Here is a 117,500-nt window from a genome sequence, read left to right on the forward strand (position 1 = left end):
TGAGTGAGTGTCGTGGATTTGAGTGTCAACCCAACGATCACTGGAGAGTTTTCCGAAAATCAGGGTTTTATAACTACTCATACACGAATCATAGAACCGTAACCCCGCGAAAGACTTCTTCAACGAAGTTCAGAATTCGTATATGGGCAGTAATTTTTAACCAATGAGAAATCAATAATTTCTCATGTTCGGGCAAACGAACTTACGTTCTCTCTACGCCTCTTATGAGTTTGCTACAGATGTGTGACCCAGGGTAACACTTTCTCATTCAACATTTCCACATAAACTTCACTGTTGGCCTTAATGCCAGCATTGATGAACATCAAGGGAGACTTAGATCCATCAGATGTAACTGCGGCCCACAGCGTAAGTGAAGATGGCTTCTGATGACGCAAATGACTCCTGCTATCTTTGGGCAAGTCTTCTGCATTACGTTCCTGTCATTCTGCCAGTTCGTAACTGCCTCCACGATGAAGACCTTCTCGTCGGACCAGATCAACACTTTATTAGCGGCGCGCTAAATCTGAGCTAACATGGTTTTACCCCTGACGAGCCATTTCTTGTTGGAAGCTGCTGAAATTAACTGCCGAGGTTGTTTCTTGTATGCTGTTAGCTTTAAATGCTCTTTAAAAATCCTGTACATTGACGATTTCGAAATATCAAGAGCTTTTGCAGTTTTTCTTGTAATCCTGCGAGGATTTGGGTTCATTCGAATGAAAAATGAAAAAAATAAAGGCAGCATTTTATTTCTAAGGTAATTTTATTTCTAAGGTAATGACGCTAGTCGTTTCATTCATACATGGAAGTGAAATTCAGATCTTACATAGAAATAGGATTTTGCGCTTATTGTACAAAACATGATTTTCACTACTTAAAAACTCATGTATCATAACACACGCTCGCTTTACTTGGTGGATTCTTCCCAGCACTTCGTGGAATTTATCATATAAAAGAATTTTTTTTAAATAAAAAGGCGGTTTAACAGAGATCTGATGGAATACTATTTTGTGCAAGCGCTTTCACTTTTATACGGTTTTTAAAGCGCACGTGTTACAGAGCCAGATATATTATTTAGAGTAATTGCATAGTATTTTCAATACAAAATATATACAATGTAAGATACAAAATAAAACACAAGTGACTATGTGAGTATTCTTAAATAATTTCATGTTTCTTCAAAAGTTAGTTCTGTTTCAACATATGAACTCACATCAAGTAAGCTGCCAAACAAATACGATTATATTATAGATATTTACGAAATATCGTGGACGGATCGTGATAAGGTTTGTTTATAAAGTGGTTTTATACAGAATAGGGAAACGTCTATAAAACATTTACGATTGCCCGAATCATGAGAATAGCATCTAAAAATGAACTTACAATGTTAAACGTGTAATTTCTTTCTGCTATAGACAGAAAGTCTGAATTTTTTTAGGGAATGGGGTAGTTGATTACATCAACTTCAGTGTTCAAATGGTGTTTCTTATCTTATCGATCTCTAAAGGGTGAAAGGCAAAGTTGACCTCGGCGGTTTTTGAGCTCAGAACACAAAGAGCTGAAGTAAATACCGCTTAGCAGTTTGTCACACGTGCTAACGATACTGCCATCTCAATGCTTTGGATTGTTATATCATTAATAGAAGTGGATATTTCATAAACATGATAAAAATGTTTTTGTTTCCTTTTCTGTAAAGCGTTTTAACAAATAGCTCAGTAAATATAGAAATAAATTTGAGGGTTATATCATATGAAAATATAAAGGTGGTTAAGATGAAAAATCCCCGTGGCAATACATACTAAAATGGCTACTAGTCCACATTACTCCTGTAAATACCAAAGGGACCGGTTTCCCGGTTTTTCTAGTGTATATATATATATATATATATATATATATATATATATATATATATATTCCCTTCCTGGACGGGACGCCAGTCCGTCGCATGATTACTCACTTTTACCGGCTGAGTGGACTGGAGCAACATGAAATTATGTGTTTTGCTCAAGAACACAACGCATCGCCCGGTCTAACAATCGAAACCACAATCTTACGATCATGAGTCCAACACCCCTAACCACTAAGCCGTGCGTCTCATTTACATTGAGGGTTATATCATATTAAGTAATTGTATGCTGTCAACTTAATGTGACAGTCCCCTGAAGGGAATAATACTACTGTTGGTTAGACCTAGGAAGCTGCACCGCTTCCTGTCGGCCTTAACACATTTCCTTTTTCTTTATGTTTACAAGGAAGAGACAAGCACAAGGGTAGAGGTGCTTGTCTCCCCCTTGTAAACATAAGGACACAGGAAATGTGTCAAGGCCGACAGGAAGCGGTGCAAGATGGTTCCGTGTTGTCAGGAAGGAGTTTAGTTGTTATTTCTAGCCGGGAGAGCGGCCGCATAGTAACCGTCAGGTTCTTTCTATTGTTATAGATGTTTCTGTTGTTGTTCTTCTTCTTGCTGCTGTTGCCAGTGTCTGAAATAAAAAAAATATATGATGAAATTAGATAGACAAAGACAGAGAGGGAGAACCAGAAGCAGCGGTGGATTAACCATTAAGCAAAATACGCACGTGCTTAGGGCATCAAGGAAAGGGGAGAAGCATGACAAAAATGGTAGTTGGTTTACGGCACAAATGCAATCACTTTAAACTTTTTGAAATAATATTCGAGGAGGTTTATATGATCGGGAATATAATTTCTAAGTGTTTGTGGTGTCATAATGAGGATCTGGTCATAAACTTTACAATTAAAAATAGTAGGAGAAAACTTTTCAAATATATATAAATTGGAAGTTTGGAAAAATATATATAATTTCTTATATTTTCTTATATATTTCTTATATATAGGTATTTCCTACCCTTATCGTATGGGAATGATCTCGCGATAACCGACCATTCTAACGAATATCGGGGTTTTTTTTTTGTTCTTTGAGTTCCCAGATGAATTTATTAAGGCTAGTGCTTGCTATTTTCCTTCTATCTCTAAAGGTAATTTAACATAGTACCTACCACGCTGCAATTGTATATATAGATATATACATACATATATATAGATATATACATATATATATATATATATATATATATATATATATATATATATATATATATATATATATATATATATATATATATATATATATATATATATATATACAATTGCAGCGTTGTATGTACTTATAAGCCATTTAAAAACACACAAAAGCCAGTAGATTCACTTCAACATTTAAATTCAATTTGCCAAAATATTTTCGTCGCTTTGAGACCGCAACCTGTTCACTGACAAAATTGCACCACAGAATTTTGTCTATAAACAGGTCGAGGTCTCAAAGCAACGAAAATATTTTGGTAAATTAAATTTAAATGTTGAAGTGAATCTAACGGTTTTTGTGTGTTTTTAAATAGCTTATAAAACACCCTCCACTCTGCAATTATTTGTGTTTCGGCACACGATCTCAAATCAGGTCACTTGCTATGCAAGTACATCTCCGTAATACACACACACACACACACACACACACACACACACACACACACACACTCATCTCGAGTTGTTGAGGATATCTAATGCAACTTTCCCCTCTTAAAAATGTTAGTGTAAAAATATATATGTAGTTTGACTGCTATTTTTAGCATGTTGATATCCACGTCGAATGTTCCTGCTTTGCTGGGGTAATTTATTAACGTGTCAAGTGCTATATAGTGACATGGAGGTAGGTAGAGGGGTGGTTACTCTGACTTGAGTTACTGGTAGTATTTTAATAGTATGTAGAGCTCTTTAAGAAATATGAACGTCTTTCAGACAGTCTAGTCATACATATAAACATAGAAGCAAACACACAAACACATACATTCATACCTATTCACACACGCGCGCGCACACTCATACATTCATATACATATATATATATATATATATATATATATATATATATATATATATATATATATATATATATATATATATATATATATGTATGTATGTATGTATGTATGTATGTATATAGATATGCATACGTATGTATGTATGTATGTATGTATGTATATAGATATGCATACGTATGTATGTATGTATGTATGTATGTATGTATGCATGTGTGTGTGTGTGTGTGTGTGTGTGCATTTGTGTACCGGTCAGCAGGCTTTGACATATACATAAATACAAACACGCGTACACAAACGCACAACATATATATGCATGCGTGCGTGCGTGCGTGCGTGCGTGTGTGTGTGTGTGTGTGTGTGTGTGTGTGTGTGTGTGTGTGTGTGTGTGTGTGTGTATTTACATAAGGTGGCTTCTGTACAGACTTCGGCTACCAAATTCCATTCGCAAAGTATTGTCCAGTCTGAAGTCATGGCCGAAGACAACCGTATGCATATTATTTATATATATATATATATATATATATATATATATATACATACACACACACACACACACACACACACACACACACACATAGAGGTAACCAACCAACCAAAACAAAATATATCTTTTGACCAAAAATATCCACGAGAAAGAATAAGACGTCATTAAAATTATAGCAAATCAAAAATTAGATCCTTTCCTGTAAAAACATATATATACACAAAATATCTTTCGATTCCCCACAAAATAACGTGAAAAGCGAAGAGACGAGTACGCGAGGAAAAAAAGAGCTACACGCAGCACGACAGAAATTGTAAAAAAAAAAAAAAAAAAAAACTTTTTTCTTCCTCTCTTCCTTTTTTTCTTTCTCTCTTCGCCGAACATTTACTTTGATATTACCTATCCTTGTGAAACCTATTGAAATTTATGTGAACATTTGAACATTTGATCGTTTAAACATGTTTGTACGATTTTTACTTCGTAATTTTAAAGTCTTCTAAAAAAACCCTTGTTTTATAAATATTTGTACCATTGGTAAACAAAAAATTGTCGAAACTAATTTGGTATGTATGTGATTACATCTATTTAAAAACAGCTACACGTTTTTCAAATTCAAGTGTATTTTCAAACCTCAAAACAAGTTCTTATTTTTTACCTGCGTGGGAATACACTTCTTCTTTCCATATATAGAGACAAATATTTCCATCTAAATGGTTTAAGATACTCACGGAGGACTTTACAGAGACGATGGTCAATGAATCTTCAGTAATACAAAACAGAGAGATTTAGAAAAGAATTTCACAATTTCTTCGTAAACTAATTACCATTGAACTTCTTTTTAATTAGTATTGTCATCTTTCTCAACCTGAGTAACTCCACAATTTCTCAGGCGTGACTGTGCGATAATAAGTTTGCTTCCTAACCACATAGTTCAGGGTTCAATCCCACTTCGTGGCACCTTGGCCAGGTATATGCTACTATAGCCTCAGGCCGACCAAAGCGTTGTGAGTGGATTTGGTAGACAGAAACTGTAAGAAGCCCGTCATATATGTGTCTGTGTCTGTGTCTGTGTCTTTGTGTCCGTGTGTCTTTGTGTCTTTGTGTCTGTGTTTGTCCCCCCCCCCCCCAATCGCCACTTGACAATCGGTGATGGTGTATTTTCGTCCCCGTAACTTAGTGGTTCACCAAAAGATACTGATAGCATAAGTGCTAGGCTTAAAAAAATAAGTCCTGGGGTTGTTTTGTTTGACTAAAACCCTTTAAGGCAGTGCTCCAGCATGGCCGCAGTCAAAAGACTGAAACAAGTAAAAGAATAAAAGAATATACACGTGTGTGTGTGTATATGTGTGTGCATGTATATATCTATACATATATAAGCATATATATATATATATATATATATATATATATATATATATATATATATATATATATATATATATATATATATATATATATAAAGGGCATTATTACAGAAAATAATAACGCCACACAGCGGACTTTGAATTTATTTATCAAATATATACACGGAATATATTCAATGTTGAATTTTTATTCCTGTGTCCACATGGGTACCCAGAAGCAACCCGGAAGTATTCCCGCTTCTTTGATGAAGATATATACAGATAAACTTCATTCTGTCTGATACGTAGTGTGTTCGTTTTTGGTGAGGTGAGAATTCTGTTTATTTGTATATATTTTTGGGACAATACTGTGCTGATGAACGAAATCTAGATTCATTCTAGTAATCGCGAAATCGGCCGATACACAGTTAAGTTTATTTAAAAGAAAGTTGGTCGTCTTCTGTTGGTTGTTTTTCCTCGCATTAGGTACTAAATGTGGTTATTTTGAGAAGTCCACTGTGTGGCGTTATTATTTACTGTAATAATGCCCTTTATATAAATATAAACGAATAATTATATTCTTGGGAATAGAAATTTCCCTTATGAATTTTTTTACACACTGGCTTCTTGATAAAATTCTTGTAAAAGAGTTTTATCCCTTTTTGAATATATATATATATATATATATATATATATATATATATATATATATATATATATATATATATATATATATATATATATATATATATATATGTATACATATATATGTATACATATGTACATGTTTATTATTATATATACATATATAATATACACATACACATGCACACATATATGTAAGCAACGAAGCAAATATGTCAGTGTGCATACATACATATATGTATTCATATACATATACATGTATGTATGTATGTATGTATGTATGCATGTGTCTGTCTGTCTATATGTATGTATGTATGTATGTATGAATGTATGTATGTATGTATGTGTGTATGTATGTATGTATGAATGTATGTATGTATGTATGTATGTATCGTAGGATGAGGCAGATTTGTATGGAAAACGATGATTTGTTTTCTTTTTGCTTTTACTGCTTTGCTCCCATGCTGCAAATCTTCTCTTGCGTTTAATTGATTTAATGATTCAATTCTTGCAAACACGCAGCACAACCACAACGCCCTTGCCTATTTTGTTGTTGTTGACACTTCGTCGAGGGTTCCAGTTGATCCGATCAACGGAACAGCCTGCTCGTGAAATTAACGTGCAAGTGGCTGAGCACTCCACAGACACGTGTACCCTTAACGTAGTTCTCGGGGACATTCAGCGTGACACAGAGTCACAAGGCTGACCCTTTGAATTACAGGCACAACAGAAACAGGAAGTAAGAGTGAGAGAAAGTTGTGGTGGAAGAGTACAGCAGGGTTCGCCACCATACCCTGCCGGAGCCTCGTGGAGCTTTAGGTGTTTTCGCTCAATAAACACACACAACGCTCGGTCTGGGAATCGAAACCGCGATCCTATGACCGCGAGTCCGCTGCCCTAACCACTGGGCCATTGCGCCTCCACGCCTAGTCGGTACATAGCCTCAAAACTTGTTCCATTAATTACTGGCTTTTATTTTAGATAATTAACAAATATTATAGAATTTTCAAAAATGAATGAAAAGTAAGTAATCAAATATATCGTCCGTCTTAGCGATACATATACGAAGGCGATTCAGAAAGCAATGCATATCATATTTGCATTATTTTGGGACTTATCTTTGTATAAACTAGTGGTGAGTCGAAGTAATGTAAATAAAAACTGCATTGCTTTCTGACTCACCCTCGTATGTAATAGGCATGGTGAGATGCAAGTATCAATAGATGTACCATTGTTCCGAGTCTAATGAAAACTAAGTGTCGCGTGTTCTTAACTGAGGATTACTTTACACTCAATGACTCTCTTAATCTAACTGGTACAATAATTATTACCATGGCGAAGTACAAGTGTCCGCTCTGATAGTTCCATAACAACGGTATGCAACGAGAATTGATATATTAAGTTCAATGAATTCGAAGCTGTAAGTACAAAAATGAAAGATACTTGACTCTAACGATATTTCGGTGTAGATTATAAAGTGCAGTTCACTGAGAGCAGATCCTTCACTAAAGATCTTAGTTTTTGCTTGTGTAATCACACATTAACTGGACTATCTCATGTATCTCTACCGATATTTCGGTACAGATTTTGAAGTGCAGTTCACTCAGCTCTGGATTAACCATTAAGCAAAATGAGCACGCGCTTAGGGCGTCAAGGGGAGAGAGAAAACTCAGAAATGGTAAATGGTTTACGGCACAACAGAAATCACTTTCAATTTGCTAAAATGATGATCCGAGTGGTGTATTTAGATTAACTGGCCTGCCGATATTTCGGTATAGATTTTGAAGTGTAGTTCACTGAGATCAGGATTAACAGTAAAACAAAATGAGCATGCGCATAGGGTATTAAGAGAAGTGGGGAAATACAAAAATGATAAATGGTTTGCAGCACAAACTGACCAAAGACTTTGCAATTCAGATGGTTTGGCAACTGCCTTTAGTTAGGCTGGATTTGCCTGTCTTTTTATAGCTGTTAACTATTCTTCTAGAACCTTCAGCCATACTGTTTGGCAGGAAAACTCGCATATTTCTTTCGAAGATTGCTGCTTCCACCGTAATAAGTCAGACAATGCTGCTTATAAGAGGCATATTCATGTAGGCGCCGCACTGGCACCTTTTATGGGGATACTTTTCCTTTTATGGAAATATATTAGTTCGTGGTTCTAGATGGGAAAATCTTACCACCGCAAACGTAGCGATTAGAACCTCAAATACAGATTACCACCATAAACATAAGATACCACCACACACAATGGTTACCGCCGCAAACAGACGTTACCCCGATAACATCCCTATGTGGTCAATCGAAAAACATTAAAACAAAGAGAAACAAAGCGTTGACAATACCTGGACATGACTATACTGGATGAAACTGGATCGAACTGAATTCGTGAGGAATTGACTGAACAAAACCGACGACCGAATTTCTGTCTTTTTCTCTGTCTGTTTGTCTCTTCATCTGTCTCTGAGTATTTAAGTGAGCAACAAGTCTCTCTACTGCAACATTAGGTCTCTTCGCTACATCAGATTATCGTCGCTGTCACAACCAGCCTGTATTGCTTCAGCAAATCTTTCCACTGCGCCAATGCACCTCCAGACTTCTTCATTGCACCTCCAGATCTCTCCATTGCACCTCCAGATATCTCCATTGCACCTCCAGGTCTTCACCGGACTAGCAGATTGCCATCACCAGAACTCTCGACTTTCATTGTACTACCATAAGTTCTCCACAGCACCACCAGACTTTCTCCACACCACTAGACCGCCGCTTCATCACCAAGTCTCTCTACTGCACCAACAGGTCGGCTATGCCCACTCCATCGACCAGATCTCGCTGTTATACCAGCGGAGCTCCACCAGACAACAGTGCCTTCCTGCTGCATCAACACCACATCACCACCAAACAAACACTACACCACTAGTTCTGTACTGTAACACCACTCCACCATCAACAAGCCGCACTCAAGCCAGAAATATCAAAACTGCGTCCTTTATATTGAAACTCGAGACATGTACATACACATTGTTCTGCGCACACGCACACACACACACACACACTTGTGTGTGTGTGTAAACGTGTGAGCGTGTGCGTGCGTGTATGTGTGCATGCGTGCGTGATGTACAGTTTCCATCTTGTTCAGACATGTTTAATGTTTGAATGCAATGGTGGTGGTGGTGGTATTGGTGGTGGTGGTAGTGGCGGTGGTTATAGTGGTGGTGGTGGTGGTTATAGTGGTGGTGGTGGCGGTGGTTATAGTGGTGGTGGTGGTGGTGGTGGTTATAGTGGTTGCTGTAGTTGTGTTAGTGATGGTGATGGAATGACGGTGTGATTATGGCCGGTTGTGCTAGTGGCTGTGGTGGTGATAGTAGTGTGGTGATGATCATAGTCGTCGCCATCTTCTTCATGGTGGTGGTGGTGGTCGTCGTCGTCGTCGTCGTAGTCATCGTCGTGATGTTGGTTGTGGCGATGTTGTTGGTGGCGATGGTTGTGCTGGTGATGGTGGTGGTGGTGGATGTGGTGGTAGTAGTGGCGCTGGTGGTGCTGGCGGTGCTGGTAGTTGAAATTGTGGTCCCTCTTGACCAGTGTTTCTCAACCATCTTTTTTACATATAGACCCTATTGATCCCTATTTTGCTCTACTCGACCCCCATGTTAAAAAAAAAAAACCTGTTATATTTCTATAATTAAATATTATTAGGAATTGTATAAAAATAAATTATTAAAACATTTTGTGTATTCTAGAAGTATATCCAATTTATTGCAGATAAATTTTAACAAAAAAATCTTAAATGGACCCCTCAAGGGCCATTATGGACCCTGGTTGAGAACCACTGCTCCAGATTTTCTCAATCACCCCAACTCTCAGCTCCTGCCTGGCGCCTCTCAGATGTTATGGCACATTTGCCGCAGTACACTGCTCGAGGGAAATCCTTCTCTTTTTCTCTCTCTCTCTCTCTCTCTCTCTCAACAGCAAGGTCTTTCCATAACCCTGGACTAATACTGAAAAAAAATATCTTTAGGGCTTTCAGACCCTTGTAGCACGTCTTTGGTGTTCTTCACCGATCAGGCATTCCAACACCGGCTCGCTGTAGAAGAAGAAGAATATACATGCATACATACATACATGTATATTTGTGCATGTGTATGGACATGTGTGCGTACGTGTGTGCGCGCGCATCAATGTGTGCATGTGTCTCCTTCCTTCCTTCTCTCTATTCTATATATATATATATATATATATATATATATATATTTATATATATCCAGATAGGTAGACAGGCAGACAGACTGACAGACATACACACAGCCAGCTAGGCAAGCAAACAGATAGATAGATAGATTGATTGTTTGTATGTTGCTATGTGTTACTAAGTCATGTTACTGCGCGTATATGTCAGTGTGTACATTCTTCTGTGCGTAGTCGTGTGTGTGTGTGCGCGCGTGTCTGTAAACGTGCCTCATCATAAAGACACAACTACACATACACGTAAATGCATATACACTCACATTAACACAATAACACTCTGTACTTGGCAACACTTAGCAACGCGCGGTAAACAAAGACTACAAGCTTTAAGTTGTTTGTTTGTTGGCACTCCGTTGCTTACGACGTCGAGGGTTCCAGTTGATCCGATCAACGTAACAGCCTGCTCGTGAAATTAACGTGCAAGTGGCTGAGAACTCCACAGACACGTGTACCCTTAACGTAGTTCTCGGGGATATTCAGCGTGACACAGTGTGACAAGGTTGACCCTTTGAATTACAGGCACAACAAAAACAGGAAGTAAGAGTGAAAGTTGTGGTGAAAGAGTACAGCAGGGTTCGCCACCATCTCTTGCCAGAGCCTCGTGGAGCTTTTAGGTATTTTCGCTCAATAAACACTCACAACGCCCGGTCTGGGAATCGAAACCGTGATCCTATGACCGCGAGTCCGCTGCCCTAACTACTGGGCCATTGCGCCTCCACAAGCTTTAAGTATTCATTAAATAAACTCACAAATATAGGATAATGGTTACGTTGGACTGCACACCTTATTAGAATGAAGGATAGCAGGATTCCTAAGCAGATGTTATATGGAGAACTTGTGAATGGAAGGAGACTCCGGCAGAAACCAAGGCTGCGATTTAAGGACTGTGTCAAGTCTTCGTTAAAGACCTGTGATATGCAACACACTGACTGGGAGAACAATGCCTGTCAGCTCCATCGTGTGACGAATTGATTGGATTTGTGAAAATCCGCATCAGTTTCCTTTACTCTGTCTTCGAGAAACCTAGTATTTCTAGGTTCTTGTGCAAATTTGCAAATCTCCATTAACTCTTGACAAGCGGTGTTGGTTTGGTCACATCGCCCATAACTTAGCGGTTCGGCAAAACAGATCGATAAAATAAGAACTAGATTGAAGAATCAGTACTAGAGTCGGTCTGTTAGATTAAAATCTTCAAGGCGGCACCCCAGCATGGCCACAATCCAGTGATTAAAACAAGTAAAAAAAATAAAAGATAGATGAGAAATACCGATTTCAAATTTTGGCACAAGGCCAGCAATTTCAAGTGAATTACAACAATTCTGCCAGATCACCATTCTATAGATGAGAAATATTCTTTTCAACTCTAGGCACAAGGCTCGAAATTTTGAGAGAGGGAGACAGTCGATTAGATCGGCCTCAGTACGCAGCTGGTACTTAATTTATCGACCCCCAAAAGGAAGAAAGGCAAAGTCGACCTCGGTGGAATTTGAACTCAGAACGTAAAGACAGACGAAATACTTAACTCCCACTGCATGGCACCTTGGGCAAATGTCTTCTACTATAGCCTCGGGCCGACCAAAGCCTTGTGAGTGGATTTGGTAGACGGAAACTGAAAGAAGCCTGTCGTATATATGTATATATATGTATATGTATGTCTGTGTATGTGTGTCTGTGCTTGTCCCCCCAACATCGCTTGACAACCAATGGTGGTGTGTTTACGTCCCCGTAACTTAGCGGTTTGGCAAAAGACACCGATAGAATAGGTACTAGGCATTCAAAAAATAAGTCCTGGGGTCGATTTACTCGACTAAAGGCGGTGCTCCAGCATGGCCACAGTCAAATGACTGAAGCAAGTAAAAGAGTAAAGAGAGTATAATGTATACAATGTTGTTGTGCTATGAACAGAGACGCTTCAGACGTATCCATCGTTCATTTCCAATAATATCTTTCCTTTGAAGACGTAGCGTAAGATCGGAGGGATATTTGGCATTTATTTCGAACAGGCTGAACGGGTTAAATGTCTACGTAGAAGTTCTGTTGTTATCTCTTCGTTGACACGTTTCTTCCTTCTAAATACTGCAGCACGAGATCTCAGTTTGTATCTGGACCTATTTATTTGTGCATTTGAATAATCGCATTATCAAGGTGGATAACTCAGAATTGTAGAAACCGGAGTTAATTCCCTTGTCTATCCTTTCTATATATATATATATACATTTGAATAATCGCATTATCAAGGTAGATAACTCAGAATTGCAGAAATCGGAGTTAATTCCCTTGTCTATCCTTTCTATATATATATATATATATATATATATATATATAGGAGATGCACTTGCATAGCAAGTGACCTGATCTGAGATCGTGTGCTGGAACGAAAACAATTGCAGCACAGAATTTTGTCAGTGAACAGGTCGCGGTCTCAAAGCGACGAAAATATTTTGACAAATTAAATTTAAATGTTGAAGTGAATCTAACGGATTTTGTGTATTATTTTAAATGGCTTATAAACACCTTCCACGCTGCAATTGTATATATATATATATATATATATATATATATATACCGGAGTAAGCACATGAAATGTGCAACAAGGTGGAAAAAAGAGTACTCAAATACCAGAGGTAGAGTAATATGCTTTATTTAAAAGCAGCAGAAATATAACAAAAAACTCAGAGTAACAGTTTTTTTGTTATATTTCTGCTGATTTTAAATAAAGTATATATATAAACTTCCCTTGGCAAAACAAACAGGACACAGTAGTGTGTCGATAAGCCAGCTGGAGGAGATGTCCTCCTGGGGCTAAAAGCAACAGTAACATCCACCCATAGGGGTCAGCCACACTTAAGTGGCAATATACTTCACTTTATCGTGCAGTTACTGTTAATACTTCATTTAGAGAATTAACATTGCTTGTTTTCACTAGAAAAGTATACATAAGGTTACCAAGAACTTATACCTCTCATCGAAGATCGGTGGCTATCGGACGCTGACGAAGGGAAATAACCCTGAAACCCGGGTCCGTTCGTGCTACAGATCAAGATGAGAGGGATAACTTCCCTTAACAAAACAAACAGGACACAGTAGTGTGTCGATAAGCCAGCTAGAGGAGATGTCCTCCTGGGGCTAAAAGCAACAGTAACATCCACCCATAGGGGTCAGCCACACTTAAGTGGCAATATACTTCACTTTATCGTGCAGTTACTGTTAATACTTCATTTAGAGAATTAACATTGCTTGTTTTCACTTTTTCGATATCAGTGAAGAATTTCACTGGAAAAGTATACATAAGGTTGCCAAGAATTTATACCTCTCATCGAAGATCGGTGGCTATCGGACGCTGACGAAGGGAAATAACCCTGAAACTCGGGTCCGTTCGTGCTACAGATCAAGATGAGAGGGATAACTTCCCTTGGCAAAACAAACTGGATGCAGTAGTGTGTCGATAAGCCAGCTGGAGATGTCCTCCTGGGGCTAAAAGCAACAGTAACATCTACCCCTAGGGGTCAGCCACACCTAAGTGACAATATACTTCACTTTATATATATATATATATATGGCATTTTGTTTCAATTTTTAGTGGAGGAAAATACATGAAAGAAGACATTAGTCGCTATTTCTTATTAGTCGAGTGACAACATACAGGATCCCTCGCTGGTTTGTACTGCCGCTGTGTAATGCATGAAAGTGCCATAATCTCTACGCAGTTAACTACATTTTCTTTTATGTTAGGTGTAGTAAACATGATTGAGAGAGAGAATTCCAGGGCGGTGGCAGGGGCAAGTGAAAATGTTCTGGGGAGGCAAAATTGAATGAAGTGATTAGTGCAGAAAACGGAGGTTTGAGAGTTTGGCAGATTAGGGATGGAGTCGCGAGAAGGGGAGACAGATAAGATTAAGAGATGGAATTCAACAGGTGAGTTCAGTGAGGCATATGCCATTGTAATAGCCATTGAATATAGGCACAGAGAGAGAGGACACAGGATATCTATAAATCAAAAGTTGTGATTTTGCCAATCAGTTAGAGGGGTTTTTCATGTAGTCTACGATGTTTGTGTGGAGGCGCAATGGCTCAGTGGTTAGGGCAGCGGACTCGTGATCATAGGATCGCGGTTTCGATTCCCAGACCGAGCGTCGTGAGTATTTATTGAGCGAAAACATCCAAAAAGCTCCACGAGGCTCCGGCAGGGGATGGTGGCGAACCCTGCTGTACTCTTCACCTTTCCAACTTTCTCTCACTCTTTCTTCCTGTTTCTGTTGTGCCTGTAATTCAAAGGGTCAGCCTTGTCACACTGTGTCACTCTGAATATCTCTGAGTCGAGGGTTCCAGTTGATCCGATCAACGGAACAGCCTGCTCGTGAAATTAACGTGCAAGTGGCTGAGCACTCCACAGACACGTGTACCCTTAACGTAGTTCTCGGGGGATATTCAGCGTAACACAGTGTGACAAGGCTGACCCTTTGAATTACAGGCACAACAGAAACAGGTAGTAAGAGTGAGAGAAAGTTGTGGTGAAAGAGTACAGCAGGGTTCACCACCATCCCCTGCCGGAGCCTTGTGGAGCTTTAAGTGTTTTCCCTCAATAAACACTCACAACGCCCGATCTGGGAATAGAAACTGCGATACTATGACCGCGAGTCTGCTGCCCTAACCACTGGGCCATTGCGCCACCACCTAAAGTAATACTATATTGGTATAGAAGAAATAACTTGGTATACAACACGACTGGAGATAGGAAAGATGTCAAACGTTGTCCTGAATACAAACCTTGAAAACATGTATTTGTGGTTATTGAAGACATCTTCCCAGGCACTAAAATATTCTTCTCCGTTTCAACAGACCCTGTTAAAAGCGATATAATGTTGCCAAAACATTGAACAATGGTACATTCTAATGATATACTTCTGGGTATCAGAATGCTAAAGTCTGTTAATTATCTGTTCTTGATCGTGTCCGTAAACCTTGTCTTCCCAGAATGCTTGTCCAACGCAAATGAGAAGTTTTTTTAAATTTCATAAATACCATCAATTTATTGATTTTTATGCAATGTAATTTTTCCTTTGTATGTATGTGTGTGTGTGGTGTTTGAAGGTGCATGGCCTAGTGGTTAGGGCGTTGCAATCACCATCACAAGATCGTGGTTTCAATTCGCAGATAGGGCAGTGCATTGTTTTTAATTACAACACTTCATTCCACATTGCTTCAGTCCACTCAAGTGTAAAAGTGTAACCCTGCAGTGATCTGGTGTTCCATTCAAGGGGAACGTTGTAATCCCAGTTACTTGGGAACCAGATAACCAGTCCTAGGACTTGAAACAGCAATGTCCAAAAGTCGAAGATGTTTACCTCTTTTATTCCTTGCCCACTGACACTCCGAACATGAGCTCTACTCCTCAACCACGTACGACAACTACAGTTACGGCGTCCACACTCTTTGACGCGCTTGCTCTACCAGTGGGGTATTTATCAAATTTGCAAGTAGGATTTTTGTGGCCGCAGATAGAAGCGCCACTTTGCCTGCTGGAACGTTGGAGGGGGCCGACCGTCAGATGTGGTCAGCAGTTGGGGCCGCAAGGAGAAGAGCCACTTTACCTACTTGAACGTTGGGTGGAGTGGGGCCGACTGTTCGATGTGCTCAGCATTTGGGGCCGCAAGCGGAAGCGCTACTACACCTGCTGGAACGTTGGAGGGGGCCGACCGTCAGATGTGGTCAGCAGTTGGGGCCGCAAGTAGAAGTGCCACTTTACCTGCTGGAACGTTGGGTAGGGTGGGACCGACCGTCCGATGTGGTCAGCGTTTGGGGCCGCAAATACAGAAGCGCCACTTGCTCGTCTAGCAGTTGTCTGACAATTACTGAAAAGCAATATGTGAGCATTCATTGTCAAACGTATCAAGAGGTGTAAAGTAGATTACTTGAGATGTATCATCATTTGAACGTTCAGCTCTTCATTCCTGCCTAATATGGACAAAATCTATTGTGGGAGATTTTCTAGTCAGATGCTCTTCCTGTTGCTAACCCTCACCCGATTCCAAGTAACGTAATATTTCCTCATAACCAGAGATATTTTCATGGAAGATTGAAGACGAATGATACCACCTGTATGTTGGCGACAACTACCACGTGATGTGCGCACACACACACACACACACACACCCACACACACACACACCCACACCCACACCCACACCCACCCACACCCACACCCACACACACACACACGAAGATGGCAAGCTGGCAGAAACGTTACCCCCCCCCGGGCGAAATGCTTAGCGATGTTTCGTCTGCAGTTACGTTCTGAGTTCAAATTCCACTTTGCCTTTCATCCTTTCGGGGTCGATAAATTAAGTACCAGTTACACACTGGGGCTGATGTAATCGACTTAATCCTTTGTCTGTCCTTGTTTGTCCCCTCTATGTTTAGCCCCTTGTGGGCAATAAAGAAATAAGATTTCCTGCGGTTTCTGTCTACCAAATCCACCCAAGGATTTAGTCAGCCAGGTAGTGAAAGACATTTGCTCAAGGCGTTGTATAATCGACTTAATCCATTTGTCTGTCCTTGTTTGTCCCCTCGTATGTAGCCCCTTGCGGGTAGTAAAGAAATAAGATGTGATTGAGGTTTCAAATTGGAATCCTGGCAGCAACCAAAAGAAACGTCACATACATGGCAATTAGCAAATAAGTCAACACATGATAAAAGACAGTTTGAATAATCAAAAGAAAACACAAAAATCTAGCAGATCACATACCAGCAACTTTATTTGGGGGATATATATATATATATTTATATATTTATATATAGCTACAAACATTACAATAATACACAAATCTTGTATAATACAACATGTACAATTAACAAAAAAGCTGCACTTCACAACTCATTTACAGGTAACTACAAAAGAAAAAAAAAATTTAAAAAATTAAGAAAAAAATTCTAGACCCTTGATTTTTGGCCAAAACAACAGAGAGAAGAGCCTAAAGGAAGCAAAGTGGACAGCAAATCGTGACCATGGCACGACTTGCTAAGAATTAATCCGGCGCAGAGAGCTATGGATACATTCTTTGTACAATTAGAAAATGATGATTGATAAATAGTTTTGCTTGTTTGTTATTGTTTGTTTTTTTGTTAAGAAAAGAACCTTGATAAATATACAATGGGGGAAAAGGGAAAATATACAAAAAGGCTAGAATCCATTACATATTGTACAAAATGTTAAAATAAAATCCATGTTAAACCGTTTCTCTCCCCACATGCGAGAGAGAAAGCAGGGAAGGGAAATTAGTGTGGGGGGTGAGGAATAAAAGGAGTGGAATTTTAGATCAGGGAATTGTCTTGAAGCTAGTGAGCATTTCATTAAAACTGAAGAGGAAAATAATTACAAATGTTTATTTTACTTTGGACAGAATGAAAACGGTTCCTTATAAAACGAGAAGAGCAAGCAAGATACATACATATATATGTATAGACAGATGCATACTAACATATATACACATACATATGCCTACATACATACAAATATTTTACATATATCCCTATATACATATCTATATACATACTTATATACATATATGTATATATACACACATGCTTATATATATATATACATATGCCTATATACATATACACACATGTATGCCCATATACATATATGCACATATACCTATATACATGTTTATACATATATACACATACATGCCCATATACACACATCTATATATATAGATGCCTACATACACACTACAAACACATACAAGTCCAAACATACACAATATATACATGTCTACATACATACACATCCACATACATGAACCTACATGTATACATGTGTGTATATTTAACTATACAACTATGTACATATGTCTATATACATATATACATGTCTGTGTGTACAGGTATACGTATGTACACAAATACATGCATAAGTATACACAAACACACATACTTATTCACAAGTATACACACACACACACACACACACACACGTATATACATAAATAGCTACCAATATAAACATATGCACTTAAATTCATTCACACATTTAAATGCATATACACATACGCAAACATTTAAATGCATATATAATCTTAAATGCATTCACACAAACATGGACAGAGGCATAAATACATACACAAAATACACTTTCAAGCATGTTAATATACATACATGCACAGATATACATCATATATGCACATGTACATATATATACAAATACATACACAAATATATATATATACACAGATATATGTATGTGCATATATATACATATATAGATATACATATATACATATGTATCTTCACAATATATTTCAATATTGGAAAATAGCTGGAAGAAATTGGGGTTTTTTTGTTTTGTTTAGTTTCTTTTATAAAACAAAAACGAAGAGGCAGAAAAATTCCTGATCAAAGAAATAGTGTAAAAGAAAGAAATGAGAGGAAGGTTCACAGATAAGTTTGGGGGATACATCACCAACTAGACAGACAGCCACAATGTGGTTACTAATAGCAACAATATAATATGGAGGATGTTCCAATCATACTTTCTAGTAAGAGACCATTGTATAGGAGAGAAGATGAGAGGGGGGGGGGGGGGGGTTGAAGACTAAAAATGTATAAAAAAAAAGAGTACATGCTACTGAAGAATAGTAAATGCTAACAAGAGAATTGAGCACACGTGCAAAAGAACAGGTGAGAGAGAGAAAGAGAGATAACACTATACATTGAGAAAGGGGAGCAGAGAGAGAGAGAGAATATTAGAGGCTAAAGAAGGGGGAAGGGGGATACATTAAATGCTGTACAGAGGCAAGAAAAATAGGAGAGAAAGCTATGGTTATAACAGAGTCGGTAGAAAAGGAACCAAATATTGAAATGCAATATTTAATGAAATGGAAAAATCTTTGGAGAAAAAGGAAAATAAAAGAAAACAAGAGAGGTGGAATGGGGCAGTTGTCTTAGCTGAATCAGCTTCGTCTGACAAAGGGAGTGGTTAGGGTTTTCCTGGATAACGGAGAACTGGTCCCAAATTAAAAGTATAGCTGGAGAGAAATTCTTTAAAAAAAAAAAAACAGAGACACACCCACAACTAAGAGAGAGAGAAAGAGAAAAGTGTCTAAGACCACCAAGTTAGTAGATGAAAGTTCAACGAAATTCCTGTTGCTTTGGATTGAAATACTGGGTATTTCAGTGGTGCCGTCATGCACATACAAAATATACAGTGGGGGGGGGGGAGTTCTTGTAGAAATTCTTCAGATTATAGAGAATTTACTAAGAAATCCCTCAATAGAATTGTGGAGAGAAGAAAGTACTGCCCCAGTAATAAGTCTAAAACTAAAATAATTTCACTAATGCAACGACTACCAAAAAACAGTTGCCTTTCACAGACATCTAAGACACCGAGTGAAAGGAAACTAGAATCAGATAGAAATTGGAAATGTTTGGGAGAGGGAACCAGCAAGAGACTGCGTATATGTTCTTATATACATATATATATATATATACATATATATATATATATATATATACACACACACATACATACATAAAGAGTAGATAACCCGAGTTATGAATAATGCCAAGCAAGTCCTTAATATGCAGAACTAAATATTTTATATTTTTCCCCACTGAGTATCAGCTTTTGCAGCTATCGATTACAAAATTCTATCATTTTTTTTTTTTGCATTTTTTTGGAAATATTTAAACTAACAAGAATCACAGACAACAGAGACACATTCCTACCCTAAGTATTTTAATAAACTAGCAACGATTATACAACAGGGAACAAAAACAGTTTTTATTCCTTCCTTCCTTAAAAGAAAAAAAAAAAAAATTAAAAAGGTTTGTTTTAACGGAGAGAAATGACAAAAAGTTAAAACTATATAACTTGCATGGCACAAACGAAATATCTGAGCAAGGAATTCCAAGTTTTTATATTTATTATTAGTAGTAATAATAATAATAATAATAATAATAATAAGAAAATCTTAGATTGGAGCAGTGAATATTGTCCAAAAGAAAACATGTAGGCATAGTAATAAAAAAATTAAAAAAAAAAAAACGAATAAAAAGCTAACAAAACACACATGCTGCAGCAGCACTCCCCCCTCCCCCCTTAGATCAATAATTTGGCCAGTCCCATAACATTAAACTATACAATGGACTTGTACAAAATTCCAAAATCCTAGGTATGAAAAATGGAGAACAAGGACAAGTAAAATGTCAGTGACATATTTCCTACCATTTATTTATTTACTATTATTTTTTTTAAACTTTCTTTTTAGGGGGTAGGGCTGCACATACTGAAATGTTACTTAAAATTCTCCACAAGAAAAATAACTCCTTTTTTTTTTTTAAGAACTATGTTAAGGAGGAGGAGGAGGAGGACAAGGGATTTTTTTTGTTTTTATTTTTTGTAAATATCCTTTTTACAGTACAAAAAATTACAAAGTCTATAGCAATAAAAATAGTTCAATTTTACAGTTGAACAAAAACAGTAAAACCAATTATGTTTAGTCGGTTGATATACACACTCAAAAAAGTTTATACACACTCAAAGTTTGATTTATACATACTCAAAAAAAAAAAATTGGATTTTATACACACTTCAAAGATTAGATTTATACACACTTAAAAGCCATCAAATCAAAACACCCTTGGGAGAAAATATACACGCACATACATTCATTCGTACGCACATAGACATATACATACGTAACATGCACATTCGATAAACGTTACCTAAAAGTTTGCTTACAGGAAGACAAAGCATTCATATTTACAAAAAAATTGTCAACAGAAATATGAAATAACTTAACTGAGAAGAAATGGAGAGATGTAGAGAAAAAATAAATAAGGAAGGCGTATAATATTTTTAAAAGAGTTGTGACTGTTCGGAGAGTAGCAAGTTGAGTAAGGAGACCTGGATGAAATGCTAAGATAACAGAGTAAAGCTAACAGTTCGTGGAATTGGTGGAAACAAATTCCATATGACTTAATTATGAATGCAAAAGCAAATTTCAGATGCTAAACTGAAGAGGATAAATGGATTGGTGAATATTTTGATATGTTAACATAGAAAATTAATAAATAGAATGAGGATTTTTTCTTCTTTTTTTTTCCTTTGCTTAAAAAAAAAAAAAAATGTCTAGCTTAAAGACAAACGGGGGAAAGAAATGAACTGACAAAATATCTTAGACACTGGTGAAATATTAACATAATGAAATATGGAATTTATGTGGAAAAAAAAAATGTCGTAATAGTCTGGTATTAAATAATATGATTATCTGAGGAATTCACCAATATGTATTGGCAGAGAACTGTATTTAAAGTTGGATTTAAAAACAAAAAATTTAAATGCCTAGATTTTTTTTTTTCATTTTTATTTTCAATTAACCGAGACATTAGCATATGATGGAAATCTGGCCTTCACAATGAGTATTACCACTGTTCAAGCAACTGAACTTACTGCTGCCTCATTAAATAACTTCGTTAGTAAGTGGCCGAGTATTCCACAGACATTGTTTCTCAGGCTGAATCTGTACAATGCAACATATGTGACAATGCCAAGCGTTTTGAACAACAGGTACGATCCCTCTGATGGGCCTTTACACTGTTTTGTCAAACCCAATTTTTTAATTTGTAAGATTTGAGTTGACCTTAGGCGATAGCAAAACATTACTTGCTTCCAACAAGCCACACGCTGGGATCAAACCCAGAGCATGACCACAAAGCAAACTCATTAACCACTTGATCATACCTGCATCCATGAACACTTACATTAGGATATATACAGTAGTAAAATCTACAGTGTGTATACACATCTATACATATATGCACACGTGTGTATATATATATATATATATATATATATACATGCATTTACACATGTATATATATGCATATACACATGTACATGTGCATATATACACACATACACATGCATATATACACACATACACATGCATATATACACACATACACATGCATATATACACACATACACATGCATATATACACACATACACATGCATATACATGTATGTATACATAAGTATATGCAAATACACAAGCATATACACATCTACGCACGCATATGCATGCACATAAATACATATGCAAATATATGCATATATATAAATACATATATAGTATCAGAACCTACACTTGAGTAAAAAAAAATAAAGAAAAAAAAATACATAAAATAACATACAGCATTTGGTATTCAATTGAATAAAGTTTTTGTTATTTCGAGATCTTCAATCAACTCCCAAAATAAGGAGAAGAATTTTAAAACTAGTTTCAAAAATGAACAGAAATGTTATGGCTAAAAAGGAAAACCAGGATCACAGCTACACTTAAAATTGTCATCCCACTCGCCCAGCCAGACATCCAACCATCCATCCACTCACTCACTCACAGACATCTACACCTTTGTTTTGTTTTATACATAGGAATGTTACCTTCAGGTCAAACTGACATAAGTAATGATGGAGATGATGTAACATGATATATCGCCCTTTTAATCCAGACAGCACGTAACCAGCATGTGTGGCAGAAAGTTAATGTGTATGGACTTTTTTTTCTTTCTTTTTTAATCATTCTATATACAAAGTTATTGAACCAAAAATAAAGATCAAAAACTGTCTATTTATATATCTACACAAGGTTTGGTATTTTGTCTTTAAATTTAAAGAGATTTAAAAAAAAAAAATTAGTTCTTATATCCAGAACTGATATGGGATCATGGGCAACGCATTGGTTGCCTGTTGGTTTTTCTTTAAATATACATAGTATACAGATATATTACACAGGGTGACAGAGTCAGATTATTGTGATGGTTTTTTTAATTTTTTTTATACAGATTTACAGCATTCTACAAAAAGGATTCCGAGATATATGTATGAAAGTTCTAACGGGATGGAGAGAGAGAGAGAGAGAAAGAGTGAGCGAGGGTGGTTAGTGTCTGAGGTCAACTAGAGAAGTATGTCACTCCCTCTCCTTGTTCACCGATCAGTCATGTGACAGAAATAGGGGATTGTTAAATAGTTGCTGAAACAGTCAGTTTTGTTTTTTTTATTTCTTATTTACAGAGTAATTACAAAGAATGCATTCTTTTAGCATGAAACAGAATAAATGTACAATAAACTATTTATAAAGAGGGCTGGGGGGGGTTACGGTGTTGAAGGTCTCCCATCAAAAGGCTATTAAATAACATGTACAATCTGATTATATATATACATACATATCTACATACATGCATACACACACATATACCTACATGCATATACATATCTATACCTATATATATGTATTCCTACATACATATATATATACTTACATACACATGCATGGGAGTACACATATATATATATATATATATATGTAAATAAATATATATATATATATATACCTACATACACATACATGGGAGTACACACACATAAACATGCAGACATATGCATGTACACGTGTGCACATACGTTAGCACATATACACATGCGTACATACGTTAGCACATATACACATGCGTACATACACGAACGTACATATACACAAGCATACATATAACATGCATACATATATGTAGGTACATGTACTTACATCTACACACAAACACACGTATAAAACTTAAACCAGGATTAAGAGGTATTTAGCTTGATGGCTTTACAAGCTTCACATACGTTCACACTTCACATCTCTGCACAGGAATATTTGTGGCAGTTTTTTTTTTTTTGATAGAGAGGAAAAATTTTTTAAAAAAAACAAAAAAAAACAGGGAAGAGAAAATAGAAATAGATTTGTCAAGATTAATTACAGATCAAAAGCAGGAAATATCAGTAGATGTAGGTGACCAATATAGCCACTACAGCCCATACAACTATATATATGTATATATATATATATACATATATATATATATATATATATATAAACATTACACCACCGACAGAAGACATGGATTACTGAAATGTTCGGACAACAAATATATGGCAGAAACTGTACAATGATATCAAAATTAAGACTTCATGATACAAACATAGCACCCAGTAGTCTGTACAATACCGTTGCCAGCTATATTACAACTATACAAGAATTTCAAATCCTACAAGAATGTACAGCCAAGATGCATATAGAAACAAGAATGGCCAGACCATTTTGTCGAAACAAACCTCTTCAAGAGTAAAATATTTTTTTTGCTTTGAGATTGTTCTTAATTTAAAAAAAAAAATTTAAATATATATCACTAACAGATATCTACACACTAGACAAAGATCAACAGCACAGGAAATGATTACAAAATTAAGATAATATATATATATATATATTGTTTTATTTCAGACATTTGACTACAGCCATGCTGGAGCACCACCTTAATAAATAAATATATATATAATTATATTGTATATATAAAAACAAAACCCTATTGATTGCCTACTTTGAAACATTTTAGATGAGACAAAACACAAGAACTCAAAAAATGGCACACTGCCAACAAGGTTTTAATGGAAAGTTTAAATTAAAAACATTTTTCAAGGATTTAATTTTAGGGGGGGGGGGGGGGGGAGAGAAAAAATCTAAAATTTATAATAAAGTTTGTTCCAACAAAATGCCAGCTTGATTTACAACAGAATCGTGGCATCTTTTTCCACATTAAGATTACAATTTTCATGTTTCTCTTTTACAACTCCAAAAAAGCTTCATCAATGAAAAAAAAACTATCACATCAAAATGGCAGCGGTAAAGACCCACCTGTGATGGATGAACAGCAGTGACGGTGACAACACATCTACAACCACTGCTCCTTGTTGCTGCTTTTTGTTTTTACATTGTCAGTGGGGTGGGGTGAGGCAGTCAGAGTGTGTGAGCATGTGTGTGTGTGCACATTTGTATACAGAAAGACATACAGCCTCACTATACTGAGGGGAGAGTGAGAGAGGAAAAAAAAAAAAGAAACAGACATGCATACATACATAGACAGATACACCAAACCACACCACACCACATCACAGAGCAGTGATAGCAGAGAGAGACACCTTATTACTTACAAATATAATGATGGCGGAATGGTGGTGGGATGATAGAGTGAGAAATGTGAATATACAGATGGAACCTGTGTACACACATATTTACACTTTACAGTTTTTATTTCACAAATTTTGCTGCTACAACCAACTGGAGAAGATTGTCTAAAAACTAACTAATTAAATGATTCAGAGGAGAAATTTGGATGGTTCAGTTTTAGAAATTAAAAACAAAAAAAAAAATGAAAAATGAGAAAGATGAACTACCTTTTTAAAAAGTGCCAAATAATGCTGGACATGAATTAATCGTAGCAGAGGGTCGTGGGGGGGGGGGATGAGCAGAGTCACTGAAACTCTTGAAATTGTTAACTATTGAGAGAAGGATCAGAGATTCGGAGAGAAAATGCAAGCAGATGAGTTGGCACTTGGTTCTAGAACACGGTAACATAACTAACTTCACGTACTGAGAGATGGAACTCAGTCACAGCGTTAGGCTGACTTTGAAGATTTTGAAACAAATATCAGAATAAATTAAAGAGTGGACACTAAGAGAGAGAGAGAGAAAGAGAGGAGGGAAAATGGTTACTACATGTTAAAACAAAAAAAAGAAAAGGAAGACATATAGACAAGTTTGTCTAGACTTGAGAAAGATGATAAATCTTGGGAAAACTAAAAGATATATATATATATATATATATATATATATATTACAAAAAAAAAAAAAAATCTTAGATAAAGAAAATTAAGACAGTTTCACTGAAGAATCAAAACCTCTAAATAAGCACTTAGGTTGAATCAAATGAAATCACTTAGGTTGAATCAAATGAAATGGTTAATCCCATTCGTTAAACAAATTACTATGCTGAAACGGGATTATTTCTGGAGAGGAACAGAAATAGAAGCACTGGCTGATCTGTTGGCCAGAAATACAAAATTGAGTAAATCATGTTCTATGATAAAAAAAAAGAACATACAAAATTGTAGAGACAAACTATCTAGTGACTTGGTTGCTTTTACAAGTCAACACCAGTAACTAAGCAATAGAGATAATAGAAAATTTGAGTCTGGTCTATAAAAAAAAAAAAAAAATTTTTTTCAGAATATAATATCTTAACTTGACTAAATTTAATGCCAACAGTCAACTGGATGTGTTTAAAGTGGGGTGGGAGGGCAGTTCGAAGTCGGGGCACAGCAGTGAATACATACATAGAATAAAGTTAAATTTGGAGTTCAGGGTCAAATATTTAAGTGATTTCCCAGCATAAACAGTAAGGGTGAAGGATAGTAAAAGAAAATGTTCAAAATTGGAGATACAAGTAGCAATGTCAAAGTTCACTATTACCTTTGTTCTTTTAGGGTGATTTTCTTTTTTCATATGTAAATCCATACATATATAGATATATTGACATACAACAGGTAATAAACAGGTTAAGCATTTTAGGCAAAAAAAAATAAAATAAAATAAAATATGAAAAAGTATTACAATAATTTGAATAATTGCTCTTAAAGTGACCAATGGAAACAGTTCACAATATCAGAATCTAAAACTGGCATTTTTTTTTATATGCATATATATATATATATATATAAATATACATACATATACAGGAAATTTGTGGTGAGTTCAAGTATTATGGCAGCTTGTTCACATAAAATCGGCAAATTTCCAAGTTTCATCAACAAAGAATGATTCAGTTCAATATAAACATTTACCTCACTAAAAGTCAATTTTGTCATGACATCAACATGGGAAGTTTTACAAACTTGTCAATTTAATATGAATTGTCTGAGATTTCAAATCAGTAACACACAAACATCGATACTAAAAGACATGGAGGAGGAGGAGGTGGGGGAGCTGTTGAACAAAGGGGGAAATGGGGGGGGAGTAAATAAGATAATGAACTTGATAATGCTACATGTAGATCCCAATATCTAAAACAACTTAAGTGATCATTATATAGGAATAATACCACAACCAGATACAAAACATTGGTGCAGAGTACTGCACAGGGAGGGGAAGTTATAACTTGTAGCAGTGTGTGTGTGTGTGCATGCGTGCGCATGTATGTTTATGAGAGTGTGTGTGTGTGTGTGTGAGTGTGCAGCTACAATAGAATTTGATTTAGGGCTCCATGTCTATTTACCATCATCTCTAGAATTAGACATTTGTTAAACACTGTATCAAGGTCATCAAACCAATCTACCAGCCCGCATTTTTAACTAACTTATCCTTTTTATGACAATGAGGTGGGGGGTGGGGGGAATTTTTTTATTTAAAAAAAAATAGAAAATGACAAAAAAAAAACAAAAATAAAACACATCCATTGCCTAAATAGGTAAGCTGTGAAAAAAAAGGTCACCTCAAGGAAGAGGTCCATTCTGTGTCATGTTCATTTGAGGCATGTCCTGGGTGGTTTTCATGAAGAACTTCTCCAGTTTTGCCAAGATGTGTTTCCCATAAGTGTACTTGCGCAAAGTGGCAATGTGTGGACGGATCTTGTGCATCAGACTCTTGCGTTGAGCAGGTTCTGCCACATCAATCATCTTCTGTACAACATAGTTAGCAAACTGGTCCTTCATCATTGTATACAAGGCACTGTGGGGACTAGCCAAAAAAAAAAAAAAAAACAACAAAAAAGTTATATTACAGCAGCACACACAAATACAATAAGTTACTAGATTGTTCCTTAACCCTTTAGCTGCCAGTGCCCCTGGACTGGCTCTTGTGCGGGTGGCACACAAAATACACCATTTTGAGCGTGGCCCTTGCCAGTACCGCCTGACTGGCCTTCGTAGGATTTTCGAGCGAGATCGTTGCCAGTGCCCCTGGACTGGCTCCTGTGCAGATGGCACGTAAAATACACCATTTTGAGTGTGGCCGTTGCCAGTACCGCCTGACTGGCCTTCGTGTGGGTGACACGTAAAAGCACCCACTACACTCTCTGAGTGGTCGGCGTTAGGAAGGGCATCCAGCCGTAGAAACTCTGCCAAATCAGATTGGACGCTGGTGTTGCCATCCAGTTTCACCAGTCCTCAGTCAAATCGTCCAACCCATGCTAGCATGGAAAGCGGACGTTAAACGATGATGATGATAATGATGATATCCAGCCCAAATAAGCTGCTATCTGTTTTATTTTAAAACTGGCCACGTCTGGCCTCTCACATCTACCCTACAATGTCATTTCTAAAATAAACAATCACTGAAATCTCAAATCCACAAGGTGATGCATGACTAGTTCGTATCAATGTGAATTAATAAGGCTATGAAGGAGAAATATTCTGAGAAATATAATCTTAAATGGTACTACTAGTTCTCTATTTCTACAAAAGAAAACCAATACTGGATCAATAATTAATTTTAATGAGAAATAACGTTCACTGATTTAAAGCATGCTGTACGTTTTCTTTTTGTATGCTTTTTACTGTAATTCTAAAAATAAACAGTCACACCAGTGAGATCTTGAAGCCACGAGATAATGCAATGATAAATTGAAAATTATGTGAATAAATAAGCACTGCATTTGACCAAGTAATCTGAATGTTGAAGGGTTAAACATATGGGAGTATGACATGTTGGAGGACCTGAGCCAATAAAAATTTAAAAAATAAACTTACCCATCATTCATTGAGCAAACTTCCTCAATTAGAAATGCTCGTTCTTGTCTTGAGGAATGAGACACACATTTCTCCACCACATTGCTGGAAATGAAAAATACAAATATGTCAGTTGGACAACTAATATTTTACCGTGAAGTTAATATCATAAGCATACACACATCACACACCTGTTGTACCTGGCTGTGGATTTGGAGAGGCATAGCAATTGATGCCTTGTGGAGTTTGATGTGAGACCCAGCGTTGATTTTATCGTATTTTAATATCCAGTTTTTTTTTGGGGGGGGGGGGGGGGTCGATAAAATAAATACCGGTTGAGCACTGGGGTTGATGCAATCAACTTACCTCCATCCCCCGAAATTGCTGACCATGTGTCAAAATTTGAAGCAAATATTTATAATCTTGATTTTGCTGTTTTTAATAGTTGACAATTGTGATCATAAAATAAACTCATGAGGCCTTCTATAGAAATTTCTAAATCAGCACAGGCATGGTTGTGTGTAAGTTTGCTTTCCAAACACATGGCTTGGGGTTCAGTCTCACTGTGTGGCACTTTGGGCCAATGCCTTCTATAACATTGGACAAACCAAAGCTTTGTGAGTGGGTTTGGTAGAAACCAAAACAAAAACGTATGTGTATGCTTTGTCCCCAACAATGCTTGCCAACTGGTGTTGGTTTGATTATATCTCTGTAACTTAGCAGTGCAGCAAGTAGAAAGAAAAAAACAGAATAAATCTCCAAACAAAAGCAAAGTGTTGGGGAAGTGGGGGGGGGGATGTCAATTAAAAACTAATACTGGGGTTGATTTGTTCAACTAAACCCCTTCGGGGCAGTGCCCCAGCATGGCCACAGTCCAATGACTGAAACAAGTAGAAAGAAAGAATAAATAATAAAAATTTCTTAAGGGGTTGGCAAAAAAGGATTTACCTGGCAAATTTGTGCTGGCTGAGATCAAGTACTTTTCCTCTGATTACTCCAACTATCTTACTTTTGTCTTCAGCTCGTCCATGTTCCAAAACATGCTGCACAACATAATTACCATACTGGTCTTGAACAAGTCTTTCAGTATGTTCATGGAGTTCCTCAAGAATGGGAGTTGTTTGTTCTGCAGTACAGTGTTCAAGAATGCGTTGGATCACTCTGCAACCATACGGGTGTGTAGACAAACTGAACACCTAAAAGAGATGCAAGGCAAGGCATAGAATTAATTCCTGGCTCTGAAGAAATGCAATACTGAAATAATAACTACTAACATACTGGAGATTCTATTACGATATGTTTTTATAATTCCAGCTATTATATTTAACTCTTTAGCATTTAACCCTTCAGTGTTTAAACCAGCTATATCCAGTCCAAATATTCTACTCATTTTATGCTCAAACTGGCCAGAACCAGTATCTCACATCTGCCCTGCAATGTCATTCTAAAAATAAACAAATACATCTTTCAAATCTTAAAACTACAAGATAATACCAGATTAATTTTTTTAAAATGTAAATGAATAAGGATTACTTTTGACATTAATTTGATCACTAAAGGGTTAAACTGGCCATATCCAGACAAAATATTCTACCTGTTTTAGCTTCAAATCAGCCAGATCTGGCCTCTTACACCTACCCTACAATGTCATTCTAAAAATAAACAATCATCAAATAGTACAAATAGTACATTCAAAACAATGTGAATAAATAAGCATTACATTTGACAAAGTAATCTGAATGCTAAAGGGTTTTAATTGTTTTGATACCAACCTACCAGAGACTGCCCCTTGGCCACTGATAAAAACTTCCCTTTGATAGTAATCTAAAAAAAACTACCATCAAAATTTCATGTCGATGTTCCAAACATCAACTTAACTCTTTAGCATTTAGATTTCTCTGTCAAATGTAATGCTTATTTATTCATATTGTTTTAATTAATAATGCATTACCTTGTAGCTTTAAGATTTCGATGATTGTTTATATTTAGAATGACATTGTAGGGTATGAGTAAGAGGGCGGATCTGGTCAGTTTGAACATAAAACAAGTAGAATATTTGGGCTGGATTAAGTGCTAAAGGGTTAATGGTTAAGTTATTTCACTGAAAATTTCATTATTTTCAGAATTGATTGTAACAAAGGCAAGGCATTTCAACAGAAATATGGTAATGAAAAGGGTTTCGATAAAGAAAAGAAACTTACATGTCCTTTAAAAGCATCAATAATGAACTGAAGATGATTTGGTTCAACACACTCGATACATTTCTGTACAACATGGTTTCCATTCTGGTCTTTGACACACTTTAGTACATGTCCATCTAATTCTTTTACAATTTCAACCTGTACAAATTAGAAACATCAATAAAATAACCACATTAACAACCATCACAACTACATGAAGGTGAAAGACAATAACATTTTCTTATTTCTTTATTGCCCACAAGGGGCTAAATATAGAGGGGACAAACAAGGACAGACAAACGGATTAAGTCGATTACATTGACCCCAGTGCATAACTGGTACTTAATTTATTGACCCCGAAAGGATGAAAGGCAAAAATCGATCTCGGCAGAATTTGAACTAAGAATATAACGGCAGACAAAATACCGCTAAGCATTTTGCCTGGCGTGCTAACATTTTCTGCTTATAAACATTATGGACATTAGAGATATTAGATCTCTGGAACAGAACGCAATAAAGTGTTCTCGTGATAATCTATTGAATTTAAACATCTGAGTTCCAAATAATTATAATTAAGCATCTAATGTTGAGTTCCAAATAATTGCAATTAAGCATCTAATGCCGAGTTCCAAGTAATTGAAATGAAATGTACTTTGTATGGTCTGTATATCGTAAATAGTAACACTGCTAAGTACAGTCGTCAACTAATCTCTATATTGGAAGCAGAACGGACAATGATAATCTATATGGAGTTCTAATTCATACAAGAGTCGTCGTACATCTAACTGTACATGCAAGATATTATGGACATTAGGAAGCTGCCCAGGACTACAAAACTAAATATTTTGACATGAACAAGGTCTTTTAAATTATATCAATATTTGTACATGAGACTAGCAGTAGACTTAAAATATGATCCCTTACTTAAAATAAACCTCTGCCACTTCAGTGTTAAATGTATATAAAAAAAATTACAAAGCATATCTGCTAGTGTGACGGAACATAAGGGCCAAGTACATTTCAAACGGCATATACCAGGCAAACCCAGAAAACATTGAATCAAAGTTTAGAGGATTTGTGAGGTGAGTACTGGGTACTGTTGTGGATTTAAATTTTATACAGGATAAAACAAAAAAGACAATTATACAAGTCAGCATGGCTTAGGGTATGATGTAGTATAGAAATTCTAGCACCCATACCATAAAGAAATATATTATTTTTTGACCAATTTTTCAGTTAAGTTAAAATTTATGGTGGATTTAGAAACTGTGGCAACAAACACGTGCTTCAGCAATTGTCAGCAGAAAAGAGATGTCATTGGATATAAAAGCAAAAGCAAAATTTTAAAAAAAAAAAGTGAAATAATCCAAAAACAGAAAGGAAATTTGTTTGTGACTGCATACAGAGATAAGAGGCAAATTCATTTTCTATCCACTTGTACTCAACTATATGTAGACACCACTTGGGAGCCTAAATTACAAGTTACAGAAGTGGGTGTGCTGCAGATGAGCCAAACGATTGTTGAAACAAGTGGTGGTGGTGGTGGTGGTGACAGTGGTTTGGTATCTAGTAAATTTGAGTATTATGAATGTGTTTTTATTGCCTGACTAATCAAGAAGGACTCAAAGAATACACAGGAGACAAAAGCAGTTCTCCAGCCCCTGGGTCCTGTCAAGCCATTCACCGCATGCCAGCATGGAATCATTATCGTTGAACATCCTCCCTCTTCTCCGCCCCATGCTGACATGGGTTAGATGGTTTAACAAAATCAAACAAGCCAGAGGGCTCCAATAGCTTCAATATTGTTAAATAATGCTTTGATAATATTTTTAAATTTACTCATTTTTAATTACTTTATCTATCAAGTGAGAGACAATTTTTGGTGTAAATATTTCATTCATGTATATGATGAACATATTTCATTTTGCTATTCTTTTACTGGTTTCAGTCTGTGATTGCAACTAGGCTGGAGCACTGGTTTTAGGACATTCTTTCTAAACCTAGTGCTTGTTTTATCAGTCTCTTTTGCTGAACTGCTAAATGACAGGGATAAACACACCATCGTTTGCCAAGCAATGGCAGGGGGTCAAACACAGACACGCACACACATTATACACGACGAGCTCACAGCACAGCAACAAAATAGTAGAAAGGTGACGAACTAACCTGCATGTCAGATGGAATAGACTCCAAAGCCTTTTGAATGACCCGACAGCCATACATCTGCAGTGCTAAAGAAAGAACATGGCCACGCACACGTTGAGCCAATGTTTGCTTCTGCTCAATAACACCAAATTCAAAGAACTTCTGAATAACGTAATTCCCAAACACATCTGTCATTAAACTATAAGCAGCAGAAAGGATCTCATTAAAGACCATGGCTTTCTCTTGTGGAGTTGCTCTCTCCAGCTTTTGTTGGATAAATCTGGAAAAAAAAATAATAAATAGAGAAAAATGGCATTGGAGGGGTGAGGCATACCCTGCACTCACACAAGGATAAAATTAAAATTTAATTTAATAAATATATTCCCAGACGAGTTATTTTCCCTGCTTATCCTTTATGCATATGTAACAAAGAAAAAAAAAACATTTTGATTCACCCATCAGCCAGTTTTGAAAATAATCAAACCAAAATTTAATGAGTGAGTCACTCGCCCAATGAGTATTTCTGCCAAATTTGGGGAAAATCCATTCAGCCATTTCCCAATAATTTTGCAAACTCACAGACAAAGATGAGTGACTAATACCCTGCATTCGCTTACACACACAGTGATAAAATAACTAGTTTTCTTTAGGATTTACCACATTTGCTAGCATACAAGATGTAGCCCTATTTTACAAGGCTATTTCGTGACAAAACACAAAGTGTCCATATTCCATCATACACCAATTGGAAAATATTTTTTTCAAGTGGCTCCTTAGGAAAAAATATGCAACTGTACATTAAAAAACAATGTTCTGATAGTATACTGGAACAACAAAGTACATAGCTATAAATTTACCATATAGAAACTATGTTACTCAAGTATCAGGTTTCAACTTTATCTTTCAGAACATCTGTAGAGTTGTATATATTTTGGGCAAGAGAAATGTTGGCTTTAATGCTTTGTGTAATTGTGATCGGCCACCAGAGTGGAGCACCGCTGCTGTGGTTTTATCATCCACATATTGCAAATAGCCGACAAGCAGATGGAAGTTTAACATTCTTTTCATCCTTCTAGGAGAATTTTTATTTATGTAATTTAAAGAAATGTTTCTTAAAGGTAACACAGTCATTAAACAATGTAAGACACATATCAGAATTGGTTTATGTATGTGAAGAGGTAGGAGGTAAAATGAAGTGATCTGGCCTCCTCACTTATCTGCAATGTAGTCTAAGGAATTTTAGTTAAGCTTCTGCCAACAGACTGTGATAATATGGCATGTTTCTAATAAATCATTATTATTATTAAGACAGCGAGCTGGCAAAATCATTAGCACACCAGGTGAAATGCTTAGCGGCATTTCATCTGTCTTCACATTCTGAGTTCAAATGCCACTGGGGACAACTTTCCCTTTCATCCGTCCCAGGTCGATAAACTAAGTACCAATTGAACACTGGGATCAATGTAATTGACTCACCCCCTCCCCTAAGATTTCAGGCTTAGTGCCTATAGCAGAAAGGAATATTATTATTATTGTTGTTCCTAGTGGACTTATACTTATCCAGCTCCTAGGCCTACGGCAGTTGGTCTCCCATCTGTAATGCTGTCACATTAGATGGCAGGTAGTTTTTTTAATACATTTAAAAAAATTTTTTAAAGTATATCTTATACACCAGCAAATATGGCAATTTTAACCACAAACCCCTTACAATTCTATAAACATGTAAAATGTTTCAAAACTGTTAACACTTTATCCTATATTTGGACAAGAGTGAATAGAACTCCAGTAGATTTACAACTTTCCTAAAGAACATTCTACAGTAAAATAGAACTTATTTCAATTGCTAGTAGAACAGTAAACTGTAATTTTAAATACTGAATAACCCAACTACTTACCGGGATCCATGTTGATCTTGTGAAAATTCTACAACATGATTGGCAAGATCTTTGAGGAGGAGATTTGGAATTCTGTTATTTCGGAAGTCCTCCAGTAAACGACTCCTCCCAGACACTTCTTTGGATAGACTGGCACTAAAATATACAAAAGTGGTAATTAGGTTTAAAACAACAGGCCACTAGAAAAACTGATAATTAATATACAACTAGCAGATATCAGAAAGGACATAAATACACTAGTCATGGTTCTTATTCTTCAGATGCATCAACAGCATTAACTGAGACTTATCATAAATCTTATTGTTCAAATCCATTGTAAATCTTATTGATCAGGTCTGTTATTTTTATTTCAGAATCAGGCATAAAAATGTTAAATTTACTATGAAAACTTTCCACAATGTTATATTTTTCTTTAAGAGGCAAATGTAATTCTAATAAAATGGATTAGCATTTTAGCATTCAAACTGACCATATCTGGCCCAACTACTTTTTTTGTTGGGGGAGGGTCAAACCAGGTAGGTTCAACCTCTTACTTCTACCCTACATTATCATTCTAATAAACTATATTATTGAAATCTCAAAGCTACGTGATAATTCATGATTAATTCAAAACAATGTGAATAAATAAGTATTAAATTTGACAGAGTCATGTAAATGCTAAAGGGCTGAATTTGAAGCTTATTAAGTAGGAATAGAGAAAAAACACAATTACCTCCTGTGTGTGCGATTGAATAATGCGCCACCAGTGAGAAGTCCACCACTACCACCGCCGCCACCACCACCAGGGGGCAGGGGGCCATTACGAAATCTAGTTTCAGCACCAGGAGCAGCAGAAACCAATCTGCCTGTATTACCCAACCCTGTAAAAGCAAAGTGGTTTTTTTTTTTCAGTCAATAAGTTTACCAATAATGAAAAATAAAACAAAGCTCAACATTATGATTCAAGTAAGGTTTTCCATACTAACCTATTGACAGATTTGATGTGGAACCTGACAAGGAAGGTGGAGGTGTGACTGACTGACCTGGTTGTACAAGACCCATTGGTCCAGCTGGAGCACCAGACATACCACCAATGGGATTGTAATACTGGTTAAACAGCACCGATGTTGGCTGTTGTCTTTTAAAATCTAATGAATCACGACGTTGGTTATTTAACCCTGATGAAGAAAAAAAAAAAACAAAGGCAACATGTCAGAGAAGTTCAACGAAGGAATACTAGCAAGTCTGTAAAATGATCCAGAAGATATCACTTCTACTTACCAGAACCAATTGCTCCAGGGGCAGAGCCACCAAGACTAGCAGCCGGCCCATTGTAGTTGTTTTGCTGTTGTGGTGTAAGCCCCAGGTTGGCACTAATGGGTGTGAATAGACTTGATGTAACTTGAGTGTAACCAGGCAGAGTACTTGACGGGGTGTATCCTGAGAGAGAGACAAATTAAAAAGGTATTAAAAAAAATCCAAAAGGAAAAGATTACAATTGAGTTTTTCTTTCAAACATTCTATAAATTACTTGTCTACACAAGCATCATAATATACGACACATATCAGGAGTGGGTTATGCATGTGGAGGAAAACTGATAATTTGGCTGGTTTTCAATATTTTATGAATTATTGTGCTTTGTGGAGTTATGTTTATCCAGCTCTGTAGCTTGTGGTACTTGCTCTCCCATCAATAATGCAGTCACATTAGAAGCAGGACATTTTGAGAAATGTTCCACAAGCACGGCTGTGTGGTTAAGGAGCTTCCTTCCCAATCATATGGCCTCGGGTTCAATCCCACTGCACACACCCTTGGGCAAGTGTCTCCTACTGTATGTAGCCTCAGGCCAACCGATGATTTTTAAGTGGATTTGGTAGATGGAAACTGAAAGAAGCCAATTCTATATATAGATATGTCTATGTGTGTGCATCCTTGCTTTGATATTCAGTATCTGTTTACAATTTTCTCTGAGAACAGGCTTGGTCATTCAAGGGCAAAATATTACCTTACTTGGAAATGGGTGAGAGTTCACGACATTATAGGATAGGTGTGAGGCCATATCTGGTCACTTAGAACATAAAAATTGAATAATAGGCCGGATGAGGTTGTTTTAACTCTTAGCATTTTAAACCAGCCATATCCAGCCAAAATATTTTGTTTTATGTTCAAATGGACTAGATCTGGCCTCTCACACCTAGCCTTGCAATGTCATTTTAAAAATAAACAAATACATCCTTGAAATCTCAAGGCTATAGAATAATGCATAATAAATTCAAATCAAATCATCATCTAACATCTGTTTCCCGTGTTGGCATGGACTGGACAATTTGACAGGAGGTGCACCAGGATCCAATCGTCTGCTTTGGATTGGTTTCTACAGCTGGGTGCCCCTCCGAACACAAACCCCTTTACAGAGTGTACTGGGTGTTTTTTTTTTTTAAATTGGTACCAGCACTGACAGGACCACCAAGTAACTTGTCAAAACAAAGACACCTCACTTGGGAGGAGGAGGAGGGCGCAATAGGGAAGGAGGAGGGCTTTGTGCCGGTTGATGTGCTTGAGAGATTAGAGGTATAGAGGGACATGCATTACCTTTGACAGAGTCATCTAAATGTTAAAGGATGAAATTCTAAAGGGTTAAAGTACTCACCACTTCCACCAAGGGTATTGTTTTGCTGAGGTGTGGCACTGTTGCTAGAGTTGTTACTAGAATAAATGACAGGAGGAGTCTGAGCCTGTTGGGCTTGTGTGGTCAACAGTCGTAATTGGTTATTGCTGATTGAATTAGCATTACCTAAATTATAATGAGAGATTCAACAGGTTATTCATGGTTACAATATAAAATAGATTTCATATAAAGAAATAAGTTGATCAGATTTATAAAACATTTCACATGAGGGAATAGGTTGATCTGTGAGGAGATTAGGTCACCACATTATATATTTCATATGAAGGAAATGAAACTCTTGATCCGGAAACTTCACTGAACAATGTCATCTACCTGCAGTTATGCTACCACAACATAAACCTGGTGAAATGATCTGAATCCCATTAATTAACAGGTTTAATTATATCATTTTAATATTACGTAATTATTTCTAATATTTCAACAATACATCACTGTTTGTAACATTTCAAGAAAAATTAATATCGTGATTAATTAATAGCATTCATCTACACAGAAAGGTGTAATCCAGTTCATAGGAAAGGATAAGTATTTTTATACTGTCATCTTAATTGAAGCATTAAGCCTTTCATTACCATATTTTCCAGCATTACAAGTCAAATTTCGCAGATAAAAAAATCTAAAGCCAAGAAAGATAGACCAACTTATAAACCAACAAAACTTTGAAGGACCAAACATTCCATGTGAAACGCAACAAGATTTGGAAAGCTAGTAACGATGTTTATATTTATTTTCACTTTGTTTTTTAAATTACAAAATTCTACCTAGTCAACACTTTGTCTATTCAGATAAATTAATGGCAATCTTATCACTTTAGAAACCTCTTGCCATGACCATGTCAGGATGGAATATCAGCTCAAAACCCATTTTGTCATACCTATGAGTTTTGTAACACAGTAGAACACACTACTGCAATTGGCTAAAGTGGTCAATTTGGTTCTAAGTATATATGTGGTGGAAATATTAACCCTTCAGGTGATTATCCAATGATCTTCAGCCACTTATTATCCAGTACAACAAGCATGCAAATTACTTGTAAATAGAAACAAGAAGATTAAAATATAATAGATTTAATCAACACCTACCTTGCTGATTACCTGTATTCACCAAAACTGGAGCAGGTGAAACCAACCTGACAGGTGTACCGATCCCTCGAGGATTACCCATCACTAGCTGTCCATTTTGATCATAATATGCAGTAGCCAAGAATTGGTAACCTGGAGCATCTGAATAGTTTGAAGTACAAAGAATGAAAGCAGAAAATAAGTATACAGAAGTTTCAAAACAGATCTCCAAAGTATAACATTTACATTCCATACAGTCATACAGACTTGCTCTATAACATAGACAGTATAACATTTATACCCCAAAGCCTCACAGACTTGCTATATAATAGAGTCAGTATAACATACTCCATACAGTCACAAGAGATTTGCTATATCATCATCAGCATCATTGTTTAACGTCCACCTTCCATGCTAGCATGGTTTGGACGATTTGACTGAGGACCGGTGAACCAGATGGCTACACCAGGCTCCAATCTGATTTGGCAGAGTTTCTACAGCTGGATGCCCTTCCTAACGCCAACCACTCCGAGAGTGTAGTGGGTGCTTTTTACGTGCCACCAGCACGAAGGCCAGTCAAGAGGTACTGGCAACGGCCACGCTCGAAATGGTGTATTTTACGTGCCACCTGCACAGGAACCAGTCCAGCGGTACTGGCAACGAACTCACTCGAACGTCTTTTCACGTGCCAGGAGGGCGACGTTGGTAACAATCACGCTCAAATGGTGCTATTTACATGCCCCTGGCACGGAAGCCAGACAGCTGGTGCTCTGACAACGATCAAACAGAGTCACATGAGATTTACTATATAAGATAGACAGTATAACATTTACACTCCATATAGTCACGCACAAAACATTTTCCTCCCAATTAAATATTCTCCCGATATAACACAAAGTCCTTTGGATCTTACTTGGAGTCTGTAATGCTTGTGCTTGAAGAGCAGATGCAGGTATATTTTCACTTTGTTGTTGAGGAGTAACAGGTCGTCCGGACTGACCGCGCAATAGTTGTTGTTGTTGTTGCTGCTGACTGAGTGCAGCAGCGGCGGCGGCGGACTGTGCAGCAGCTCCAGGATGGGGCTGTTGCCCTTGCTGAATCAAATTAGCTGGATATAACCAAGGAGCTTGTACACTGTAGTACTGAGGATGGATGACAGCAGGACCTGAACAAAACCACAGAACAAATACATCGAAGACATCTTTTTTCAACGTGTGAAAGTTGTTTTTCTTAATATTTACCTAGAGTTTCAGTTATTTAAGTGATACTAACATTTAATTTAACAAAGTATATTTACATATACACACACACACACACACACATACAGTAGAAGTTATGGAAAAGGTAAGCTACAGGCTGGTTATATAATTTCCTGCCTATTTCCTTGTTCTCATATAACAGCAGAGTATATTTTTTTTAATTTTAGACTTTTTAAAATTTTAGACCTTATAATATTCATGCTCAATTACGCATAAATTTTTATATGCATTTATATTCACATGTATCTTTATCTACATTCATATTTTTATATATATTTTATATTTATATTTCGTATATCTTAAATTTTAAATTTATTATATTACCATGTCATATTGGATATATATCTTTCGAAATTTAAATATTAAACATTGATTTCCTGCGAATATTATTGATAATATTATGAATTTATTAATAATATAAAAACACACACACACATATATATATATATATATATATATTTGCTCAAAATAATAGAGCACTTAATATAAGTTCAGTTACATTTTCTTTTAGAATATTCCTTATAAAAGTTATAACAGCAGAGTATATTTTTAAAATATTTTTCAGTGTCCAAAGAAGCATGTTATTCCCATAAAGAAAAACATCAAGCTACATTAAAAAAAAAATACAGTCTATCTTTTGAAATATTAGGATTTTATCAAACTACTGAACAAACAAACAAAAAAAATCTAATATTAGACAGGGAGCTTGGGAACTTTTGCATTTGCACATCTCTAATGAACAGATATATATTAATATTGATATGTAAAAGCAGGTTTTTACAGAGGAGAAAAATTCAAAACAAAACTGCACCATTTGTGTACAACACAAATAATTATAATTGCACTGATTTACCTAATTAATGATTTGAAATGCTAAAAAAAAAAAATCTAACAATGCAGCAAATATACAGATTTTTCCTTGCTTGAAAATATTTTAAATTCAATTGATAAATTGTCAGTACCTTGTAAGCTGAAGTGCTGGTGTTCAACACCAGAGCTCTCTCTGTGTGCAGTATATGTGCCTTCAGTAGCTGAAATCAAACCAAGCTATCAATCAATACTAGTATTTCACAATACAATTATCTATTTCATATACAATTTCTTTTTATAGAAAACTGTGCCATTTTAATTTCTCGACCACAATTTAATATGAAAACTGAGAAGTTTTTAATATTGTATTTGATCACAATGTGTCATAGAAATTTAAATGTTTATTTAAACAATTTATAAACAAAAATGACAGTTAAATATATAGTGTAGTAGTTCCAACAGTGCCAGTCCCTTCAGAAACTTATCAGGGAAATATTAAATATTTTGGTTATGTCTCTAAAACAGAAATTATTTAAAGTTCATATAATCCTATTTTTCCCATTTATTTTGGTGATGTATCCGAAACAAAAATTATTTTGAGTTACTTCATATAATCTATTTTTCCATACATGCATAGTTTATGAAGAAATAAATATATGGAGTCAGAAATTGGCCCAGGGGAACAATTTTGGCAGCTTGGAATAGGAACTGTTATTTAACAATCCATCAGGGTCCCCATGTTGAGATACTTAGGGAGAGTAGCAGAAAGACTTAAAATGTAAACAAAATATGTGACCAGACACATTAATATCATAGCACAAGGATGACGGTCCTTAATTACTACTAGAACCAACACAACATGGGTTATGAACAGTCATATCTATACACTAACCTCCTAAGTTGCCTTTCATTTAACTTGATAAGCCTATCTTTCAATTATTAACCCTTTAGCATTCACATTATATTCTGTCAAAAGTAATGCTTGTTTATTCATGTAGTTTTGAATTAATCATGCATTATCTTGTAGCTGATATTTTGATGAGGCAACTTAATTTTTAAAACAATATTGTAGGAAGAGTGTGAGAGGCCAGATCCAGCCAGTTTGAACATAAAACAGGTGGAATATTTCGGTTGGTTTAAATGACTTTGAAATAATCAGTTCAATCCTCACCAAACGTTGAAAATGCCCTTCTGGGACCGAATTGAACACAGATAAGACTAAATGCAATACAGATTATCACAACAAATTTATTTACAACCCACTGTATTGGGAAACACTAGGGAGTTCTTTTTTTTTTTTTTTTTGGTGAGTTGCTCTTCCTACAGTGAGAAATGGAACAGTTGTGTATCTTGCTCCAAAGTACAATTCAATAGTCGGAGCAGCAATTTGACCATGTCGCTTTAACTGACCATTTGATTAGCTCTCCACAACCTTATACCAAGACAATCCACTTAAAATTTTTAATCCCTTTAAACTTTACTTTTCTACAAGTGAGAGAGAAGTGCCATTAACACAATTCTGACAGTCCACTTTATTCTTTTCTTTGTTCCATTTCTCCCCGACACAGAATTATCAAGTTTGTTTCTTAATTAGAAACCAAAGTGTTAATGAAGAAACTAAACTGAAATCAAAATACCCATACACTGTAATGCCTATACCCATAAAACCTCAAACTATCTTATCAATCATATTAAACACAATCGCCAACTCAACCAAACACAATAACAGTAGATAATCTAAAAAAAAAAAAAAAAAAGGGCACAGGATGCAAGTTCAAGCCCTTTCAGAAATACCTCTCACCCTTGTATCTCTAGATCAGTGATACTCACGCATTTTTTACCTATGTACCCCTTTCATTCCTATTTTACTCAAGTGGACCCTCCTAGCCATTCATTATAATCATTTAACATCCATTTTCTATGCTGGCAAGGGTTGGTTGAACAGTTTGACAGAAGCCGGCCAGCCACCAGTGAGCTGTACCAGGCCCCAATTGTTTGTTCAACGTTTAAAAAAAAATCCTACCATATTTTTAGAATTAAATATTAGAAACTCTCCAAAAATATTCATTAAATTTAAGCATAACCAATTTATTGCACAAATTTTTACAAAATCTTACACGGACCCCCACCAAGGGTCATACAGACCCCAGTTGATGACCAATGCTCTTTTTTTTCAAATTTTACTACTGAAACGTTTAAGAATTTTCCTGAATGTCATCTATTTGAGACATTTGGAATATTTTCTTTTTTACTGTATAAGTACAAGCTTAGTGGAGACGCAATGGCCCAGTGGTTAGGGCAGTGGACTCGCGGTCATAGGATCGCGGTTTCGATTCCCAGACCGGGCGTTGTGAGTGCTTATTGAGCGAAAACACCTAAAGCTCCACAAGGCTCTGGCAGGGGATGGTGGCAAACCCTGCTGTACTCTTCCACCACAACTTTCTCTCACTCTTACTTCCTGTCTCTGTTGTGCCTGTAATTCAAAGTGTCAGCCTTGTCACACTGTGTCACGCTGAATCTCCCCGAGAACTATGTTAAGGGTACACTTGTCTGTGGAGTGCTCAACCACTTGCACGTTAATTTCACGAGCAGACTGTTCCGTTGGTCGGATCAACTGGAACCCTCGACGTCATAAGTGACGGAGTGCCAACACCAAAGTACAAGCTATGAGAAAGGGCAAGATACAATGAAATGAGCTCGTTAGAATGGTTTTGTCCAAATAGTAAACATCAGTTTACTAGAGAGATTGAGGGCAATATGGCCACAACCCAAATAAACCATATCAAAAACCCCTCATACTTAAATATTATTTCAATAAAAACTAATGGATCAAATAAGTGTTATTTAATTAATAATGAAAATTAGTAAATAAAAAAAAAATTAGTAATGGTAGTCTTCCAGCATGCAATAGCAGTTCAATGAACAAAAAAAACATTCATTTTACGAAATTGTAAAAAAAAAGGTTTAGATTTTTAAACTACTGCAAAGTTAAATTAAAATACAAAAAAAAAAAAAAAAAGCCATTAGTAATAAATTTGCAAAAGAGATAAATTTTGCTGCTACGAAATAGTGGAAAACAAGCAAACTAGCTATATAGTTTGTGTGTGTGTATGTATGTGTGTGTGTATATATATATATATATATATATATATATATATATATATATATATATATATATATATATATATGCACACATAGAGGTAGCAATCAATGTTAATTGGAGCTTTTACAAATCAGATGAGTGAGGAAGCGATGTGATGATGAACTATTGTTTTACTGGGGGTTGTTTTTTGTTTTTCATTTATCTTTCTTTCTTTGGGAGTAATTTGATGGAAGAATATATAAAATATAAGAGATATCTCATCATTATTAAATTACATCTAGATTACAGAACAGATTTTTTTTTTCTTCTTTCTGTTTGCATCCAAGAGTTTCAATGCAATGCTTCAGTTAAAAAATTTTTTTTTTTTGGTCAGTTGAGAAAGAGAAGAAAACAAAAATGAGTCCATGCAGTTTACAGAATTTTCTATAGTTATTTGATAAGTTGACATCGTCAACTTTAAGATGTAAAAAAAAAAACGTTAAGCAGCTAAACTACTATAGAGGGATTATGTAGTAAGTGTATTAAAAAAAGAAAGAGGCCAGAAGCAGCAGCAGTCAACATGTATTACAAATTCCAGTCGTAGATGTTTGTGCAGTTAAGTGAAATAGCAATAACTGTTATAGCAGCATTAACAACAATAACTAAATGGTCTAACCTGCAATATGAAACCCCATGGCAGCATAAGGATCCTGAGCTGCAGCAGCAGGAGAATTGACTACGTAGGGGTTTGAAGGAGATGTGATCGCTGCGGGAGGAGGAGGAGTAGGAGGCAAGCTTAAGTAAAGAGGACCACAGCACACAATGTAAGCCATGCACATAGACATGCAACAAATACTACACACATTTAAGTCTTGCTCCACTCATTGAAACAATATATATACACATACTTGTGTATGTATATATAAATATATAGAAAAATGCAATATAGCGATATATATCACACAATATTCATATATAAATATATAACATATATAATATATATATATAAAACAAAAACAAAACAGATATCTAATATACAAATACAGATATATATATATATGTATAGTATATACATACATATATGCATATTTAGACATATATAGTGTAATATGCATCATATATTATATACATACACACACAAATTAGATAAATCTGTATCTAAATATAAATTATATAGGCACATACAATATACAAACACGCAAAATATGTATATAATATACATATATAATAAATAATATGTAAGTAACTAGTACACTAATGTATGCATATACGAGTAAATAAAACCGCAATATATCCATAGAACTAATATACAAATATATATTGTGTATGTACGATATATATAGATATATATGTATAAGATGTATGTCTGGTAAATGCAAGTACATCAAACATACTTCCGATAAATGCAAATAGGCAAGACGTACGTCCAATAAATATAAACACACAAAACATACACCCAATGTATGCGAATACACGAGATATACGTATGATATATTGGAATAATATACGTACGATGCGTGCAAATACATTGTAAGTACGATGTATGTGAACACACAAACATATACATGTATATACACTGATATATGTGTATATATATATGCCTACATACAGATATACACACAAACATATATACACACATACACATACACACACAAACCTACATATATATATATATATATACAGATCACCTACAAATATATATACACACATCACCTACATATATATATACATAATTACATGTATATATATACACATGCTACCTACATACATATATATACATACACACATACATACATCCACAAACATGCATATATATACATATATATATATATACATACGAATACATACATATAAATATATACATATATATATATATATATATATATATATACATACACACATACATATATACATACATATACACACATATATATAGTGGCATACGTACACTTCCTCTCGTGTAATATATACATACATATATATACATATGTTGTTGTACTTGGGGATGGTCATATTGCCAGTTATATACATATACATATATATCATCATTGTTTAACGTCCATTTTCCATGCTAGCATGGGTTGGACGGTTCGACTGGGGTCTGGGAAGCCACGAGGCTCCAGTCAGATATGGCATTGTTTCTACAGCCGGATACCCTTCCTAACACCAACCACTCCGTGAGTGTAGTGGGTGCTTTTTACGTGCCACCGGCACAGGGACCACGGGAAGCAGTCAGTTGCCACCGGCATAGAAGCCAGTCAAGGCGACGCTGGCATCGGCCACGTTCAGATGGTGCTTTTCACATGCCGCCAGCACGAGTATCACAACTACAATTTCCATTTGATTTTCATTTTGATGTTGATGTATTGACTCAATAGGTCTCCTCAAGCACAGCAGGTCATCCTACAATCCAAGGTACTTTTGAATGGGCTGGGGCTCGTTATGCAAAACTTGTGTAGGATACAGCTGTGAACTCACTTTATTTGCCAAGTCTTTGCTGCCACAGCGTTTCGTCATTGCCTCTGTGAGGCCCAAAGTTCGAAGGTCATGCCTGACCCATGTCTTCCAAGAGTCTACCTCTACCCCGGATTCCTTCAACTGTTTGGGAGTGGCACTTTTTCACACAGCTCTCCTCATTCATCCGTAAGTACATGACCATACCAGCACAAACGTCTCTCTTGCACGCCACATCCAATGCTTCCAATGTCCAAAATTTCTATCGGCATTGACAAAAAAAAATTGATAATTGCGCCTGAGCAGTGGTTTTATGAAATCAATAGGTTTTTTTGCATGCAAATACCCATAGGGATTTTATTTTTGGCCATAACATATATTTTTCATCGGATTTTAATGAAATTTGAGATTTAGGTAAATTTTGTGGTAGGGGAGACAGTAAAGGTTTTAATTCAAGTTCAGAGGAATTGGAAAATCACAAGTGTATATCAACTTTTTTCAGAGACTATGCTATTGATTTTTAAGATATGTTACACATGATTACAGTTCATGTCCGTAAGTTTGATGTGGCATGTAGAGTTGACAAGAGGGCGGGGGAATCGATATTTGCGCATGAGCAGGGGAATATTATAAAATTAATAGACATTTAGCATGCAATTGAGCTATACTCCAATCAACCTGGGAATTATCAGGTACTTCTGCTGAAGTACCTTGAACATGAGGTCATCCGTAAAATTCAGAAAGAAATTCCATCAAGCAACAGTTACAACAGCATAGGCTTATCCTTAACACAGAAAAACTGAGCAACACCTGATACAACAGCTAGTATATACATATATACATACATACACACACACATACATACATACATACAAGTCCTACAGCAACACAACTGACCAACTTCATAAAATCTACACTAAAAAAAAAAACATTTAACACAAAATGAAATCAATATTGTTACTCCTTCCAAAATTTCATCATCATCATTTAATGTCAGTTTTCCGCCTGCCGTGAATTGGGACTATTTCAGAGGAACTGACAAGTCGAAGGACTATACCAAGCATAAATGTCCGTTTTGGGCAAGGTTTCTACAAGTGGATGCCCTTCCTAACATCAACTACTTTCCGGAGTGCACTGGGTGAGTGCTTTCCTTCGTGGCATTGAAACTAGTGAGGTCACCAAGTACAGGCAAGATAAGACCGTCCACCATAATCAAGTGGGGCACAAAAATTGAAAGAGGTAAAAAGTAGGGCAGGAGAAAAAGTAGTACAGAGAATAAATTAATAATTTTGATATGTATATAGATAGATATTAACTCAGTGACTTTCAAGAGAGTCATGCAAATTAAAATTGTAAAGTAATCAAATGATTTGATAATTACAGTAAAGAAAAAACAGCTCCTTTCATGATTATATATATAATACCTCATTGTGAAATCTTATGAGAATTTTAACACATCTGGACAAACAGACAATACTTAAAACAACAAGCAAAAATTAATCACACATGCACAAATAATGCATCATTAACAGCGACTTAAGTGGGGGTGGCAGGTTCTGTTACAGTGAAAAACTTACACTTGACAATTTCAAAACAAACATTTAAAACATTTTCAGAATTGGTTATTAAATATCAGATAACCAGAATAAAGAAATGAATAAATAAAAATGTCAGTTATCTAGGACTATATTAGACAGTTTGAGATTTAAATCTTTTGAACTAAATAGTCACTGACAAAAATTTTGTTAAAATATGAAAAATGGCAAAATAGAAAAGAGTCAAATTTGCATACCTAATTGCTGCTGCTGGGCAGCCAGAGCATACTGTTGCTGTGTGAGTACTGCAATAGGCTGCTGTTGACGCTGAAGAAGCTGAAAAATAGATTAGAGTACAATATAGAACTTTATACAATAACAAAAGTACATACAATTTTTATATAGAGAGAGAGGGAGGAGAGTGGGCGATGGGGTGAGAGAAAGAGGGGGAGAGAGAGGGCGGGGAGAGAGAGGGCGGGGAGAGAAAGAGTGAAGGTGCTTGGCCTAGTGGTTAAGGCGTTGCACTCATGACTGCAAGAACATGGGTTCGATTCCCAGACCAGGTGTTGCATTGTGTTGTGTTCTTTAGCAAAGCACTTCATTCCGTGTTGCTCTGCAATCACTTAAACATCTGACATGTGGCACCCATTGCACCTGTACAGGTAATGTCGATCTGATGGAAGGAGTAAGCTTTTATGTCTACACAAATATTTTGAGAGACCCAAAACATCTTAATATGTAACAGTTGGAAAGGGCATCCAGCTGTAGAAACCATGCCAAATCAGATTGGAACCTAGTGTAACCCTCCAGCTTACTAGTTTTCAGTCCAACTGTCTAACCCATGCCAGCATGAAAAGCAGACACTAAATGACGATTCACAGATATAACGACAAATCATATTAAAAAAAATTACATTTTAAATGGTGGCAACTAAAGACATGACAACTTCACTGAGTACAATTGATTTCCAATTCTTCATTGTTGTTCAACATCCATCATTTTATGCGTGCATGGATCGATTGGAATTTGTTGAAGAAGCAAGTTTTCTGCAACTGATCATCTTTCCTGTCACCGACCCCTACCTGTTTCTGAGCAAGGTAATATTTTGTTCCCTAGCTTGACAGGTTTTTCATGGAAGACTGCAATGAACAGCCTAGCTTTGATGATGCTCATTTTCAACCATCTTGTGATGTCTAGACAAGGATACATCCCTGCTGCTGCTGCCGACCGCGCATTTCTCACCCAGCCTGCGCCCGCCCGCATACAGTGCGCTAGGCCGACGGTGCCGCACGCTTTGCAGCTCCACGAACCTCAACATCTCTCGTCTTCCTTCCTTCCTTCCTCTCCCGCATCCGTCGGCGGCCCAGCGCCTCCGGCCATCGCGGCAAATGGCTTCGGCAGTCGCGCGCTATTCCACTGCCGCAGCCGCTGCAACTCCTTGCTTTTTTTTTTTTCCGTTTCCTCCGTTTTTTTTTTCCAGAATATACAAATAGCTTCTTTCAATTTCCACCTGCCTGATCCACTCACAAGGGTTTGGTCAGCCTAGGGCTATAGTAGACAACACTTGCTAAAAGTGCCATGCAGTGGGACTGAACTAATGACTACACGATTGGGAAGCCAAGCATAAATACATAGCCATGCATCTTTAAAATCAAAACCTTTTTTTTGCAACTAACCATAAACTTTGATAAATTTCCTGACAATGAAGAATAAAGGGACCATATCTGAGATACAACAATGATGGGATAAAAAAATGAGACGGGTGAAATGGAAAAAAAAAAAACCCGAGTTAATTAGGAGACAGTAACATACCTGAGTGTAATCCATGTTGAAATTTGGACTGTCCATTGATGGCATCAAGTGATTAGGGTAGTCAAAATGAAGTGGATCTATAGCAACCGGCTCAAATGTATTAGGATCAATTTGAAACCCTTGTTGAGCCAGAGTGTGCTGAGCCTCAAGAAAATCCGACTCCGACTTCATCAATTTTTGCCCATCCACCAAGATGGTAGGTTGGTTCACCTTCATTTCATCGATAGGGGAGTTCTGGCGGCTTCCGCTGAAATATGTACAATATCAGTGTACATAAACACAATAGAGTATATTAAAAGTGAAAAGTATGTAAAAGCAGTTTTCAATACATAACACAAATATATAACAGTTATCATTTACAATGAAGGACGGTAATAGAACAATAATTATAAAGTAGTTTGTTGTCTATACTCCCAATCAACTTCCATTGTACAGACCCAGTGTGTGCATCTTTTATACCATGATGGTGCTGCACTTGTCCACAATAAAGACAGCTCAGTCTACCCAATTGTAAATAGGCACCACTGTTTGGAACAAAATCTGTCAACTTATAGAGCAGAGTTCGAGTCTTTCTTTGGTCCTAGAGAAGATAACATGAATCTGACCCCTTCAAGGAAGTCTTCCCCAAAATTTATACAGATCTTTTCTCTAAGATGAGGCTATAAGCTACAAACAAATGGTGATCTTTTAAGTTCAGTACAAGTATACTGTGTTTCATGGCATATAACTTGCACTCTTGGTGTAGCAGATCGACCTGCATGAGTTCTGTGCCACATAAAAAGCACTACTCACGCCAGTGTCACATTAAAAGCACCCAGCACACACTGTAAAGTGGTTGGCATTAGGAAGGGCATCCGGCCATAAAAACCAAGCCAAATCAGACTGGAACCTGGTGCAGTTCTCTAGCCCCAGTCAACCCACACCAGCATGGAAAACAGACATTAAGGAGATGTTGATGCACACAATGCACTATAAAGTAGTTGGCTTTAGGAAGAGCATCAAAAACCTTAGAAACCATGCCAAAACAGACGACTGGGGCTTAAGTGCAGCCCTACAGCTTGCCAATTTATCAAACTGTCCAACTCATGCCAGCATAGAAAACCTGATGCACTGCTGAAATGGGGCATATTTTCTATGCCTGTGCTTCTTTTATACCAAATACAATATTCTGTACATTTCCATTGATTAAAATCATATTAAAATTCTTCCTTTAACTTTACAAGGCACTCTTGTTGTTCATTAGTGAACAACAAGACCAAATTATAGTAACTTACCGATATCCATCATCTTCATCTAATCCGTTTTGAAGGATTCCATTTGTTTGTAAAGCATCCTGTTTCTCCAGATCACTACCATCGCCTGCTTCAAATGGAGATGGAGTTTTGCTTTTTTTATCATTAGAATTGTCCATTGAAGTATCTGACTGTTGAAATGAGAGATAGAAAAATATGATAAGCAAGACCAAAAAAGAAAAGAAAAAAAGAAAAAAAAATCAATTTAAATTTAAAAAAAGCTTTCCAACAAATCAACATCAAATATTTCTATAAATATTTTTTTAATGTCTTTGTATTTAACCCTTTAGTGTTTAAACCGGCCATATCCGGCCCAAATAATGTACCTGTTTTATGTTAAAACTGCCCAGATTTGTTATCTCACACCAACCTATAATGTCATTCTAAAAATAGGTGATAACATTGTCGAAACCTCGAAATAATGAATGATTAAGTTAAAACAATATGGGTGAATAAGTATTTCATTTGATAGAATAACCTGAATGCTAAAGGGTTAAAAGAAAGAAAAAAAAAATTAATTATTCCATTAAGAAAATTTCTATTAGAGATGAAAGCAGTATACTGAGAGGTCATGTTTATCACCACCTAAATTGGGTGTTCTATAAACAGACAATACTGCTGTTCTAACCCCAGAAGGACGCCTCCTCAAGCTGGTTATTCAGTGTGTTTCACAATATATATTGCAGGACGGGAGAGAACTATTGCATTTTCAAATCAATTATGATAAAAGGCTGCCTGGGTCTATCCCCCTACATCATCCTATGATGCATTCAGACACACCAATGATGTTTCCTAAGGCTAATAGGTGCATCTCATCTTTCAACATCTGACACAGTTACCTAGGCAACCCAACTGAGGTCAATTCAAGCACCAACTGAGTTACCTCATAACACTGCCCTTTCCAGGGTTTGGCACCTCTGGATCCACAATCATCTCAAGGCAAGCTCTGCAGCCTCCACTGCCAAAACTAATGACCTTTTGCCCCTATATCTCACCAAACAAAAATCTTTTAACTTCTTAAAATTTACATTTCATATTTCAGTTTCTAGTAATCTTTATGGATTTTTTTCCTTTGCTCTCCCCACCTCTATCCCTATGTCCCACTTTTTAACAATTGCATTTAAATTTTTAGCATTCAGATTACTCTGTCAAATGTAATATTTATCTACATTGCTTTGGATTAAGTCTGTCTAATCTCAAGATTCGAGATTTCAATGACGTAATTTTATATTTTTTAATGACATTGTAGGGCATGTATTAGAGGCCAGATCTAGCCACTTTGAACATAAAACAGAATATTTAAACCAGATATGACTGGTCAGAATGCTAAATGGTTAAAACCAACAGCAGGTCTACAAATCACCATGGTTTAGATTTGCACAGTTTGGTTAACCCTTTAGATTCTAATCCACCTGAGACTACCCCAAGTTCTATGACAAACTTGCTACTATTTTAAAGTGGTTTAAATTATAATCTTCCATCAAAATTTAATGCTAAATTATTCCAGACCCTAATTAGAAAGTTATTTTACTAAATCCTTAAAGCTTAACTGAAACAAAGGGAGCATATATTAACAGAAATATGGTTAACCCTTTAGTGTTTAAACCGGCTGTATCCGGCCCAAATATTCTACACATTTTACGCTCAAACTGGCCAGAACCAGCCTCTCACACCTACCTTGCAATGTCATTCTAAAAATAAGCAATTACATCTTTCCTATCTTGAAGCTACAAAATAATATTAGATAAATTTTTTGAACTGTGAATAAATAAGGATTACTTTTGACAAATTAATCTGAACACTAAAGGGTTAAAGATGAAATATACTTACAAAATTTTTTAATCTATTCATTCTCGGATTAAGATCTTTTCCTGTTGGGGAACTGTTTAACACATATTCCACCATATTTACACCAAGGGCATTGGTTTCTGAACGAGGAGAAAGTACACTGTTCACTTCATTGTTAGTAAAACTACTGGCACGCCTTTGAACAACACTTAATGGCTGAGATACAGTATGATCTAGAAGACAAAAAAAAAAACATACAAAATTACTGACTCTCCTGGCTTACTTCTGAGATAAACATATTTACACACACACACACACACACACACACACACACACACACACACACGTGTGCTGCCTGGTCCACAAATCAAACCCATATATACACATACACAAGTGTAGTTATACATATGTATATATTTATACTGTTAACTTTACAACACTGGTGTCTTAGATAGCCTCTCATCACCCCTAGCATTAACCTTCATCTTGCATTGTTGCAGTCAATGAGGAAAGTGTGTTAATAAAAGGAAAATTGTTTTAAGAGTTCTAGGGTCCAAAAACGCTGGAAATTAATTTAAGGAGAAGGGTTTCTTTGTAGAGTGGAACATTCTTCTGCTCATTGTACCACTACTTCTAAAATCCAATCATGCACGAACAGAATTCAAATAAGGGACACGCACGCACATGCACACACACACACATACATACATACATACACACACTATTGTGGGTTTCCAGCACAATTTCTTTCTAAATGCTGCTTGCAAAGATATTGGTCAATCCAAAAGGGCTATGATAGAAGACTCGCTCAACTTGCTCCTCGGAGCAATCAAACCAGGAACTACATAGCTGGGAAGCAAACCTCTTAACCCCACAACTCTAACCAGGGAGAAATAAGCATGTAGGCTGCTTCAATCTTTCAACAGGTCTTTGTCCATGTTTAGTATAAATACAGCATACAAAGTCTTCTTTGGTTTATCTCTAACCACAGTGTTGGGACACATAGACAATCATGAAAATACTGAAAAGAAATTAGTTAGCAGTAGCTTTTAAAGCAATAAAATAAGATTATAATTGATGTGTGTGTGTGTGTGTGTGTATATAAACATATAAATCTAACCTGCAGTGCTCCAGGTGTTATCACGTGGTGTCCAAGGGCTACTTGAAAAAATACCCTTGTTCGCTTCTTGACTTTTACCATCATCTTCAACATCCCATATTTTCTTGTGTGCATTCATCTAGTGAAGAAAAGAGATTATTATCATCATCATCATCATCATCATAATCGGTATATTTCACCAAAAAGTAAAATATTAGAAGATCTAGGTTGAAAGAATTATAATTTTAAAAGAAAATTCACAATTATTTCTACAAATATGAAATGAAGTGCCCTATATGACTTAAAACCCTTTTTGTTTATCATATTTTTTGCCAAATACACTGCCTGTCTCAATTTTGACAATAAAGGATTTAGTAAAATAACTTTGCCGTTCATTAAGCTGGTCTTTGCAACATAAATTTACATGAAATTTAATGAAAGTTTGAATGTAGATAAATCTATAACAGGAAATTCGTATTATAGAGATGGTTTCGGGCAGGTTGGTATCGAAAGGGTCAAGAAAACACAGTGATGTTATAGTTATTTGATTAGTGAACTGGACCATGCAATTTAATTGGTGTGGAGTAAGGTTTGTCCCCCAAGATCATCACAAGCCGCCGACTCAAATGGATAAAAATAGATGTAGCTCAAAGTTCCACAGAGGTTTGATCATGAAAACTGGCAATATTACATTTTCTGAGAGAATGCTATGGAAATGCAGTCTGATGACGAAACCTTTAACAGCCACCAACTTTTGAAGAATAATTTCTTAAGTTTATATTATTTATCAATTTAACATCCACTTTTTCAGGTATGCAGGGGTCAAATGGAGTTTTACTGAAACTGATTTTCTATAGCCAGATGCCCTTCCTGTAGGCAATCCTGTTTCCAAGCAAGGTAATATTTCCACCATGGCTGGACAGGGTTTCACAGACTATCAGAAATGAAGAAGACTATTTATGACAGAAACACTCATAACTATCATGCGATGTCAAGACAAGGAGACGCAAACAGGTTTCTTTCAGTTTCCATCGGTCAGCGCAGATCTATAGAAGACATTTGCCAGACATTCCACACAGTGGAACTATGAGGTTTGGAAGCTATTACTTTTCAATGCTGATAAATTTTCGCTGTACCAAACCCCACACACCCTACTTCATATCAAATACATTCTCAATTTTTCTTCTTGCATCATTTAAAAATATAAATTGTTGATGGAAATTATGGAATGGAAACAATGAGAAATATTTACAATAACAAGGAAAAGTGTGGATAATTAATTCATTAACAGTTAACCAATTAACTAATTGATTGCTTGATTAATCAATTTATCAATCAATCCTGCTAAGTTTGGCAAAGTCCTTTTGCTGCCGTTCACAACATCATAACATGTATCCTCTCGACTCTAGGTCTGTTGAAAGTCTGTCTGTGGATAGTTCATTTTAAAATATGAAACTAAAATAAAATCCAAAGAATTTAAAGGCATCATAATATTAATAACCAAGTCTAAGACATGGAACTCAAAAGCCACAGGACAGATAATTCAAGGAAATAAAATTCAATAGCCAAAGAATTGAAAGAGAACTGAAAGAGCTAATTCCAAGAAAGAGTACACACAAAGTCCACAACATACATAACATGGATAGATAGTTGCAAGATGTGGACCACAAAGGCTACATAGCAGGGATGTAGTGGAGTTTGAACTTGCAAATTAGTGACACTACATCAACAAAGAGCCAATGAACGAGTATACAGGATCACATGATCAAACATTAACTAACAACCAAATCTCTCTCATATCTTAGCATTATTTTAAAAGGAGACAGTGGACAGTATAGTACAGCTGAATAAAGAATGGATGGTTACAAGGGAATCATGGCTGGAGGGATCAGGCTGAAATGAATCTGAACCACCATCAAGTTGGATCCGACTACAAATATATAATTTTGACAAATAAACCAACCAATCTCATGTTGGTATCCTAGCTGAGCCACAACCAATGAAAGACTATTTTTTTTTTTTTACTAGGAGGAGGGGAAAGCAGCATTTCAAGGAGAACCAGGTTACAAGTAATTTACATCACAGCCTTATGTGGTCGAGTAAGGCTCTACTCAAGACATCCTTACCTTATTTGCTCTTCCTTGTGGTAAATATGGAGCCCCTGTCATAGGGTTGGTATCTGCTTGAGGATATCGCATTACCTAAAATTTAAATAAAATGGCGACCCCTTACAAGAAAAGACAAAACTATGGCCAAATATCAATGTTTAATTATAATTCTCAACAGTCTTTAATACATTGCACATGTGAGGGTGGGTAAGAAAAATAGGATTATCAATATGTATTTTAATCATCCTATACAACTTTCACAAATACAAATCAATGCAATAATTGATTAATATTATTTGCCCAGGGCTACATACCTTAAAGGATAGGAGTGGTAGATTGGGATATTTTTGTTTCAAGCCCACCCAGAATGGAAGAATGGAATGGTTAATGCAACCGGGGAAAGATTTCATCGTAAGGAGACAGAACTGAATTACACCAAGTCAATAAGTCACTATCCACCATCGCTGACAAAATTATTGGAATTGAGAGAAAGACTTATCTTGAATTAAAATTATTTTAATCTACTTCAATCTCCAACTGGCAGTGTTATAAGTTAATTGCGTGACGATAACAGAAATAAACTCGTGTCAAATTGAGAAAAATAATTCCAATCAAATTGGATACATTAAATAAGTGGCATCACTAATAGGGAACATTAAGAGAAGATAACAGCTTTAAGCTCCTCTGATATTTCATAAAAACTAAAATGGTTCACACCTTGAGCCCAAGATAAATATTTCTTTTTCTTTTTTTCAGTCACTGGACAGTCACCTTGAAAGGAGGGGAAAGAGAATCAACCTCGGTACTTGTTTCTGATTTTAAATCTGGTACTTTATCAGTCTATTTTGGCAAAAAAAACTAAGTTACAGAGACATAAATAAACCAACTCAGGTTGCTACACAGTCAGCAGAGGACACAAACACCTATATAAACACAACTGGCTTTCAGAGTTTCCATCTACCAAATTCACTCACAAAACATTGTCTAGCCTGGGTCTTTAGGCAGGTATCATTTACTCAAAGTACCATTCAGTAGGACTGAACCGGAGACCATGTGGTTGCAGAGCAAGCTTAGCCATGCTAACAAATTACACAATGAAGATTTTACTCGGATCCAAATGTTTCATTTATCTGTATAATTTGTATAAAGCTTACAGGAGTTCAACCAGAAGCAGTGAGCATTTTAGTTCCATGCATCAAATTTGGTCATATCATGCCAACACAAACAGAGCACACACCTGAAGTTTCTAATCTACTTCCATAATTCTCAAACTAACAGAAATATATCCCAAAAAAATAAGACTGGACCGAAAACCACATGGTGGCAAACTTATTAACCACATGGCACATGTGGTATGCCTGCATCCTAAAATACCCACCACCACCACCATCATTAAATTTTATATTATTAACCTTGACAGCTGGTACTCTTTATACACAACATACTGCAAGGTTTTGACTGGAGGGAGATTCTAATAATGAAACATTAGGTACATAAGTTTGTGCACATGTATATATGTATGTGTATACACATACACAAACTACATATATACACACATACATACATACATACATACATACACACTCAAGTGTTTGACAGTTCAAACACAAGTTAGAGTATTCAAGTGGAAACAACAAAGAAAATGATTTCTCTATTACAAGATGGTAGTACAAGATTTTAGCAAAGTAAGAGGGTATAACTACACTCCTGCTTGTCTCAAGTGATTCAAACTATAGAACAATTGTTTAATGTGAGAGGTAAAAATAGTACTGAGTGCTAAACAATACGAAGTAAAGTCTCCTCGCACTTGTTTACAGAACTGTTTATTGAAATGAGCTGGTTATATAGCGTTTACTACTTTATGTATTTTTAACTTGCTAATTTGCTAGAATTTGATATTAATAAAAACTGAAACTAAATAAACACTAACATTTGTTAGTATTTGAAAGTCAATGAAAATAAGACATTCCTAGAATAAAATCTGCTTCCGAGATTGCTTCACCTAAAGCGTGTCAGAAACGTAATTAGCATGAAACCCCAGCATAATAAATATACACCAATGTTACTAAATATCCAAAAGTTGGATATCTAGTAAACCCCTCCGAAATATTACAGCCACATTTATGTTGTTAATTGGTTCCAAGACATGCAACTTAATTATTACAAAAAAATTTAACTTTTATTAACTTATAAGTTTTGATAAATGGTTTGTACACTTTTTATTCTCAGTTTACTTGTTTCAGTCAGACTGCAGCCATGCTGGGGCACTACCTTGAATTTTTAGTCAAATTAATTACCCCAGTACTTAATTTTTTTTTTTTTTTTTTGCTAAGGCTGGTACTTATTTTATCAGTCTCTTTGTAGAACCACTAAGTTACAAGGACATAAACACACTAACACCAGTTGTCAAGTGGTGGTGCAGGACACACAGAAGCAACAGGCATTTTCCAGTTTCTGTCTACCAAATCCACTCACAAAGCTTTGGTCTGCCCAGAGTTATAGTAGAAGGCACTTGCCCAACGTGTCACACAGTGGGACTGAACCCACATGGTTAGGAAGCAAGCTTCTTCTACACTTACATATTTTTACGTGTATTTTATTTGATTTTCCACCTCAGTATTAGTTTTCAAATATCTTTACTGAGACTTATTTTACTAGATTTCTGAGACTTATTTTGCTGAAGTTTATTTTACAAATTGATTTCTTCGAAGAAGAAAAAAAAAAAAAGATCTGAAGTAAAATCAAAAACTCAAAATAACTCCAGTCAAGATAAGTCTGTATATTGACAAATTGAAACTAATAAGCATAAATAGTTAAATATATTAATAAAAGGGATAAAAATAATTTGTATAGCAGTCTTTCTTTAATTCTTTTAATTTATAAAAACCTACAACACTAGTTTAAATTTGTGCCATTTCTAAAACCCTTCCATATTGCTTTAACCCTTTAGCATTTAAACCGGCCATATATTCTATCTGTTCTATGTTCAACCTGGCCGGATCTGGCTTTGCACTTATCCTACTATGTCATTCTAAGAATAAGCAACTACATCCTCCAAATTTTAATGCTACGATGTCTTTGCATGATTAATTCAAAACAATTTGATTACATAAGCATTACATTTGGCAGAATAATCTGAATACTAAAGGGTTAAACATTTTTTAATGTAATGATACTTCTATAAACAACCTACAAATGAGAGAATTTGCAGAAAAGCTTCCAATAGGTTCGGTTGCTGTGAGGTGACGTGAGAGAAAAACATTTTGAGCTGTTGGCCTTCATGTGAGAGAGAGAGAGTAAAAGGAAGTATCAAAATGGTAATATCTAGCATCCAAACAAACAGATGTTCTGTCAGCAACAACTTAATACTTTGGTCTATAAGTTTGTGAATGATGTCAACCACCAACAGAGAACTTCACTTTCTTCAAGGATATTGGATGTTACTCTATTTCTGCTAATTTTTCTAACATCTCAACTGACTTTCATAAAGTTTCTCTTGAATCTTATTTGCCCTTTGGGGATTAAACTAGACATTTTCTCCCCTCTAAATTATATTTATCCCTTTTGTTACCCTATTTCTACTGAAATATACTGACTTTGTTTCAATTAATTTTGAAAATAATGAAGAATTTCGTAAAATAATTTCACCATTATTAACCCTTTTAGCATTCAGATTACTGACAAATGTAATATTTATTCACATTGTTTTGAATTAATCATGTATTATATCTCATAGCTTATTTTTTAGAATGACATTGTAGAACAGGTGTGAGAGGCCAAATCTAGTGGGTTTTGAAAACAAAACAGGTTGAATATATTTGGGCTGGATATGGCCAGTTTAAATGCTAATAGGTTAAGCTGGTGTTTGAAACAAATTAGAATGAAACTTTGATGGAAGGTTTTCATTTCGATAATTTTAAAATGGAGTTTGTCACAAAGCCAAAGGTGGTCTCAGACGTGTTGATATGAAAAGGAAGTTATGGATCCTTTGTTCTTTCAAATACAAACAGCCACGAAATCATGTTCAAAAGAACAATGGAAATTATTGCCTTATTTGGAAACAGGTGAACGTTAGAAACAAGAGCATTCAGCTGTATAGAAAACTTGATGATTTATGCCTTTCAAGCATAAAAGGTTATGTTTAAACAATGTGGATGATACAATGATCTGGTTTCAAATTATTTGTTACAGATATATTGAAAATATTGTCAGACAAATCAAAGTGAAGTTTCAAAAATTTAATATCAATTTTCATGACCATCATTCAGTTTTAACCCTTTAGCATTTAAACCAGCCACCATAGTCGTTTAAAGTCCGCTTTCCATGCTGGCATGGGTTGGACGATTTGACTGAGGACTGGTGAAACCAGATGGCTTCACCAGGCTCCAATCTGATTTGGCAGAGTTTCTACAGCTGGATGCCCTTCCTAACGCCAACTACTCAGAGAGTGTAGTGGGTGCTTTTACGTGCCACCCGCACGAAGGCCAGTCAGGCGGTACTGGCAACGGCCACGCTCAAAATGGTGTATTTTATGTGCCACCCGCACAAGAGCCCGTCCAGGGGCACTGGCAACGATCTCGCTTGAAAGTCCTTAGACATGCCGCGGGTGCAAGTGCCAGAAAGGCGATGCTGGGCACAGGTGCCATCACAATAGCTCAAATGTTCTTGTGTTATGCTCAAGCCAGCCAGATCTGGCTTCTCACACCAACTATGCTATTTTAAAAATAACATCAAAATCCCAAAGTTATAAGATAATGCATGGTTAATCTAAAACAATGTGAATAAATAAGCATTACATTTGATGGAAAAATCTCCATGATAAAGGATTAAAGAATGATTAAAGATGAACCCTTTAGCATTTAATCCAGCCATTTCCAGCCCAAATATTCTACCTCTATTTTCAAATTGGCCAGATCCTACCTTATCACACCTACCTACAATGTCATTTTGAAAATATACAATCACATCATCAAGATCTCCAACAAGACAGTAAATGATTAATTGAAAACAATAGTAATAGACATTACATTTCACAGAATAATGTGAATGCTAAAGGGTTAAACAGAGTAGAGCCAACATAACTATTTGAGGAGGTAGATCTAAAACTGAAGTGTATATGAAACACATCACACTTTACTCTCCAGAATTTTTAGCCCTAAGACTAAGAATATACATTATACATGAGAAATGGTGACCCTGCCGGTGCCGCGTAAGTATCCAGTCCACACTGTAAAGTAGCTGGCATTTGGCTGTAAAACCATGCCAAAACTGACCACTTGTGCTGGTGTCATATAAAAAGCATAATCCACTCTAAAGGATCGTTGGTGTTAGGAAGGGCACCCAGCCATAAAAACCATGAGAAAACAAACACAGTAGCCTGGTATCGTCTTCTATCTGGCCAGCTCCAACCCATGCCAGCATGGAAGACAGGCGTTAAAGGATGATGAAATATGACCTAATTTTCTAGTTCCAAGAAAATTGGCCATATTCAAGATGGCAGAAGTTATACATGTTATCCATTCTAACTGATGTGTCGTAAAGAATTTAAATTATTATAATGGTACATCTATGAAATTCATAACAAACAACGTTTCTACGTGTGTCCACATCAAATTATATCAATCAACATTGTTTACCACTTGACTGGCATCAAAATAATTCAGGTCAAATAAAACCAAAATGGAAAACAAAAACAGGAGGTATTTCGTTTCCATTTATATGCCATTGCATACCTTAGCTTCTGTATATACAAAAGGCACAGGCATCTCTGTGTTTAAGAAGCTAACTTTGCAACCACGATTACAGGTCCAGCCCTACACTTTATCTTGGATAAGTACTTTTCTTCTATAATACCAAGCCAGCCAATTCTTTTAGAGAATTGGCAGAGTATGGTGGTTTCTCTCTTACACACACACACACACACACGCATGTGAATGTGTATGTGAAAATGTTCACATTCCACAGATTCACTTGTTATCTGAGTAAAAAACACTGATATAATGCTTACATTCTTTGATATTATGACCAGTCACTTTGTGCTTTTGAACACCAGGAATATAAAAAGAAATCCTTTACTTCAAAAAGAGCTTATGCTAGACAACAGAAAGGGTACTCAGTTACAATACTCTGCCTTAAATAGACCTCATTCAATGCTCACATGAAAAAAAAATGAGCACTTTTACCAGGACATATTCGTGTTAAAAATCTGCTTCAATTACTCACAATAACATAACACCAACTCAAATATTATGTAACATATGTGTGTGTGTGTGTGTGTGTGTGTGTGTGTGTGTGTGTGTGTGTGTGTGTGTGTATTTGTGCCCCCTTCCCATCACTTGACAACCGATGGTGGTGTGTTTACGTCCCTGTAACTTAGCAGTTCGACAAAAAGAGACTGATAGAATAAGTACTAGGTTTACAAAGAATAAGTCCTGGGGTCGATTTGCTCGACTATAAAGGCGGTGCTCCAGCATGGCCGCAGTCAAATGATTGAAACAAGTAAAAGAGTAAAGAGAGTAGTCGTGTGGTTATATTTGTTAAAAAAAAAAACATGGTCATCAATCTTAAATTCAGATATTACAGTCACTGTGTTGTGTACTTGAGCAGGCATTCACGTAAATGCTTGCTCTACTTTGCCCGACAAATAAAAACCAGACCACTCCTGGTAATATGTACTTTTTATAGTAGAGTGTTTAATAAACAGCCAGGGCAGCAAGCCATCTGTAAAAACTATCGCTTCAAAGGGAAAAAAAACAAAAACAAAAGCAAATTATCTCTTCTTGTGCATGTTGTGTACTATGTAAGACGTTGGCACTCCATCGCTTACGACATCGAGGGTTCCAGTTGATCTGATCAACGGAACAGCCTGCTCGGGAAATTAACGTGCAAGTGGTTGAGCACACCACAGACACGTGTACCCTTAACGTAGTTCTCGGAGATATTCAGCGTGCCATGGTGTGTGACAAAGCTGACCCTTTGAATTACAGGTACAACAGAAACAGGAAGTAAGAGTGAGAGAAAGTTGTGGTGAAAGAGCACAGCAGGGTTCGCCACCATCCACTGCTGGAGCCGCATGGAGCTTTAGGTGTTTTCGCTCAATAAACACTCAACGCCCGGTCTGGGAATCGAAACCACGATCCTATGACCGCGAGTCCGCTGCCCTAACCACTGGGCCATTGCGCCTCCACATGTCAGACATAGGCTGATGAAAATATTCCACCTAAGCACCATACTACTCACTGCACATGATTAGTTATATAGCAATCTGAACAGGAAGTATTCCTCCACTGACTGTTTCTGGACCATGGTTGTGGCTACAGTTATTTATTCCACAAATGTAAATTGGGATCTTTTTTAAAACGGGGGCCACATTTTTCATTAATGTTTTACGTAGTGTTTTTGGTACCGAAAGACTTTCAAACTTCATATACTTATCTACTTTGTGTTATAGAACAAAAAAATATTTTTGTATTCAAATTTATTTCATGTAAAAAATTGTCTTATTTCGATAATTTCAACCAATCACTGACACGTATTCAGTTGTTTACATTTACTCCTTTGGTTGATTAAGCGGTGTAAAGCGTATTTAATTTCCATAGCTTCGTTTTGCTTTTTTCTTTTTAAATTTGCTGTTTTACCCTAACCCTAACACCGATAGAATTGTTTCAGAATCGTTTGTTTATGTAGTCGGCACTTAATGTATATCGGCTGAATGGACGTCAGTGATTGGTTGAAATTACAGAAATACGACAACTTTAACATGGAATAACTTGAGGATTTCTTTTTTTTTTAAGAAGACTAAGAGAAAAAGATGTTTTATATGACACATTCTACCAGTGTTCCAAGTTTCAAAGTGTTTCGTTAATGAAAAATGTGGCCCCCGTTTTAAAAAAGATCAGTAAATTGTTCTAATCACACCGAATTCAGACCATCATCATTCATTAGAGTATAATTACTAACAATTTTATAATTAAGCATGCTGTATGTAGTTGCACAATTGAGGAAAAAAAGCTGAAACCTATTTTATTACAAAAGGAAGATGTTGAAACTTAGAAACTTAACTCCTCTCTTATATTTCTGTTGAAAGACAATGCCTTTGTTTGAATTAATCCTTTAGCATTCATATTTCTCCATCAAATACAATGCTTATTTATTGATATTGTTTGCAATTAAACATGCATTATCTTGTAGCTTTCAGGTTTCAATGATGTGATTATACCCATTAGCATTTAAACAGCCCAAAGATCCTGTTTCTCATGTCCACTATGTCATTCCAAAAAAATGATGCACGATTACTTCATAACAATGTGAATAAACAAGCATTACATTTGACAGAGTAATATGAATGTTGAATTAAAACAAAGTTTGCATCATAGAATCCAAGGCAGTCTTGTGCATGTTGGTATCAACAGGGTTAAATTAACATTTAGCAAACTTTGTAGCTTAAATCCTGATTTATTAAATTACATACTGGAAATTGTTCTTAGCTGCACACATTATATATATATATATATATATACATACACACACACACACACACAAAATTAAGAGGAATGACCACCAAAAGTGGACTCCTATATGCTAGAAATAGATACCATATAGCATATAGGAGTCCACTTTATAGCATATAGGAGTCCACTTTATAGCATATAGGAGTCTAGCATATATGAGTCCACTTTTGGTGGTCATTCCTCTTAATTTTGTATGTAATATAATTTTAATCTTCGGATTTTTTAAATATGCTAGGCCACTGGTTTTAATTGATTAATATCAATTTCTACCCCCATTATTAAATTATATATTTATATATATATATATATATATATATATATATATATATAAAGAGAGAGAGAGAGAGAGAGAAAGAGATAAAGAGAGAAAGAGATAAAGAGAGAAAGAGAGAGAGAGAGAGAGAGAGACCGCTTGGTAATGATACCGAGAATGTAATATCCTAATATTGTAGCAACTGTTTTTACTGTGACACCTAACTACTTTGCGAGGAATCTAAGTACAAGACCATCTTTCAGCAATACAATAGTGCTAAATAATAATTCCTCAGCATGTTCGTACATTTGTGTATGTGCAGACTGCTCTTATCCCATCTGTTTTGGTTTCTTAATTTAGACAAGACAAGACAGAATCTCAGACATGTAGAGATTTTATATTCAGTGAAAATTGATAGAGTTACATAGTCTAACACAAATCAAAATCTGCATAAATAAACCACTCTGTAAATATATACTTTAAACTTTGAAATTTATTCAGTTCTTTGTTCATGTAATAAGATTAATGTCAATATACTAAAAGATCACATTTTACAATCATTGAAAATAAGTACTAGTAATAATTAGCAGTATTATTTTATCAATACCAGACATCATAAAGGTTAAACTTTGGTGCTAAAACAAGTAACTTCTAGACTGCCATTCCACTTGCTAGAAACACCAACCAAATCCCCCTCAAACCACTGTAGCAAACTCATATGAGGCGGAGAGAGAACGTAAGTCCGTTTGCCTGAACATGAGAAATTATGGATTTCTCATTGGTTGAAAATTACTGTCCATATACGAATTCTGAACTTCGTTGAAGAAGTTTTTCACGTGGATTCGTGTATGAACAGTTATATAAACCCTAATTTTCGGCAAACTCTCCAGTGATCGTTGGGTTGACACTCAAATAAAGATGTAACTGGAAGAGCATCCAACTGTAAAAATTCTGTCTCAATAAACTGCCTGACCCATTCAAGAATGGAATTTAAATCTGGTTTTAGTGCGAATCTTGTAATTAATTATGTGGCTTCACTCGATTAACAATTGCTTAACCCTTTAGCATTCAGATTACTCTACCAAAGCAATATTTATCTATTTACATTATTTTGAATTAATCATTATCTTGTAGTTTTGAGATTTTGATGATGTGATTGGTTATTTTTATAATGATATTGTAGGATAGGTCTATAAAGGCCAGATTTTGTCAGTTTGAACATAAAACAGGTAGAATATTTGGGCTGGATATGGTCAGTTTGAATGCTAAAGGGTCAAAAGTGTCTAACATTCTTTGGCCTGATGATATTTGTACAAACCAATTCTTTCATTATTTTCATATTGTAATGATAACAATGCCATTAAGTTACCTTACAACTGGGGGGGGGGGGGGGGGGTTGAATGTATAGCAGTTTCATATTCACTAGTAGCGATTGACAAACAATTTTAAACAGCAGAAAAATAAAATGAACCACATACATGATGAAAAGTATTTTCAGATGTGAAAGAATCAAGTCTGACAATGACACCAATATTTATAACGAAGGTGATGAGTTTCCACCAGAAACGGGATGGAATAAGGATTTTAAAAAATAGTTTTTTAAAGATTTTGTCAGAAGAGACATGACTCCATTAGAGCCTTTCCAATAAATCAAAATCTAAATATTTATATGGAATATAAAAAGAGGGGAAAAAAAATTTGTTTTCCTTTGTGTGCGTATGTAGATATTCGTCTGTTGAAATGACCACATTCTCAGTGTCACCAACTCGCATACAACGAAAACTAAGTGTATATCATTAAAATTATATATTCATGTATAAATATACTTATTTCAATTTATATAAATATACATATATAAGTATATTTATTTTACTTTATTCAGTAACTGGACAGCGGCCATGATGGTGCACCGTCTTGAATGGTTAAGTTCATCAAATCGACCCCAGTACTTCCTTTTTCTTAAGCCTGACACTATCGGAGGCACTTGCTCCCGATAACAAAACGACACCGGTCTTCAAGGAGTATTGTTATATATACACACACGAACCAATACACGACATATATCTGTATAAATACACACACACACACACACACATACATATATATATATATATATATAAATATATATTATACACATATGTTATACACACGCTCACAGACACGCACATAGCTATATAGTAAAAGACATGGGATTGAACTCGAACTTTCGCAGCTGCACAGCGAAGATATTGCGCACACAGCCGTGCCTACTAATGCATAAATAATCGTTTTGGCTTTCAGTTACATTTCTTTTCCTTTTTTTGAGGGTGGGGGTGAATTCCAATACATTTGAATACGTAATGTTGAGACATATGGTGAATAGACAGGCACACATACGCATATATACACGTGCATAGACGCACACATATATACTCACTATACACACATACGCATATAGGTCATATATGTATATATATGCACACAAATATATGTGCATATATATACACACAAAAATATGTGCATATATATATATATACACATATACACACAAAAATATGTGCATATATATATATATATATATATACACACACAAAAATATGTGCATATATATATATATATACAAAAATATATATGCATACAGTACTTACAACCATGTATACATACACACATCAGTAAGTATACATATAGATATATATTTAGATATATATATATATATATATATATATATATATATATATATATATATATATATATATATACGTACATACATACATTATTGTATATGTGTATACACAGACAAATTTTAGACTAAATTCTTAGAGGAAATTCGCTATGAACAATAACAATAATCCCTCGCTATATCGCAGTTCAGCTATCGCGATTTATCATTTAAGCGTACGTAGATTCCTCTGTAGTGTAGTATTGCATTTATAATAAAATATATATACAAATTACAAAAAAAATATACAGTACAGTACTGTTTCTACTTCATGAATTTTCACCTATCGGAGGGTTTTGGAATGTAACACCTGCAGTACTCGAGGGATTACTACACAGGTATTAGGAAGTTGCCCAGGGTCACAAACTACTGAAGTATGGAACCTTTCAGCTGTCTGCGTTTTTCCTAGTTTGACACAAGGTTTTCAAAATTATATCAATACTTGCACATACAAAAAAAAAATAAGCATCACAGGAAATGGTGATTCTTATTTAATGCAAGTCCATTCCTCAACAACAATGTAAAATAAAAAAAAATATATATATATATATATTACAAACCAGGAAGATGGCTATCAACTGATGAAGACAATAATATATAAAGGACTAATGCATTTCCTACAGTATATGCTAGGCAAACCTAAAACTGAAGGAATCAAAGTTTGCAAGGCAAGCACTAGGTACTGATATGAATCTAAATTTTATACAGGGTAAAGAAAAAAAACATGATGCTGGCCTAGGATATGATGTGGCCTGGAAATTATCACTTCCATACCATAACCAAGGCCATATATATATATATATATATATATATATATATATTTTTTTTTTTCTCAGTTTTTTAGTTCAGCCACAAGTAATTGTAAAGAAAAGAAAATTGAAACACATGAAACATGGTTAGAAACAATAATGGAAGGATTAAAGTGCAAAATATTTCTACAATTTTAGTTATATGCTCCTAATTTTCTCATTTAAGATTTCTTCAGGTCTTTATACAGACAATGTTAGTATGTTCTCACTTTTATTTCCAAATTTTGCTTCATAGTTAATTTTGTTTATGAAATGTTTAAAAACTTGCTCAAAATTCTGAGAAATTAATAAAAACATGTGAATCCTTACAAAGTATAAAATACTGAAAAACCTTTTTTTTAAAGAAGGATTACTAAATATTGCTGGCAGCCCTTTTATCAATTACTTTATCACAATATCCACAACTTCCAGTTATATGTAATATATTGCTGTTAATAGAAAGTGACAGAAAAAGTCAATATGGTCATGGAGAACAGAGTTTCTGAAATTTGGGGACTGAACTCCTCTTCAGGGTTGAGACAACCCTCAAGGAACAAGACAGCCATGTTTTATAGTTGGGTGACCGGCTGCAAATGATAGGGAACACAAAACATTCACATGTACACTAGAAGTAGTAGTAGTAGTAGTAGTAGGAGTAGGAGTAGAGGAACTAAGTGGTAGAGGGAGAAGGAAAGAAAAAGGTAAGGGTGAAGTAGGGGGGAAAAAATTGAGGAGTGCAGATATTCTAGAATGCCAGACATTGATAAATGGATAATGGGGTGGCTTGTATCAAAATGGGTGGCAACGGGTTGGCCTAGCACAGCACAGTATTGTGTGTTGGTGAAAGCAATCAGCAAGGCAACGACCTGTTTCACCTATGTAAAGGGCACAACAATATTTGTAGATAATGCAGTATAAGATTTAGCAGATATGCAGTAGACTGTTTTGTGCGTTGTGGGTTTAGATAAACATTTTCCTTTACTTTTCCACCCCACTCCCACCCAATAATCCTAGTTTTAGTCTTTAGTTCTTTCACCTCATCTTCACCAATTTTTCTTCTTTATTTCTCATTCCTTCCCCTTTAATCACTTCCTCTCCCCTATTTATTACCCATCTACATAGACCAGTTGTCAACCATTTTTTTTTAATTCATGGACCCCCTATGATTCCTATCTTGCCCAAATGGACCCTCATAGCCATTCAATGTTTAAAAAATCTTATTATCATCCTCATTGTTTATAACATCCGCTTTCCATGCTAGCATGGGTTGGACGATTTGACGAAGGACTGGTGAACCAGGTGGCTACACCAGGCTCCAATCTGATTTGGCAGAGTTTCTATAGCTGAATCAGATTAAAGCCTATTATATTTTCATAATATTAAGAATTGATTAAAAAAAATTGTTAAACTATTCTAGTGTATTGTAGAAATGTAACCAGTTTATTGCACAAATTTTAGCAATAAAATCTTACGTGGACTCCCACCAAGGGCCATATGGAGTCAGGTCGAGAACCATTGATGTAAACACTCAGGTTTTGTGTTCCTATCAGTCAACCAATTGCTTAACCCTTTAGCATTTAAATCAGCTCTATCTGGTCCAAAATATTGTTTTACATTCAAACTGACTAGATCCAGCCTCTCACACCTATCCTACAATGTCATCCTAAAAATAAACAATCACATTGAAACCTTGAAGCTACATGATAATGCAAGTCAAAAAGAAAAAAAAACACTGAGTAAATACACATTCCAGTTGAATGCTAAAGGGTTAAACAAAGAATGGAAAACTCCCCCTGTTATCTCAACTCCAAAGAAATGACCAAAACATTGGAAACTCCACTCCAAGGAAATATTACTTTACTCCTTGTGGCTTTTTACCCAAATTAATACCAGTCTTGCCAAGGTAGACCACCACTGGTGGTTGCCCTAAATTCAGGTTTATCTGGTACTTAATAATTGAGCTAGAAACTTAAGAACAACTAACTTTAAACAGACAAATATAAGGTATAACGTGGCAGTCAACTTATATACATAGGTTAAATGTGTTTCAATCATCGACAATGAAATAACTGTCATAATTTAGAGAAAATATAAATATTCTCATGTCAATTAGAGTAAGAGATAGAAATAATTGCCTGACAAGGACAGACATTTGAAGTGTAGTATTTAGATAGCTTTGTTAAAATGAAGCTAATTGCAGTAATATTAATATATTTATCCAAGTAAATTGTTCTTTAAAAATAAGAATGGGATGGTATTATTTTACGAGACATATTTTCTGCTTTTTGCTTCATTCGGTCTGTCGTTTAACTGCAGCCTTGCAGGAGCGCTCTCTAAAAGGGTTTTGTTGAACACACCATTCCCAATATCAAGCAACAGTGGGAAACAACACAAACGCACAATGAACTCCCATGTAGTTTCCACCAACCCGAACTGCAGTAGAAGACATTTACCCAAAGAGCTGTGCAGAGGTACAAATCCCAACAGAAATCATCATCATCATCGTTTAACGTCCGCGTTCCATGCTAGCATGGGTTGGACGATTTGACTGAGGACTGGTGAAACCAGATGGCTACACCAGGCTCCATTCTGTTTTAGCAGAGTTTCTACAGCTGGATGCCCTTAAGGCCAGTCAGGCGGCACTGGCAACAGCCACGCTCAAAATGGTGTATTTTATGTGCCACCCGCACAAGAAATTAAAATTTGAAATCCAAGATAATGAGAATATGTTAATGTTAAGATTTTCTTCTATGAAGAAGAAGAATGGCAGTAACAAATACTTCGAGAAATGCAAATTGTAATGAAACAAAAATATAAACTGCTGTATTTGTAAGAGTGAATCATTGAAATAATTTTGTTGGTTTGCAGGTGAATAATAAAAATCAGAAAGTTCAAAGAAAAATGCAATGTGGTCATGGTGGTCTAAAATAGTTATGTAATTACTGGGACAAGAAAACATTTACAACTACACACATATGAACACCTGTATACATATAATATATACACACACACATACATTTAGGTACAAGCATGGCTATGTGGTTAAGAAGTTCACTTCACAATTGCATGATTTTAGGTCCAGTCTCATTGTGCAGCACTTCGAGAAAATGTCTGACTAATGCCTTGTGAGTGAAATTGGAAGATAGAAACTGCAAAGAAGTTAGTCGTGTATGTGTGTGTGTGTGTAGATACACACAGGCAATAGCAGAGATGGCAAAGGGAAGAGTAAATAATGGGTGAGTGGGGAGGAGCAGTGTGGTGCAGCCTCAAACTTAATTCCAGTTATGATCAAAATGGTCAAGAAAATATGAAATGGATTGATTCACCAAAGAGAAAACATTATAAAAGCACAAAATTTATTAATTTTGAAGAGGACAATTGTCAAGTTTATCCATTCTTCAAATTTTCATTATTACAGCTGTTCCCTAACAACAACAAAGAACTTAATAGTCAAATAAAGAGTGATATGCAATGTACTATCTGTTAACCCATGAACATTCAGATTACTCTGCGAAAGTGATGTTTATTCATACTGGTTTGAATTAATCATGCATTATCTTGTGTAACTGAGATTTTGATGTGGTTTTATTATTAGTGGGTGTGTGAGGGGCTAGATCTGGCCAGTTTGAACCTAAAACAGAATATTTTGGCCAGATATAGCTGGTTTAAATGCTAAAGGGTTGAGAGGCAGAAGCACTTCCACACAATCGTGTACACAAGACAGGAACTTCCACCTACCAAATTTGATCAAAAGGCTTCAGTCAGCTCAAGGCTACTTGCCCAAGGTGTCATGCAGTGTGACTGAACCCAAAACCATGTGGTTGAGAAGAAAGCTTCCTAACCACACAGCCATGCCTGCACCTCTCATGCTGGTACCACGTAAAAAGCACCCAGTGCACTTTGTAAAAAGAAAGGTGTCCAGCCACAAAAATCATACCAAAACAGATAGTTGGAGCCTGATGCAGCTCTTCAACTGGCCAGCTCCTGTCAAACCAACTGATGCCAGCATAGAAAACAAACATTAAATGATGATGAATGTACCATAATGATGGTACCGCAGTATAGCTGCATGTTATAAACAACACTTTCTTGGCTCAAATTACAATTTGACTTCATAAAAATTAAATCTAACTCAACAGCAGCCACAGAGTAGAACCATACTTTACATGCTAGCTCAACTCTTCTAACATATAATAAATAGGTCAGTTTTAAATAAGCTCAAATAACAGTGAGAAAATTGGGCAGACTACCTCTACAGTGTTCGAATCTCATCAATATCAATTTTACTTTTTGTCTTTTCAGAGTTAAAAAAAAAAAATTAGGCGCAGGAGTGGCTGTGCGGTAAGTAGCTTGCTTACCAACCACACGGTTCTGGGTTCAGTCCCACTGCGTGGCACCTTGAGCAAGCGTCTCCTACTATAGCCTCGGGCCGACCAAAGCCTTGTGAGTGGATTTGGGAGACAGAAACTGAAAGAAGCCCGTCGTATATATGTATATGTATTTATATATGTGTGTCTGTGTTTGTCCTCCCACCATCGCTTGACAACCGATGGTGGTGTGTTTACGTCCCTCTAACTTAGCGGTTCGGCAAAAGGGACTGATACAATAAGTGCTAGGCATCCAAAGAACAAGTCCTGGGGTCGATTTGCTCGACTAAAGGTGGTGCTCCAGCATGGCCACAGTCAAAAGACTGAAACAAGTAATAGAGAGAATATATACTAATAGGCACAGGAATGGCTGTGAGGTCAGAAGTTTACTTCTCAACTACATGGTTCCAGATTCAGCCGCACTGTGTAGCACCTTGTGTAACTGCTGGTCTTCCATAAAACAACCTTGCCTAGACTTGTGCCTCGAGGGGAACTTTCTAGGTGCAATCCCATGGTCATCCATGACTGAAGGGCGTCTTTACCCTTTTTAACTAAAACTACACATCAACACATACAAACCTTTGGTTTATTCTCACCCTTACCTCCTCTTCTAAACAAACCTCTATACACACACACGCAAACAAAAGACCAATTCTCAGACAGGTACAGAACAGACCTTAGCGTGAAAAAGGGAAATCACCAAGTCACGAATAGCAATGAAAGACTGTGACAAACAAATAACCGATTGATTGCTTAAATAACACATTAACCCTTTAGCATTTAAACCGACCATATCTGGCCAAAATATTGTACCTGTTTTATGTTCAAACTGGCCAGATCCAGCATCTCACACCTACCCTGCAATGTCATTCTAGAAGTAAATAATCACATGATTTGAAATCTTGAAGCTACAAGACAATACATGATTAATTTTTTTAACATGTGAATAAATAAGCATTAAATTTGACAGAGTAACCTGAATATTAAAGGGTTAAATGATTGAATAGCCAGTTGGTTAGATACTTAACCAATCAACAAGCAATAAAGATGTGGAACTGAACCCGTGTGTTATTACTGGCATAACGACGCTCGTAAGACAACAAAACTTGTTTCAATACACAAACTTGCAAATGAAACAGAAACGAGATACTACAAATGCTGAGTTGGAAACTATGGTGAGAAAATAATCTTACAAAAGAACCCTCTCACCTAATCAACATTTATTATCAATATTCATAAACTGGTCGACACCAAACTAGATGAACTACTGTCAAAATCTCTCCATGTTCTGTCCAAATCTCATCAGGCTCAACTAAAGTTAACCTAAGGACAAAAATGAGGGATCCTCTTACATCGCAATCTAGGACATCTCCCTTTACTGTCTTTAACAACAAAAAAACCTGAAAGGACATTGTAGCTTTTATATATATATATATATATATATATATATATACACATACATACGGGTTTTTTCAGTTTTTGTCTAACAAATCCCCTCACAAGGCTTTAGTTGGCCCAATGGCCCAAGGATATACTGGACCCAGAACCATGTGGTTGGGAAACAAGCTTGTTACCACACAGCCACACCTATATATATATATATATATATATATATATATATATATATATATATATATATATATATATCTAGGGCACAACATCTGCAGTAGTTTTCCTAGTTCATATCCCACCTATATTATTATAGTTTAAAAAGAAATCAATATTTAAATAGATTTTCGTGAATCAATCCAATATTGAACTTGCCCATTATTCCACCTTACACAGACAGGCATACATTATATATCCCATGCATAATAATAGCTTCGACAACTGCTACTACTAATGCATAACTTATCAATAATATAAACTCAAGGGAAAACTACAGCTGCTGGCAACACATGCAATGATTGCAGTATTTAATTCAAACCTATTAAAAATTAGGACAAAAAAAAAAACAACCTAGATCTAACAAATTGTAGAATATTTCGCAATGAGAAAGTGAGTCAAAATCATAATCTTTAAACATAAATCACTAGTCACCCACTCATCCACCTACCTACCAACATAGTAACACTCAATACTACAAAGAGGCTAATGCTTCGTGTTTGTTTAATTGTTCCAAATTAGTAGTTAGAAACTGTTTCTCTAGCAAACCAACTAATTTTAAAATTTGAGTGACAGTCAGAAGAGTAGCGGGCTCTATTACATGCAGTGGGAGGCGTGCCCAGTCGTAGTACAGACATCTACTTGGAGCTGGCCAGAGACTACACAACATGCAGTGGGTGTGGTGCTAGAGGTTGACTCAACCAGGCATGACATGAAGCTACACAGAATGCAGTGGGGTATCGTGCGAGAGGTTTGCACAATCGGGTATAACATGAGGCTACAAAACACACAGCGGGTGTTGTGCTAGAGGTCTTCTCAAATAGTATGACATGATACTACACAACATGCAGGTATGCTCAGTCAGGAATAACAGGTAATGGGGAAACAATAGAAAAAACAAAATCCTAATAAAATAGTTTAACACAGGTAAATGTAGGCATGGCTGTGTGATTAACCCTTTGGCATTTAAACTGGCCATATCCAGCCAAAATATTCTGTTTTGTTCAAACTGGTTAGATCTGGCTTCTCACATCTACCCAACAATGTCATTATAAAAATAACCACATCACTGAAATCTCAAAGTCACAAAATAATGCATGATTAATTCAAAGCAATCAGAATAAATAAACATTACATCTAACAGAATCTGAATGCTAAAGAGTTAAAGAACTCTTGTTTTGTAATACTGTGATTTTAGGTTCAGTACTTCGACAAGCATCCTCTAACACTGCTCCTGATGGATTAAAGCCCTGTGAGTAAATTGGGTAGAGAGCTAACTGTGAGGCAACCAGTTTGTACCAGCAAAAGAGACCAACAAAATAAGTACCCAACTAAAGTACTGGACGAGATATTGTAGTGTTGTGGCATCAATTCCTGTTTGTGCCTAATTTAAGAAAGGAGTGAAAGCCGAGAGGTCAAGCTCTGAAACAAAATATTTCAAAATATAAGGGGCAATCCTATTCTAAGTCACTTTTCCTTTTGCGCACACAAAAACAATTACGAGGATGTTAAAGTCTTGTGGATTTAAAGATTACGATTCGCTTTAGTCAATTTACCAATTGCTGTACGACTATGAAATATGGGCAGAGATGAACAAGGGGAGCTGTGTAAAGTGTTTCACAAGCAGGATTATGTGGTTAAAAAAAGCTTGTTTTCCCCAACCATATACACACACGCGACAGGCTTCTTTCAGTTTCCAACCACCAAATCTATTCACTAGGCTTTTGGTTGGCCCGAACCTAAAGTAGAAGACACTTACTTGTCCAAGGTGCCACACAGTGGGACTGAACCTGGAACCATGAAGTTGAGAAGCAAGCTTCTTACCACATAAACGCATGCACCTATCTTATGAAAGTTATACTAATTCAAAACACTTATTGACAGAAAACTACAACACTTAAAACAGACTTTGGTTCTACTAGGATATTAAACAGAAATAGTTGAGAGCCAGACAAAAATAGCTCTCAGTATTCAGACAACACATTTCAGAATGGAGATCATTGCAATTCTAAATTCTGAGTACTTTATTAACCACAGAGAGGAAAACAGGAACGGGTTGGTATAGTGACATATCGACAAATGAATTAAGATGACGGTGAAAGAGGTTTGTGACAGAGAGGAGGGTGAGGTTACAACACTGTCAGGTCTCCATTCATCAGTGAATACTGATGCAAGGACCACATTGTACACCTTAGGAACCCGGAACCAGTTTATTAAAAATGTGGTAAAAATATATTTTCTAATAATTTCAATGTCTATAACAATACAATTTGAGGACAGGTGAAAAGTATTTGTCACATGGTTAACTAGGAAGAAGACTATTTTCAAAGGATGAATACCGTTTTTAGGATGATTATATACACACACACACACACCAGAAATAACTGGTCATATCTGTTAAAGTCTGTCATACCGGCCATGATGAAATACCACAAGGTATAGAAAATACGTATTCGCCTTTATATATTTAATCCTTTATATTGAACACTCAATATTTCATCTATTCACTAAGACATCATCATCATCATCGTTTAACGTCCGCTTTCCATGCTAGATGGGTTGGACGATTTGACTGAGGACTGGTGAAACCGGATGGCTACACCAGGCTCCAGTCTGATTTGGCAGAGTTTCTACAGCTGGATGCCCTTCCTAACGCCAACCACTCAGAGAGTGTAGTGGGTGCTTTTACGTGTCACCCGCACGAAAACGGCCACGCTCGAAATGGTGTCTTTTATGTGCCACCCGCACAAGCCAGTCCAGGGGCACTGGCAACGATCTCGCTCGAAAATCCTACAGGATCCAGTCAGGCGGTACTGGCAACGGCCACGCTCAAAATGGTGCATCTCATGTGCCACCCGCACAAGAACCAGTCCAGGGGCACTGGCAACGATCTTACTTGGCTTGCCGGGTCTTCTCACGCACAGCACATTTCCAAAGGTCTCGGTCAGTAGTCATCGCCTCGGTGAGGCCCAATGTACGAAGGTCTTGCCTCACCACCTCAGCCCAGGTCTTCCTGGGCCTACCTCTTCCACGGGTTCCCTCAACTGTTAGGGTGTGGCACTTTTTCACGCAGCTATCCTCCTCCATTCTCACCACATGTCCATACCAGCGCAATCGTCTCTCTTGCACGCCACAACTGATGCTTCTAATGTTCAGCTTTTCTCTCAAGATACTTACACTCTGACGGGTATTCACATTGACATTACACATCCAACGGAGCATACTGGCTTCATTCCTTGCGAGCTTACGTATGTCCTCAGCAGTTACAGCCCATGTTTCACTGCCATGTAGCATGGTTGTTCGTACGCATGCGTCATACAGTCTGCCTTTTACTCTGAGTGAGAGTCCCTTTGTCGCCAGCAGGGGTAAGAGCTCTCTAAACTTTGCCCAGGCTATTCTTATTCTAGCAGCTACACTTTCAGCGCACCCACCCCCACTACTAACTTGGTCGCCCAGATAGCGGAAGCTATCGACTACCTCTAGTTTTTCACCCTGGAATGAGATAGAAGTTGTTTCCTGTTTGTTTGCAGTCTTTATTGCACCTGAACATCTGGGACATATACCATGTATTCAATAAGACATTCAATACTTTATTTCATTGTACCATCCATTTTTATTTTATATTATATATTGTATATTCCAGGGCATCCAGCTGTGGAAACCCTGCCAAATCAGATTGGAGCCTGGTGTAGCCATCTGGTTTCACCAGTCCTCAGTCAAATCGTCCAACCCATGCTAGCATGGAAAGCAGACGTTAAACGACGACAACGATATATATGTGCTGTGCGTGAGAAGACCCGGCAAGCCAAGTGAGATCGTTGCCAGTGCCCCTGGACTGGCTCTTGTGCGGGTGGCACATAAGATGCACCATTTTGAGTGTGACCGTTGCCAGTGCCGCCTGACTGGCCTTTGTAGGGTTTTCGAGTGAGATCGTTGCCAGTGCCCCTCGACTGGCTTTTGTGCGGGTGGCACGTAAAATACACCACTTTGAGCGTGGCCGTTGCCAGCACCGCCTGACTGGCCTTCGTGCGGGTGACACGTAAAAGCACCCACTACACTCTGAGTGGTTGGCGTTAGGAAGAGCATCCAGCTGTAGAAACTCTGCCAAATTAGATTGGAGCCTGGTGTTGCCATCCGGTTTCACCAGTCCTCAGTCAAATCGTCCAACCCATGCTAGCATGGAAAGCGGACGTTAAACGATGATGATATTCTATATCCCACATTGGTTTTGCAGGAATATAAATAAAACATAAAAAACAGACAGTGTTGGAACTCTTTTAAACAAAATAATATATTCCTCTATACACAATCATACAAAACCCCTTTTTTTGTATTTATTTTTACTCGCATATATATATATATATATATATATATACACACACACTATACTGCTGACGTTCAAAAGAATGTAAGCTCAGAAATATAGGCAGCAGGAGATATTGTAGTGTTGTGGCATCAATTCCTGTTTGTGCCTAATTTAAGAAAGGAGTGAAAGCTGAGAGTTCAAGCTCTGAAACAAAATTTTTCAAAATATAAGGAGCAATCCTATTCTAAGTCGGTTTTCCTTTTGAGCACACAAAAACAGTTACGAGGATGTTTAAGTCTCGTGGATTTAAAGATTACGATTCACTTTAGTAAATTTACCAATTTTATTCTCTCAATTATTTTAAAATTTTGTTTCAAACAAGGGCTTAGTTGCTTTTTTCATAACGATGTTTTAAACACCAGATGAGACATTGTTTTCCTTAAATCTTAAATGCCTATTCTTGTTAAAGGTGTTCCCACCGTGATTTTTTTTTTTTTATACCTTTAGTGCCCGCCTCTATTCTAAATACTGCATATTTTTGCATACACAAAGGGAACAAATTATTTATCATGTCGAAATATTTAAAAAAAAAAAAACCCTCCAAAATACTAATTAAAAGAAAAATTAGTCTTTATTACATAATACAAATCTTACTGATTGTTTGACAATGTTAACATGAAAAAAAATGTCCTCATCTAGAAATTTGTTTTTCTTTTAGGCTTCAGACATGTCAGTTTCATTTACACACCTCGTCGGAACCTCCAGACGAAAACTAATAGACATGCTTCGATATACATCATACATATATATATATACAATGTACTTACAGACATTCTAATCATATTGATTTACTACATTTTGAAAAACCTATTACAACGTTTATAGACGAGTTGCTAAGAGGGTCAGACAGACAGAGATACACACATACAGAGTAAACAAGGACAGACACCGTAAAATCGATGCAATTAAAATGGCGCTAAGGTAAAAATTAGTAAGAGACCCATTATAAAAAAATAAAAAAGAAAATATAAAGAAAATACAATCACAATGGGGGAAAGAAATGCCGTTTTCCTCTAGAGTCTGAAATCTTATTCCATGTGCTCCAAAGCTTTTTATCACTATACATATAGAAATATTTATATATATATATATATATATATATATATATATATATATATATAATTATAAACATATAGGGATCAGCATGAGTTGTTTCACCAACATACTGAAAATTTAGAAATAGCCGTCAAAGAACTACTAACTCTAACTACAATTCATGCTGATCCCTATATGTTTATAATTATAAATGGTTTAACGATAAAGGTTTTTTTTTTTTTGCATACTGAACTACTTGGCAAAATTGTTAATTATTAATTTTATTAACTAATTGGCAATTCCCTGCCCTATATCTATATATCGTTTTAAGGCACAATAAGAAAATGACTCTCCCCAGGCACAACAGTATATATATATATATATATATATATATATATATATATATATATATATACGGTTTAGATATAGATTCAAGGCTTGAATATGGTACTTATGCGAAGGCACCCGAATATCACATCCCAAAAGGATGGGTGATTAAAATCAAATAATAAGCAACACGGATTTCAAAAGTGATTGCAGTACGCACGTTTCATGCTACTTCAATTTATTTAAGTAATGTGAGCATTACCTTAAATATGTTGCCACATTTGTAATATGTCTTTTTTTCTACATTTTTTCGTGCAGCTGAAGATTGCTCTTCATATTGCATTTAAGGTAATGCTCACATTACTTAAATAAATTGAAGTAGCATGAAACGTGCGTACTGCAATCACTTTTGAAATCCGTGTTGCTTATTATTTGATATATATATATATATATATGTGTGTGTGTGTGTGTGTGCTTTTTTATAGTAGTCTGACCTTAGAGTCCCTCATGGCGTGAGGCGTTATTATATAGTAATGCCCTTATATAAATATAAATATATATATATATATATATATATATATGACTATAACAATGCCCTCATTACCACAGTGTTGTAACTGCTGGGGAATTGGAAAAAGAAAAAATACACTGCATTTATATATACATATATTTAGTGTGTAGACGACCGAACGTAATTGAAAGTTACAAATCAAGTTTTATAATGATTAGTCAATTAAACAATAACTATTGTGTGCGTGCGTGTGTAGCTGTATGACAAATAATTGAATGACTAAAACCAAAAAAAAAAAAAAACAGGTTGATTATTCATTCCCAGGTTTTAAAAATCGATCGTCAACTTAATCACAAAATACTAAGAAACTTTTAATTTTATTATAATATATATATATATATACACACACATATATATATATAATATGGTTTTGTGCTTTAACTGTTATATGTATATATTAGAAGACAAATGAAGCTTGGAGCGAATAAACTAGATACTTTTAACATACATGGCTTGCTGCATGTGCGTGCGATTGTGTGTATATACATTTTTGTGTATATATACAAGCACTAATAGTGTTAAATTAATTTCTCTTACGGTCTGTAGTCCACCCCGCCGCTACCTAAATTAAACCGCGCGCACCACTCGACCGACAAACATCCTAGTGCCCGTCATCCTCAACATTAAATATCAGAAATCGACCGTTTATATATATATATATATATTTGTATATTTCAGACACTCCGGTTTCGAATCTCGATCGTGGAGGTTTCCAAATGATATTTTGGGATTTTTTTTAAATCGGACAAACTAAACAAGCATTTTTAAGTACGGGGGAAAAATTTTAAAAAACAAAAAGAAAAATCAAGGCTACAACACAACGAAAAGACTTCTGGTGCTGAGAGTAAGTGAAGGGGAGTTTATTAGACGGTAACGTGGTGGTAGCAGCAGCAGCGATAGTGAGAGGGAGGTAACGGGAAGACATGAGAAAGAGGGAGGGAAGGGGAGTCAAGTATGAGTGAGTCGGCAGCATGTAGTAGTGTGTGTGTGTGTGTGTAACCTTTTGTTTGAGAGCGTGGTTAGTATTACCGTTAAACTTAGTATATAATATTATACTTAACACCATTAAATGTCTGATGGCTAAAAAAAAAAAGCTATCTTGCACACATATATAATATATATATCCCCCACATACATTGATAAAGGCAAGCAAAAAAGCCAAAACTTCGAAGTCACTGTAGCAACCTTTCCTTTGTAAAAAAGTTAAACATCTTCCGGTTTTATGTTTCATAAGTATCTTTTACATAAAAGCAGACACAAATAATTCATAATCGGCAGAGATTACAGTGAAACAAGCGCCGAAAGTTTCGTGTAATTGACAAGGCCAACACACGAAACTCTCCGTTCCTAAGCCACTAGCATCTACCGATTATGAAATATATATATATATACACGCGCTTTGAGTTCTATTTTCCCGTTTGCCTTACCAAACCTACCTACATATTTATATATATATATATATATATATATAGGCGAAAGTAAAGAATACGTACACGCCGTGTTTTTAAGGTTAGAGGTTTTCGTTACGCCGAAAACGGGTGGTGTATGTATTCTTTACCTCCACCATGTGTGTAAATAAATATATATATATATATATATATATATATATATATATATATATATACACACACACGCAGTGATCACTATAGTTAATACACATGATGAAAACTCAAGTGCCCACCATTAGTACCCAACTGTAGTAGCTATGGTCATCCGATAGAGTTATGTGAATGTCAATGAAGACAGTAAATAGAGCTGATAGCAATTATATACATACATACATATATATATACCGAGGCTATGAACATGATCTATCACACACATACAGCACATAGATATATATATATATATATTAGAGATACGCATAGACAACTCCAGCAGACACCACAATGCACGAGGGTGTGAAAATACGATAACTAGTGTTACGTTTAAAAATGGACGACTAAACGAACTAAGGGGAAGAAATTGAGTAGAGCTCTGCTAACTACTACATTATATAATATATATATATATATATATATGTACATACACACATCACAGCTCTACATCTACAGTGAGAAGAGAGAGTTAAGACTTATAAGTATCTCAGAAAAAAAAGATATGAAAGTGAATGTATGTGTATATTTCATATGAATATATATATATATTGTGGATGTTTCTAAGTAAAGATCGAGTTTTCAACACATGACGGTGTGTCTCTTACGTGGTTGATCGGCGTGCTAGAAATAGCCGCTAAAGACCCACTCCTCGAACTACACCCCCCAGTCTTTTAAAAAAATGTTTTGTGATCTTAGGCGATTGGGGGGGGGGGGGGGAATACGAGATGGTCGTGACCAAAACAAAAACAAAAAAATCCGTTCGTGATCAAAAATGTCTCTTCTGACCTAGCGTTAAACGAGAGGTAAATTGAACAACAACAACAAAAAAAAACATTATGAATAAATATATACATACCTCCCTCTGGCTTAAACTGACAGCATGGAACTCCCTTTCCAAATCCTGCACAGTCATTCCACGGCCCTGAAACAAAATATTATTATGTTATACGTACATCTCACTAGCCAATATATATATATATATATATATATATATATATATATATAGATAAGACAATTAACTTGGAAAATGTTAAAATATACATGGATGATATTTGCCGTAAACCCGTAGAATCAAATATTTTAATACATTATATATACACAAAGAGGTCTCAGTGTGTCTGTGTGTATATATATATATATCATCAAAGACTAGAGGTAGTCTGCACAAACAAGAATTATATTTATTGGAAAAAGAGCATTTTACAGATTATACTTATACACATTAGTTACGGTATCCATCTATGTGTATATATATATATATATATATATAAACACAAATGCACAATACTTTTTTTATATTATAAGGAGCAAGACTGCTTAATTATACAGAAATATATACAATGTGAATGGAATGATAGTCTGTGCGACTGGGTGTATATCGAAGGACAATGCTTATTACACTGGACATCTACACATGCAGGGAGATAAACCTTGATTTGATATCTACTTCCATGTATGTTCTACGTGTGTGAGTGTGTACATACATGCGTGTGAGTATGTATATATTATTTATACAGTATAAGATATATATATACAGTAGTCTTAATAAATGCTGCACGAGATGATTCACACAGACATATATTAGAGAAAGTATTTATCTGCATGTACTCAGAAATATGAAGATTATGTAGATGTCTTAATTTGATGTGTGTGTGTGTCTGTGTACATATATGTGTGTATATATATTATTCAAAGTTATTAAACAATTGTTTCACGTAATATTAATAAACTATCGGCATTCCCCCAAAGTTTGTCTGTATCCGCGTGGGTGTAAATGTAATTATTATTATAATCATTTATTGTTATTATGTACCCGTGAAACACTGGGTCGATGGAATGAACTAGTCTCAAACACCACCAAATTTCAGGCCTTGTGTCTTTAGTAGAAGCGATGATTATTATTATTATTATTATTATTATTATTATTATTATTATTCAGTGTTACTAATTAAGTAATTTGTAATTTCTATTAGCATCTCCCCAGTTTTCTGATGTCCAAGAAATAGCTGTTATAACAATTAGACAGCAAAACAAATAGGTTTTTCAAACTGAAAACTACAATGGGTGACGAGACAAGGGTGGTGACGTTGATGGGGGGAGGGTGCGATAAAGGAAAACGTCTAAGGAGACAAGGAGAGGAAACGAACCTGTTCAATAAGGCTGTCGTCACCTGCAGCCCAACGTTTGTTACCGTAGTTGGCCAGTTCGGCATCAGTCTGAGGTCTCTGGAAGAAATAACCAACTCTGGCATCGTCTTGAGAACGACTAGCCATGCCATGTTGTCGCATCCCGCTCATGTCTTGACCACCACCGCCGCCGCCACCACCGTGATGTTGCTGTTGCTGTTGCTGCTGCTGTGGATGATGATGGTGATGATGATGATGGTGTTGATGCTGACCACCAGAGTGATGGCCACTACTGTGGTGGCCACCGTTTGTCAACATACCACGGTTAGTGGTGTCCCAGGCTACTTCAGAGGACATATTTAAAATGGGCATCCGGGGTTCATTATATCATTTCTCAAGTCTGAAATTTACAAAAAAAATAAGAGACATGGATAGAGATTTAGATACATAAACACATGGGTTATATATATAGATATCTATGTATGTATGTGTGTGTATATCTCTCTCTCTCTCTCTCTATATATATATATATAAGACGAAAGGCTGTATATATGTGTTCATATAGTGATATCTACACAGTGAATTGGTGAGATAAATATATATATATATACATAGAGAGAGAGAAAGAGTGTGTGTGTGTGTGGAGACCCTAAAAGAGAGAGGTAGGTTAGGTACACAGACAAGGGACAAATAAATAGAGAAACACGAGTAATTTTAGATGCATAAATACAGATATTGACAGAGATAGATAGATAGATAGATATGGAGAGAGAGAGAGGAGGGACATATTTGTGAGATACAAATTAGATATATAAAGAATTAATAGAGGAACATTAAATGTGTGTGTGCAGAGAGAGAGAGATTAGATATAGATAACGCTTGAGAGAGATCAGATATATTTGAGAGGAACAGATTAGAAACACAGAGAGAGAGAGAATGGGAGAGGAACATTAGACATGGAAAAGAACAAATTAGCTTGTAGAGGCAGATATAGACAAGACAGATCGAATATGTATACACATATATATATATGTATGTATAAATATTTATAGAAATTATATTATATGTATGTATAAATGTATACAGAAATTATATAGTGACATCTAACTTCAAATCTTAGTGTTTGAATGTTTCATTTAGAAATTATATATATATATATATATGTGAGCAAGAAAGAGAGAGATTAGAAATTTAATATATATATATATGACTATTAGACAGACTAATGCATTTAACACTAGAGAATGTTATATAAAGCTATCTACACACACACATATGTATATATATATATATATATATATATATGCACTCACATCTACATTATTATATGCATGCACAAAGAATATTTAATATATATACGTATATATATATATTAGATATTCTTTGTGCATGTATATAATATAGATGTGAGTGTATATATACATATTATATGAGCATGGTTACAAATTACCTGATAAATGTAAATGTTTTAACAAGAGATATAAAGAGAGAGACCTAGAGAGAGAGAGAGAGACAGATATATGTGATACAAAGGAGAAAGACACAGAGGGAGAATACATGAAAATGACTAATATGTGCAGTTACATGAGTTTGTTATCGACATTTAAAGTGGTGTAAAAAGGGAGAAGAAAGCAGCTATATAACAACATGGCGGGACATAGAGAATTATAATTGAGAAGAGGAAGACACGTCGTGCTGCTCTGTCTGTCTCTCTATCTATCTTAGTTTGCTCTTGCTCTCTGTATCTCTCCCTCTTTCAGTCATTCTCTCTCTCTCTCTCTCTCTCTCTCGCTCACTTCGAAAATAAAAAAATAAAATAATAGCTTTTGTGTGTGTGTGTGTGTGTTATTTCAGCTTCGAGTTTTTTGTGGTAGATCAATGCTGCAAAACAGAAATATCAATGTACAAAACGAAAGGTCGAACTGTAAAATATCGGGTAGAATGTTGGCGATGCGAAATTAAAGAAGTTACAAACCGTGATGACATTGGATTAAAAAAAGGATTTGACGCTCGTAATAACAACCACTTCACAACATGGCGAACGACATTTGGCAGCCGCAATGCATGACGGGTACCATGTGCTGCTGTTACTGCCGCTGCTGCTTACTCACGAAGATTATGATGAAGAGGAGGAGAAGAAGCAGAAGAATTATCTGTTGCTACTATACACTCTCTCTCTTAATGATGCTGATGATATTGATGATGATTTTTATGCTGCTTCTGGTGATGTTATTACTGTTGTTATTGCTGATAGTGATGCTGCTGTTGCTGCATCTACTGCTGCTGCTGCTGTGGAGGATATGAATATAAGACCATGGCAGATCACATGATTCGTAAACCCGGGAAGTTTAGTTCTTTCTACACGCCATTCCTTTGTTTAGGGATGTTTGCCAATATTTATCATTTTTTTACACTTGTTCCCGAATATTTCTCTCCCCTTTTTCTCTACCTCTCTTTATCTAGGGCTCGTTATTGTTGCTAGCAGAATCGCTAACACGCCGGACAGAATGCTTAGCAGCATTTCATCCGACCTCACGTTCTGAGTTCAAATTCAGCCGAGGTTGATATTTTTGCCCTTCGTCCTTTCGAGGATCGATAAAATAAGTACCAATTGAGCACTGGGGTTGATGTAATCGACTTACCAAACCCCCAAGATTGATAGCCTAATCGATAAAATAAGTAGTAATTGAGCATTGGGGTCGATGTAATCGTCTTACCAAACCCCCAGGATTGATAGCCTAGTCGATAAAATAGGTTCCAGTTGAGTTCTTGAGTCGATGTAATCGACGGATCTTCCCCTGAATTTGCTGCCCTTGTACCCCAAATTTGAAATCATTTTTATTATAGAAACCATAATTATTATTATTGACAGCTCTTTATGTAACCTAAGGCATATTACAATTCCACTCATACCCACAATATATTACAGGTATGTAAAATGACTCCAGTATTTGACTGCTACTTTATTTTATTAATACTGGAAGGAGAAAAGTTGGCCTCTGGGATTTGAACTCAGATCGTAAAGGGCTTTGAATACCGCAGGAATGGGCGAGTTGGACGTTCTAACAACTGTGCCAGCAACAATATATATGACTGGTGTTTTATCAAACCAACGAAAAGAGGATTTCTATGTGATTGCTCAGGTTGCTAGAAATAGCAGCCAAATCACTCAAATTACACCCTATTCTCTTAAATTAAGGTAGGAACACATTGGATAATGTAGACGAAGTTAACTCTTTAAAACCCACGTGATGGTCACGGCCTTTCATCATAGGTTTGCTCATTTAAGATAGAGCTGAAGCATAACAACTTATGCTTTGTCTTCAACTCTGTGGAATTTAAATAAAGGATTATCAAATTAAATATTACTGACTTGCCGAGCCTGTTAACCACCGCCCTCAATAATCATTAGCAGAGGTACAATGTTAGGGTTTTTATCAGGGAGATCAATAAGATCGATCTTCTCGGTACTTGACTCGCCCTTAATTTTAAACTACTTCAAGGAGATTTGAACTCACAGACGTTTAGCAATCTCTGCGAATAATTTCCTATCGAATCTGCCATAAACCGTTTTATAAATTTAGAATTTCTTACATAAGTTACAAGGTCACAGGGATGGGCGAGTTGATAAAAAGGAAATTCTCTTCACAATTGCGATGTTAGATCACAAGACATTACAATCTTGGGCAAGTGACTTTTAGTATAAGACTCGATTCAACTCTACACAAACATCGGGTGTTAAATTGTGTACACAGAAACTATAGAAGCTATATATAGAGAACTATACAAAATAATTGTCTCTGTTCTTCAAAGGACCGTATTTGTCACATATTGCCATGGTGGTTTTTTGCCTTCGGATTACATTAAGGCTACACCTGTCTGGAATATTCAGCCACATTCATTTAGTGGACAGATAGTTCGGTTTGTGTATGTGTGTATTAATCGGTTGAAAAGTGACTCGAGGGCTGAGAGTTTCGAGCATGATGTTTACCGGAAATCTCATATATCTTCAATCTTTTACTTGTTTCAGACATGACTATGGCCATGCTGGAGCACCACCTTGAAGAATTATTTAGTCGAATGAATCGACCCCTCCAAGACTTATGTTTGCTTAAGCCTGGTACTCATTCTATCGGTGTATTTTGCCAAACTGCTAGGTTACGGGGACGTAAACACACCAGCACTGGTTGTCAAGCGGTGGTGGAGAACAGACACACACACACACACGAGGGGCTTCTTTCAGCTTCCGTTTACCAAATCCACTCACGTAGCTTTGGTCATCCCGAAGCTATTGTAGCAGACACTTACCCAAGGTTCCATGCAGTGGGACTGAACCCGGAACAATGTGGTTGGGAAGCAGGCTTCTTGCAACACAGTCACTCCTGCGTCTCTCTTTCTCCCTCCCCCTCTCTCTCTCTCTCTCTCTCTCTCTCTTTATATATATAATGTGTGTGTGTGTGTGTACATATTGTATGTATATACACTCTTTTACTCTTTTACTTGTTTCAGTTATTTGACTGCGGCCATGCTGGAGGACCACCTTTAGTCGAGCAAATCGACCCCCAGGACTTGTTCTTTGTAAGCCTAGTACTTATTCCATCGGTCTCTTCTGCCGAACCGCTAAGTTACGGGGACATAAACACACCAGCATCGGTTGTCAAGCGATGCTGCGGGGACAAACACAGACACACAAACATATATACAAACACATACATATACATATATATATGTATATATATGTGACGGGCTTCTTTCAGCTTCCGTCTACCAAATCCACTCACAGGGCTTTGGTCGGCCCGAGGTTATAGTAGAAGACACTTGCCCAAGGTGCCACGCAGTGGGACTGAACCCAGAACCATGTGGTTGGTAAACAAGCTACTTACCACACAGCCACTCCTACACACTCAAGTTTTAGTTCTCTTTCTCTTATTTGTTCTTCCCCAACCTATTTATAAATATGTGTTGAAACATCGCCCATGTATATGCATGTGTGTGCTCGCGCGCTTGTATATATATATTATATCCAAGTTCAGGGTTCGATCATATTTGCAACGTTAACTTAACGATTTGACCGTTCAACTCATCGGAGAACTGAAGGATCTTCGTCGAAACCGGCGGAGGATCTTTCACAAAAGACCACCCGTTCTCCAATGAGAGCATACTCGATTATATATTTATTTCATTATTGCGTACAGGGGTCTAAACATATAGGGGGCAGATAAGGACAGACAAAGGGATTAAGTCGATTACATCGACCTCAGAGCGTAACTGGTACTTATTTAATCGACCCCGAAAGGTTAACACCGCTAAAAGTACCGGTACTAGATTTATCGATCTTGTAAATATATAAAGTCTGCTAAGTCGATCTCGGCGGGGATTTGAACTCAGAGTACAAAGAATAAGGAAATAAAATATATCTAGGCTTTATATGTAAACATTTGCTGTTGTTGTTATTACTTAGTCAAAGGTTAAGGCGGCGAGCTGGCAGAATCGGTGCGTCGCACAAAATGTTTAGTGGCATTTCTTCATGCTTCTTACGTTCCGAGTTCAAATTCCGCCGTGGTCAACTTTGTGCAGTCAATAATTTTATATCTATATTTATGGAAAAAGGTTTTCTTCTTTTCTAATTTGCTTCTGTTTCATCTTATTCAAATAATTCACCCATGATTTATTTTATCATTAACTAATTAAATTTTAATTGATTTGATTTTTTAAAATAAAATTTACATATATAGATGTAAATTTTAATTAATTTAAATGTTGTTATTTCTTTCCTCTTATTCATTATTCTTTGTATAATTACTGATCCAGAATTTATAATTTTTGTTTTGACATTTATTCTTGCTATGATTATTTTAATTATTTTGTTAATTATAATATTAAACACATTAATTATATAATATAAAAAGATGATTATATTCCTAATTTGCATATTCAGAAAGGTCACACAGCTTTCTATTCCAGTCAAATATCATATTATTTTTCATTATCTATTATATATCTAATTAAATACTTAAGTAATGCAGAGAGGAATTTTTTCTGTGTGTTATATGTATATGTGTGTGTGTGTGTACAAAGTAAGAGACAAGATGGAGATAAGATTAATAAAAGTTTATAATCATTGGCAAGACCAGACCTACAATTGTTTCAAATCATCACTTCCAGCATAAAAATTAATCAAATTTAATTTAACTAAATTAATTTGGTGAGCTACTACAAGTGAGAAATATCTTCAGGGAAGGATGCACAAAGAAATTTATTATATATAAAGCAAAATAAAAACATGAAAACGGGAAGAATACAGTGTAGCATTATAGTTAAAAATATATATACCCAGTTATAAAAATAGATACAGTTATGAAAAAATATAGTTAGTCATAAATTAATATAAATAATGATAATGCAGACATATCTATGCAAAATATGAAAATAGTGATGATGTGTTAAATTATGGGACTAGAAAAGTGAAATAATTAGGTGTGTGTGTGTGTATATATATATATATATATATATATATATATATATATATGCGCAGGAGTGGGTGTGTGGTAAGTAGCTTGATTACCAACCACATGGTTCTGGGTTCAGTCCCACTATGTGGCACCTTGGACAAGTGTCTTCTACTATAGCCTCGGGCCAACCAAAGCCTTGTGAGTGGATTTGGTAGACGGAAACTGAAAGAAGCCCGTCGTATATATGTATATATATATATGTATGTATGTGTGTCTGTGTTTGTCCCCTAACATCGCTTGACAACTGATGTTGGTGTGTTTATGTCCCTGTAACTTAGCGGTTCGGCAAAAAGAGACCGATAGAATAAGTACTAGGCTTCCAAAGAATAAGTCCTGGGGTCGATTTGCTCGACTAAAGGCGGTGCTCCAGCATGGCCACAGTCAAAAGACTAAAACAAGTAAAAGAGAGAGAGTAAAGAGTATATATATATATTAGGTGTATATATATATATATATATACTAGGTGTATATATATATATATATATATATATATATATATATATATATACATATATATTAGGTGTACATATATATATATATTTAGTAACAAAATGAGGAAAAGAGATCCCTCAAATTGGTGTGTTTAACATCCAATTCACTGGTACGTCAGTTGAATACTATATAAATATATATAGGTATAATGTTAAACAGCCTTCTGGGCAGTGCCCCAGCCTGACCGCAGTCTAAAGACCGAAGCAAGTTAAAAAGACAGAAGACAGAAGGTACAAAAAAATGACAGCAGCAGCAACAACAACAATAATTATAGCAAGATGAAGGATGGAACAATGACAAGGGCAAGGAATATTAAAAGAAGGTGGGGGGGGGTAGAAGGAAGGAAGTTGCAAGAGGAAAAGGAATGTGGGGGGTTGGGAATAGATGAATGGGGGGTAAAGGTAGTGGGTGGAGGAGGAGGTTACAGGGATCCAGGGTGGGGATAATGGCATTGTGTGACAGTGGTAAGAGCTCATTGCTACAACCATCATCAGCACTGTCATCGTACTTGCTACCACCAACACCGTTGCTACCACCATCGATGCATAATTACAATACCATCACTGTTGCCTTGGCAACCAATCATTGCCAACATCGCCACCATTACCATCACTCCAGCTACTAACATCACTAGCCATACCACTACCACCACCACCACTACCACAACTACCTTCACCACTACTATCATCATCACCATAACCATTGCCCCCACTACTGCTATTGCCACCACCACCACCACCATCGCAGCCATCACCACCCACACCACATTCACTACCATCACCATCACTACAACCATTACTGCTTTCGTCACTATTGTTACCACCATGAAAATCATCAGCTCCACCCTCCCCTCTACCATTACCACCATGTCCTACCACCACCACCACCATCACTTCAACCATCACATCCCACCATCATTGTCATTACCACTAATTCCAACATCACCATCATTATCATTATCATCACCATCTTCATCACCACAATCACCACCATCGGCCAAACCCTATCTGGATTTTAGATTTTCAAGTAATTTATCAACTCCCTATATATTACATACGTGACACTATTCTCGGGACATTCATAATGAATATCACTACACATACATACAAACATATACATGCATGCATGCATGTATATACATACATACATACATGCATACCTGCATGCATACATACATACATACATAAACACCAACTCAAGGAATACTGGTGGAATATTCCCATCAAAACTACTGTCAAATGTAAGTATAACAGGCTGGATATTGTTGTTTGGGTCAGAGAAACAAGGGTATGTACTATCATAGAGGTTAGCTGCCCTGCAGGTATAAATATCTTTTTGAAAATCAAAGAAAAAGAAGATATCTATGGACAACTGCTTCGAAACCTCCAGATTCTATATCCAGTCTATGAATTCATATTCATACCAATAATAATTGAAGCACTAAGTTTTGTTAGTAACTGCTTAAAGGAGAATCTGGATAAATTGGGATTTTCAGAAAGAGAAATCGACCGGCTGATTCGTACATTACAAGTGCAGTCTGTGAGTGGAACCGGAAAAAATATGCAAGACTTTTTCTCAAGTTCCAAATGTGAAATTGTCTGTGTTAACTACATCTCAAAGATGGCGCTTTGTATCTTTGTTGGAAACCAGCTCCCTCCTCAGTGGAATATTTATAATAATTAAAAATTAGAACATACATACATAAATACAGATATACAATTTTGGGGAGAGAATGCAAATTATCAATTCATATGCTACAAATGATCGTGATATCTGGGACAATAAAAGTCTACAAGACTTTCTTAAGATTTAAAGGATGATGGTTAAGAAAAGATGCTTTCCTTCACAACCTTGCTACCAAGTAGGTGACCTGTCAGAATTTACTCTAAATTAAAAAGAGAAAGCAAAGTACACACACACACATTCATATGTTGGATCTACTATACCAAGAGATCGCCCACATCATCAGCAGCTGCCTCAAAATGTCTAGGAGATACTACCTGCCCCTGAGGTATGAAATAGCTGCAAAGACTATTTACAATGCTATTCACAAGAAGGATTTGCCCTGATGTATACATCAAAGGCATGATAGAACCAGCATGTATTCATATCTTTAAAAAAACAAGGAATGCTGTTGGAGTACGCCATTAAAAACAGCGACTCATTCAGTGCAAACCTAACAGACCCGATATTGTTCTGTGGGACAGGGAACAAAACCCATTCACTGTTCTAGAGGTCAGCTGCCCAGCAGATGTGAGTGTTCAGTCAAATGTCCAGAAAAAGAGAATATTTATGGTGAATTAATGTGAAACTTACAACACTTGTACCCTGACTATAAATTCTCATTTGTACATATCATCTTTGGTGCATTAGGTTACATACCTACAAATTTACACACACACACACACACACACACACACATACACAAAACTAAAAATAATAGGTTTTTCGAAGAAAGAGCAAAGCTAACGCGGATTCTCCAAATTCAATTTATCAGTGGCACAGAGAAAATTTGTAAGACATTCCAAAGATTCTCCATCTGAGATTCTTCAGATGATTAGATGAACACACTTGGGTGTGTGTGTATCAACAGCTCAACCAACACACGAGCTCAACCACATTTACAAATACCAGGAACTCTCTTAACTCAAAATGTCTTGTCACTTTGTTAGCGACTGGCTTGAAGTCTCTTAAGAATTTAAATAAAACTCAAAGAAAAAACATACATATATGCATATGAATGTGTGTGTGTGTGTGTGTAAGAAATCTACTTCTAGCCCAAAGGCTCATAAAGGTGTACCTTATCTGGATTTCCAATGTGTTTAGGTATGAGAAACACTTACAAACCCCTGAATGGTAAGCCAGACCATCATAGAGTTAACTCTCCAGAAGTTGCTAATTGTCATAAATTACCAGCAGTAATTGTGATTGATTAAATCGACTATATCTTCATTTCAGAGTTCCAGCACTAACTTTTTTTAAAGCCCAGTACTTATTCTATCGTTCTCATTTGCGTAACTGCTAAGTTACGGATGTAAACACACCAACATCGTCTATCAAGCGGTGGTGGGGGTTAAACACAGACAAAAAGACACGCGCATAGATACATACATATACAAATGTGTGTGTGTGTGTGTGTATGTATACGACGGGCTCCTTTCAGTTTCCGTCTACCAAATCCACTCACAAGTCTTTGGTCGGCCCGAAGCTATAGTAGAAGATACTTACTTAAGGCTCTACGCAGTGGGACTGAACCTGGAATCATGTGGTTGGGAAGCAAGCTTTTTACCACGCAGCCACGCCTATTTTGTAATAGGAATAATGTTGCCAGTGACTACGAAGTTTCAGTAGGTTTAGCCATCCTAGGATTGTAGATGAAGGCGAAGTTAACCAAAAGTTGTTAAAGAATTACATGTACACTGCAAAAAATATTGAGTAATCTTTCAGTTTAATGTAAATTTGTTTTTATTGTAACGCGAAACAGATACAAACATTTATATAGTAATAAAAATGGCTAGACAGATAGATGGATAGATATATAGACAGATGGATGGATAGATAGATAGATAGATAGATAAATAGATAGATAGATAGATAGATAGATAGATAGATAGATAGATAGACAGATAGATAGATAGACAGATAGATAGATAGAGAGAGAGATAATGGTTATGTATTCATGTGCATCCAAAGTGAGAGAAAGGGAGTGAAACATAGTAAAAGTGAAAAAGTGAAAGAAAGAAAAAGTGAAGGAAAGGAAGAGAAAATATCAGCTTCAAATTTTAGCACAACTTTAAGGGAGATCGTAAGTCGGTTACGTTGACTCCAGTGCTTAACTGGTACTTATTTCATAGACCCCGAAAGGATGATAGCCAAAGTTGACCGCCCGGCGGTATTTGAACTCAGAACGTTAAGTCGAAAGAAATGCATCGCTTTCCCAGCCCAGTAACTTTTCTACCAGTTAAAACTGAGAGAGGAAAGGGTGATGTAGAGAGAAAACGGAGTATGAGTGTGTATGCAAAGCATGATACGTGAGTCAGGACGTTTAAGCTCAATGATTTTTAAATGAAAGATAAACAGAAACTTGGTACGCATCCAAAGCGGATGGAGTACACGTTTTAACTCATAGACTTGATCTTCTTCGCACTCATCTATCTATCTATCTATCTATCTATCTATCTATCTATCTTATTTCTTTATTACCCACAAGGGGCTAAACATAGAGGGGACAGACAAACAGATTAAGTCGATTATATCGACCCCAGTTGCGTAACTGGTACTTATTTAATCCAACCCGAAAGGATGAAAGGCAAAGTCGACCTAGGCGGAATTTGAACTCAGAACGTAGCGGCAGACGAAATGCCGCTATCTATCTATCTATCTATCTATCTATCAGAATGTATAGCTGACGTCAGTAGGGTTTGAACTCGGCATGCAAAGAGCCGTAACTAACTGTATTTAAACCAACATTCTACTGACTCATCTACTGAGTCATCCAGTGAACTGAGCTTCCTAAAAATCCTGATTTAAATAAACCAGATGTAGAGCCCCATATCAGCCCCGACTTAGCAGACCCTTGATTAAGAATCTCGCACTACATTATTTTATGTAGTCTTTCTTGGCTGCTATTTCTAGCAGTCTATTGATTACATAGAACATACAGGGGCAACCTTTCTTTCTTTATATTTTTTTTGAGAAGCGAGCTGCATGAGACATGACTCATCGTTAGGCGGGTCACACGAATGAAAAAAAATTGAGGGTAATGTTTCGTTAAGCTGCAGTTGGCCCATGACTGCCCTGCATCTTACCTCGTTGACGAGGGAAGCTTCCAAAACAGTGTTTCCCAACCTATTTTCCCCCGGTGCCCCACTATAATTTCCCAGAAAAATGTATGTCTCACCGGTAGTTGGAAAAGAACAACTTTATTTCTAATATTTTATCACAATAATCTCATACAAAATAACCTACCGGTAACTCTTTTATTAAGTACTGAGTACAAAGAAAAGTATATTCTTATACTCTTTTACTTGTTTCACTCATTTGACTGTGGTCATGCTGGAGAACCGCCTTTAGTCGAGCAAATTGACCCCAGGACTTTTTCTTTGTAAACCTAGTACTTATTGTATCAGTCTCTTATGCCGAACCTCTAAGTTACGGGGACGTAAACAACCACCATCGGTTGTCAAGCGATGTTGGGGGGGACAAACACAGACACACAAACATATACACACACATACATATATATGTATACATATATACGACAGGCTTCTTTCAGTTTCCGTCTACCAAATCCACTCACAAGGCTTTGGTCGGCCCGAGGCTATAGTAGAAAACACTTGCCCAAGATGCCACGCGATGGGACTGAACCTGGAACCATGTGGTTTGTAAGCAAGCTACTTACCACACAGCCACTCCTACGCCTATATTATTGACTAAAAAAAATATATTTTCACAATTCCATGTCCCACTAAAAAAAAGAACAAAAATTTGGCTCCTACGCTCCACCACAAATGCCCCAAGCACCACCGGTGGGGCATATGCCCGAGTTAGTAATCACTGCTCTGTAGCGTTACGGTAATTTTAGTAGTTACTTCCCTTCTGTTATTTCCTTAATTCAATAATTCTTCCGCGAATGGAGCCAATCCATTTCTTAAGCTTACAAGAGAATTCGCTGCCGAGAATGCATATTTTGTTTTGTTACTGACTTTGTTCTTTCTCCTCGATCCTAATAAGCAGATAATTGTTTTGTTACTCTACGATCTGAGTCAACAATGATTCGTTACTTTTGACCATTTTATAAATAGAACCGAACTGGCTAGGACATTCAATCAGATGGACTAGAAATTACCTGCTATTTCTGCTAGTTTCAATTTTTGAAAGTGTAGTAAATTCTTTCAATAGCCAATATTTATTTATTTGTTTATTTTCGCTGCTCTAAGATGGTGAAGAAAAGAAAGTGGAATGGGGAATACATTCATTTTAGATTCGCGTGAATAACCGAAAAGAGAGCTAAGAACTGAGACCACTTTGTTTTTATGTGTTCAGTAATATCAGGGCTGGATTAAGATCCACAGAGGCCCTCAGTACAGGGTGTGGCAGTTATACCCTCCCACATTTTAAACTTTCACCTATATGTTGCTAATGGAATTATGCAAGTGCCAATGATGTTTTCATTTAGCTAATGAACAAAAACTGCAACCCTTTGTTTAGACAACAGTAAAATAAATTTTTCATAAATGCTATTTCTTTTCCCTTTTGTCAACCTTTCAAATGTGGGAGGTATTTCTGCTGCACCCTGTACTTGAAAGATTTTGGTCCCCCGCCCCCATATATATGTAATTCAAAATATAAACAATTATACGCCATAAAATAAATTTTCATTTTTCAACATGAAACAAAGCTAACAGTAAGATGGAAAATAATGTTTAGTTTTGTATAATTTCACTTTATTTATATTTGAAATAATTTCTCCTACTTTTTTTTTTTTATTGCAAGGTCTTTGATCAAATCCTTGCCATGAACACTTCGAAATTATACTTCCGATCATATAAACCACTACGAATATTATTTTAGCAGGTTTAAAGTGATTTATTTTTGCCGTAAACCATTTACCATTTCTGTGGTGTCTGCCACATCTTCCCTTGATGGCCTAAGTATGTGCTTATTTTCAAACCTGGACACCAAACCGTTAATCTATTAATCGTTAATTAACGAAGTCGACATTTTCGTTAATGATTTAACTTTTAAGTTAACTTAGGAAATCATTATCGGACTAATTAATTTCTGTTACATTTTATTGGGTTGTCCGGAAAGTTTGTGCCGATTTTTAAAGGAAAGAAAAAGGTCAATAAATACTTGCCATTACATTTTTAATCAACCAAATATGAACCATTTTGTTGCACAATGCGTCTCCATCTTTCCTTTAACTTGAAAATACCCTCTTCCCAGAATTGAGGTGGTTTCATGGCAAATAAGTCGAAAGGTAAGCTACTATAAATTAGCACGGACTTTCCGGACAACCCAATACATTTAATTTCCATTATATTTATCAATAAACTTTTTTTTTAGTTTAATACTAATATTTGAGATTTTTTTACGCTTTACTGGCTCTAAACCTTTAAAAACCTTTAAAAAAACGGGGGGACAAAACTAAAAAATCAGCCTTTTTTTAGGTCTTTTAAAAGTTAAAACTATAAAATCAGCCTTTTAAACTCTAAAGCAAAAAATATATATATATATATAGTTTTGGGGTTCTAAAACCCTTAAAAAGGACAAAGAAGGCTGATTTTATAGTTTTGGTACTTTTTAAAGGTGGTTTTTGAGCAAAAACTGAATTTTTATTGTTATCAAAAACTTCGGTTACATTTTTTTTTTAAAGAATTAACTGATTAACGGTTATTGAAGTTGACTTTTTGGTTAACGGATTAACGATTAATGAAGCTAATTTTTCGATTAGTGGTGCCCACCTTTGTTTATTTTACTTAATGGTCAATCCAGCGCTGAGTGATATCATCGAATGTAGATTTAACACCATCTAAGTTTGACGAATATTTCCTTATAAAACATGATAGTAGAGTAGATGGAAGAGAAGTGGACTCCGTTTTGCTCATAAAGTAACTCTCACCAAAGCTGAAGCTTGTTCCAATCAAGAAAAGTTTGCTTCAAGCATCATATCAAATTGCCAACGTCTATGAGACATGGTGTAGAGGGTACGTCATAGTCAGGGGTGGGAATTTCTTCGGACTTTTACAAAATGTTTTCATTTGAAGACTAATCACATGGTTTTGAGTTCAGAACACACCGTGTGGCACCTTGCACAAGTGTCTTCTACTATAATCTCGGACCGATCAAAGCCTTGTGAATAGATGTGTTAGACTGAAATTAGATGTGTTAGACTGAATTATTCTGGGTAAAGGGGTGGGAAAGAAAGTACATAATGCAAATCAGAAGCAGGTACATGGACCAATATATCTCGGAGGAAGTGATTGATGACATCGAGAAATGGCTTGTGAAAATATCAGTTTGATAAATCAAGAAATGCTTTCAACTGTAACCAAGTGATTTCTCTGACCCGATATGTCAAGCCTGAACAGCTGATAAAGCATGTTTTACATTGTGGATTGGATCACAAATGTTACACAATCTGGTAAACTACTTTTTCGTCAGCCATAGATACACACTATTAATTCCAGATATAGTGCTGCAACACTAGCTACAGTGGAGGTGGTTGTAAGGCAGTAAGCTGGCAGAAACGTTGGCATGCCGGGCGAAATGCTTAGCGGTATTTCGTCTGTCTTTACATTCTGAGTTCAAATTCCGCCGAGGTCGACTTTGTCTTTCACCTTTTCGGAGTCGATAAATTAAGTACCAGTTGTGTACTGGAGTCGATCTAATCGACTGGCCTCCTCCCCCAAAATTTCGGGCTTTGTGCTTAGAGTAGAAAAGTATATTGGAGGTGGTTGTGGTGGTGGGTCAATCCGGATTGATTTATACATATCTTTGGTCCCATATGTAATGAAGCTGTACTCATGAGACGGAAGATTCCTCACCTATATGTATTCCATATCGGTTACTCTACTGATAAGCATAGCTGTGAAAATCTTACCTTGGAATATGTAAAAAGAAAAAAAAATTGACTACTTGTGAAAAGATTCTTCAAATCATCGGCACAGGTGTGGGTGTGTAGCTGTTTCCCAACCATATGGTTTTGGATTCAGTCCCACTGTGTGGAATCTTGGGCAAGTGTCTTCTACTATAGCTCTGAGTTGACCAAAAACTTTGTGAATGGGTTTTGGTAGACAGAAAGTGAAAGAAGCCCGTCATATATATATGTATAGAGACATTTATGTTTCTGTGTCTGTGTTTGCGCCCCCGACACACGCACACTGCTTGACAACTGGTGTTGGTGTGTTTATGTTCCTGTGACCTAGTGGTTACTTTTCTGTTAGAAATTTGGACGCCAGCAGGTGCTGGCTATAAGAACCCTCTGGACTTCAAAGAGAGTAATAAGCCTGCCGTAGATCTTTAGAAAAAAGACATCACTGACAGAAATGGAGAGAAAAAAAGAAAAGAAAAAGAAAAATGAAATCTCAAGCAGCAGAAATAGATTTTTCAGTAAAGTTGCTAGAAAATTGACGGGATTAATTGAAGTATTTCTTCTACTTGCAACTATCTACTGTAGTTGAGAAGCCTGCTTCCCAACTATGTGATTTTGTGTTCAATCCCACTGCTCAACACCTTGGCCAAGTGTTTTCTACTTTAACCTCAATCTGACTAAAGCATTGAGTGCATTTAGTAGACAAAAACTGAAAGAAGTCTGTCGCATGTGTGTGTGTGTGTGTGTGTGTGTTTTGTATTTGTCCTTTACCGATACCTGACAATCGGAATTGATTTGTTTGCATCCCTGTAACTTAGTAGTTTCTGCAAAAGAAATCGATAGAATAAGTAACAGATTTCCAATTAAAAACAAAAACAAAAAAATAGTACACTAATTTCCCTGGCTACCTCAGAGATTTAATCTCAGTCCACTCAACAGGTAAGGAACACGACTGCTCCAATAGACAGACTTTGTGTGGATCTTCCCAGCCATCCTTAAGACCTTCTCTTCTTAGCCAACCTGGCTGCGCCGAAGAAGGCTAGGGACATCTGTCCAATAGCAGTTGGCAACGACTTGTAGCCAGGAATGCATTTGGACCAGTCAGGGGTGGTCTGAGTGATGGAAGCTAAGCCCTGTTCAGTTTGACGTGGGAGTCAAGTGTGGATGTGACGCTGCTGCCCATGTGACCAGATATATACATCACCCTCTTTACTTTGCTTCCTGCTGAAGCTGGAATAAAAAAGAAATGCCATCAACAGTTTTAGGTGGGACGCCATCTTAGCATGTATCTAAGACGTGCCTCCTCATTATACCCACTTGCATCCTTCTCCTGTGGAACACCCAGCATAATTATGGCTGCTGACAGCAGGGTCGCTCCTTCCACGGGTATTCAGCAGGGTGACCCTCTTGGTCTGCCCCTTTTAGCATTGGTTGTCGATAATGTTATCTGATCGGTCCACTTACTCTTTAATGTCTGGTACCTGGACGACACAGTGCTGGGTGGCTCGGCTGAGTCCATAGTTGAGGCCCTTCAGCAGGTCATTAAAACCCCAAAATTCCTTGGGTTTGAAGTCAACCTGTCAAAAGCGAAAGCAATAATGGTGAGGCCGAGTTCCAGGATGCCGTACTTAGCATCCAGCCCATTTTGGCAGTGGTTCGGCTGTCACCAAGGGACGCCGTTTGCATTCTTGACTCTACATCTTCCCAAAAGGCATAAAAAAAAGTGCCTGGAGACCAAGTTTGCAGACTTATATAGGATGACTGAAGGGTAGCCCCTCATTAGTACGCATCCGGTGCTTTTTCTCTTGAGAAATTACTCTGTCCCACCTCAGATCCTTTCCTCGGATTCCTCAACACGCCGTTCTGGATTATGTCGTTCAGAACGGCGTGTCGAGGAATTTGTCACGTTTGGAACGCTATTAAAAGGCAGTACGGTCACGGCTGGAACTCCTTGAAGAAAGACGCATGTTTTCGCGCATCCATGCATAAATGAATCGGATTTCCATTTTGAAAATTTTCCTTTCAGACACTAAACAACAGAATAACCTTTCACAGTTGATCAACCCCATCTGAGAGAGAGAGAGAGAAAGGAAGAGAGGGAGAGGGCGAGAGAGATAGAGAGTAGGGGAGAGAGATAGAGAGTGGGGGAGAGAGAGAGCGGGGGAGGGAGGGAGAGGGAAGGAGAGCGAGAGAGAGAGGGGGGAGGGGGGAGAGAGAAGGAGAGAGAGAGAGAGAGAGAGAGAGAGAGGGAAGGAAGGAGAGAGAAAGAGAGAAAGAGGGAGAGGGAAGGGGAGAGAGAGGGAGAGGGAAGAAGAGAGAGAGAGAGAGAGAGAGAGACAGACAGACAGACAGATAAGACTTGACAGACAGACAGATAAGACAGAGCGAGCGAGAGAGTTGCATTTACTGCAGAGTTGGAGCAACTTCCGGTAACTCAACTTCCGCCATCTGTGGGTTCGTCTCCACGTGCCTATGATTTCAGGAAAAAAGTTTTCTTGTTTTTAATATTTCTTGATCAACACTTCGCAGTAATGGGGAAAATGAAAGGTGATAAACACAAATCGAAGAACCCTCATCTGGCAGACCAGATTCTCGAGGATAAATCTGTTCGACCTCCTGGCAGAACAAAAGATAAACAAAATCGTCAAGACAGCGATGACGAAGTGAGTAAAATCTTTATTTGGTCATATGGTTGCGAATCTCTATTTTTCTTTAAATTCTATCAAAGATATGGTCTCTAGAAAGGAACTGTATTCATATCGTTAGCAAGATCACCGGTACCAGTAAGAACAGCATCAACTGAACTGTGAATTTGACTGGGACATTTCATAATCAATCTGATCAAGTTTCAAAGTGTTTTTTACTCGGTCATTTCCTGTTTGACGTTCGTAAAATCATAGTGATCTAAAAAGTTTATTTCAATCGAACATTTAATCATAATTATAAGTGGTACACACTACAAACAGCGAGTAAAAAGTGAGAAAAAATTGTTTAGACTTATTTTGAATTGAGTTCCGCCCTGAGCACGTGAAAATTCTTCAACAATCCACGTCGGGCACACCATGCAAATACAAGTGGCTGAATCTGACAAAGATCGATCCAGTGTCGTAACTGTATGCGTTGTATTGATTATCTGTTGAGCTGTAAGTATTTCGTTGGGATTCTCTGTAAAGCGAGGAGCAGGAGGGCGTCCACCAGACATGGCAATTGAGTTGAAATGAAATTGAAACTAAAAGAAATTCGATTTTACGAACGTCAAATAGGAGATTACCTTCTTACACTTAGCGACGGCCAAATTTTCTGGCGATTGGGCCGACACTTTGTGGCGATAATCGGTGTTAAGGGAGGTTTTATCTCCATTTAGCATCCAGCCATGGCAAAATGTCGGATGATGTTCGGCTTTCCCAATGTCCCAAGGCTCGCAATCACTCGCTTTAATGCCGTGTTTGGTGTTGCTTCAGAATTTTTTTACAGATGACATAAAAACTGGGAGGTTGTATCATAGAACCAGAGTGGGTTGGTATCACGAGGGTTAACCAGTTAGCATTTAAACTGGCCTTGGCACTCCCCAGTATTCTATCTGTTTTATAATCAAACTTGTGAGATCCAGCCTCTCACACCTACCCTACAATGTCATTCTAAATATAAACAGTCATGCCATTGAAATCTCAAAGCTACAAGATAATACAAGATTAATTCAAAATGATGTTTATAAATAAGCATTGCATTTGACAGCATAATCTGAATACTAAAGGGTTGGATTGTTACTTGAAGGAGATTTTGCGAGTCAGTGATTTTTCAACTACAGACCTATTTGTTTATCTTCCTAGAAATAGCAGTCAAATCTTCTTCAAATAACATTCTACCGCCTTAAATAAGATACTCACACACATACTAGGGGGTGCTGAGAAGTTCCTGGCTTTGAGTAAAAGAAAATACAGGAGGATCAGTTAATTATGATTTTACTCAACATATTCCCCTCTCAGATTCCTGCACTTATTGCAGTGGACCTTCAATTTTTCTAAGCCCCTTGTAAGAGAACTCGAATGGTTGGACCTCCAACCAAACTTTTCATGACACTCAAAGCCAGGATCTTTTCAGTACCCCCTCATATGCTCCAGAATAAATAACCACTGTAGTCATGTGTGCATACGTCAGTTTTATATATATATATATATGTATATATATATATATATACACACGATCTAGAACAACTAACCAGTTAGCACTCCTTTCCATATGGAGTTTTTGTTTACTAATTGGCTTGATAACCTCAGATTTGGTTGTTATTTCTAGCAGATTGAACATCATTGTAGGGGGTTCCTTCATTGGCTCAAAGGAAAGCAATAATAAAAATGATGATGGTGGTAGTGTCGATTTTGAATATACATTTTCTTTTTCTCTATCAGTTTGTCGATGAGAAGTTGTCACGTAAGATCTTGGAGCAGGCACGTGCCCAACAAGAAGAGCTTGAAGAAGAACATGGCATTAATAAATCACAGTAAGTTCTTTCTTTCTTGCCTTTAACCCTCCAGCGCGGAGTATAGGCCACTTATAATTGAATTCCATGTCGCATAATTTTTTGCTTCTGTACTTATACTCTGCCATGAATGTCCCCCTTTCTCTAGTTCCTTTTGTGTTGATCTACGCCACAAGTTCTTAGGCCTACCCCTCTTTCTATATCCATCCAGATTCCACTGTAAAACACTTTTCGCTGCATTTGGTGGGTCCTTTCTAATTGTGCTACCAATTCACTTCCACTTTCTCTTAAATATTTGCTCCGTAATCGAAACTTGATTCGTTCTTTGCCATAGCTCCATATTGCTTATGTGTTTGGGCCATCTGATTTTAAGTATACTACGCAAGCACCTGTTGATGAATGATTGTATTTGCTTATTTGACTTAACTATGATTAATTAGTCGTTATCATGATAATGCATGACGAGATATTAACAAAAGCCTAACAAGTCTCTCATGAGTAGACAGTGCAGTTGAGTCACCTCTGAAGACCTCTTTATGAAGGGGTGCTGAAAAGTTCCTGGCTTTGGGTAAAAGAAAATATAGTAGGGTTAGTTAATTATGATTTTGGCACCTGTGCCCAGCGTCGCCTTCCTGGCACTTGTGCTGGTGGCACGTGTAGAGACATTCAATTGAAATCGTTGCCAGTGCTGCTGGACTGGATCCTGTGCAGGTGGCATGTAAAATACACCATTTTGAGCGTGGCCGTTGCCAGTACTGCCTGACTGGCCTTCGTGCCGGTGGCACGTAAAAGCACCTACTACACTCTCAGAGTCGTTGGCGTTAGGAAGGGCATCCAGCTGTAGAAACTCTGCCAAATCAGATTGGAGCCTGGTGTAGCCATCTGGTTTCACCAGTCTTCAGTCAAATCGTCCAACCCATGCTAGCATGGAAAGCGGACGTTAAATGATGATGATGTTGATGATGATGATTCCCCTGTCAGATTCACACACTTATTGCAGCGGTCCTTCAGATTTTCGTAAGCCCTGTAAAAGAACTTGGAAATTTGGGCCTCCAACCAGGCCTTTCGTGATACCCTTAAAGCCAGGAATTTTTCAGCACCCCCCCTCGTGTACTGTGTCGCAAAGTGAGGAAGCTACTCACCATTCTTCTATTCTTTTACTGGTTTCAGTCTTTGGACTGCAGCCATGCTGGAGCACTACTTTCGAGGAGTGTAATTGATTATATCAACCCAAGTACTACTGTCTCTTACTTATTTGAGAAATAAACAACTGAGAAAAAACAGGGTCAAAGTTGAAAATAGTGAGGAAAAAAATTAGAACTTGGTGTGGGGGGGGGACCTGTTTCTTTATTATTTTGACTTGGACCTTGATTTCTAGGTTTATTTAGTAACATCTGACAAGTTTTGTCGTGTGTCATCATTTTATTCACCTTGGAGGAAGACAAAAGACATTATTCCAGTAATGAATTTTATTTTATTTATTTATGCGCCCTTTTCAAGCTTAGCCAGGCTCATGGGACCGGTTTCTATGGTGTATGTGTTCCTCCACCAGCTGGACGGGATGCCAGTCCATCGCAGCATTACTCACCATCATGGGTACCTTTTACATGTTGAAAAGGTTTCCCATGCCTAGTTTAAACCTTACTACTGCAGGAATTCTGATATGTCCCCTGAACAAAGTACACAACTTTGATATTACTACAGCCATCGTGCTGTGTGTTCTGAGTAAGGTGCTGAGCGAACTACTACAGTTGTGGAGGAGTCCTCTAAACAAGGTACATAACTCTGTCCCAGATTACCTGGTCGACCATGAACCTAACTTCTGTTTGCTACTTCATAGCTGTTATTTAGCCCCAGGTTGACCTTAAAGGAACAGGTCTCTGGTCAGAACCATTCCAACCATGACTATCTCGTTTTTATTTTCTTTTTCTAGGCATACATAGTTCACCTCAGACTACATTATCCAATGTGTTCCTTTTATTGTTTCTAAGACAGTAGGGTGTAATTTGAGGTTCGACAAAAAGAGACCGATAGAATAAGTACTAGGCTTACAAAGAATAAACCCTGGGATCGATTTGCTCGACTAAAAGGCGGTACTCCAGCATGGCCACAGTCAAAATGACTGAAACAAGTAAAAGAGTAAGCATGTAGCTGGCTGCAAGTACACAATCATTGAAAAGAATGTTCTTGCTAGCCACTGCTGGGATTAATTTTTGTCTCCCTCCAATATTTATTGTATTTTTAACACAACATGTTCTTAAGAGATGTTATATCAGGACAAATATCATAGTAACTGGTCTATCAACATTGTGTATACATTAAATATTTCTTGTAGATGGATATATATATATATATATATATATATATATATATATATATATATATATATGGTGGTTGTCTACTCCTTACACAGAGTTTGACCACCTCCTGTACCTACACCTTAGCCCTTTCATGGCGTCTGATGTGGCTTTTTAAACCAGACAATGTTCTGAAAAAACACCCACACAGATTGCACCTCTGATTTGAACTACCAATTGGCTGCAGGTAAGTTCTGCTCATTGTGGATCCTAACATGTCTTAAGACCCCCCATTGGATTTGCAAGCCCTCTGGCACACACCACATTCAAACGTGTGCACAGACATATAATCAGAATAGCTGGTTGAAGTTTGTTTTCCAAGTGGGTAAGACCAGCTTATGATGTAGAAGCACACTCTAAGATGTAGAACAGTTAATATTATAGTGAGGTAGTATTTCTACAAGCGATATATATGTATACACACACACACACATAATATTTTGTTGTGTCTGACTTTTTAAAACAGGATAAAGAAGAAAAAGAAAGTTTCACTGGACATTTGCCCGACTCAGCATTCTGAAGATGAAGAGTCTGACAAATCAGATTCTGAATGTTACACAGAGCAAGAAATTGTGAGTAGAGGTTTCAGTGTTGTTGTTATTATTTAATCTCTGGCCCCTGATTGCTTTCTTTTTAACCTTTATTTTGTTTTTTGTCTTGAGGAAGAAGCTGTATCCATGTCCTTCATAAGCTTCCCTAGACGGATCAGACTGATACCATTGACATTTTTGCATGATATATTGATCATTGATCGTTATCAACGTCGCCTCCCTGGCACCTGTGCCAGTGGCATGTGAAGGGACATTCGAGCGAGATCGTTGCCAGTGCCAATGGACTGGCTCCTGTGCAGGTGGCACATAAAATACACCATTTCGAGCGTGGCCGTCGCCAGTACTGCCTGACTGGCCCTCGTACCGGTGACACGTAAAAGCACCCACTACACTCTCGGAGTGGTTGGCGTTAGGAAGGGCATCCAGCTGTAGAAACTCTGCCAAATCAGATTGGAGCCTGGTGCAGCCATCTGGTTCACCAGTCCTCAGTCAAATCGTCCAACCCATGCTAGCATGGAAAGTGGACTTTAAACGACGATGATGATGTTGTAAGTTGACAGCTGTAAGACAAACTTGTCCAGGGTGGAAATTCTAGGCATCTGATGTTCTAGGGAGGAAAGACTGCATCTAATGGGTTAAGTAGGGACACATTATGTAGGGAAGCTGTTGACACATTATGAGTGATGAAAGGCAGCAGGACAAATGTGTTCAAAGTGCTCTAATAAAGATTACATAGAACCAGCCAGCTCTGATAGGCTGAGGCTCCTGCAGTAGCTGTTAAGCCCTTCAGCATTTAAGCCGGTCACATCTGGTCCAAATATTGTACCTGTTTTATTTTCAAATCAGGCAGGTCTAGTGTCTTACACCTACCCTGCAATGTCATTCCTAAAGTAACTAAAGTGACTATATCATCTTCTCCATTGCATTGTCTTCTGCAGCCAGTCAGCAAAGAAGATGAAGAAGCATTGGAAATGTTCATGTCCAAACAACCTCCGAAACGTCTCTGTCTGGCAGATATCATTATGGAGAAACTATCAGCAAAACGAACAGAAATCAACTCTGTTCTCTCAGGTAAGACTTTCTTCTACAAACATCAGGTATAGAGTAGAATATTGGAAATGAACGACACCGCTTGTATGACAGTGGCACTCGTTTACAGCTATCGTGAGAACCCAGGTTTGAAATTTCTCCATGACACCTGATGAAGGCTGGAAGGTATATCAGCTGAAACGTTGTGTTAACAATGAACAAGATGAGGATAAATATCCAACAAATGTAAATAATGTAGATAATTTGCAGCTGTGGAATTTTACCAAAAGCACCACCCAAGATCAAATGACAATAAGACCAGGTTCATCTGCAATAGATCCAATAACAGTGTGTGTGAAGATGGTCTGCAACCAGGACCAGGATTAAAATATTTACACATAAAATGTTATAGTACCTTATTCAGGCAATAAACACTGTCTAATAATAATAAAAAAAAAAAACAGATTTTTTCCGGTATCTAAACTCATTTTTAATGATTGGGTCACACTGACCCTAAGGTACCGCTTGTAGTCTATGCGTGCAAGTAGAAGTAATCGGCTTACCTCATTTGCCTTCCTTTGCACGAGTCTGTCTTGCGGTATCCGATCCTCGCAACTGGCCCAACCCGAAGAACGCTAGAAATAGCAGCTGCTTCTCCCAACACCTAGACGATCGCTTGGCATGTCCTCTCCTCACAACAACCCCGTTCGAAACGGGGACGAAATCCTGATCGAGGCTCCCTCTGCCCTTCTTCCTCTTCCAGTCAGCTCGCCGTTCCGGTCAGTTCACGGTTCTGGTCAGCGGTCAGCTCCCAGTTGCTGACATCATACCTGACCGCTGACATAATTTTTTTCATGGTCCACACCAGGGTTAAAACAACGAGGTTAATGGTGCCTTATAAATATTCTTTGTAGCCAATGTAATTATGTAGTCCCATTTTTGTCTTTGCATTTGACCATAATATTGTTTTCCGTATATTCTCCGTTAAAAATATAAAGATATTTTTCTATACGGTCATTTATAAATTTTTTTTTTTGTCATATTTGTTCTGTAGACAACGAAGGGGTCGAAGTGAAAGAGATGGACGAACGAGTTGTTGAGATGTACCGAAATGTCCGCAACATTCTCGCTGTTTACAGAAGTGGCAAACTGCCGAAACCATTCAAAATTATACCATCTTTGAGGAACTGGGAACAGGTAAGCAGATGGCAGTTCTAAATACCTTAGCAAAATTTTTGGTTCCACTGCATGGCATCTTGGGCAAATGACTTCTTCTGTAGCCCTTGACCAAAGTAGATTTGCAAAATGGAAACTGAAAGAAGCTGTCATATATATATATATATATGTGTGTGTATGTATGTATGTATATATATATATGTGTGTGTGTATGTATGTATATATATATATATGTGTGTGTATGTATATATGTATGTATGTATATATATATATATATACACACATATATATACACATACACACACATATATACACATACACACACACATATATATACATACATACCTATATATATATATATATATGTATATTGCCCTCGGACTGCCACTTTAGTGCCAGCATACAATCGCTTTCTCGATCTTGTCTGAGGATGTCCCAGCATCTGTGCCATTTCAGACTCTTTGCAGCCACTTGATGTTGAATATTCTCCTTAAGCATGTGAATTTAAAACATGCTAATTAAGAAACATTCATCTATTTCTTAATTAGCATGTCTTAAATTAATTGTGACTCCCCCTCTCTCTCTCTCTCTCATATCATGGTTGAATAATTTATATTTTTACTGAAGCAAACATCTTGTTTGCTTTAACCCTTTAGCATTCAGATTTCTTTGTCAAATTTATTGCTTATTTATCCACATTACTTTGAATTAATCCTGCATTATCTCATAGCGTTCAGATTTCAGTGGTGTGTTTGTATATATTTAGAATGACATTGTAGGGTAGGTGTGAGAGGTTGGATCTGGTCAGTTTTAACATAAAGCTTGTAGAGTATTTGAGCCAGATGAGGCCATATTAAATGTTAAAGGGTTAATCCATGCTGACTATGTCTTTAAAGTCCACAGCATGTTTGTGGATGTGCATGGCTTAGTGGTTAGGGGTGCTGGACTCATGACCGTAAGACTGCGGTTTCAGTTCCTGGACCAGGTGACGCGTCGTGTCCTTGAGCAAAACATTTCATTTCATGTTACTCCAGTCCACTAAGGTGGCAAAAATGAATAATCTTGCGACAGACTAGCGTACCATCCAGGGGAGGATTTATACGCCATGAAACCAAGAAACCGGTCCTTGTGAGTCAGTTTGACCCAAGAAGGTAACTTTCCTTTTTTTTTACCACAGTATTTTTATCTGTGGGTGTGCATGCATGTATGTGTGTGTCCCCTTCTTCATACCGTTTTCTCGTGTAAGTACATTTTGTCGTGTTGGTGAATTAATTTCAGGTGTTACACATTACACGACCAGAGCAGTGGTCAGCTGCAGCCATGTACCAAGGAACCAGAATATTTGCATCAAATCTCAATTCAAAAATGGCTCAGAGGTAAGTTGAACAGCTTGAAAGCATTTGTCATGCATGTGTGGTTAAGAATGAATTTTGCCTCTCAATCACATAGTTTCAGGTTCAATTCCACTGCACAATACCCTGAGCAACTGTTAGAAGGAAACTGAGAGGTCTGTGAAGGTGCATGGCCTGGTGGTTAGGGTGTTGCACTCGTGATTGTTAGTTCATGGATTTGATTCCCAAATTGGATGGCACCTTGTGTTTTTGAGCAAAACACTTCATTTCACATTATTCCTGTCCACTCAGCTGTAAATGGAATAACCTGATCAAGGGGAATGCTGACCCGCTTGCCTAGCCAGCAGGGTGGCATCATTCAAAAGCTAAAACAATTTGAAGTGCACTGTGATCAGTGATGTATAACAACATCCAATAGTCTGGTCAGTGCCATACATATATATATATATTTAAGTGTATAATTATAAATGAGGGCTCTACTTCTGTCATAGGTGCTGGCATTCCAGAGCCCTTAATTAAAATTTTTATAATTCCGACTTTTTTGAAGAGATCGAAACCTATAGAATAAGTACTAGGCTTACAAAGAATAAGTCCTGCAGTTGATTTGCTCTACTAAAGGCGGTGCTCCAGCATGACCGCAGTCAAATGAGTAAAAGATATATAGTCATTTTTATATGCTAGGCCAATGATATAATCATATGCAGCATGGAATTTTGTCAGTGAACGGGTTGCGGTTTCAAAGTGATGAAATATTTTGACAAATTAAATTTAAATGTTGAAGTGAATCTAACGGATTTTGTGTGTTTTTAAATGGCTTATAAACACCTTCCACACGGCAATTGTATATATGTATATATATATGTTTCTACAGCTGGATGCCCTTCCTAACGCCAACCACTCTGAGAGTGTAGTGGGTGCTTTCACGTGCCACAGGCATGAGGGCTAGTCTGGCGATATATGTATGTATATATATATATATATATATATATATATATATATATATATATATATACACTTGTTTTAGAATAAGCAATCCTTTTTGTTTTCACCTTTCTCTTTATTTCTTCTATTTCCTTTTCAGATTTTTCAACTTGGTTCTGTTACCAAGGATACAAGATGATATTGCTCAATACAAACAGTTGAATTATCATTTATACATGGTAAGTTAAATTTGACATTCTCCATTTGATAATTCTACCTATACATGTTTGTAATCAAGAATCTTGGCTGGTCTTTAGCATATAATGCACTGGGGTGAGATAATGCAAACTAATGCATCCCAACCATTAAGCACCTTCATTGTTTTACTGAACTGTATCTATCAGTGACTATTGGCTAGCTCTTATTAGTACTGCATTATGTTAGTTTATGGTCAGTGATCCTAAGCTGACCAATACTTTGCAAGAGAAGTTCATAAACAAAAATTGACCACCATGAGTGTGTGTATGTGTGTGTGTATATATATATATATATATATATATATATATATATATATATATATATATGTTTGTGTGTGTGTGTATATATATATATATATATATATATATTGAAACTGAACCAAATTCGATGACTGGCACCCGTGCCAGTGGAGCGTTAACAGCACCATCCGAGCGGGATCACTACCAGAGCAGCAGTCTCACTTCCATGCTGGTGGCACGTAAAAAGCACCATTTGAGTGCGATCGTTTCCAGCTTTGCCTTACTGGCACTCATGCCGGTGGCATGTGAACAAAACATTGGACTGACTCCTGTGAAGGTGGCACATAAAAAAAAACACCATTTGAGCGTGGCCATTGCCAGTATCGCCGGACTGGCCCTCGTACCAGTGGCACGTAAAAAGCACCCACTGTGTCATGCTGAATCTCCCTCAGTACTACTTTAAGAGTATGTGTGTCTGTGGAGTACTCAGCTACTTGCATGTTAATTTCGCAAGCAGACTGTTCTATTGATCGGATCACCTGGAACCCTCGTCAGAGTGCTGTTTGGTTTGTTTACTTCTGAATAAAATTGAAATAGGGTTTTATTTTATCTAACAAATTTAAGGTTTGAAATGTGAATTAATTGATCAAAGTCTTCTTAAGGAAAGTTTTGGTAATATTTTCTCTCTTTTATTTCAGTCCTTACGAAAAGCTTTATTTAAACCAGCTGCTTTCTTCAAAGGCATCCTTATTCCCCTCTGTGAGGTGAGTATCTTGACTAAGGGTTAGTTTGAACCTGTTACCATGAAAATAGATTTTTATACAGGTTTATTTAAAAAGAGTGAACCAATTTCATTACGCAATATTTTAATAAGGAAAAGCTATAGAAAACTCCAGCTAAGCCACAAGTATTTACTTACAATCAACTGGTGGTAGACAAATTCAGACATGAAGACACTCACACATAGAGATAAGCACTATCCAAACATCATCAATGCCAGGGCCGCCTGACTGATGCCAGTGGCCCCTGGCTGGCTTCCGTGCTGGTGGCATGTAAAAAGTACTATCCGAACGTGATCGATGCTAGGCCCACCTGACTGGCTCCTGTGCCGGTGGCATGTAAAAAGCACCCGCTACACTCTGCATTAATATTCCTTGCACTTCCAATTGAGTTGTTGCCTTTATTGAACTAATATAGCAAAATATGCCGACCATGTTCCTGCTCCTTTGTCACTTCCATTATAGGTTTGAAAGAAATAACTGTTAAAATCAAACTGCACTCTTCAAAACTTGCACTAAGAATAAGGACAAAGTAAAATTACCATCTGCTTTTATAACAAGTTGATGCAGGTAGTTTATCCCGACCCCCTCAGACTTTCAGTTCATGCAATTGAAAAAAAACACATTATTTGTGGGATGACCCAATATATATATATATATATATATATATATATTATTAATAAATCTCAGGGTAGCAAAAAATTTAGAAATTCTATTTGCTACTGGTGGTCTAGCAAGAAGAAAAACACTTGTCAATAGACTATATATTATTCATATAAATACATACAGTGTACATTTAAACACATAAGAGAGATGTCCATAATAGGACATCTGATCTGCTAGAAGGAGTTAGATGGACATCTCTCTTATGTGTTTAAATGTACACTGTATATATAATACCTCACTTTACAAGGACCTGTTTTACGAGACCCCAGCCATTTTGTGTGTGTGTGTGTGTGTGTGGAAACATCGCAACATGGAGCAACACTGGTTCTGACGCATCTACATAGCTGCATATAGTGACAGAGTAAAATGACGGCATAAAATATCATTTTATATATATATAGAGAGAGTTATAAAAGTTAATGCTCTGTCTCCATCATCCATCTCTCCCTCTTTCTCTAGGCTGACTGTACACTGAGAGAAGCGACAATTGTTGCCAGCATCCTGATCAAGTATTCTGTCCCGATGCTTCACGCAGCCGCTGCAATGCTCAAGCTAGCTGAGATGAACTATAATGGTGGTACGTCCATCTTCCTCAGAGCTCTCCTTGATAAGAAATATGCTCTTCCATATCGTGTCATTGATGGAATTGTTTACCACTTCCTTGGGTGAGTAAAAATTCTTTCTTTGTTTCTTTGATATATTTGCCATTCTGCCAACACCACCAAATCCAAGCGTAACTTTAGATTTCTTGCATGAATCATTTGAGTGATAAAATATCAATGTTACAGTTCTATATTTAAGAGATGAGGAATTATATACATTATTTGCATTCGATGGATATTTGTCCTCATCTTGTTTGTTGTTAACACAACGTTTCAACTGATATACCCTCCGGCCTTCATCAGGTGTCTTGGGTAAATTTCGAACCTGGGTGGTCTGGTCCCTGGTTACATGCATACACACTGGGATAGTGTGATCCACAGCAGCTCATCTTGCCATTGATTGTCGACCATTGCAGAGGATTCACTAACCAAGTCATTCACTAGTCAACCAAGGATTCACTAACCAAGTCATTCACTAGTCAACCAAGGATTCACTAACCAAGTCGTTCACTAGTCGACCAAGGATTCACTAACCAAGTCGTTCACTAGTCGACCAAGGATTCACTAACCAAGTCGTTCACTAGTCGACCAAGGATTCACTAACCAAGTCGTTCACTAGTCGACCAAGGATTCACTAACCAAGTCGTTCACTAGTCGACCAAGGATTCACTAACCAAGTCGTTCACTAGTCGACCAAGGATTCACTAACCAAGTCGTTCACTAGTCGACCAAGGATTCACTAACCAAGTCATTCACTAGTCAACCATGGATTCACTAACCATGTCGTTCACTAGTCAACCAAGGATTCACTAACCAAGTCGTTCACTAGTCGACCAAGGATTCACTAACCAAGTCATTCACTAGTCGACCAAGGATTCACTAACCAAGTCGTTCACTAGTCGACCAAGGATTCACTAACCAAGTCATTCACTAGTCAACCATGGATTCACTAACCAAGTCATTCACTAGTCAACCAAGGATTCACTAACCAAGTCATTCACTAGTCGACCAAGGATTCACTAACCAAGTCATTCACTAGTCGACCAAGGATTCACTAACCAAGTCATTCACTAGTCAACCATGGATTCACTAACCAAGTCATTCACTATTCGACCAAGGATTCACTAACCAAGTCGTTCACTAGTCGACCAAGGATTCACTAACCAAGTCGTTCACTAGTCAACCATGGATTCACTAACCAATTATCAGAGTAGGTGTAGTCAGAGTTTGAAGCAGGTTCTAGAGACGTGCTTTAACAAAAGCTAAGAGATACCTCACACCGGACACCAACCCAGAATTTCTAAGGGCCCTTGCCGTATATTTTTGTGTGTATGTGTCTCCTTGTTTTGATATTGTGTGATAGTGCCGCTGGACTGGCTCCCGTGCAGGTGGCACATAAAAAACACCTTTTTGAGCGTGGCCGTTGCCAGTACCGTATGACTGGCCCTCGTGCCGGTGGCATGTAAAAGCACCCACTACACTCTCGGAGTGGTTGGCGTTAAGACGGGCATCCAGCCGTAGAAACTCTGCCAGATCAGATTGGAGCCTGGTGCAGCCTTCTGGCTTGCCAGTCCTCAGTCAAATCGTCCAACCCATGCTAGCATGGAAGGCAGACGTTAAACGACGATGATGATATTCTCCATCATAAAAACACTGTCATTTATTTCCAGTCTACCATGAAAACATGTCTCATCATGGGGAAATATTACCTTGTTACATTGTTTGAATACAAGTGAAGGATATTGAAGAGGAGGCTGTAGAAAACTAGCCTCAACAAATTCCATCCGACTCATGCAAATGCATAAAAGTGGACGTTAAAAGAATGTCGAATACAGTAATACCTCACTTTACAAGGACCTGTTTTACCAGACCCCAGCCATTTTGTGTGTGTGTGGAAACGTCGCAACATGGGGCAACACTGGTTCTGACGCGTCTACATAGCTGCATATAGCGACAGAGTAAAATGACGGCATAAAATATCATTGCTACTACGAGGAATTATTTACTCTGCTTTACGAGCGGTCTTCAGGAACAAATGAACTCGTATATCGAGGCATTAATATACTATAATTATTACTTGAACGAATTGTCTCCCTTAGACCTTATTTGTAATTCTTTTCCACTCTAGGCACAAGGCCCAAAATTTTGTGGGGAGGGGGCCAGTCGATTAGATCGACCCTAGTACGCAACTGGTACTTAATTTATCGATCCCCGAAAGGATGAAAGGCAAAGTCGACCTCGGCAGAATTTGAACTCAGAAACCTAGTGATAGACGAAATACTGCTAACGTTTCTGCCAGCTCGCCACCTTCAGATGCACGAAATAATGCAAATTAATTATAATTACAAACTTGTTACCAGCTCGAATATGCTTAGGGCATAATCGAACCCGCAAGAAAGCCATTCACTGCGTTTTGTCATAGAGGAGATAACTTCCTGTAATCAGACAGGTGTAAACACATTGAATCAGCCTACAGCACCACCTGACCAGACAGTGGGATGCATGCGTTTTGGAGTGAGTGGTATATCTCGTCTTCAGCCACAGAAACCAGAGAGCACTGCAAGTTGACACGAGAGACAATATCTCTCTTTTGATATTCCCGTCATCATTCAGTAACAGGCTGCACTATTTAGCAACTCACCATAAATAAAGTAAATGCGATGTTATTACCAGTTCAAATATTCTTGTGACACGTTTGGACTGGTAAATAAGCCATTCACTGTATTTTGTCATGGAGAAAAGTTCTCGCTGTAGACAGAATGGTGTAAATACACCTAAATTAGTTCGGAGCTCCACCTATCTAGACTGTGAGATGCAAGCATTTCGGAGGGGTTATCTCCTCTTTGGT

General features: G+C 36.8%; 2 protein-coding genes and 1 long non-coding RNA gene across 7 annotated transcripts in view; 1 reads left to right on the forward strand and 2 right to left on the reverse strand.

Annotated features, from left to right (window-relative positions):
• Positions 1-741: 741 nt before the first annotated feature.
• LOC128250613 (uncharacterized) lies at positions 742-10,488 on the reverse strand. Its single transcript, XR_008266644.2, has 2 exons — positions 8,705-10,488; positions 742-2,477 (listed from the first exon to the last, which is right to left on the reverse strand). It is a non-coding gene; the product is annotated as an uncharacterized LOC128250613 (long non-coding RNA).
• Positions 10,489-27,846: 17,358 nt separating this feature from the next.
• LOC106874486 (pumilio homolog 1) lies at positions 27,847-86,756 on the reverse strand. Of its 5 annotated transcripts, XM_089340367.1 has the most exons (23): positions 86,618-86,756; positions 84,664-85,042; positions 83,373-83,438; positions 56,417-56,491; positions 54,312-54,429; positions 53,234-53,424; positions 51,386-51,534; positions 50,112-50,358; positions 48,557-48,635; positions 44,987-45,076; positions 41,381-41,449; positions 40,073-40,324; positions 39,181-39,321; positions 38,060-38,203; positions 36,690-36,848; positions 36,395-36,586; positions 36,142-36,289; positions 35,430-35,564; positions 33,556-33,814; positions 31,411-31,548; positions 30,158-30,405; positions 29,231-29,314; positions 27,847-28,220 (listed from the first exon to the last, which is right to left on the reverse strand). In XM_089340367.1, exons 2-23 carry the CDS (start codon positions 85,012-85,014, stop codon positions 27,977-27,979), a joined length of 3,579 nt encoding a protein of 1,192 aa, XP_089196493.1. In that variant the 5' UTR covers positions 85,015-85,042; positions 86,618-86,756; the 3' UTR covers positions 27,847-27,976. The 5 variants fall into 5 exon arrangements, with proteins under 5 accessions (XP_089196493.1, XP_089196494.1, XP_089196495.1 ...); XM_089340368.1 differs by lacking the exon at positions 44,987-45,076; XM_089340369.1 differs by lacking the exon at positions 56,417-56,491 and having other exon boundaries at positions 86,618-86,703.
• A 15,868-nt stretch (positions 86,757-102,624) lies between these two features.
• LOC106874484 (bystin) overlaps positions 102,625-117,500 on the forward strand; it is a 17,159-nt gene continuing 2,283 nt past the window's right edge. The window contains exons 1-9 of the mRNA XM_089340372.1: positions 102,625-102,905; positions 104,652-104,743; positions 107,546-107,651; positions 108,569-108,701; positions 109,714-109,856; positions 111,114-111,211; positions 112,269-112,347; positions 113,304-113,369; positions 114,510-114,715. Of these exons, the coding sequence (XP_089196498.1) occupies positions 102,774-102,905; positions 104,652-104,743; positions 107,546-107,651; positions 108,569-108,701; positions 109,714-109,856; positions 111,114-111,211; positions 112,269-112,347; positions 113,304-113,369; positions 114,510-114,715 (1,055 nt within the window). The 5' untranslated portion in view covers positions 102,625-102,773. The remainder of the gene's footprint in view (positions 102,906-104,651; positions 104,744-107,545; positions 107,652-108,568; positions 108,702-109,713; positions 109,857-111,113; positions 111,212-112,268; positions 112,348-113,303; positions 113,370-114,509; positions 114,716-117,500) is intronic.

This window comes from Octopus bimaculoides, chromosome 23 (genome assembly GCF_046866305.1).
Source record: "Octopus bimaculoides isolate indiv1 chromosome 23, ASM4686630v1, whole genome shotgun sequence".
In the NCBI taxonomy this organism is placed as follows: Eukaryota; Metazoa; Mollusca; class Cephalopoda; order Octopoda; family Octopodidae; genus Octopus; species Octopus bimaculoides.

What these genes read in the sequence shown, in the direction of transcription:
- LOC106874486 (XM_089340367.1), bottom strand. Translation starts at nt 85,014, where the DNA reads ATGCCCATTTTAAATATGTCCTCTGAAGTAGCCTGGGACACCACTAAC. An exon ending in CCCTGGAGCAATTGGTTCTG is followed by an intron (nt 36,587 to 36,689) that starts GTAAGTAGAAGT and finishes TTTCTTCATCAG; the next exon opens with GGTTAAATAACCAACGTCGT. An exon ending in CTATTCCATCTGACATGCAG is followed by an intron (nt 31,549 to 33,555) that starts GTTAGTTCGTCA and finishes TAATTTGTACAG; the next exon opens with GTTGAAATTGTAAAAGAATT.